The sequence below is a fragment of the Chiloscyllium punctatum genome, chromosome 45 (genome assembly GCF_047496795.1).
Source record: "Chiloscyllium punctatum isolate Juve2018m chromosome 45, sChiPun1.3, whole genome shotgun sequence".
NCBI classification, from domain to species: domain Eukaryota; kingdom Metazoa; phylum Chordata; class Chondrichthyes; order Orectolobiformes; family Hemiscylliidae; genus Chiloscyllium; species Chiloscyllium punctatum.
The window spans coordinates 50,711,060-50,855,238 of NC_092783.1; the positions used below are offsets into that span (position 1 = coordinate 50,711,060).

Here is a 144,179-nt window from a genome sequence, read left to right on the forward strand (position 1 = left end):
ACCTCTATAAGGTCACCCCTCAACGTCCTGTACTGCAATGAAAAAGGTCCCAGCCTATCCAGCCTCTCCTTATAACTCAAACCCTCCATTCCTGGCAACATCCTGATAAATCTTTTCTGAATCCGCTCCACCTTAATAATATCCTTCCTTTAACTGGGAAGAATTAAAAAGGATTGTAAACTATAAAAAAAACTTAAAAAACAAGAAACAGTTGAAAGGTGGATTGGGGGCAACATCCCTGTCCACCTGCCTAGGCATTGGCTGGTATAGTTTACACATACAAAGAATACAACGGTTGTAATGCTATTTGAGCCAATCACAAGATTGGGAGAAAGTGAGGACTGCAGATGCTGGAGGTCCAAGTCAAGAGTGTGGTGCTGGAAAAGCACAGCTGGTCAGGCAGCATCTGAGGAGCAGGAGAATCGACATTTCGGGCAAAAGCCCCTTCAGATTGTCAAGGTTCAAGTACCAACATCCCATGAATTGCAAGAAGGTGGCTCATCAGCACTATCTGAAGGGAAATTAGGGATGGACAATAAATGCTGGACTAACCAGTGATGCCCACCCTCCATGAAAGAAAAACTGAAAAATTAAAGGGAAATTCTATATTTCTTAAGATGGAAAGTTTCTGAGCAGGAGAAATGGCTGGACATTTGTGAATTAAAATGTAATGACTGAAGAAAAAATTAACCTGCAGTTATTTATAGGTTGTCCGGTAGAGGTACAATGCACCACAATATAAATGGATAGAAACATTTAGTTTTGCCATTTTCTGTGGTTTCCACTTGAAGTCACAGCAGGAAATACAAAGGACCTCAGTGCTTCTTTTAGTGACTGATGCACAGTGTTGTGTCTTATTGATTAACACCCTATTGTTTACTTTGATTGTCTACCTTTCAATAAGCAGGAGACGGCTGTGAACTGAAAACCGAGTTTGGCAAGTCATTTTATTTACTTATTATTAGTTTTAACGATTGGATTTGAGAAAATGCAATGCAAACCAGATTGCCGCAATTACAGGGTAAAAATGGCCCACAGTGGTAAAGTGAAACATATCTCTGTAATTTGCTTCATTTATTATATAAACATTTCAGTGCAGTATGGCATTTTTTAAAGAAAGCCTTTGGAACATCAAGCTGGTTAGAAATTTTATTCTGGAGAATCTGAGAAACATTCGGCTCATTCATTGTCGGCAATAGAAAGAAGCTTTCGCTTTAAACTGGAACTTCCATTATTCCAAAGGAGGAATATTACCTGGGAAACTGATGGAAATCCAGATCAAGCAGGGAGCAAAACCAGGATCCCTCCTGAACCAAAAATTGCAGATCCTTTCAATCTGTAAGGAAACCAGAAAATGCTGAAAGTGCTCAGCAGGCCAGCTTGTGTCGTGAGGAGAGAGGTACAGAGTTAATGATTCAGTTCAATGCACTTCCATGGATTCTCTGAGTGTCCTGAAGAGAGGATGAAGTTAAAATTAACTCCACAGTTTCTGCTGCAGGCTGTTTCTACTCAGTAACATCGGACATCTTTGTATCCACCTCAGCTCATCTGCTGCTGAAACCCTTGCCCTTTGTGACCTTCGAACCTGATTCTTCTGATGCACCTGTCTTCTACATTCTGCCCTCAGTAAACCTGAGATCATCTGAAACTTGGCTGCCTGTATGCTTAATCGCAACATGTCCCCTTTCTCAATCATCTCTGCACCCACTGATTGGCTCCCGCTCAAACAATCCTTTGATTTCAAAATCCTCATCCTTGTTTAAATAGCTTTCTCGCTCTCTTATCTTATCTACCCCAGCAACTCTGAGATATCTGTCCTCAAATTCTGGCCTCTTTTATAAATTCAATTTTCATCACTCCAACAGTGATGATTGTAGTCACTGAGGATTGCCCTCCTATGAGCCATTCCATGTTTTCCTTTCAGAACTAAAAGTGTGCTCTTGGAACTAATCTGATCACATGGCCTATTATCCCCTGACCCACCTTGGTGTTATGCTTCGTTTTATAATGCTCCTATGAAGTGCACTGGGACAGTTTATGAAGTTAGAGGTGCGATATAAATATACATTGTTGTTGCTGACAGTTACTGAGATCTTATATTTCATAAACGTGCGGGTATGTTAAGGACATCACATAACTTGAGCATCAGGCAGCTTTCACACCTAAGCCAATGTGCTTCTCACAGAGATAATCAAAAGTGCTTGAGTTCTGGCACCTGATTAGGTAGGTGGGAAAAAAAACTCAGAAAGATCATTGAAATGGTTATTAGACAATTTTCACACCAAGATAGAAGTGTGTGCAGAAAGAACTGATCATGAAAAGGGTCTAAATTTAACATATTTTAAAGTACCTCACGGAACTGAATATGTTGACAATTTAGTGGTTCATTTAAAGGCTGAGTTTCCCATGAACTGCCCTTGAAGCAGAAAGAAATGACAGTAATGAGGAAAGGCTGCCTGTCTGAGCCTGGCTGTGCAATAAAATAGGGTAAAAACGTCTCTCCCCACCCCCACCCTCCTCTAGCTTATCTCTCCATGCTGCAGGCTCACTGCCTTTATTAACGCCACCTCCAAAAAGACCCCACCACCAGGGATATATTTCCCTCCCCACCCCTTTCCGCCTTCCGCAAAGACCGTTCCCTCCGTGACTACCTGGTCAGGTCCACACCCCCCCCTACGACCCACCCTCCCATTCTGGCACTTGCCCCTGCCACCGCAGGAACTGTAAAACCTGTGCCCACACCTCCTCCCTCACCTCTATCCAAGGCCCTAAAGGAGCCTTCCACATCCATCAAAGTTTCACCTGCACATCCACCAATATCATTTATTGTATCCGTTGCTCCCGATGTGGTCTCCTCTACATTGGGGAGACTGGGCGCCTCCTAGCAGAGCGCTTTAGGGAACATCTCCGAGACACCCGCACCAATCAACCAAACCGCCCCGTGGCCCAACATTTCAACTCCCCCTCCCACTCTGCCGAGGACATGGAGGTCCTGGGCCTCCTTCACCGCCGCTCCCTCACCACCAGACGCCTGGAGGAAGAACGCCTCATCTTCCGCCTCGGAACACTTCAACCCCAGGGCATCAATGTGGACTTCAACAGCTTCCTCATTTCCCTTTCCCCCACCTCATCCTAGTTTCAAACTTCCAGCTCAGTTACTGTCTCCTTGACTTGTCTGACCTGCCTATCTTCTTTTCCACCTATCCACTCCACCCTCTCCTCCTTGACCTATCACCTTCATCTCCTCCCCCACTCACCCATTGTCCTCTATGCTACTCTCTCCCCACCCCCACCCTCCTCTAGCTTATCTCTCCATGCTTCAGGCTCACTGCCTTTATTCCTGATGAAGGGCTTTTGCCCGAAACGTTGATTTCGCTGCTCGTTGGATGCTGCCTGAACTGCTGTGCTCTTCCAGCACCACTAATCCAGTATGTGCAATAAAATAGCCTGCACCACAGAACAAAAAGAGAGTTTATTTTCTACTAACAGCTTCTCTCTTTCTCCTACTCCGCCTACAGCCTCCCAGTATTTCCCCGGACTTCCTGTCTTTCCCAGACAAAGAGGAGGTTGGCTCCTTGAATGCTCCATTCCAGTTACCGGCCTCCCCCTCCTCCCTATCTCCACACCCTCTGGCCAACCACCACTTCTGCAGGCCTCATCTACATCATTCCCTCACTCATGGTTAGGCCTACCTGCACTCCACTCCCCTTAGCCAGTCCCTCTATCCACCATCTGCCCACCCCCATTCCCAGCCTATGTCCTAACTAACTGGGACCTCCATCTTCTCTCCCTGTTCATGAATGTGTCACCAGGTCACGCACACTCCCCTGTGAAAGGATGTTACTGGATATGTCTGTATATGCATGCCATGCCATAGGCCTTAGCTCCTCTTCTATGCAGGCATCTCATAGCCCTCAAATCCCTGATATTTCAAAAACCTAACTGCCTCTTCTTTCAATGCTTTTAGTGACCTAATCTCCACAAACTGTCTGAGGGAGAGAATTGGAGAAAGTAAGGAATGCAGATGCTGGAGATCAGAGTCAAAAGTGTGGCCCTAAAAAAGCACAGAGTTGAGAGTGTGGCACTGGAACAGGAGCAGGAGAATCAATGTTTCAGGCATAAGCTCTTCATCAGGAATTTTGGAAAAGCAGGAATTTTGAAAGCCAGGCAGCATTGGAAGAGCAGGAAAGTTGACATTTCGAACATAATCTCTTCATCAGGAATGTGGGAAAGAATTCCAGATTTCCACTGCCCTCCAAAAGATGAAATTCCTTCGCTTTTCAGTTTTAAAGAGTGCGCTCTTGTACCTATGTCCTCCAAGTTTGAAATCTATCCTGTTAAGTCCCCTCAGAATCTTATGTTTCAGGAAGATCATCCCCTTATTCTTCTAAGCTCTAATGAATAAAGCTGTCCGAGATAAGTCAACACCTTCATCCCAGGAACCAGCTTAATGATGGCTAGGTGAGCACTGCTGCCTCACAGGACCTGGGTTCAATTCCAGCTTTGGGTGACTGTCTGTTTGGAGTTTACAATTACACTCCGTGTCAGCATGGGTTTCCTCTGGGTGCTCCGGTTTCCTCCCCACAGTCCAAAGATGTGCAAGTTAGGTAGATTGGCCGTGTTAAATTGCCCCATAATGCTCAGGGATGTGTAGCCTAGGCGGGTTAGCCATGGTAAATATGTAGATAGGGTATGGGACTAGGTTTTTGGTGGGTCAGTGTCGACTTGATGGGCTGAATGGATCCTTTCCCCAGTGTGAGGATTCTATAATTCTTTTGAACCGCCCCCAATGTTAGTACATCCTTTCTCAAATATGAAAACCAAAAATGTACTCAATGCTCTAAGTGTCTTCCTGTGCATTTGTTAAAAAAACTGTTTTTAAACTCCAACCCTGTTGCAATAAAAACCAAAATTCCATTTGCCTTCATAATTTGTGTACAGTTCTGGTCACCACGCTGCCAGTAGGATGTGGATGCTTTGGAGAGGGTATAGAAAAAGGTTTAGCAGGATGTTGCCTGTTGTGGGGGAGTTTATCTATGAAGAAAGGTTGGATCGTCTGGGTGTGTTTTCACTGGAGTTCAGGTGGTTGAGGGGCAACCTAATAGACGTATATAAGATTGTGAATGGCATGGATAGAGTGGAAAGTATGAGGATTTTTTTCCAGGGTGGAGAGGTCAATTACTAGGGGACACAGGTCTAAGTTGTGAGTGGGGACAGTTTAGAGATGTGTGAGGCCTGGTTGTGAGTGCCTAAAACACATTGTCAGAGGAGGTGGTGGAAGCAGACACAACAGCAGCATTCAAGAAGCACCTGGACGAATACATGAATAGGAAGGGAATAGAGGGATGCAGATTGTGTAAGTGAAGACAGTTTTAGTATGGAAGAGCAAAATATGTCAGCACAGGCATGGAGGGCCTTTTCTGTGCTGTATTATTTTTTGTTCTTAATTATTTGCACTTGTATGCTAAGGTTTTGTGTTTCATGCACAAAAAACAACCAGAACTCAATGAGCTGCATCTTTTTGGACTTGTGCTCCATTTAAAAAATAGTCTGTCTTTTGATTCTTCCTACTAAAGTGTATGATCTTATACACTACACTGAACTCTATCTGCCAAGTTTTTGCTCACTCACTCAATTGATCTATGTTCTCTTGCAGACTCCTCATGTTTCCCCCTCTTCCAAATCATTAGTAAAGATGTTATAAAAATCAAGGCTCCGGGGCTGATTCTTTTGGTATTCCATCAGATCCATTTTTCCAACCATAAAAAGTTATATTAATCTTAATTCTCTATTTGCTGTGTGTTAAGCAATCCATGTCAATACATTGCCCTGATGCTGTGAGCTCCTATCTTCTACAATATAATTTTACTCAGCCTTAGACTTGGATGTGCTCTTATGCCTTAAAGCAGGAAATGCTAGGAATTCCATGCAGGTTCTTCAGCTCTTGTGAAGAACAGCTAAACAGCAGTGATACTTTTTTCCATTTCATCAGTTCTACCAAAGCTTTGCTGACCAGATGGCAGCAAAGGGAGTCCACTGGAAGGAGAAAAGTTTCAGTAAACATTGGGCCAATCTTTGCTTCTGTGCCAACTGCAGAAGAGATTGCCTCTCAGAAATCAGTGTCTAAAATTGCGTCTACAGCCACAAATTCCTGGTGAAGGGCTTACGCCCGATTCTTCTGCTCCTTGGATGCTGCCTGACTTGCTGTGCTTTTCCAGCACCACACTCACAACTCTACAGCCACAAAAGACAACATTTAATAAAGAAGTGATATGCACCACAAACAATCCATCTCTCCCAAGATAATCATATTGTTGGTCTGTTTATATCATAGGTTTAACACACAAAAATTAAGTCAAGGGTAAATACCCATTATGATTTTTGTTTTGCTTACTAAAAGAATGAAACACTAACCCTAATTTCCCTCTGCTGCTCCTCCTGGTCACTGGCAAGATAACTGGACACATTTAATATATGCCAAGTGTTTATGCCTTACCTTTTCTTTATATAGAGGCTGACTGACTTCATCTGCATTTCTATAATTTTCTTTTCAGATGGTAAACACTTACTTACAGTCTTAAAAAAAGATCATGTCCTTACTTATTGTTACCATTGATTTTGTGTCTTTCAAAGACCTATCAGTTGTTGGAGGTTCTCTATCACAATGAAATTGGGCATCTTAACCAGACAACCACACACTCATGTGGATGAAGCTGTGTTTGCACAAATGCATGAAAAGTTGTATACTTGCCATTTCAGGTTAGTAAGGCAGTTCTCATGAAAAGTGCTTTCAGGGTAAGTTTCCTAGCTCTTTGCTCAATTTTATTATTTTGTTTTGTGTATTATGTTTTCCTGTATTTCTTCACTAACTGAGAGTGCCAAGTTGTGACATGCTTCCAGAATTTTCCAACACCTTTTGAGTCCTGTTGATTGTGGGTTGGGTTGGGTTGGTTTAGAGGTAGAGAGGAGTGGAGGGGTGTTGCTGTGAAATGAATTGTTTCACATATGGACCTTACTAAAAAGATAATTTTTCAGACTTGCGCAATGGCACTCCTGAGACCAGTGACTGGGAAGTGAGGAATTAAGGGGAGTGTTCCATTCTCCAGTATGAAACTCCATCACCTTGGTAAGCAAAAACAAAACAGAATGGGCAGTTACCTTTGGGTTAATTTGGGCTGAACCTATGATATAAGTAGACCAATATTATAAAATTCACCAAAAAGAAATATGTTGCTTTTTGTGTTGAACACACCAACATAACATACTGTTTTCTAAAGAGCTGGAGTTTCCAAATCAATAAGGTTACACAGAAATTGAATCAATAATTGGACTGAAGAAGTATTTAAAACACATAATCGATGTATCAATTTATTTATATTCAGGTAGCTATGCAGGAGTAACCATACAAAACACTGTTGGAATACTGCGTGCAATTCTGGTCTCCTTTCTATTGGAAGGATGTTGTGAAACTTGAAAGGGTTCAGAAACTATTTATAAGGATGTTGCCAGGATTGGAGGATTGGAGCTATAGGGAGAGGCTGAACAGGCTGGGCTGTTTTCCCTGGAGCATATGAGGCTCAGGGGTGACCTTATAGAGGTTGACAAAATTATGAGAGGCATGGATAAGATAAATAGACAAAGTCTTTTCCCTGGGGTGGGAGAATCCAAAATTGGAGGGCATAGGTTTAGAGTGAGAGGGGAAAGATATAAAAGAGACCTAAGGGGCAACCTTTTCACACAGAGGGTAGTACCTGTATGGAATGAGCTGCCAGAGGAAGTGGTGGAGGCTGGTACAATTGCAACATTTAAGAGGCATTTGGATGGGTATATGAATAGGAAGGGTTTGGAGGGATATGGGCCAGGTGCTGGCAGATGGGACTAGATTGGGTTGGGATATGTGGTCGGCATGGACGGTTTGGACTGAAGGGTCTGTTTCCGTGCTGTACATCTCTATGACTCTATGACTCTAAATGCAATCAGTGAACATGAAAATTGCACCCATGATTTTTAAGAGACATGAGTGGACAAAATTGCAGACTAATATTGGCAATTATCAGTCAAGTTTCCATTTCTGTCTGCTCATAAAATAAGAGAGGAATCAGCTGAATAATAGAGAATTTGAAGCTCACATTGTTTGGATGCAGACAGTTAAAACTCTGTACTATTATTTTTATTATTACCCGAGAGAACAAACAAGGTAGGCTGAATTTCAAATGAGTGTAACAACTGATACTATCGGAGAAAAGGGATGGTGATTGATTGGCAAAGTTGACTCTGATTGACAAAGGCATTTCCATGGAGAAAACAATGAGGATGTATAAGCTCCCGTGCTTCAGAGAACATACAAACGATACAAGGCTTGAATATGTTTCTTTTACTTCCAGACAACAGATTCCCCATAAGTACATGTTACTTCTAATTAGTGCAAATACGCCCTGTTACAAGCTCAACTGGTTATTTAAAATTGGTTATTAATGTGGCTATTATGTAGCACCTGAGGTTTATCAGCAAGTGCTACCCAATTGCGGAATTTCATCTAACAGTAGACGTTTTGCTTGGTTCAAGCAACCCATTCCTGAAGAAGGACTTATGCCCTGAATGTCGATTCTCCTGCTCCTTTGATGCTGCCTGACCTGCTGCGCTTTTCCAGCAACACATTTTTAAGCTCTGATCTCCAGCATCTGCAGTCCCCACTTTCTCCATGGTTTGGTAAGAACAAAGGAAAATGCAAACTCAGCAAGATATGAAAATATGACAAAAATCTGAAATAAAAACAGAAAATGCTGGAAATACTCAGTAGATCAGGTAGCATCAGGTCAGGTCTGAATTAAAGAGAAGTCTACAATATTGATCGTTCCATGGATCTCCAGGACAGGAAGACAATTGGAGATTATTCAGTCACATAATACTATATTATATTCACTTCTACTGTTATCCAACAGTGTCTATTATACCAGAATGAAACTGTATCACATTAATTGCTTCTGATGGGATTTTATGAACCATATGTATCACATGGTGGGCAATTTATCACATGCTTGAAGTTTACTAATAATCCAGGCATTGGGTCCTATTTATCATATATAGCTTTATCGTCACTTGGGCCTCAAAATTAGTTATATTTGGAAAAACTACATTTAAAGGAACAACTGATTTTGGATCTTCTGAGGAAGACATATTAAATGCAACATCTTTCTGTATCTCTTTGCACAGATGTTAGACCTGCTAAGAATTTTCAACACCTTAGCTTTTTACTGTGGGTTTTTAGATTCTTGATAAGTATTAGCCGCGTGATAGACTGCAGCTTTCTTAGGATTTTAAATGGATTGAAATTCACTGCATTGGGTTTCACCGATGCCTTATCACTGTTTTCCCCACACCAGTCAGTTTGAATTGACTTACTCTGAGTGCCATCTCCTGGTCATTGATGGTATATGTTTGAAAGGATTGAATCTGACTTTTTTTAAACAAGGTCAGATTTTACATTGGGTTTTCTGGAAGGATTCTTGCCATGGGGCCTCATGGTTTTTTTTTGCCATATCTCACCAAATTCGCCTCATTAACCGCTTACCCTATGGCATCTGTCACATTTGATTCTGGCCCCATCTCACCATGTGCTGTTCCCGGGACACTGCCCCACTCAGCGGTTATCCCAGAATGCATCACATTCCTGTGCCATTATTGAAAGTCTCCCAAACAAGCACTGTTACTCCGCAGCACCCCTTCATGGTTTCTAACATTTGCCCCAGACATGGGGCAATTGGCACACTTCTTTGTGGGCAGGGACCTGGAAATCTTAGTGCACTAAGTGGTGAGGTGGAGAACTTCCTCTTTCCCCCAGGACCAGTTGACTGTCCATCTTGTTTCGAAGCTGCTACCTTGGTCAGTGCAGTCTCAGCTGTCTGGAGGAATGCCCAGGAGTATGTGAAGAAGGTCAATGAACTTACACATGCCACCAGTGCCACTATCTACTCTCCGATACCACACAGTCACTCTATCTCTGCTACTGAATCCACCTCCCTCCAAGGCTCATGCTCTTTCACTCTCTCTCTCGCATGCAACATCTTCCCTCACTCACTCTCACCAACCACAATCTCTGACACCACTAATCCTGCATACATTCTGCACTGCCTGTTCATTTGCTCAGGTCACCTTCCTTTCAGTAACAGTTATGCTCACCCCTATCCACCTCCCCTAACACACCCCCTCTCATTCCAGGAGAAAAATAACTCACAATAGGGTTATTGACTCAAAGAGTCAAAACTGTGGTGAGCTGAATTATGTAAGCACAATACCAAGGTGTGGATTACTAGAAGAGAGGAAATGATAGGTAATTCCGTTACAGCTAAACAATAGCTTCCATTTTTATAATATCCTTACACGTTCCAATGCCTTTCACAGGAGTGAAGGAAATGGCGTAATGGTATTATCATTGGACAATGATAATCCAAGCAATGTCGTGGGGATGCAGTTCAAATCCTGCATGGCAGATGATGGAATCTGAATTCAATAAACAGCTGGAATTAAGAGTCAAATGATGACCATTGTTGGAGGGAAAAATCTATCACTAGCCCCCTTCAGGGAAGGGAACTGCCAACCTTACTTGGTCTGGCTGACGTGTGACTCCAGGCTCATAGCAATGTGGTTGACTCTTAACTACCCTCTTTCATTAATGAGGGGTGGGCAATAAATGCTGGCCCAGCCAGTGACACCCTCACCCTGTGAATGAATAAAAAAACTCACTAAATTTATCACCAGAATGTAAAAATAGGACAGGTTGGCAATAAGGCTTGGTTTTAAGGAGTGTTCAAAAGAGAAGGAAGAAGCAAAGAGATTGAGAGAAGGGAATTCCAGAATACAGCAATTAGACAGATGAATGTGTGGGAGTCAATGGCAGAACCATTGATAGAAGGAATACAGAAGATGAGGCAGCACAATGGGGTTGTAGTGAAGTGAATAAGGAGAGATCACCATTGTTATAGTCACATGGGTTATGATTTGCGCCTTTAGCCAGCGTTGCTTTGTTCTGGAACTGAAGTGGAATCTCAGTTGGAGAGATTTGATATATCAACATAATCCAGTATCTGAGGGAGGAAAGGGAATTTAGAGGTCAGGTGCTTTGGAAGGGCCTGTTCCTTTGGAGAGGTGGGAGATGATAGTAGATTTGAAAGGAACAAGAAGAAGGAACAATGGCTTAAGTTTGCAAAGTGCTTTTAACCTAATTAAACATGATTAGGCAATTTACGGGGCCGTTATAGAACAAAGTACGACACTAAATTATGAAAGGACATATTAGGTCAGGGAATCTTGGTCAAAGAGATGAACATTAAGATGTGTCATCTCAGAGGAACGTGAGGGAGTGATGCAGAAAGGTATAGGGAACTTCAACAGAGCTTGGTACTTCGGAAATTGAATTGAATTGAATTGAATTGATTGTCACTTGTACCGAGGCACAGTGAAAAGCTTTGTCTTGCGAGCAATACAGGCAGATCACAGAGTTAAATAGCATAAATAAATAAATAATAGGTAAACAGCGGCAAAAACAAAAACACAGGTACAGACGAATGTTAAGAATTTGAGAGTCCATTCAGTATTCTAACAACAGTAGGGTAAAAACCGTTGTGAAACCGGCTGGCATGTGTGTTCAGGCTTCTGTACCTTCTCTCCAATGGCAAAGGTTGTAGAAAAGCATTGCCAGAGTGAGATGGATCTTTGAGAATGCTGGTGGCCTTTCCTTGACAGCGGGTCTGGTAGATGGATTCTATAGATGAGAGGTTGGCCTTTGTGATTGTCCGGGTCGAGTTCACCACTCTCTGTAACCGTCTCTGATCTTGAATGGTACAGTTTCTGTCCAAGATAGTGATACATCCAGAAAGAATGCTCTTGATGGCACACCTATAAAAGTGGCGAGGGTATTCCATCATGCCAAGTTTCCTCAGCTGTCTGAGGGAGAAGAGATGTTGTTGGGCGTTTGTAACCAGCGCGTCCACATGAAGAGTCCAAGATAGCTTGTTGTGGATGACCACTCCCAGGAGTTTGACACTCTCCACTCATTCCACCTTTGTGCTGTTAATGTGTAGGGGGCATGAGTAACATCCTGCTGAAAATCAATAATGTGTTCCTTGGTCTTGCCAGTGTTGAAAGCTAGGTTGTTCTCAGTGCACCATTTTTCCAGGTCTTCCACCAGGTCTGTAGTCTGTTTTGTTGCCATCTGACATTCGACCGACTATGGTGGTGTCATCAGCATACTTGTCAATGGCATTAGTCTGGTATTTGGTGATGCAGTCATGGGTATAGAGTGAGTACATTATGGGGCTGAGTACACGCAACTGGGGGGCTCCAGTGTTGAGTGTTAGTGAAGATGAAATATTGTCCTCAATCTTCACTGATCGTGGCCTGTGAGTCAGGAAACTGAGGATCCAGTTGCAGAGAGTGGGGCTTAGTCCGAGATCATGAAGTTTAGTAATCAATCTCGATGGGATAATAGTGCTGAAGGCTGAACTGTAGTCAATGAATAGGATTCTTACATAGCTGTTCTTGGTGTCAAGACATTCTAGGGAGGGGTGAGGGGCAAGTGATATGGCGTCTGACGTGCATCTGTTGGTTGGATAGGCAATTTGGAGTGGGTCAAGAGTAGTGGGGAGGCTGGTGTTGACTAATGCCACGACCAGCTTTTCAAAGCACTTCATGACCACTGAGGTTAGGGTTACTTGGCGGTAGTCATTGAGACATGCTGCAGGAGCATCTTAGCCACAGGGATGGTGTTGCAGTGGCCTGCTGCAGGGAGAAGTTGAAGATGTCCGAGAAGACCTCTGCCAGTTGATCTGTGCATGCTCTGAGTGCACAGCCCGGTACTCCGTCTGGTCCCATCGCTTTCCTTGGATTCACATGAAGGAAAACTGATCTGACCTCTGATACAGTGACTGTTGGGATAGGTTTGTCAGGACTTGTCAGAATAGGCGTTACCTTTCTGCCGAAATTCTGCTCAAAGCGAGCATAGAAGGCGTTGAGATGATCTGGGAAGGAGTGTCATTTTCTGCGATCTTGCACTGTCTCTTTTTAGAACTGTGATGTCATTCAGTCCTTGCCATAGTCGCCGGGTGTCTGTGTGGGTCTCTAGTTTGGATTGGTATTGGTCCTTGGCTGTCTTAATGGCTCTGTGAAATCATACTTGGATTCCTTATATTTGAGTGGGTCTCCTGATCTGAAGGCCTCACACCTGGTTTTTCTTTATAATATATTTTTATTAAGAAAAAATAGATTTTTAAATATTACAACAAATACAAAACAATGCAATTCAAAACAGTACAAAAATAGTACAAAACTAAACCCAAATAATAAAAAAAATTCCCCAACCCACCCTCCTATATGAATGTATAAACGTATATAGGGAAGTATAAAATTAAAATAAAACCTAGACTAGCTATTTAGCCAACTAAATAAATAGCTAACAACAAACAAATAAATAGTAATAACTCAGCACAGCCAAACAAAACACTCATACATTCACAGTTCCTCCTCCCTGGATATTGGACTCATGAAACACTATCGTTACGGCTATATAAAGCCCTTGTTAGTGTGGCAGATAAATCTGTGTCCAGGTATTTTAAAAAGGGTTTCCATGTCTTGTAAAAATTCTCAGTTTTGTGATGTACCATATTTGTGAGAAAATCCAGGGCAATATGCTCCATAACAATCTTCCACCAACCCGAAAGGCCTGGGGGGGTTTTCTGATATCCGACCTAGCAAGATATTCTTCCTTGCACAGAATGTAAGACTATTGAAACGTTTTGCCTTATGCGAGTCTGCAGGAAATACAATGGGTAGGCCAAAAAGGAGTGAAATAGGGTCCTTCTCCACCCCTACATCTAAAATCCTCTCCATTGCACCCACCACAGCACTCCAATATGTTTGAAGCCTGTCACAAGACCAAAGACAATGGGTAAGAGTACCCATACAGACCTTGCATTTGGGTCATGCTGAAGATACCCCTGGTTTACATTTTGACAAACGGTCTGGGGCTAAGTGGACCCTATGGAGAATTTTCAACTGTAAAGCATGGTACTATTGCAAATTGATATCTTCCTTGCATTCTCCCAAATATCCTCCCATGCCTCTGAAGAAACTTCAACACCCAGCTCTCTTTCCCACATCTTGCAGACTCGATCAGACTTATCTGAGGTGGCACCCCCCAATTGGTGATATAGAGTACTGACAGAGAGTGTACTCTTAGCCCTTAGTACCCCTCTTTCTATGTCAGATTTGTAGGGATCAGTTAAAAGTGTAGTCCTTTTTTGAATAAAATTCCTAACTTGAAAAAAACGAAAGAGGTCTCTATTAGGTAACTCGTACTTCCGTACTAACTGATCGAAGGACATCATTACATCTCCCTCAAATAAATCACCCATGCAAGATATACCCCTAGCTGCCCAACGTTTAAATCCTGAATCTATCATACCTGGTTGAAAACTCGGCATACCCACTAAAGGTGTAAACAAAGATGTTTTGCCAATATTACCTTCCCTCTGTCGAATTGCCCTCCATGCTTTAACAGTATTGATGACTATTGGGTTATGGCAATATTCCCTAACTGTCCTCACCTTGTCCAAAAACAGCAAACTGGTAAGGGGGCACCTTGCCTGGGAGACTTCGATATCTCGCCATATTGAAAGAGGGTCCCCACAAACCCAATCACTTACGTAGGTCAAAAGCAAGCTTAATTGGTAATTTTTAATGTCCGGAAGGTCTACCCCCCCCAATCTGTGAGGCAACTGTAGTTTGGCTCATTTAATGAGGGGCCGTTTACGGTGCCAGATAAAGGAGCTGAACCAACTGTTCAGTCTCCTCAGTGTTTATTTATTGAAAATCAGGGGGAGCATCCATATAAGGTATAGCAAACGAGGGAGAATATTCATCTTAATAAGCGCTATTCGACCCAACCATGAGACTGGAAGTACCTCCCATCTTTGGAGATCTTGTTTAATTTTTTCAAATAATTGAGTAAAATTGGCTTTGAACAGCCAATCCAGAACTGGAGTAATGAATATGCCCAAATACACAAAACCCCCCTAAATGGAAATCTATAGTCACTCTCAAGAGCCAACTCTTTCATAAGACCACCCATAGGCATAGCCTCTGATTTAGCAAAACTAATCTTATACCCTGAAAAAGCGGCAAACGCGTGAATGCATTGTATCAGGCAAGGTACTGAATCTGCTGGATTTGTCAAGAAAATTAGAACATCATCTGCATACAGTGAGATCTTATGTAATTTTGACCCCACTTCTGAAGCTGATTTATTGAGATCCCGACGAATGGCCTCTGCCAACGGTTCAATCACCAACGTAAAAAGTAATGGTGAAAGGGGACAGCCCTGCCGGCTGCCCCTAGAAATATTAAAATTGCTTGATCGTACCCCGTTGGTAATGACCGCAGCGAGAGGTACACTGTAGAGAACCTTTACCCATCTTATGAAAACTTCGCCCAGACCAAACCGGTCTAGAGTATAGAAAAGGTACGGTTACTCAACTCGGTCAAATGCCTTCTCTGCATCTAAAGAAATCACCAGTCCCTGTATTGACTGGTGTTGGCATGCTTGGCACGTTAAGCAGCCTCCTAACGTTATTGGAGGATCTGCGACCCTTTATGAAGCCTGTCTGATCCTCTTTAATAACACAGTTTCCAGCCTTAACTCAAGAGCCTTAGAGAGGATCTTAAAGTCCACATTTAAGAGTGAGATGGGCCTGTATGAAGCACAGTCTTCTGTATCCTTCCCTTTTTTAAGGATAAGTGAAATATTGGCCTCTCTCAGAGATGGTGGGAGACAAACATGACTGTATGAATCATTAAATATATTCAGCATTGGGCCTGACAGTATACTTATAAATTCCTTATAGAATTCACTGGGAAGTCCATCAGGACCAGGCGCCTTTCCACTTTGAAGCTGCCTCACAGCTTCCTGCACTTCTTGCTCTGATAATGGGGCATTGAGAAAGGACTGTTGTTCGGGAGTCACACCCGGGAGTTTCAGATCTCTAAAAAAGGATTCCATTTTGGCCTGCCCCTCCTCACAATTCTCGGACTGATATAATTTAGAGTAGAATCTCTGGAACGCCACATTAATCTTTTTAGAATCACATGTTAGGTTCCCAGACACTTCCTTAATCGCTGTAATGGTTTGTGGGACACTCCTCTTTCTGGCAAGGCATGCTAAGTATTTGCCTGGCTTGTCACCATGCTCGTATAACCTTTGCTTTGCAAAAGCCAGCTCCTTCTTTGCCGTCTGCGTGAGCACGGAATTTAGTGCAGACCGCAGTGCCGTAAACCTCTGTAGTTTGACCAACAAGGGTCTGTCAAAATAGGCCTTCTCAGCTGCCTTCAACCGTGCTTCAAGGAGACATTGCTGCTCACCCTTCTGCCACTTCCTACTTGTGGAATATGAAATAACTAACCCTCTGGCATAAGCTTTGGCAGTTTCCCAGAGAACAGATGAGCTATCAACCGAGCCTATGTTGATGTCTAGGAATGCCCGAAATTCCCGAGAGAAATACACCACAAACTTGCTGTCCATGAGAATAAAGGGGTCCATTGCCAGTACCTTGAATCCACTGTAACATCCTTAATTTTAACCATGAGGTACACTGGAGCATGATCCGAGATGGCAATATTACCAGTTGTGCAGAATGCCACCAGATCTAGGGTTACCGCAGGGGTCAGAAAAAAATCAATCCTCATGTGACATCTGTGCAGATTGGAGAAAAATGTGAAATCTCTACCTGTAGGGTGGAGACACCTCCAGACGTCCACCAATCCTAATTCCCCACACAAACCCAATAACTGTTTAGTTTGTGCAGAGGGTATTGAGGGACTTTTAGGCAACCTGTCTACTGTGGGGTCCATGAGGCAGTTAAAATCTCCCCCTATAATGGTGTGCCGAGACTTGAGATTTATCAGTTTAGAAAAAGCATCTTCCAAGAATTTAAGAGGATGAGCTGGGGGACAATAAACATTTAAAATGCCATATTCTTCCCCATTTATCAAGGCTTTAAGAATTACAAACCTCCCGTATGTGTCTTTAACACATTCCAACAATTTAAGTGAGAGATATTTCCTAACCAATATAGCCACTCCCCTACTCCTGGTATTAAATGATGAAAAATAAACTTGGTCAAAGCCATTCTGCTGTAGTTTCAGATGCTCCTTATCATCCAAATGTGTCTCCTGTAAAAAAGCAATATCCACCTTCTCCTTTCTAAGACTCAAGAGTACCTTCTTCCTCTTAATTGGTGAGTGACTTCCCTTGATATTCCATGTACACCATTTAATTAAATCATTAGCCATAACCTTCTGCAATTACATTTAAACTCCAGAGAGGAGGAACCCAAACCACAAATTGCTGAGCCTTAGGTTCACATGGTCCACCAAATATAAAAACTACATAAACTAAAACCACTACATTTAAAAACATATAAAATTATTAAAAATAAAAAACAACAAAAACCAGAAAACAAACCAACATATAAAGCGCCAATAGCGCTGAGTAGGGGAACTCACCCTCTGCCCGGAGGGGCCAACTACCCGTCCCAAACTGCCCATAAATAGGCATCTAACCATCTCAACCACCTTCACTTCTCCTAGCTAGAGCCGCATCGCAAGCACAAGCTAAAAAGAATAAACACCCATAGAATATCAATATGAATAAAAAAACATTCTTTTATAAAAAAAGAATAAATACTCCACCCATCCTTTGGTAGGTCCTAATTTAGAAATTTAAAATGTATATCTTAAGCATCGCCAGACATAGTTTGAACCAAATTATTATCAATAGAGGAAAAAAAAGGGGAAAAACAAAGCTCCAACTGGATTTCCTCCATTTCTTTAACAGAATGATAAATGCATACTCAAGCAACAATATTTATACATACTACAATTGTTTAACTTAGATTAGTTTGTCCACAAAGTCTCTTGCCTTCTCCAATGTGTCAAAGAGATGCATGGATCCATCTAAGGTGATCCGAAGCACTGCCGGATATCTCAGGGAGTACTGAATCCCAAGCTCCTTCAATCTTCTCTTGACACCATCATACGATTTTCCTTTCTGGATCACCGCCTCTGAAAAGTCCTGACAAAACATGATCTTAGACCCCTCGTAAGTTAGGGCCTTTGGATCCCTCCCCTGGAGTCTCTCCTTATCCCGGTAATGATGGAACTGCACCAGGAAAGGACGAGGGCGTTGACCCAGACCCGACCTCTGTGCTGTGACCCGGTGAGTCCTCTCTATCTTCAATCCTCTCGTGCCAGTCTCCAAGTCAAAGAATTTCGGAAGCCAATCTTCAACATATTCTGCAGGCTGCTCACCTTCCTTACCCTCAGGCAGACCAATGATCCGAATGTTTTTTCTCCTGCCCCTGTTTTCAAGATCATCCACTTGGTCATGCAAATTACGAACCTGTGTCTTCAGGGCTTGGATTTCTTCCTTGAATGAACTGGCATCAGTTTCCACCACTGTGACCCTGTGCTCCACCTCATCCGTCCTCTTCTCCAGGTCTCCCAGCTGCTGCTCATGCTTCTGCAGCATGAGAGAGACTGGAGCCAGCTTCTCTTCAATCTGTTTCCCCAACATCTCGCAAGATTTCGAGAGCTGGCTCACCAGGCTCTGAGGCTGCTGCAGGCTGAGCTGCAGGCCCGGCCTCAGATGTTCCTCCTCCTTTTTTAGGCATTTCTGGACAGCTGAAAATACAGGTAAGCCAATTTTTAAATGTTTCTTGGGGCTCCACAATCTTTCCAACGCCCCAAGCAATCCTGATGACCTGGGTTAAAGGACCGTCCTGCTCCTGCTGCGATGCGAAGCTCTGCAGTGTGATCTTCTCAGATCGCCGCCATCTTAGACCCCCCCCCCCCCCCCCCCACACCTGGTTTTTAGCAGGTTCTGTATGTCCTGATTCATCCAGGGTTTCCTGTTGGAAAACACCAGGGTTGACTTCCTCAGTATGCAGTCTTCCACACACATACTGATAAAGTCTGATTGTGGTGGCGTACTCGTCCAAGGTACCTGTGGACTGTTTGCACATGGCTCAATCAGCTGATTTCAGGCAGCACTGGAGTTGATCCTCTGCCTCCTCCGACCAGCACTGGACCTGTATCCACGAGGGGGGTCTCCTGCTTGAACTTTTGCCTGTAAGCCAGGAGAAGAAACACGGCATTGTGGTTGGAGTTCCCGAAATGGATGGAGCAGTGGGCATCTTTCACAGTAGTGTAGCCAACTGAAGTCACAGCAAGAGCTCTCCATAAGGGCTCCTGGGCCTGAGCAAATCTCACTGTACAGAATGCCGCCCATCTCTCCTGGAGCAAATCCCACAATGCGCCAACACTCTGCTTCACCACACCTGCCCTGTGGCTCTGTGTGAAGTTCCTTCACATTAATGACACCTTGCAACTTTTGAAACAAAATGGAAATGCAATGAAAGGTCCCACAATGCCACTCCCCACTGTTCAAGGGTTACCCCCCCCATCCTGGGTTGTGGTTCATCCCAGGTGCTTATGTCCCAAGCCCCCCCCAAATTGCAGGGTCCTTGAGGGTTACCTTGATTTGCCCTATTCTAGAGATGGTTCTGGTCACAATGATCATTAGTGGAGCCATTAAACTTGGAGTTGCACAAACGTCCAGAAGTGCAGATATCTCTGAAGGCTGTGGGGCTGGAAGAGATCACAGAACTAGGGATTTGTGAAGTTGGCGAATGATTTAAAAATCCGATTGAAAATTTTAATGCAGTTGCTTGACTGGGAGCCAATGAAGATCATCAGCGAGTGGATGACAGAGGAACAAGACTTTCTGTGAAAAGAACCAGCTAGTAGAGCTTGGGATGACATCAAGGTTACAGAAAATAAGTTGTGATGATTCTGAGATTATCTTGTAGAAATCCAACTAGAGAGGTACTGGTCACACCTGCTAAAGCACTGAACATAGGGCACACTTCAAGATTGTTAGAGAATATTTAGAAAGAGAAGCTAATTAGGTGCCTTGTGTTTTGTTACCTCACCTGTCGTATGGTTGCACTGACAGCAAGAAATCCTGATGTAACGTATCATGGGGCCAGAGGGCTGGCATCATGGGTCCTCTCCTTCCCTTTCGTCCAGAAGCATTGGATGAAAAATATGGTCGCAATAATGATTTAATATGGACAACACCCTTGCATTTTTAAAATCAGTTCTTAAATAAAAATGAAGCAAAAACCCTGAAAACACCAATATTGTGATGCTGAACACTGGAAATCTGGTAAAGGATGAATATTCTCCATGAGCCAGTGTGGCAGTGTCTGAGAGGGGGTTTAGGGCAGTATATTTCTGGTTTCTCAGGGAGCTGACGGAGCCTACAAGATCAACAAGCAATAACAGCCAGCTTCCCCTTTGAGAACTGAAGGACCTCTGACTTATAAAGCAACCACACATATTTTGATAACTTTTTGAGAACCGACTGTTTTGATCTAGAATGGATGTTTGAAAGAATTCCAAATTATATTACTGGTGTCAAAATTATGATGTCAGACATTCCTGTGCTGACTCTGTCTGTTTAGTCTCTTCATTATTTAGTAAGAAGAGAATATTGATAATGTTTTTGGATTAAGTACAAACTACTAATTCATCATAAACAATTTTTCAATCTTGAGTAATCGTTATTGCTTTTGTACATTAGACATTCATGGTACGCCCGGTCCAAAAACAATAAACATATTCATGAGTCTGCTGCTCAAATCCTCTTTCATGCTTTTGTTACCTCCAGACTGGACTAGTCTAATGTTCTCTTGGCTGGCATCCCATCATCTATTGTCCATAAACTGCCATCATCCAAACCTCTATTGCAAATATTTCAACTTGAACAAAATCACTTGAACCCCATGCATTTGGGTTGGATGTGAACTTCGGAGGTATAGTAAGTAAGTTTACAGATGACACCAAAATTGGAGGTGTAGTGGACAGCAAAGAATACAATGGGATCTTGATCAAATGGGCCAACGGGCTGAGGAGTGGCAGATGGAGTTTAATTTAGATAAATGCGAGGGTGCTGCATTTTGGAAAAGCAAATCAGAAAAGGACTTATACACTTAATGGTAAGGTCCTGGGGAGTGTTGTTGAACATAGAAACCTTGGAGTGCAGGTTCATAGTTCCTTGAAAGTAGAGTCACAGTTAGATGGGATAGTGAAGAAGGCGTTTGGTATGCTTTCCTTTATTGGTCAGAGCACTGATTGTAAGGGGTGTGAGGTCATGTTGCAGCTGTACAGGACATAGGTTAGGCAACTTTTGGAATGTTGTGTGCAATTCTGTTCTCCTTCCTATTGGAAGGATGTTGTGAAACTTGAAGGGGTTCAGAAAAGATTTACAAGGACGTTGCCACAGTTGGAGTATTTGAGCTATTGGGAGAGGTTGAATAGGCTGGGGCTGTTTTCCCTGGAACATCAGAGGCTGAGGGGTGAACTTATAGAGGTTTATAAAATCATGAGGGGTAGGATAAATAGACAAAGTCTTTTCCCTGGAGTGGGGATAGAGGGCATAGATTTCGGGTGAGAGGGGAAAGATATAAGAGAGACCTAAGGAGCAACATTTTCATGCAGAGGGTAGTGTGTATGTGTGGAATGAGCTGCCAGAGGAAGTGGTGGAGGCTGGTACAACTGCAACATTTAAAAGACATCTAGATGGGTATATGAATAGGAGGGGTTTGGAGGGATATGGGCTGGGTGCTGACAATTGGGACTAGATTAGGGTGGGATATCTGGTCAGTATGGATAAGTTGGATGAAGGGTCTATTTCCATGCTGTAGATCTCTATGACTCGATGGTGGCCAGGCCTTCAGGTATCTTTGCTCTTACCTCTGAAGTTCCTTTGTCTAATTATTTAAAAGGGTGTATAAAACCTACTTCTTTGATCAAGCTTTTGTTCAAATGCCGGTTTCTCTGACTGAAATTATTATTTGTTGGATTGCACTTCTGCAAAGCATCTTGTGAGATTTCACCATAACAAATGGCAACAGTGTGTGTACTGTCCACAAAATGCACTGCAGGAGCTCACCAAGGATTCTTTGAAAGCACCATGGCTTCTACCCTGAGAAAGACAAAGACAGCAGGTGCATGGAAACATGACCACCTGCAGGTTCCCTTCCAAGCCACACATGATCCTGACTTGGATATATATCACTGTATACTGGATTAGTGGTGCTGGAAGAGCACAGCAGTTCAGGTAGCATCCAACGAGCAGCGAAATCAACGTTTCAGGCAAAAGCCCTTCATCAGGATGAAGGGCTTTTGCCCGAAACGTTGATTTCGCTGCTCATTGGATGCTGCCTGAACTGCTGTGCTCTTCCAGCATCACTAATCCAGTATTTGGTTTTCAGCATCTGCAGTCATTGTTTTTACCTTATACATCACTGTACCTTCACTCTTGCTGGGTTAGACCTCAATTCCTGACAGTATGGTGGAGGTACCTACACCTCATGGATTACGAAGGTGCAAGGAGGCAGCTCACGAACAAGGGATCATAGAGATGGGCAATAAATGCTGGCTCAGCCAGTGAGGCATCCTGTGAACTAGTAAAAAAAGGGAAAGTGTTATGCAAATTATTGATATTGCTGTGCATATTTCTAAATCTAACATATCTGATTTTCCAACACTTTAATATTTACAACATTTCAACAATTTGCAATATTACAACAACAGACCTAAAAGCTGAAGTCCTAAACTGGAGGAAGGCCAATTTTAACAGTATTGGGCAAGAACTTTCAAAAGCTGATTGGAGGCAGATGTTTGCAGGTAAAGGGACGGCTGAAAAATGTGAAGCCTTCAGAAATGATATAATAAGAATCCAGAGAAAGTATATTCCTGTCAGGGTGAAAGGAAAGGCTGGTAGGTATAGGGAATGCTGGATGACTACAGAAATTGAGGGTTTGGTTAAGAAAAGGAAGGAAGCATATGTCAGGTATAGACAGGATAGATTGAGTGAATCCTTAGAAGAGTATAAAGGCAGTAGGAGTTTACTTAAGAAGGAAATCAGGAGGGCAAAAAGGGCACATGAGATGGCTTTCGCACATAGAATTAAGGAGGATCCAAAGGGTTTTTATAAATATATTAAGGACAAAAGGGTAACTAGGGAGAGAATAGGGCCCCTCAACGATCATTACTGAAGGAACGAAGCGCTGGGCAGCGCCCGTAGTTAACTGGACACAAACATGTACCCAGATGGATTTCAAGGAAATCGAAGTAACTACTGAGCTAAATTGTCCAAAACATCGATTTTCCTGCTCCTCGGATGCTGGCTGACCTGCTATGCTTTTCCAGCACCACTCTGATCTAAACCCCTCAAAGATCAGCAAGGCAGCCTTTGTTTGGAGCTGCAGAAAATGGGGGAGATACTAAACGAGTATTTTGCATCAATATTTACTGTGGAAAAGGATATGGAAGATATAGAATGTAGGGAAATAGATGATGACATCTTGAAAATATTACAAAGGAGGAAGTGCTGGATGTCTTGAAATGCATAAAGGTGGATAAATCCCCAGGACCTGATCAGGTGTACACAAGAACTCTGTGGGAAGCTAGAGAAATGATTGCTGGGCCTCTTGCTGAGATATTTGTATCGTCAATAGTCACAGGTGAGGTGCCGGAAGACTGGAGGTTGGCTAGCGTGGTGCCACTGTTTAAGAAGGGTAGTAAGGACAAGCCAGGGAACTATAGACCAGTGAGGCCTGACCTCGGTGGTGGGCAAGTTGTTGGAAGGAATCCTGAGAGACAGGATATACATGTATATGGAAAGGCAAGGTCTGATTAGGGATAGTCAACATGGCTTTGTGCGTGGGAAATCATCTCTTACAAACTTAATTGAGTTTTTTTGAAGAAGTAACAAAGAGAATTGATGAGAGCAGAGCGGTAGATGTGAGCTGTATGGACTTCAGTAAGGCATTTGACAAAGTTCCTCATGGGAGACTGGTTAGCAAGGTTAGATCTCAAGGAATACAGGGAGAACTAGCCATTTGGAGACAAAACTGGCTCAAAGGTAGAAGACAGAGGGTAGTGGTGGAAGGTTGATTTTCAGACTGGAGGCCTGTGACCAGTGGAGTGCCACAAGGATCGATCCTCTACTTTTTATCATTTATATAAATGATTTGGATGTCAGCATAAGAGGTACAGTTAGTAAGTTTGCAGATGACACCAAAGTTGGAAGTGTAGTGGACAGCGAAGAAGGTTACCTCAGATTATAACAGGATCTTGATCGATTGGGTCAATGGGCTGAGAAGTGGCAGATGGAGTTTAATTCAGATAAATGCGAGGTGCTGCATTTTGGGAAAGCAAATCTTAGCAGGACTTATACACTTAATGGTAAGGTCTGAGGGAGTGTTTCTGAACAAAGAGACCTTGGAGTGCAGGTTCATAGCTCCTTGAAAGTGGAGTCGCAGGTAGATAGGATCATGAAGAAAGTGTTTGGTATGTTTTTCTTTATTGGTCAGAGTATTGAGTACAGGATAAAAACAATGACTGCAGATGCTGAAAATCAAATACTGGATTAGTGGTGCTGAAAGCGCACAGCAGTTCAGGCAGCATCCAACGAGCAGCGAAATCAACGTTTCGGGCAAAAGCCCTTCATCGTGAAGGGCTTTTGCCCGAAACGTTGATTTCGCTGCATTATTGAGTACAGGAGTTGGGAGGTCATGTTGCGGCTGTACAAGACATTGTTTAGGCCACTGTTGGAATCTTGCGTGCAATTCTGGTCTCCTTCCTATCAGAAAGATGTTGTGAAACTTGAAAGGGTTCAGAAAAGATTTACAAGGATGTTGCCAGGATTGGAGAATTTGAACTACAGGGAGAGGCTGAACAGGCTGTGGCTGTTTTCCCTGGAGCATCAGAGACTGAGGGATGACCTTATAGAGGTTTACAAAATTATGAGGGGCATGGATAGGATAAATAGACATAGTCTTTTCCTGGGATCGGGGAGTCGAGAACTAGAGGGCATAGGTTTAGGATGAGAGGGGAAAGATTAGATTACTTACAGTGTGGAAACACACCCTTCAGCCCAACAAGTCCACACTGACCCACTGAAGAACAACCCACCCATACCCCTACACCTAACACTACCAGCAATTTACCATGGCCAATTCACCTGGCCTGCACATCTTTGGACTGTGGGAGGAAACCAGAGGAAACCCACACAGACACAGGGAGAATGTGCAAACTCCACGTAGTCAGTCACCTGAGGCGGGAATTGAACCTGGGTCTCTGGCGCTGTGAGGCAGCAGTGCTAACCACTGTGCAACCGTGCCGCCCATAAACATATAAAGGAGACCTAAGGGGCAACTTTTTCATGCAGAGGATGGTATATGTATGGAATGAGCTGCCAGAGGAAGTGGCGGAGCCTGGTACAATTGCAACATTTAAGAAGCATTTGGATGGGTATATGAATAGGAAGAGTTTGGAGGAATATGTGCCGGGTGCTGGCAGGTGAGACTAGATTGGGTTGGGATAGCTGGTCGGCATGGACTGGTTGGACTGAAGGGTCTGTTTCCGTGCTGTACATTTCTATGACTCTATGACTCTATTTAAAAGAATGTTCCTTGAATTTTCCTCTCATTTTTAAAAGTTTCTTTTATTATTGTTTCTGAACAAAGTTCCAATGAATCCTTTTCTTCTCCTTTCCTTACAAGGGACTGCAAAACATCACAACTCCTTGTCTTCCTTTATATTCTGAGCAATTGTTCAACAATACTCATTTTAGTAGGTACTACTTGCTGTCCTTTATCTTCCCACTCTCTCTTCAACCCTGGATGTCTCTGCATGTAGGTCCTTGACCCTCACTTGTTGCTTTCAAGAAAAGAAAAAAATATAGTTAAGTTATCAGAGTCTGCTTGTGATTTCCTGATGTGAAATAACGAGGGAGAATATTACAGTGTTGGAGAGAGAGGATGTCCATAAGACCATAAAAAATATGAACAGGATTAGGCTGTTTGGTCCCTCAAACCAGCTCGGCCATTCAATGGGATCATGGCTAATTCAACATTCCTCACTTCCAGTTTCCTGCCTTTTCTCTGTAACCCTTGATTTCCCTACTGATCATGAATCTATCAATCTCAGCCTTAAATAATTGCAAGGACTTCGCCCCCCCAGCTCCCTATGGCAAGGATTTCCAAAGACTCATAATCCCCTGAGAGAAGAAATTCCTCCTCATCTCAGTCCTAAATTGGCACAACTTATTTTGAGACTATGCCATCTGGTCCTAGACTGTCCCGTGATGGGAAACATCTTCTCATTATTTACTCTGCCGAGGCCCTTAAGAATTCTATATGTTTCAATGAGATCACCACTCATTCTTCTAAACTCCAGTGAGTAGAGTTCCAGTCTATTTAATCTTTGCTCATAACACAGTCCCTCCATACAGGGGATCATCTAAGTGAACCTTCTCTGAACTGTGTCCAATGAAATAATATCTTTCCTCAAATAACGGGACCAAAACTGCTCACAGTGCTCCAGTTGTGGTCTTACCAATATGTTGTACAGTTACAGTAAGACCTCTCTACTCTTATATTCCAATCCCCTTGAAATAAAGGTTACATTCCATTTACCTTCCTGATTACCTGCTGCAGCAGAGTACTAGCTCTCTGTGTTTCATGCAAAAGTATCATACTATCATAGTATCAGAATAATCGGAGCAAGAGTAGGCCATTTGGCCCTTCGGGTCTGCTCCACCATTCATTAAGATCATGGCTGATCTATCCATCATCTCAGCTCCTCCTACCTGCGTTATCCCCATAACCCTTAATTCCCCTACCATGCAAAAACCCATCCAACTGTGTCTTGAATATATTTAATGAAGCTGTCTCTATTGCTTCCTTGGGCAGAGAATTCCACAGATTCACTACTGTCTGGGCAAAGCAGTTCCTCCTCATTTCTGTCCTCAATTTACTCCCCCCTAATCTTGAGACCATGTCCCCTAGTCCTAGTCTCACCCAGCAGCAGAAACAACTTGCCCGCCTCTGTCTGATCTATTCCTTTCATAATTTTTTAATGTTTCTATAAGATCCCCTCTCATTCTTCTAAATTCTAGTGAGTACAGTCCTAGGCGGCTCAACCTCTCCTCATAGGGTAACCCCGTTATCTCCATAATCAACCTGGTGAACCTCCTCTGCACTGCCTCCAAAGCCAGTATACCCTTCCTCCAGTAAGGAGACCAGAACTGTGCACAATATACCAGGTGTGGCCTCACCAACACCTTGTACAATTGCAGCAGATCCTCCCTGCTCTTAAATGTAATCCCTCTAGCAATGCAAGTCAATATTCCATTTGTCTTCATGATCAACTTTTAGCGATTCATGTACAAGCACTCCTAAGTCCCTCTGCACAACAGCATGCTGCAATCTTTCATCATTTAAGTAATCCTCTGGCCTACTATTTTTGCTTCCAAAGTGGATAACTTCACAGTTGCGAACATTGTAGTACATCTGCCAGACCCTTGCCCACTCACTTAACCATCTAAATCTCTTTGCAGACTCTCCACATCCTCTGAACAGTTTGCCTTTCCACTTGATTTAGTGTTATCAGCAAACTTGAATTTGTTACACTTGGTCTCATCTTCCAAATCATTTATGTATATCACAAACAGTTTTGGGCCCAACACCGACCTATGTGGCACCCCACTCACCACTGCTCGCCAACTCGAGAAACACCCATTTATCCCAACTCTTTCTATTGGTTAACCAGTCCTCTCTTCATCCTGGTACATTCCCTGCAAGTCCATGCATCATGGATGAGTCTTTTATGCAGCACCTTATCAAGCGCCTTCTGGAAATCCAAGTATACAACATCCACCTGTTCCCCTCCATCCACCACACTTGTTGCATCCTAAAAACTTCAGTAAGTCAAACACAACCTTCCCTTCCTGAATCCATGCTGAGCCTGCCTGATGGAACCCTTTCCATTCAGATATCTCATGATTTCTTCTTTAATGATAGCCACCAGTATTTTCCTGAACACAGATGTTAAACTGATTCCCATGACTCTTTTGTGGTAGCTTTCTGCAGTTTCTCTTCATTTATATAATTATCTGTTCTTTTGTTTTCCCTTCTAAAATGAAGAATTTTGCATTTTTCCACATTGTACTCCATTTGCCAAAACTTTTGTTCACTTACTTAACCTATCAATATCTCTCTGTAAACTTTTTGTACCCCTCCTACAACTTGCCTTTCCAACTATTTTTGCCTCCAAATTTGGTGAAAGTACATTCACTTTGTTCTTCTAGATCTTTAATATTTATCTTAGATAGATGTGGTCCCAGCTCTGATCCCTCAGGAACCCCACAGATCACTGTCACCAACCTGAAAAGTAACCCCTTATCCCGACTTGTTGTTTGCTGCCCATGAGCCAATTTTCTTTCCATGTCAATATATTCCCTTCAATACCATGGGCTCTTATTATATGACTTCACCATTTTTGAGGCTCCTTCTTGATTGCCTTCTGAAGGCCCATATAACACATATACTGGTTCTCTTCTAAACCTCTGGTGAGACTTCCTGAAAAACCTTGAAAAAATCAGTAAGGTATGATTTCATTTTCATGAAGCCATGACTGCTTGTTTAGATTACAATTTTCCAAACGTTCTGCTGTTACTTCCTTAATAAGTGGTTGAAACGTTTTTCCAACAATAGATGTTAGGCTAATTGGCCTATATATACCCAATTTTTGCCTTTGAACAGGTGTGTCACATTAACAGTTTTTCCTTTGGTAACTTCTCTAGAATCTAATAACTTTTGAAAAATTATAACTAATGCAGAACAACACCTCATCTTCCGCCTGGGCAGCCGACAGCCCGGAGGACTCAACATTGAGTTTTCCAATTTCAAATTAGCTCCCTTCACATCCCCCGACCCCCTTCCCAGCCCTTCCCCCTCCCCTCCATTCCACTCCACTCCTTCCTGCCACCAACCGGATTCATTCCTCCCATTGACCAACCAGGTTGAAACCTTTACCTGTCTTCACCAATCCCCACTTCACCACCCTGCCCCCGCCGGCCTCTTTTTCTGCAGTTCCCCCACACCACCCCCAGTCCTGAAGAAGGGTTACACCTGAAATGTCGACTTCTTAAGAGCCTGGCTTGCTGTGTTTATCCAGCCTCCTGCCTGTCCACTATCTCTTTCAGGATCCTAGGACGCAAGCCATCGGGGCCATGGGACTTATTTGCCTTTAGCCCCATTAGTTTGCCTAATACTACTTCTTTATTGATGATGGTGGTACTTAACATGTCCCCTGTGTTCTTTAGTATTAATGGGATCTTCAAAGTATCTTCCACCATAAAGACTAATGCAAAATATCTGTTTAACTCCTCTGCCATTTCCTTGTTCCCCAATATCGTCTCCCCAGATTCATTCTGACCTCTCTCTTCTCTTTTTATATATTTAAAGAATCTCTCATTATCAGTTATAGAGTCATAGCGTCATAGAGATGTACAGCATGGAAACAGACCCTTTAGTCCAACCCGCCTATGCTGACCAGATATCCCAACCCAATCTAGTCCCACCTGCCAGCACCCGGCCCAGATCCCTCCAACCCCTTACTATTCATATACCCATCCAAATGCCTCTTAAAATGTTGCAATTGTACCAGCCTCCACCACTTCCCCTGGCAGCTCATTCCATACAAGTACCACCCTCTGAATGAAAACGTTGCCCCTTAGGTCTCTTTTATATTTTCCCCTCTCACCCTAAACCTATGCCCTCTATTTCTGGACTCCCCGACCCCAGGGAAAATACTTTGTCTATTTATCCTATCCATGCCTCTCATAATTTTGTAAACCTCTATAAGTTCACCCCTCAGCCTCTGATGCTCCAGGGAAAACAGCCCCAGCCTGTACAGCCTCTCCCTGTAGCTCAAATCCTCCAATCCTGGCAACATCCTTGTAAATCTTTGCTGAACCCTTTCAAGTTTCACAACATCTTTCCGATAGGAAGGAGACCAGAATTGCACACAATATTCCAACAGTGGCCTAACCAATGTCCTGTACAGCCGCAACATGACCTCCCAACTCCTGTACTCAATACCCTGACCAATAAAGGAAAGCATACCAAACGCCGCCTTCACTGTCCTATCTCCCTGCGACTCCACTTTCAAGGAGCTATGAACCTGCACTCCAAGGTCTCTTTGTTCAGAAACACTCCCTAGGACCTTACCATTAAGTGTATAAGTCCTGTTAAGATTTGCTTTCCCAAAATGCAGCATCTTGCATTTATCTGAATTAAACTCCATCTGCCACTTCTCAGCCCATTGGCCCATCTGGTCCAGATCCTGCTGTAATCTGAAGTAACCCTCTTCGCTGTCCACTACACTTCCAACTTTGGTGTCATCTGCAAACTTACTAACTGTACCTCTTATGCTCGCATCCAAATCATTTATATAAATGACAAAAAGTAGAGGATCGATCCTTGTGGCACTCCACTGGTCACAGGCCTCCAGTCTGAAAAACAACCCTCCACCACCACCCTCTGTCTTCTACCTTTGAGCCAGTTCTGTATCCAAATGGCTAGTTCTCCCTGTATTCCATGAGATTGAACCTTGCTAATCAGTCTCCCATGGGGAACTTTGTCGAACGCCTTACTGAAGTCCATATAGATCACATCTACTGCTCTGTCCTCATCAATCTTCTCTGTTACTTTTTCAAAAAACTCAATCAAGTTTGTGAGACATGATTTCCCACGCACAAAGCCATGTTGACTATCCCGAATCAGTCCTTGCCTTTCCATATACATGTATATCCTGTCTCTCAGGATTCCCTCCAACAACTTGCCCACCACCGAGGTCAGGCTCACTGGTCTATAGTTCCCTGGCTTGTCTTTACCGCCCTTCTTAAACAGTGGCATCACGTTTGTCAAACCCCAGTCTTCCGGCACCTCACCTGTGACTATCGATCATACAAATATCTCAGCAAGAGGCCCAGCAATCACTTCTCTAGCTTCTCGGGTACACCTGATCAGGTCCTGGGGATTTATCCACCTTTAACCGTTTCAAGACATCCAGCACTTCCTCCTCTATAATCTGGACATTTTGCAAGATGTCACCATCTATTTCCCTACAGTATATATCTTCCATATGCTTTTCCACAGTAAATACTGATGCAAGATATTCATTTAGTATCTCACCCATTTTCTGTGGCTCCACACAAAGGCCGCCTTGCTGAACTTTGAGGGGCCCTATTCTCTCCCTAGTTACCCTTTTGTCCTTAATATATTTGTAAAAACCCTTTGGATTCTCCTTAATTCTATTTGCCAAAGCTATCTCATGTCCCTGTTTTGCCCTCCTAATTTCCCTCTTAAGTATACTCCTACTTTCTTTATACTCTTCTAAGGATTCACTCGATCTATCCTGTCTATACCTGACATATGCTTCCTTCTTTTTCTTAACCAAACCTTCTTAACTAAACCCTCAATTTCTATTGTCATCCAGCATTCCCTACACCTACTAGCCTTTCCTTTCACTGTAACAGGAATATACTTTCTCTGGATTGGTATGATTGAAGTACTTTCCTATCTGGAGGAAAGGCAGCGCAATCCTGGCTGATGGAAGAAATAGAAACAAAGATGAAGTAGAGAAAAGATACATATGACTTGTCATGTTGAGAGTACAAGTGAAAATAGCAGCTATCTTGCTGGCCGGATGGCTGGTTTGCGATGCAGAGCTATGCAAATTGCATGGGTTTAATTCCTGCACTGGCTGAGGTTACCATGAAGGATTCTGCTTCCCAAACTCTTCCCCTCATCTAGGTGAGGTAACCCTTAGGTTGAACCATCAACAGTCCTTTCTTTCTAATGAGAGGGCAGCTGTATGGTCCTTTGGGACTATGGTGACTTTACCTTCCCTTTACAAGTCCAAGCTGGTAAAAAAATTCAAATGAAAAGAAAGCATTTGAGAAAAATAAATATAAGAAATGAATTAGAAATCTTCAACAGGCTTTAAAAATAATGGAAGGATAGTAAAAGGAGTCTAGGGTTGATTAGGAATCAAAAGGGGGATTTGTGCATGGAAACAGAGGGCATACCCGAGATACTAAATGATTACTTTGCATCTATCTACATTGAGGATGTTATGCTTGTCACTTACGTGGAAACTCAGCTATTTCTTCCACGCCTGTGAATGTTCTCCCTTGCCGTAATTGTGAAGAAAACTGTGGCTATGGGGCATGTATCACATCTCTGCCACTGATTGCACTAAATAGCACACTGCTAGAAATAGTTAGCAAATTTTGCTCCCTTAGTCTCATGGTGACAGACAGATAAGTTTCTCTCGAAGCAGATCATGGGCAATTTACAGCTATAAAGAAAGGAAGTTGAACAAATCAGCATATAAAATATGATAAAAAGTGGGCCAAATTTTAACTCTGCTGCTTGCAGTGTAATCCATGGAAGGAGTTATCCAAGCTTCCTGCGGTTCCTGACCAATACTTATCTCTCAACTAACATCATAAAACCATTGTCACATGGCTCTTGTGGTGCAGAAAGTCTGGGTTTGAGTCCCACCATCTTCAGAGATATATCATTGCATCTTGGAATATGTTGACTAAAATATCTAAAATCATTGCAATGATCACAGAGTCATAGTCATACAATCATACAGCATGGAAACAGACCCTTCTGTCCAACGAGTTCCAAAACTAAACTAGTTCCAGCTGTCTGCATTTGGCCATATCCCTCCAAACATTTCCTATTCATGTACTTATCCAAATGTCTTTTAAATATTGTAACTGTACCTGCAACCACACTTCTTCTGACAGTTCATTCCACACACTAACCACTCTCTATGTAAACAAGTCCTTTTAAAATCTTTCTCCTCTCACCTTAAAAATATTTAGATAGTTTTGAACTCCATCACTTTAGGGAAAAGACCTGTGCTAGTCATCTTATCTACACCCCTGATGATTTTATAAACCTCTGAAAGGTCACCCCTCAACTTCCTACACTCCAGTGAAAAGCTTCCAGCCTGTCCAGCCTATTCTTATAACTCAAACCCTCCATTCCCAGCAACTTCCTGGTAAATCTTTTCCAAACTCTTTGACATTGCTGTTTGTGGGTCTCTGCTGTGTGCAAGCTAGCTGCCACATTTTCTATATTGAAACATCATAGACTCTAATGCAATTGGAAAAGTGCTATCAAAATGTAAGTTATTCTCTTTCTGAACAGTACTATAAAATTGTAATTTATTAGGACTGTTTTAGGTGAGGATAAGATGAAGAGCGGAGTAATATGACATGTTTTGAAATCAGTCTGACAACTTACTTGGATAAGGGGGCAAGAACATTAAAGGGAAGCCCAGGTTGTTGGCTGAAAAGTATTTGTACAGGGTTTACACTTGACGACAACGGCAGCAACATCTGGTTTTAAAATCAAAAGTAATTGAAATGTCAGTATTTCAAGTGGGAAGAAGAACTAAGCATCTGGTTTAAGAAAAACAGAAGTAGTTTAAATGTCAATATTTTGTAGATGTAAGTGATTTTTTTCCTGTACAGTTTTGCAAAGGAAATTTATTTAGAAATAAGGCAAAAAGGGGAGTTGTGTAGTTTTTTGTTGCTGTAGGGAATTTGTTTTTTTGATGTACAGAATTGCACAGGTGATTTTATTTTAAAAAAGAGCAAAAAAGGGCATTGAACAGGTTTTTTTTGCTGCATAGAATTGCACAGGGGATTTTAATTGCAAAAGACCAAAAAAGGGGCATTGAGCAGTTATTTTTGCCGCACTGTATAGCGAAGGGGATTTCGATTATAAAATATTGTCATAAAAGGGAGTGGAGTAATTTTTTGCGGTACAGCATTGCAAAAATGGGTTTTTTAATATTGGGGGGAAAAATTGCAGAGTTGAGGAGGGCTTGGAGGACCAAGTGTCCCTGGAGGCTGGCGCAGGCTGACTGAGGGACTTTTCCCTCCTCCACCACCCCATCTTGGCGCACGTCGGAGTGTCTTTGGTAGCGAGGCTGCCCTTTGGCCTCCTGCGGGAGATGTCAGTTGAGGCCTGTGAGGGAGCGGGCGGAGGCTGCAGCCTGAGGCGGCCGCCGGCTCTCACACACCGCCGCGGCGGCGGAGACGACTATGAGCGAGGAGCCGGCCGGTGTGGCAGCGGCGGGAGAGAGGAGAGCGAGGCCCTCGCGGTGTCGGTGTAAGTAGCGGCGGCGGCTGGATCGTTCCCCGGGGTCGGATGGTACCGGGCGGCGGGGGGCCCGGGGGGGATCATTCCCCCCCCGCCTTTCCCTTGCCTCTCTATCGAGGAAATGAAAGACAAAAATGACCCCTCCTCCCTCTTTTTTTATTATTTAAACTGAGAGTGAGCAGTAGGTCCTTCAGGGACAGGCCACTCTCTCTGACCGGGAGGATTCATATCCCTATCCCCCCAGCAACAGCCCCACTCCACTCAATGTGCTCTCACTCGTTGCACTTTACAACAACGACAACAAAAATACTCGAGCCACACGCTTGACAAGCTTGATTGCATTTCTGGTTACAATTTAAATCGACTGTCTGTCCGGGGTATAGGGTTTTCAGTGTAAAAACCCGTGTGTTTCACTGATCACACTCCCCACTGTGATTATACCACCATATAAAATTATACATGTCTATCTATATAGTACTTCAACATGACAAAGGAGACACGGAGTTGAAGCTTTTCTTGCACTCATCAGGACTGGTACACAATGTCTCACTTTGCTGATTTGTGCTGGGGCTGACTGGTGGTTTGCACTCCTTATGTCTGACTGCAATGTGAATGGGTAACTAGTGTTCACAGCATGAATTTGGCTATGAAGGCTCGCATTTATTTACTGTTTTTCGTGCATTCTGGGTGCTGCAAAGCATTAACAGTTCTTATTTTTGGGGTTCCATCACCGTTGCGATGTGGGAGATGCAGTAGTTTGCACACAGCAAGCTCTCACAGATGGCGGTTGACAATGACCACATAATCCTAGGATGTTGAGGGGGTTAAGTATTGGCCAGATGGTGCACACCGTTTAGTGTGACTGTATTTGTGTTACCATATTGGCCACTTGTATACTGCTCTATGTGTCTATATTTAAATATGGGCTATTTACATTGGCAGATGTTGAGAAAATATTGACCATTTAATATCTTGTAAGGTATTTATGATTATTCTGTGAATTCTACAACCACTGTATGTTGTCAGGTGGATGGGATGACTCTGTCACTATTCAAATGTAAATGATATTTTGCGACTGAATATTCATTGCATTTTGTTTTTCTTGTGTCATAAAAATAGAAAAATTGAAAGTAGAGTACTGACTCACTCTTTAATTTACTTGTAAAAAGATATGTTTAATAATAATCACAGGCATATTTGTTTTATCCTTGAACCTAAGGATGGGTCGTAGAAAACAAACAATTGTCATTTAAGAGCAGTGAAGTTTAAGGCAGTAGGTTTTTCTATCAACTAATGTACGATTAGTATCTGTAATGGAGTGTATTGTCTAGTAGTAGTCTTACCATGATTCAAGTTTCAACATTTAAACAAGAAAGCTGAAATACTGTGGAGGCCAGAAGGCCTAGGGATGAATTTTGTTATTTATGCTGAGTTAGCTGGGGTAGTTAGGATACTACAATTAGCTTCTACCCTGGAATAGAGCTGACAAAATCTACTGTAGTTTTATCCTTGAGTGCTAACCAGTGGTAAAGATCAGATCAATTTCAACAGTTATGCCTCCACAGTCTGTCAACACCTCCATGGGAGATTGCTGAAAAACCCATGCCTAAAGAAATTCTGTGGCAACAGAGAGTTTAGGAATGCATCATGTGACTTATTTGCCTCTAAGCACAGGCAAAATGTATTTTGCTCTTCACTAACAGCAAATGTTATTATTCAGTCTCAGTTCCAAGTGGAGGTCTTTGCGTTTGATTATAGTGCATTCTGCTCTGCTTCATATCCACTCTTCTGTGATTACAGTGCAGACTATAAAATCATTTGCTTTCAAATATTTTCTCAAATCTGATAGGATTTTTCTGATTTAGTTTTAGACAGGTATATGAAAAGATATTACAAACAATGGCTTGGTCACAGATTGAATATTGCTGTAACACAAGACATGTTGCCAAAGATTTTTGTCTTGCACTTAGTCAGCACCTTTTTCTTCAGTATAAATTGTTGTGATTATTTGAAATTTGGCTTTCTTCCTCTCATCCTAATGAGTGCGAGATGAGAAGTTCAGCAACATGTCTGACTTTTTAGCGGATATTATGAATAATATTTTTTGAGCTCTCAATCCAGTGAGGAACAATTTGAGAGCAAGGTTGCAGTGCATTCCTGATGTACCTCTATATTTCAGATGTTATATTTTCAACAAAGTATGGTCTTGTATGCATGTGTTCACTTAACAAATAATCAATAGAAGTAGGATGGTGAAGGTTCGGAAATACAGTGTGAACATAGAAACTGGCACTGTGGTTTATTGCAAGTCCCCAAATTTAAATAAGGTACTGATGGAATGCTGCATTGTTAAAGAAGTTTGCTTTTGGTTGAGACATAAATTTGTTCAGTTGGATATTAAAGATCCATGACACTTGAGAAGAAGAATGAGAGATTCTGGTATCTTGGTCAAAATGCATCTTTCAACCTGCACCAGATTCATAGTTAACTGGCTATTTATCTGGCTGTTCACTGTGGGTCTTCCCTGTATTATGTAGTTGCTGTGTTTGTTAAAATAAAATACAGAACTGAGATTTTGTAAGTATACATATATGTGACTTTGAAAGAATTTTTTAGAAGTGTGAGGCCTTATCCATGTGTCCAATATGAGACCTCAGCTTTTCACTTAAGCCTGGGTAAAAGCATGGAGAGAATTACTTGCAGTTTTCAGATGACACTAGGTTTGAAAGCCTAGTACTTTACATAGATTGCCAACTTCTTGTTGCAAAGGACTTGAGTGAGTGGGTAAACCTACATTGCAGATTTTGTCCAGTGTGGGGTTGTGAGAGGTTGTTCGCTTTGGATCCAAGAAAGACAAATCAGCCAATTTGTTCAATGGTAATAGTCAGGAGTTATGAGATACTATAAGGATCAATGAGAATAGATCATTGAAAGCTAATACGGGTGTATAAATAATTAAAAAGATTACTGGAATATTTGTATTTATCACAAAAAGTTTGAAATGTGTAAGTGAGGAATTTTATATTTTGTTGTGCAGAATCTTGGCCAGACTGTATCTGGGGTAGTGCATTAAGTTTTCGATACTGAACCGTAGGAAAGAAATATCAGCCTTGCTGGAAGTATATTTGCGAGAATGAGAGCAATGCTGAATGGGTTAACTATTGTGGGAAAGATGCATAAGCCTGATGATTGTCTATAAAGTTGAAAGGTGATCCATTCACTTTGTCAAAGGGATTCACTTGAGTAGAACCTGTGGCAGAATTAAGTACAAAGGGGTATCATCATAATGAAATTAGGAATGAAATCAAATAACATTGTTCACATCAAAAAGTGGATGAAATTTGGAATTGTCTGATTTCAGTAGAATTTTCAACTGATGATGTATCAGTTGAAACTTTAAGGTGGATTTAATTAGGTAAAGGGTATGATGGCATTTGAGACAAACTGGATATTTTCTATATTGACCTGTTCAGAGATATGCCTCTGGAGCACCTGGGTCTTGAACCCAGGCACCCTGGCTCAGAGGTAGGAAAATTACCACTTTGTCTCAAGAGCCCTGAAACATAAATAGACTTTTGAGTTTTTTTCCCACTTTTTAAACCAGTAATCACCCATATAGACAATTAAACATTTAGAAGAACAGCCCATTATGGGCAATGCAAACCATCAAAAGTGCAAAGAAGGTGGGGAGAGAGGCAAAGGGCTTAATCAAAATGGAATGGAAGGGGAAACAAAAGTGGATAATGTACTGAATTTGAATCAGTTGATCTCATAAAAGTTCAGAATAGACTGGAGAAACTGGTCTCATCCCATTCCAATGTTCCTAAGAATCATGAAATGTTTAGTGTTAGTAGTTTTGTTTCTGAGGTTGCCACCCTGCACATGCTAACATTAAAAGTCTAAATCATTTTTAACTTGTACTTGTATGTAGTACTAATCCGTACTCCTCTTTAAATTTCCCATTGTGACTGCTATATGCTCATGGAACAAGTATAATTATTATAAGACTACAAAAAGAATAGTGAGTTGCAGATGAATTTCTACAGTCTGTGCTGTCTTTTGGCTGATATGTACTTTTTAACAAACCCTTGGGTCAGTCTGTAACGTGTGGGGATTGACTCGACTGCACCACTAATAAGTAAACAAGCAGTAGAATCAGACGTTGTCTCAGATTAATAACTTGTGTTAATTTAACTAAAAACTTTTGTTGGTTTTGTCTCATTTTAACAAAGGTTTGGAGGTGAGATTGTACCTTTTTCAGAGGTGTACTGTGGATTTGGATAGAAATTAGTCCAATTTGGCTGAGGTTTAAGTTCAAGTTAAAGGAAATAAATTTTTTTGAACTGTAAATGGCATGATTGTGGAGAAATCAAAGGTATTATCATAGACCATGGAAACAGACCCTTCGGAAAAATTGTTTGCGCTGACCAGTCACCCCAATCTGACCCAGTCCCATTTACTAACATTTGGCCCAAATCCCTCAAAACCCTTCCTATTCGTATACCCATCCAGTTGCTTTTTTAAATGTTGTTGTAATTGTACCCACCTCCTTCATTTCCTCTGGCAGCTTGTTCCATACATACACTACCCCCTGCATGAAAAATCTACCCTGCAGATCCTTTCACAAATCTTTCCACTGTCCTCTTAAACCGAAGTCCTCTAGTTTTGGTCTTTCCCGTACTAGGAAAGAAACCATGGCTATTCATCCTATCTGTACCCCTTATGATCTTGTAGACCTCTAAGGTCAACCCTCAGGCTCTGATGGTCCAGGGAACAAAGCCTCAGCCTGTTCAGTCTCTCCTTAACACACACACACCGCCTCCCCCCCACCCCGTGCACACACACCCCCAGTCCCAGCAACATTCTTGTAAATCTTTTCTGCACCCTCTCAAGTTTAACAACATCCTTCCTATAGAAAAGCAATCTGAATTGAAGTTATGAGATCAGGGAAAGAAGATAAACAGTGAAAATATAGACTAAATACTCTGGCGGCAGGGCGTATCACAAGTGGAATCTGGGGGTTATAAAGTAGAAGTGTCAGTAAATAAAAGCTAACCTACTCTCACTCTGGTTAATGAAAGAATTCCTAGGATTCTTACAGAGCCTCTACAAGGTAGTCATGAGGCTACAGCTAGAGCATGGCATATTGAGACATTGGAAGTAGTGACAGTGTGATGCAGCTTAAAGCATCTGATTTATGTGGAATGACCACCAGTTTGATTCAGGGATAAAATCCTGAAGCTGTTTTCAAGATTGCTGCAAACTCTGGAATCAGGGTGCAGTTTCAAACTTGGAATAATGATAAATTTATGTAACAAGCTGTCCAAAAAGGCAATAATACAGAAGATTTAAAGAAGATTGAGATTATGGTTGTTCGGCTTCTTGTTTTAAATTTTTTCAGGTCACTTTGTTTTGATTATCTCCCCTTTATAACATAACTGTCTCTGTTGCTTGTACAGCGTTTGAGGTTCGCTGAGGTTGTGCAGTGGACTATATACATATAATTTTTTTTTGATTGAACCATTCTAGCTGCTGACCCCTCCCTAATTATTCTGGGCAAATGCATTTGTGACTGTTGGTGCTCTTATGTGTCCATTGATGTGCGTACTCAGCTTGCTGCTGAGTAGGAGCATTCTATGCTTGGAAGGTTCTGTTGCAAATATGACCCAATACTGGAGCTGGCTTGGAACTTCCTTCTCTGCCTGTGAAGTGTGCTTGCTTCTGAAGGAGGGTGCATTGTTTTTCATTTGAACCAGGGTTGGGGGACAATATCAAAACCCCTAAGTGAAACTTTGTGACCTTGTTGCACTACCTTTGACCACCAGGAGAGTGCACATCAGAGTCAAGCTTGCTAAGGAAGATTCATTCTGGTTGACCAGTATTATGGCAATCTGGCTACCTGGCCAAACAATATAGTTGTGACTGTATCAGTATAGTGTAGCTGTTAGGCATGTTAGCTTGGTCAAGAACCTTGCCTGCATAATATTTAGTCTTGTCGTCTGACCTTCATAAGTTTACAAAGGCTGCTTAGGAAAATGTTGCTCGTAACACACTCAAGTCTTGTATATAGAGCAGAATGGGTTAAGATGTTGTTCAGTTTGAAGTTTGCCAAAGATTGTACTCCCTTTGGAAATTTTTGCATGTGCCTCATTGTTAACATAGAGAGCTCAGAATCCCTACAGTGTATATAGATGCCATTCAACCCATCGAGTCTGCACTAACCCTGTGAAGAGCATCCCATTCTATCCTTGTAAACCCTGCAACCCTATGTTAACCATGGCCAACCCACCTAGACTGCACATCCCTGGACACGATGGGGCTCTTTACCATGGTCAATCCACCTAACCTGCACATTTTTGGAGTGTGGGTGGAAACTGGAGGATAACCCAGATAGACACTGGAAAGTCCCCACACAAATAGGTAGTCACTGAAGACCAGAATTGAACCTGGATCCCTGATGCTGTGAGCCAGCAGTGCTAACCACTGTCACAATGCCACCTATATAATAGTGTGCTACTAAGTGTTGTATCCACAACTGACAGGTTCTCTGCTGGGCTGAAACCTTGGGTTTGTGATGTGGATTTTCAGGAGGAGACTGGTGCATCACTTTTCTTTGTACTGATTGTATTAGATTGTCCATTTCCAGTACTCAGTCATCAATGTTGCTGCTATTAAAGTGGCATTCTAACATGGTACTTTTTAACAATGGGAACAGTTATAATAAAATGATGCCAAATTCAACTTGATTGAGAAGCAGTTTCAGGCTGTGCAAGATGTTGAGTTTGGCATTGTATAGAGGGTAACTTCACTGTGGTGTCAAATCCTACCTCCTCCTGAGGACCCAAACAGCAAAGGTTACAGTCTTCAACCAATTTGATTCATTCCACATCTTGTTAAGAAAATGCAGAAGGCCCTGCAAACTGCAAAGTCTGTTGGGTCCTTGCCAGTATTCCAACTGCAACATTAAAGACTAATTCTTTAAAATTAGCTGTGGCAGTTGAGGCTACAACACTGGCATCAATTCAGTAATGCTGAATATAGGAAGTAGGAGCAGGAGTAGGCAATTCAATCCTTTGAGCCCGTTCTGCCATTTAACATGATCATGGCTGATCTTATCCTGTGGTCTCAACTCCACTTTCTTGTCTGCTTCCCATTGCCCTTTCTCCTGTTTTTCATCAGAAAGGTATCTGTTTTTGTTATTTAATCTATTGATTGATTCTTCCTCTGCTGCACTGTGAGGCAGTGAGTTCCACAGATTCACAACCCTCAGAGAAGTAGTTTCTCCTTATCTCAGTTTTGAACCTATCTCCGCTTACTCTATATTTATGAGCATTTGTTCTAGACTGTCCCACATCTGTTCACCTTATCAATCCTCTTTAGCATTTTATGTATCTGTCAGATACTCCTCATTCTTTTGAACTCCAGTGAGTACAAGACCATTCCTCATTTGACAGGCATTTCATCTCTGGAACCACTGATAATCCTCCTCTGAACTGCTTTCAGTGCTCCCATATCCTTCCTCAAGGGGCCCAAAATAGACACAATATTCTAGGTGTGATTTCATCAATTATGTAATTGTAACAACACTTGTTTATTTTTGTAATCCAGTCCTTTTGCAATAAATGCTAATATTCTATTTGTCTGTCTTATTATACATTGTATCTGCGTACCCACTTTTTGTGATTAATGTGCAAGAATATCGAGATCCCTCTGCACTGATGCACTTTGAATCTACTTCCCATTGAAATAATAATTTGCCCTCTTCGTTTTCCAGGCAGAATGGATAACCTCTCATTTATCCACATTAAACTCCATCTGCCAGATTCTGGCCCATTCTCCTAGCCTATCAATATCCATCTGTAAACTCTATCTCCTCCTCATGGCGTGCTTTCTGTGAATTTTGCTATGTTGCCCTCTGTCCCTGTTTGCAAATCACTTATATAGATTGTAAATAATTGAGTCCAAGAACTGAACCGTGCAGCACCCCACTAATCACAGTTTGCTATTAAGAGAAAGACCCATTTATCCTGACCACCTGCTTTCAACCAGTCAGCCAGTACTCTATCTCTGAGATCTAATGTTCTGGATCAGTCTTTTGGGTGTCCACATCTGCCAGGGTTCCCATTATCAACCTTGCTGGTTACAGCGTTTTCAGAAGACATTTACCAGTCTGTTGCTGGGAATGGAGGGTTTGAGTTATGAGAGGCTGGATACGTTGGGACTTTTTTCACTAGAGTATAGGAGGTTGAAAGGTGGCCTTAGAGGTTTATAAAATCATGAGGGTTATAGATAAGGTAATGGCATGTATTTTTCCCCCTCTGGTATCTTATTTCAACACATGGCATATTTTTAAGGTGAGAGGAGAAAGACTTTTAAAAAGACATGAACGGCAATTTTTTTGTTTACACAGTGGGTTGTGTGTGGAATGAACTTCCAGAAGAAATGGTAGATGTGAGTACAGTCACAATATTTAAAAGACGTTTGGATAAGTACATGAATGACAGAGGTTTGGAGAGATATGGAACAATTGCAGGCGAGTGGGACTAGTTTAGTTTGGGATTATGATCGGCATGGATTGGTTGGATCGAGGAGTCTTTCTGTATGACTCGATAACTCCAGCAGGTTTGTCAAGCACGACCTGCTGTTCATGAAACTGTGCTGGCACTGGTGAATAAAGTTTGTTTTTCCAAGTGTTCATTATCTCCTACATTACGCAGGACTCCCTCAACTTCCTACTACACCGGCCAAACCAATTAGTCTGTAGTTTCCCACTTCATGCTTATCTCGTTTTTTTTTAATAAAGGTGTCACATTAGCATTTTTCTAATCCACTGGTACCATTCCAAAATTCATTGGGCTCTGTAAAATCGTAAGTAATGCGTCCACATTTGTTGCTGTCACGTCCTTAATACTTACGGGTGCAGACCTTGAGGCACTGGGGATTTATCTGCCTTTACTGATTATCATCATTCCTTATCTGATTTTGTGTTAAAGTCATAGAAATCCCTTCCTAACTTAATCGCAGATTTCAAGAAAATGGTTCATCACCCCCTCCTTGAGGGTTTTTAAGGATGGATAACAAATGTGAGCCCAATGATGGAGCCCATGATTTAGTTTTGTTTTTAAGACAGTGCTCAGGGGATCCCGTGTATCTCCTGGACACTTACAAATACCCAGAATTAATTTGAAATTTTTTTTGTGTGTGGCATCCTGGCCCTCTTCTTGAAATGGTTACATTTTAATTGCCAGAAGGAACACATAACGAACTCTGGGCGCACCTGTGAAGTGAAAGCAAAGGGTTACTGGACCCGAAATGTTAACTCTGCTTTCTGACCACAGATGTTGAGTTTTTCTAGTAATTTCCGTTTTTGTTTCTGATTTCCAACATACAAAGTTCTCTCTTTATTGTGTGAAGAGCTTTGTTGGGGGAGGTGAAATGGAACTCTAGATACACGGGCAAGCAATGCAAACGGGATTTTATTTTCTGTAATCCCGTTTCAACAATTAAACATTAGGTCAGTGACAGCAATATTTATAATACTTACCAAGTCGTGAGAAGATTTGTAGCTCAGGTTGAGGTTTTGATGTAGGTTTGCTTGCTGAGCTGTAAGGTCCATTTCCAGATGTTTCGTCACCCTACTAGGTAACATCTTCAGTGGGCCTCGGGCAAAGCTCTGCTGAAAATTCCTGCTTTCTATTTATATATTTGGGTTTCTTTGGGTTGGTGATGTCATTTCCTGTAGTGATTTTATTTCCTGTGGTGAAGTCACTTCCCGTTCCTTTTCTCAGGGGGTGGTAGTTGGGGTCTAACTCGATGTGCTTGTTGATAGAGTTCCGGTTGGAATGCCATGCTTCTAGGAATTCTCTTGCGTGTTTTTGTTTGGCTTGTCCAAGGATGGATGCGTTGTCCCAGTCGAATATTTGTAATATTATATCGTTCTTCTGTAATCTGCCATATATTTTTACCATGTCCCTTTCTGAGATACAATTTCAAAGGTTCTGCCATATTTCCAGTACCTCAACATGCCATTCTTCAAATAAAAGGTTGAATTGGGTTTATTAGTAATTCAGGGAGGATGGAGTGTTGGTCAACCGTAATAACTCTGTTGCAAGTAAAACCTCAGTAGGGTTGCAGCATAGTGGTCAAGATCATGAAAACTGAGCTATTGGTTTAAATTGTAGTGTTGCAACTGGATAAAACTGTAGGCTTGTAATCAAAATCTGCAAACTTTCCTAATTCTAGTGCGCACCTTGTGTAACATTTGAAGGAAGACTTGCATGGGTATAAAGCTCTTTTCGTGACCTTCGATCATACTGTAGAGTTTTAATGCCAATGAAGTACACTTGCAATCGAATCACAGTTCTAATGTACACTCCGTCAGCAGGTGAAACCTAAATTTATCTGGTTCTGAAATGTTATAATTAAATAAACCTGCATTTATATAGCACCTTTTTATCACATCAGTAAAATGTTTCATGCTCTAGTTACTTTTATTTTTGATGCTTTGATTCTAGCAAGACCTCTGTTATAATAAATTATGTAAACGGTCAGTAACCAGTTTTTTTCTGCTTGTGCTGGGAGAGGGGAGTGCTGACCAGCACACCTAAAGAACAGTTCTTTGCTCTTCATCAAATAACCTCCATTCCAATAAGACCATATCTTAAACAAATCTAAAATAATCCAGCACTTCTGCCTTAGAGCTCGGGACAGTACCAATGTGCTGCAATACCTCCATTTAAAAAAAACTTGCAACAGTTTCTTGTCTTGTGTAATGCGTTATTGTGTGTCTGATTATTGTATGCTGTTTTTTATTTTGAAATTTATTTCTGCTCTAGAATCCCACTTGAGCTTAAACAATAATAGTTTTGAGAGTCCAATCTCCATCCTCAAGTCTGATTTGCTGTAATTGATGGATGTTATCACTTTTGCCAGCAGTTTGCCAATTAAATGGCTGCATAGTTAGTGCATGCCTGCAGCTAATGCATTGGGTCTTTGGATTCTCATCCTGTTCCACTACACAAAATGTGAGAGCAGTGATAGATATGCTAGATTCAGTAATAAAATAGAAAATTCTGAAAGTACGCAAATCTGGCAGCATCTGTGGAGAAAGAAATGAACTTGACGTTTCAGGTCGATGGCCTTTCAGACTTGCTGAGCATTTCCAGTATCCACAGTATTCTGCATTCCAATTTGTGCTCAATTCAGTACTGTGTCTGTTAGTCCAATGTATCTTGGAAGTTAGACTGGCAAATGGCATGACCTTTTTATTTTGTTTTCAAAAACAAATTTTTTTGATCCCTTCTAATATCTGTGTAATTTTGAAGAACTCTGTGTACTATATATTTGTGATTAAATCAGAATATTTAATGAATATATTCTCATTTAAAGTGCTTGTCAAATGCTCCAAATAAATATTTCATTCACCTTATTTTTGCTGCTGGAAATAGTTGAGGGCAAAAATGTTGCGGAAAATCAACAGAGTAATGAGGTTTGATCTGGTTGTGGCCAAATTAAATTTAATGTTGTATTTTCAATTTTTCAAAATAACTCAGTTTTTCTTCAAATGCAGTGCAATACCGCACAATTCTACTGACAGAATAAGGAACCTCAGAAACATTGGATGAATAGTATGATGTGTGTCTGTTCATGATAAATTTACTGTGAAGTTCTAATTTCTACCTTCCGCAAATCTGAATAGAAAACCTGCGGTAAAAAGACTAACTTGATTCAACAGAGGAGATTGAAAACATTATACTTTGGTTAAGGTGTCATGACAGAAAATTGTCCAACTGCCTGGTCCATAGACCTTTGCACTGATATTTTCAGCATGAAAGAATAGATTTGGTCCTGTCTCTGCCTTGTACAGATCCTGTTTTCATCCAAGCTAATGTTGCTTCTGCTGCATACATTGAGAATTATGCTGCTGCATCGCAGTAGTGATCTGTGTTCGTTTCTTCACATGTATTTACAGTGTGATTTCAAGGATTGAGTTGCTGAGACTCATGCTATATTGTGTGTTTAAACATTCATGAGATTTTCTTTTTTAGAAAAAGGTAGATACTGTGAATTAATTCAGAACTTTTCAACCTTTTTTAAAAGAACAGTACATAAGAAGTGAGACCGATGATTAAAATGGTTAAATTTACTTCAGTGTACAGTTAGCAGTGATCACCCTCAGACATCTTGGTCAAATCTCTATCTTCGTAGTTGAGCCTTGACCTTGCTGCTTGCTTCATTTTGATTATTAATGCTTTCAGTGAAGGGATAAGGATTCCCTCTGAGGAATTCTTGCAATTTATTAACGTACTTTTGAGATTAGTGTTTACGTATTGAAATGTTCCCAATAAGAAATATGTGGATTGCTCCTCAAAATTATTAATAATTTTGTGTTAGGATTTGTCAATAATTTGCTGCAATGATGAAATAATGTTTAATTTTGGCTTTTTTTAAAAGAAAGGCACAGCAGAGTGAACCTCGCAATAATGAAGCTTGTTTTACCGGCCACTTGTTAGAACAGACTCTCTTCCAATGCATAGGTTAGAGTTACACTTTGACTTTGGGTTAAGTGTTCCATTGAAATTGAGCCTAGGTGAAATGACACCAATCTGCAACAAATCCCCTTCTTTACCACAGGTTTTTTTTTCCCCTTGTCAATGATTAGATTAGATTAGATTTCCTACAGTATGGAAACAGGCCCTTCGGTCCGACAAGTCCACGCCGACCTTCCGAAGAGCAACCCACCCAGACCCATTTCCCTCTGACTAATGTACCTAACACTGCAGGCAACTTAGCATGGCCAATTCACCTGACCTGATGTGGGAGAAAACCGGAGCCCCCGCAGGAAACCCGTGCATACACAGGGAGAATGTGCAAATAGTCGCCAGAGGCTGGAATAGAACCTAGGACTCTGGTGCTGTGAGGCAGCAGTGCTAACCACTGAGCCACCGTGCCGGCCCGAATCCCTGTCCCCAATTTATTAATTTGAAATCCTTGACTTCACAAATTCCTCTGCTCCCCCAATCTACATGCCGGCTCACTGCTTTCCTTCACTGTTCTTCAAACTTGTACATTCTTTATCTCCACTTCCTCTCTGATTTGCCTTTGGTGACAGATCTTCAGACTCTTTGGACCGATGTTCTGAAAACCTTTCTATTTTGCTATATCGGTTTAGATTTTAAAACCATGCTGAACCATACCTGCAATCAACTTAGTCTATTAGCTCATAAATCCCTTTTGGGGGTTATGTACAATTTGGTGCAAGTTTATAGTTAGAAGCTCTGGTTGCGATTTTTTTTATTTTGGGAATTGTCTTTTTTATTTTAGCTGTGTTCATTTGAACAATTAATAGTTTTTCTTTCTAAAATTTTAAAGACCATTTATTTTAATAGCTTCGTTGTTCTTTTGCTTGAAGGAAAAGGGATTCCTTGAAGTGTTTAACAGGCATCAATAGGATTGTACTTATTTGCTAAGAGTGTACAGTATGCTGTCTAATTACTTTTATAATGAGTAGAGAACAAAACAAGATGACAGATTTGAAATTGTTGTAAATACATACACCTATATCAGGAGGAGATTAAAAGTTTTTGATCCCTGATTAATGGATTAGTGATTAGAATTTTTGTGTTTGAACAGACGAAGGTAGTTTGATCAACTGCTTTCACTAACTTTGGAACTGTGATTGGGCAAATATCGTAGAACTGACCTGCTGCTACTCTACCCTAACCAGCCATCACTGGTGAATCAATTTAATTTGGTTGCTTGTGAGCCTCAAAGGATGGCACCATGAGAATTATAATCTTGGTTGTGCTCTAACCTTGTGTTTGAGTTCATGTGATCCTTCCCCTTTCACTCACTATATTGCTTTCCACCTTTTTTTTATGCTGGAAACTGATTTTGACCTAAGATGAATAGCTTCATACAGAATGATCAACAGATGTTTGAAGGCCAACTTCAGAGGAGCCCCTTGACATTCCAGAAGTTGGAACTTTAGTTTATTTTCCTAGCTTTTCTTTGAGAACTCTCAACAAGTGAAAGGGGTTCACATCTTACTCATTTCAACTATTCCAGTTAAACACACTAAAACACACATTATTACCTTATTCCTGTATTGAGGTCTGGTGAAGAAATTTAGCATTAACATATCACTAAAGTATGAAGGTGGGTAATGCCCACTGGTCTGTCCTTCTAAGTTACTCATCACAATGAAACAACTCTTGGGATGGCCACAGTCAGCCACATTGCACTGGTGGTTCACTGATTTTGAGTGTCTTGTATACTTGGGCAAAAAGCTTGCTTTCTTCAGTCATCTTTGAATCAATTGGAGAAGTGGTACATTGTCAAATACAAATCTCAAAAACCAATGTCAGCCATTGTTTAATGGAAAATATAAGTCATTGGCTTTAATTAATCTCCAAAGAGTGCCCATTGTGGCTAAAGCTAAGTAATTATAACTGATGGGATTATTTGCAGGAGGGTATTTGGGAACTCTTCCACAAAATAATGTTAGTGCCAGGTTACATTATTGTGGGTTTTGTTTTCCCACCAAAGGTTCTTTAGAAATAATTCACTACACAAGAGTAATTACTTTCCAAGAATGTGCAATGACTTCTTGGACAATGGTGCTAATGGTTTACCTTTTAAAGGTATATTTAAACTTTAAACCTATATTTAAAGCTACTAATCCATCAATACAATAATAAAAATTAAAAGCAGTCTGTGAACTTTTTTCATGTTGAGAGCCTATCTTGGTGTAGCTTATTATAGAACTGGTACAGATGATTTCTTGTATTCAGTCAGATTACATGTTTAGATCGTAATGTGGAAGTACCAGTGTTGGACTGGAGTGGACACAGTTTAAAAATTATGCAACATTGGGTTACAGTCCAAAAGATTTATTAAAATGTACAAGTTTTCCAAGCACTGCTCCCTCGTCAGATAGCTTGTGGGGCCAGATCATAGGTCGCAGAATTTATAGTAAAAGATCAAAGTGTCATACATAAACCTTAAGTTATTTCAGGACTATGATTTGAAAGAAGTTTGGGGATCGACATATCAATCGAAACCTGCATCCCCATTCTAAGTGATTAAAGACTTAACAGCAATCTAGGCTCGTTCAATGCATTGCATCAGGTGTTTGATACTTTGAACTTTTACATAAATTCCAGCCTATGATCCTGCCCCACTAGCCACCTGATGAAGGAGCAATGCTCCGAAAGCTTGTATTTTCAAATAAACCTGTTTGTCTATAATCTGGTGTTGTGATTTTTTAAAAAAAACTGTTTAGACCAGTCACTTTCCCGGTCACACTGGCCCATCCTCATGTCTTAGTCTGACAGATGAATTTCTAATTTGATTGAAGTTTTGGCATTATTCACACAGCCAACCTGGTTCAAGATTAAATCTAAACAGTGTTCACTCTAGGATTGAATTCAAAATAAACTAACTATGTTTCTGGATTAGTAATACAGCTACTTGAATTTATAATCCAGAGTTTATGAACTTAAATTTCACCGTAGCACTTTGGGAATTTAATTGCAGTTTAAAAGATATCTGAAGATGAAAAGCTAGTATCATAAAAAGTGACCATAAAGGTTTGGGGTTGTAATTAAAAACCACCGTTAGTTCACTGATGTCCTTTAGGGTAGGAAATTAGCCAGCTTTGTCTGGGTTGGCTTGAACTCAACTCCTTTGCCCACTGAGCTGTATCAAATCGTGCAAAGCGTGCTCTTCGAACTTTGGCAATTCACAAAGGCTTGCTCCCACCTTGTAACAGCAATACAATAGCTATAAGCGCCTGACTAGCCAGAAACGCCTGTGTTTGAAATTTTATTTTAAATGTTGGGACTACGTAACTGAACTAGGTAATTAAGGAATCAGCTCAGGTTGTAGAATTTCAGGTAATATTTGAAAGTATGGAATTGCTGTTAATGATACTTTGGATGTTCTGTTAACACTACAAATAAAACTTGAGAGATCCTGGATTAGTTTGTAAAAGTGCACTACTTACATAGTTTCATCATTGTTGAATTTTCTTGGAATATTTTTTACTTGAAATAATTGAGCTTTTCCAATGACCATGATTGTGTGTCAGGAATTAGCATAGCATTATTTTTTGCTGGTGTGTATGCTGTATTAGGAATGATGATTTTTATTAACAAATGAGAGCAGAATTATTTATTTGATAGTCTTGCTGCTGTTTTTAAAATAATTTATATGCTATCCATTGGTGAGGGAAAAATAAAGTATATTAGAATATGACTCTATGTCAAATATTTTAAAGTGTCATGACTCATGTGGATATTGTGCTCAAAATCAAGCACCACAAGTCCCAGAGTCGTTACAAATGTGAAAATATTTATTCAAACTATTCAAATACCACAGTTTACCTGACTGATGATCTTAGGCAAAAATGAAATACTCTCAGCTAACAAGAAAATAATTGTTCACTACAAGCAAATTATCCCTTATCACTAGCAATTAAGAAATATAAATTGCTAACTTAAAATTTTAAATCTAACTCTCCTTTAGTCTGTCTTTCATAAACAGACACTCGAAGACAGTCAGGTATGGGTATTAAAGGTGGAAAAATAAATCAGGGAAACACCGTTTTATAGACCAACCTGAACCACTGGATTCAATTAGTTGTTTTCTTTCTCCTCCTTTTAACTACTTTCCTGGACCATTGGAGGTTGAGGGTTGACCTTCTACAAGTTTATAAAATCATGAGGGGCATTGATAGGGTGAATAGTCGAGGTCTTTTTTTTCCCCTCAGGATAGGGGAGTCAAAAACGAGAGGGGAAAGATTTAAAAGTGACCTGAGAGGCAACTTTTTCACGCAGAGGTTAGTGCATATATGGAACGAGTTGCCAGAAGAGGTGGTGGAGATGGGTATGGCGAGAATGTTTAAAAGGCATCTGGATGGGCATGTGTATAGGAAAGATTTAGCAGGATATGGGCCAAATACTGGCAAATAAGACTAGATTAATTTAGGGTATCTGGTTGTTATGGATGAGTTGGTCTGTTTCCATGACTCTGCGAAACAAGGTTTATTTACTGGTTGAAAGTTTACCTTTTATTGTCTTTTAAAGGTGTTTTTTTCTTCTATCAACACATTTGCAGGGAAAGAGGAGTGGAAAGCAGCTACCTATTACTAGAGACTTGTTAGTATTTCCAAACAAGCGACCAAAACCTTATTACATTGCTTCCCTTTTACAGGCTAGGTGATTTTCTGCTGTAGACCCACATTGAAGCCATAATCTGGCTGGAAGCCATTCAGAAAGTAGTCGAGCGTTTTTCCTATGTGTAGAACTCATTAGATCTGTGGTATTTGCTTCTGTTCTTGGTGTTCCAGGAGCATGCACAATTATATACAGTCGTGTCCCCCAGTAAACATGACTTTTAGAACTGCAGCTATCTCTTGGCATAATCTCTTCAATTAAAACTGTATCTTCAGTTTTTTTTAGTCCACAATAAATAAATAAGATGTCATTACAAAAGTTAGTGATTCCATCATGAAGTATTAGGGTGACATATGATCACTGTCAGTTGAGTTAAGTTATTCCTTTTCTTAGCTTATGATAGAAATTCAGAATGCTTATATGATAATTTTCAGGGCTGTTGTGATGGTGTCCCTAGCTCTGAACCAGGTGGTCCAGGGTTCAAGTCTCACCTGCTCAGAGGGTGGATGCATCATATCTCTGCACAAGTTTATTCAAAAAATTAAAGTGTAATTTTAATCTCGCCACTGAATTACTATCATATACTATTAACTATTCTTTGTTTTTCTGTGAGAAGATAATTCAGTTTTGCAACAGTTCTGCTGTTGGTAAAGATACCCTACGTCACTGAGCACTTTTAATCTGAAGATTATAATGTAGGAGCTATCACTGACCTCTATTTATATTGCAGTGTGTAATCCTAGGCAATGGTTCGGTGGATTGTTAATTTTTCAGTATTCTTGCTGCAACACATTGTGAGTATACTTGAATCCAAAGCTGCCAGCACTGGGAAAATCATAGCCCAGAGTATTTTGCTTGCAGTTTGGCACATATCCAACAGTCTGTATCCATATGCCAAAGCACATTAATGGTTTTAAAAACAGCAAGCTAATCATCATATGGTCTATCTCTGGTTTAGTCCTTTCTTGCTGATGTGTTTATGAATGTCATTTTTCCATTATCATTACCGCAAAAGTGTTTCCTGCAAACTTTCAACTAGCTGCCTATCAGAAATCATCTGACAAAGATGGTTGCACACTAGAAAGACTGGGCGTTGGCTACAGTCTCAAAGCAACTAGTGCAAAGCTTGCCAAAAACACTTGCTTAGATCGGGTTCTGGTGGCCTGCTGTTCCAGCATTTTCATACCCTCGTTAGTTTAAAAAAAAACTTTTTTATTATGTGTTCTGTATTAGTTTAATATTGCAGATGTTAGGAGGGTGAAGTGCAGCGCCTTAGTGTGTTTTAAGTCTTCTTCCAGTTTTCTAATGATTTGAATAGATGATGAAATCATGATTCACACTTGTATTGCTGTGAACTAGAACCAAGACTAAATTGTTCAGTGCAGTATCAACATGATGAAATATTGCATCTTTCCTTTCTTGTTCTATTTTGTCTTCCCCCTCTCATTTCCTTCTTTTGCACTTTCTTTATCCTTTTCTGTATTTTCTGCTTTTGTATTCATTTTTAAACCTGTTTCCCAACCATTCTCGTGATTTGGTACATTTTGCTGTGATTAGAAATGGTATATTCGTTGAGGGCTAAAGGAAATGAGCATTGTGGTGACCCAGGATCCATTTAATAATAATTGTGAACTATTAAGTGAACCAGTATGTTGGCTTTTGGAAAAGCTATATCATCTTGGATATCACACTCTTCAGAAAGAGGAAATAACATTTGACACAAAGGTTGGAGGTGCCATTGAGGGTTATTGCAGGCTGCAGCATGACATAGACAAGATGCAGAGCTGGCTGAGAGATGGCAGATGGAGTTCAACCTGGATAAATGCGAAGTGATGCATTTTGGAAGGTCTAACTCGAATGCCGAATATAAGATTAAAGATAGGATTCTTGGCAGTGTGGAGGAACAGAGGGTTCTTGGTGTTCAAGTGCATAGATCCCTCAAAGTTGCCACACAAGTGGATCGGGTTGTTAAAGAGCATGTGGTGCTTTGGCTTTCATAAACTCTATCCCCTGTTAAAGAGCCATGAGGTTTTGCTGCAGGTCTACAAGACCCTGGTGAGACCACACTTGGCATGTTGTGTCCAGTTCTGGTCGCCCTAATATAAGAAAGATACGGAGGCTTTGGGGAAGAGGCAAAGAAGGTTTACCAGGATGCTGCCTGGACTGGAGGGCTTGTCTTCCGAAGAGAGCTTGACTAAGCTCAGACGTTTCTCTCTGAAGAGGGAGAGGTGACCTGATCGAAGTCTACAAGGTAATGAGAGACATGGATAGAGTCAATAGCCAGAGACTTCCCCAGGACAGGATTGACTGGCACTGGGGTCATAATTTTAAGATTTTAGGAGGAAGGTACAGAGGAGAACATCAGAGGTAGGTTCTTTACATAGGGAGTTGTGAATGCGTGGAATGCATTGCCAGTGGTGTTGGTGGAAGCAGAGTCCATAGGGACATTTAAGCAACTGCTGGACATGCAAATGGACAGCAGTGAATTGAGGGGTGCGTAGGTTAGGTTAGGATAGGTTAGGTTATTTTATTTTAGATTAGGAATAATCCTCAGCGCAGCATCGTGGGCCAGAGGGCCTGTTCTGTTCTGTACTTTTCTATGTTCTATGTAAGTAAATAATGCAAGTTGGCTTACACATAGGAGGTACTGATTTTACCCATTAGAATCTTCCAAAATGGGGGAAAGCTGAAAACATGTTTGAACCAGGGACTGGAGTCATTTTAACAGCCAAATTGCTGGATTTCTGCTCAAGAACTTTTAATCTTGGAATTGGGAAATTCGATTCAAATTTTGGCCCAAGTTGTATGCTGGTTTGAATGTTTGGCCTGAAGCTGTAAAATGAAGGAGGTTGTTGAGAGTTCTGAGCAAAGGATGTCATGGTAAAACAAGATCTGGTTGCGGTGTTGGCTGCCTAATTCATAGAAATCTGATTGGGATAGTGCCTCTTAGTTTTTGTGTTGGGCCACTTTTGAAACCATTTCGGAATTTATGCATTCTACTTCAGACACTGAATCACTCCATATTCCATTCTGTACAAAATTCTGTACAACATTGTGTTGAGCTTTAGCCTTAAAACAATTCAAGGACTTTAAGGTGTATAATTTACAATTCTTTGTTTTCTATTTAACGCAACCCTTGAATTCCCATGTTGTTGTTATTGTCGTCGTCGTCGTTGTCGTCGTCGGTGAACTCTCCTGGCATTTAAAAGAATCCCAAGACTGTTTTGAATTCTGTATTGATATTTAGTAAGGCTGTGTACAATTGTTTGGGAATACATGTAAAAACAGTACTTCAACTGTTTCCTTATGATTAGCATTCATTGACTGAACTAAAGGGTCTGGGCCTTGTCACAGTTTATCAAAGGGGTCTGTTACATTAGTTAGGTTATTGGGCAGTAGTAAATGAGAGCTAATGGATTTACAACCTGTGTTTTGGAAAGCTTAGTTACATGTCATGTGATGTAATTATACTGCAGTGCAGAGTATGAGTACGGAGGTATGAGTTTAATGGGTTCCTTTTTGTAGTTGAATGCTGAGATCAACTTAATCTGGCGACCAAGTTTGTAGTGATCTGTAAAGAGCAGCAATGGATGAGTTGTATCTCTGATGTACAGTTGAATCTAACTGAAGGAGAATATATTTCCTTTTTTTATTAAAAATAGGATATGATTTTGTGCAGATTTTAAAATTGCCACTGTTCTTATAATTTACTAATGTTTCGAATAGTTCCTTTGTTTTATGTTGAATGAACTGAAAATAAAAGTGAAAGTGTCATTTGTCTTACATGATCATAGGCTGCATTGTTGTTGTAGAGTGATAACTGGTGGGGACTTCAACCTGCGGGTCAGGCAAGGGGTGAGGTTGGGACAGATGTGATATCATGGTGACTTCAACCAGTACAGGTTTGCAGTTGGTGCTTCTGCTGAGTTAACTCAGGTAAAGCACTTGTTTGTATATCAGGTTTGTGAATTCCCTACTCCAGTTTAAGGATATGCATTTCAAATGTTATGCATTATTTGTACAGTAATTGTAAATTTAATGTATTCACTGATCTTTAGACTGTACATACTTTGAAATTAATATTTTCAGCTTGAGGAAATATGCATTTTAGCTTATGTTTTATAGGAGGCTTTGGCATCAAGTTGGTACAAATAGCATTTATGTGGCATCTTTTTCTTATCAAAAAGCTTTAAGGGGCTTAACAAGATCAGGATCATTATAAAGATTTCTGATGCTGAGCTACAGAAGGGTATATTTGGATAACGACGAAGTCAAAAGTAAAGAGTGTTTTAAGGAGAGAGGGAATTCCAGTGCTTAGGGCTTTGCACACAATGGTGGAACGATGAAAATTAAACATTCAGTAGAGATCAGAACTTGGACACTGTTGAGATTTGTGAAGTAGAGGTTATTGAGATGGGTAAGTTGAAATTTGAAAACCAGGATAAGGATTTTAAAAGCATTGACATGCTTTTCCAATGCCCTTACACTTGATGTATTATAGTTGCTGGTGTTTGTACATAGCTTTGACCAACAAATTTTGTTAATATCCTTGTCAAAAGACAAGTGACAGACTAATCCACATCCATGGACAATTGTGCACATTTTATTGTTGTCATCATCTTGAAGCACTTATGCGTGGACATACTATTTTATTCTTGAGTCAAGATTTTTACTATTTCTGCAAGGTAACTTTTTTTCCCTTTTTTTTTGCATTGCCTTCCTTGTAGGTAAAAGCTCATGCTTGTCTGTTTGTTATGCAAATTGCATATGCTGTGAATTCACTGTGAAATAAGGTGAAAAGGCAGATTTAAAGCTCACCTCAGCCCCAATTGGATTTGAAGGCTGTTTCAGAATGTCTCACCAGCTGTCTAATGAACCCAGCTACGCAGTCTCCTGCTACATGGTTACTTGGAGTTGGTAGTGGGGATCTCACCCTGAACAATCCCTCATTCCAGTAGAAATTTACAAAAAACAGCTCACATGCATACAGAACATTTTATGAAAAGAAACGTACCAATTATGTGCTGAAAAGTAATTAAAATGCTTCACTCAGCTACTGTCATGGTTGGAGATTGTTCAGATGGTCTTGTGAACGTTTCACCACTGTATACCTGAATCCTGATGCATCTTGTACCCTCTTAGTGCAGGAGCCAGTCTGCCTTTGAATACAGTCTGAATCCTGCAATGACTGAGTATTATGGCAGTGTGTATCTAAAACAAGATTTCAACTGATTTGGGATGGTGAAAATAAACTTGTTAATGGAATTATAGTAGAAACAGTCTTGCTGAACAGACTGATCAGCAAGCTGTTCTTCATAGGCGTGAAGAACACTGAGCCATGTGATGTAGAATTTTAACAAGCAATGTTAACTTGGTTTTAGAATTAGTGTTCGAATGCGCAGTGTTTGTGTCCTCATACCATGGAGAGCAATGACGTAAACTTGATTAAGTTGTGCAATTATTTGGTAGTACAGTCTGTTTTCCAAGATATGTATATATATCACAAAACCTGACTAAATTGATAATAAATTATGACTAAGTGGGGCAAGTTACCTAGCTGATAACAAATATGTGAATGCTTGATCGGGAAAACATTGGACTTAGCTGTGATTCACATTCACACTTCCCACGTGCACAATCAGATCGCCTCATGACCACCCTTCTGCTTGAGGTACTTGAAGTTGATCACTCCCTGCAGAATTGTACCCCAATGAGATGAAGGATAGAAGAAAATTGGAGAAAGTATAAAGAATTCTTGAAGCCTTGTCTCTTGCTTTAATCCACATTGTGTTAAATTTACATGACATTGAAAATATGTGGAGTTAAAGGTAGGCCATACTAGACGAATGTGATTAATTTTTTGAAGTAGTGGGCAGAGAATGCCTATGGACAAAGTGAGGACTACAGATGCTGGAGTATTAGAGTCGACAGTGTGGTGCTGGAAAACTATAACAGGTTAGGCAGCATCTGAGAAGCAGGAGAATCGTCGTTTCGGGCATATACGACCATAAGACATAGGAGTGGAAGTAAGGCCATTCGGCCCATCGAGTCCAGTCCACCATTCAATCATGGCTGCTGGGCACTTCAACTCCACTTACCCGCATTTTCCCCGTAGCCCTTAATTCCCCGAGACAACAAGAATCTATCAATCTCTGCCTTGAAGACATTTAGCGTCCCGGCCTCCACCGCACTCTGCGGCAATGAATTCCACAGGCTGAAGAAATGTCTCCGCATTTCTGTTCTGAATTTACCCCCTCTAATTATAAGTCTGTGTCCACGGGTCCTAGTCTCCTCACCTAACGGAAACAATTTCCTAGCATCCACCCTTTCCAAGCCATGTATTATCTTGTACGTCTCTATTAAGTCTCCCCTTAATCTTCTAAACTCCAATGAATACAATCCCAGGATCCTCAGCCGTTCCTCATATGTTAGACCTACCATTCCAGGGATCATCTGTGTGAATCTCCGCTGGACACGTTCCAGTGCCAGTATGTCCTTCCTGAGGTGTGGGGACCAAAACTGGGCACAGTACTCCAAATGGTAGCACAATGGTGTTTTTATATTCCAGCCCTCTTGAGATAAGTGACAACATTGCATTCGCTTTCTTAATCACAGACTCAACCTGCATGTTGACCTTTAGAGAATCCTTGACTAGCACTTCCAGATCCCTTTGTACTTTGGCTTTACGAATTTTCTCACCGTTTAGAAAGTATTCTGTGCTTTTATTCTTTTTGCCAAAGTGCAAGACCTCGCATTTGTTCACGTTGAATTCCATCAGCCATTTCCAAACTGTCTAGATTCTTCTGCAGTCTCCCCACTTCCTCAGTACTACCTGCCTGTCCACCTAACTTCGTATCATCTGCAAACTTCGCTAGAATGCCCCCATCCCTTCATCCAGATCATTAATATATAATGCGAACAGCTGTGGCCCCAACACTGAACCCTGCGGGACACCGCTCGTCACTGGCTGCCATTCTGAAAAAGAACCTTTTATCCCAACTCTCTGCCTTCTGTCAGACAGCCAATCCTCAATCCATCCCAGTAGCTCACCTCGAACACCATGGGCCCTCACCTTGCTCAGCAGCCTCCCGTGTGGCACCTTATCAAAGGCCTTTTGGAAGTCTAGATAGACCACATCTACTGGGTTTCCCTGGTCTAACCTACTTGTCACCTCTTCAAAGAATACCAACAGGTTTGTCAGGCATGACCTCCCCTTAGTAAATCCATGTTGACTTGTTCTAATCAGACTCTGCTCTTCTAAGAATTTAGAAACTTCATCCTTAATGATGGATTCTAGAATTTTACCAACAACCGAGGTTAGGCTAATTGGCCGATTTAATTTTCCATCTTTTGTCTTCATCCTTTCTTGAACAATGGGATTACAACCGCGATCTTCCAATCATCCGGGACTTTCCGTGACTCCAGTGACTTTTGAAAAATCTCAACCAATGCCTCCGCTATTTCCTCAGCCACCTCCCTCAGAACTCTAGGATGTATCCCATCGGGGCCAGGAGATTTATCAATTTTAAGACTTTTTAGCTTTTCTAGCACTATCTCTTTTGTAATGACAACCATACTCAACTCAGCCTCCTGACTCCCTTTTAATTGTTGGGATATTACTCCTGTCTTCCACTGTGAAAACTGACGCAAAGTACTTGTTAAGTTCTCCTGCTATTTCCTTATCTCCCATCACTAGGCTTCCTGCATCAGTTTGAAGTGGCCCAATGTCTACTTTTGTCTGTCGTTTGTTTCTTATGTATTGAAAGAAACTTTTACTATCATTTCTAATATTACTGGCTAGCCTACCTTCATATTTGATCCTCTCCTTTCTTATTACTCTCTTTGTTATCCTCTGTTTGTTTTTGTAGCCTTCCCAATCTTCTGATTTCCCAGTGCTCTTGGCCACTTTATAGGATCTCTCTTTTCCTTTAATACATTTCCTGACTTCCTTTGTCAGCCATGGCTGTCTAATCCCTCCCTGGATAATCTTTCTTTTCTTGGGGGTGAACCTCTGTACAGTGTCCTTAATTATACCCACAAACTCCTGCCATTTTTGCTCTACTGTCTTCCCCGCAAGCCTCTGCTTCCAGTCTATTTTCGTCAGTCCCTCTCTCATGCCCTCATAATTACCTTTATTTAACTGTAACGCCATTACATTCGATTTTGCCTTCTCTCTTTGAAACTGCAGACTGAACTCTACCCTATTATGATCGCTGCTTCCTAAGGGTTCCCTTACTTTAAGATCTTTTATAAAGTCTTGTTCATTGCAAAGCACTAGATCCAGAATAGCCTGCGCCCTTGTAGGCTCCATGACAAGCTGTTCCAAAAAGCCATCCTGTAAGCATTCCATGAATTCCCTTTCTTTGGATCCACTGGCAACATTATTTACCCGGTCCACCTGCATATTGAAGTCTCCCATGATCACCATGACCTTGCCTTTCTGACATGCCTTCTCTATTTCTCAGTACATGTTGCGTCCCTGGTGCTGACCACTGTTAGGAGGTCTGTACACAACTCCAATTATGGTTTTTTTGCCTTTGTGGTTCCTCAATTCCACTCACACAGACTCCACATCATCTGACGCTATGTCATTCAGTGCCATAGATTTAATATTGTTCTTAACTAACAAGGCAACCCCACCCCCTCTGCCGACCTCCCTGTTTTTTCGATAAATTGAAAATCCTTGGATGTTTAACTGCCAGTCCTGACCCCCCTGTAACCAAGTCTCTGTGATGCCTACCACATCATAATCATTCACTATAATCTGTGCCATTAGTTCATCTGCTTTGTTATGAATGCTACGAGCATTCTGGTAAAGTGCCTTAATGCTAACTTTCTTATCATTAGAGATATTGGAAGTCATATGATGTCCTAAGTTATCCTTGCTTTTTTCTGCATTCCCAGTCTGCCTCAATTTTAAATCTGCCTGGACACATGCTATCCTGCTGCTTGTCTTTCCATTTAACGCCATACTCCCTGTTGCTTTCACTTTCCCTTCCCCCCCCAACTCAGAAGTTTAAAGTCCTACTGACCACCCTATTTATCCTCTTTGCTAGAACATTGGTACCTGATCGGTTCAGGTGGAGACCGTCCCAACGGTACAGATCCCCTCTGTTCCAAAACTGATGCCAATGCCCCATGAAGTGGAATCCCTCTTTCCCACACCAATCCCTTAGCCACGTGTTTACTTGCCTAATTTTCTTGTCCCTATGCCAATTGGCACGTGGCTCGGGCAGTAATCCGGAGATTATGACCCTTGAGGACCTGTGCTTCAATTTCCTGCCTAGTGCTTCGTAATGCCCAAACAGGTCCTCCACCCTAGTCTTGCCTATGTTGTTAGTCCCAACGTGGACCACAACAACTGGATCCTCCCCCTCCCGCTCCAATATCCTTTCAAGCTGGTCGGAGATGTCCCGAACCCTGGCACCGGGCAGGCAACACACCATGCGAGACTCCCGATCCGGCTTGCAAAGGATACTATCTGTCCCCCTAATTATAGAATCCCCTATAACCACTACTTGGCTATTAACTCCCCCCTCTTGAATGGCCTTCTGCGCCGTGGTCAGCTGTCTCATCCTGTCCAGAGCCCTTTTCCTCATCCGAACAGGGAGCAAGAATCTCGTACCTGTTGGACAAGGTCAAGGGCTGAGGCTTCTCCACTCCTGAACTCAGGCTCCCCCTACTTGCCTTACTTATAGTCACACTCTGAGTCTGATCACTAGCTGAATGTGAATTACTTAATCTCCCAGGTGTGACTGCCTCCTGAAACAAAGTGTCCAGGTAACTCTCCCCCTCCCGGATGTGCCGCAGTGTTTGAAGCTCAGATTCCAGATCATCAACTCTGATCCGGAGTTCTTCCAGCAACCAACACTTGCTGCAGATGTGGTCACTGCCATTCACAGTGGGATCAGCCAGCTCCCACATCATACCGCTACAGCACATCACCTGCCCAGCCATCTCTGCTTAGTTAATTAATTACTTAGTTACTTTATACAAGTTTGAGTTAGAATACTTTCTGATACCTCTCTGCTATAGTCTTTCCCTAAAGAATTAATATATATACACACACAAAAACAAAGTAAATTTTTAACCAGTCACTGGTAAAGAAATAGAAAATCCTTACCTTAAAAAAACCCAGTGTAGTTAAGGAGGTTAGAGGTTAGAGGAGGAGGAGGAGGGTGGGTGGGAGATACTACAGGTGTAGAATCTCGGGTTTAGCCGCCTTCCTGATTTATATACTCAGCCGCTGCTCCCACTCAAATGACCCTTGGTGTCGAAGGGTGAGTATTTATATACCCTTCATCAGAGAATGCTTATGGGATCTTAGCTATTCATTTGATTTGTTAACTAATTAAATTGTATAAAAAGCTACATAAACAAATTTGCCAAAGTGAAAGATAGACAACGTTATCAGCAATGTGAGTAGATGTTGGTTAAGTGGGCAAAACAGTAGCGAATTGACTTAAATGGAATCAAATATGAGATCATCTGCTTTGGACATAAAACAGAACATTTTTGTTCCTAAATAATGAAAAATTGCCAACAGTGGATGTCCAAAGGGTCATTTGGTCCTCCCAAGTAATAAATTAAATGTCATGTGCAAGTATAGAAAATAATTATGTAAGTTATGAGAGTTGGAAGATTTGTTTTCCGACATTTTGTCATCATACTAGATAACATCAGTGAGAGTCTCCGGTGAAGCGCTAGTGGGATGTCCTGCCTCTTTATTTTTAGGTCTTGGTTTCTTAAGGTGGGTGATGTCATTTTTTGTTTTTTTTTTCAAGGGAAGAGGGGTAGGATCTAAATGGATGTGTTTATTGATGGAGTTCTGGTTTGAATGCCATGCCTTTAAGAATTCTCGTACGTGTCTTCGTTTTGTCTGTCCTAGGATGTGTGTGTTGTCCCAGTCAAAGTGGTGTCCTTCTTTGTCTGTATATATGGAAACTAGTGATGTGGATCATGTCTTTTGGTGGCCAGTTGGTGTTTGTGTATCCTGGTGGCAAGTTTCCTGCTTGTTTGTCTGATTTTTAAAAAATATATATAGTTCTTGTAAGTGATGTTAGATTTGCTGGTAGTATCTAATGTGCTGGCATCTGTATCTATAGACCAGAATACAAAGGAGGTTGAAGTGATGCTTCAACGATAAAACAACACTAGTCAGCATGCAGCTAGAATACTTTAAGCTGTTCTGGGCATCAACCTTAGGAAGAGTATTTTGGCTTTGGAAAGCACAAGTTTATAAGACTAAAAACTTGATTCTGGGGATTGAGCTACATGGGATAAGTACACAAATTAAAGTTATACTGTATTCTTAAAAGTTAGAAGGTGGTTTGTTTGAAGTTTGAGAAATGAAATTAAGCATCACTTCATGTAAAGAATGCTAAAAGTTAAAAAAAAACAGTTAATGCAAAGTCAATTAATATTAAAACTGACTTTTTAAATCAAATGCAGTAAAGGACACTGCAGATAGTCTGGAGATTACTGGAGGACACGGTAGTTATAGATAGGCTGGAGACTTGGGTGGAGAATTGCCAAATGGAATTTAATGTTGGCTCAGTGCTTAGCACTGCTGCCTGACAGCGCCAGGGATCCCAGTTCGAGTCCAGCCTTGGGTGACCGTCTGTGTAGAGTTTGCACATTCTCCCCCTAACTGTGTGGGTTTCCTCCCAGGTGCTCTGGTTTCCTCCCACAATCCAAAGATGTGCAGGTTAGGTGAATTGACCATTCTAAGTTGCCCAGACTGTCCAGGAATGTGTAGGTTAGATGCATTAGTCAGGGGTAAATATAAGTTAGGGGAATGGGTCTGGGTGGGTTACTCTCTGGAGGGACAGTGTTGACTTGTTGGGCCAAAGGGCCTGTTACCAGACTGTAGGGATTCTAATTCTAATTTTAAAAATTCAAATACAAGGTGATGCGTTTTGGAAGGTCTAGTGAAGGAGGGAAGTATACAGTAAATGGCAGAACTCTTTAGAAACATTAACACAGAGAGATTGAGGCGTACAAGTCCACACTTTCTTGAAAGTGGCAACACAAGTGGATGAGGTGGTGAGGAAGGCACAATGCGTGCTTTCCTTCATCGTTCGGGGTATAGAGTATAAAAAAACTTGCAAGTAATGTTGCAGCTATATAGAACTATACGGTCATAGAGATGTACAGCTTGGAAACAGACCCTTCGGTCCAATTTGTCCATGCCGACCAGATATCCCAACCTAATCTAGTCTCATTTGTCAGCACATGGTTCATATCCCCTCAACCCTTCCTTTTTATATACCCATCCAGATGCCTTTTAAATGTTGTTGTAATTGTACCAGCCTCCACCACGTCCTCTGGCAGCTCATTCCATATTCATACCACCTTCTGCATGAAAACGTTTCCCCTTAGGTCCCTTTTAACTCTTCTCCCTCTCACCCTAAACCTACACCCTCTAGTTCTACACCCTTGTTCACCCCAGGGAAAAGACCTAGTCTATTTATCCTATCCATGCCCCTCATGATTTTATAAACCTCTAAAGTCACCCATCAGCTTCCAACGATCCAGGGAAAACAGCCTCCATCTATTCTGTGTGGCTGTGTGGAGTTTGCACATTCTCCCCGTGTCTGCGTGGGTTTCCTCCGGGTGATCTGGTTTCCTCCCACAGTCCAAAAATGTGCAGGTTAGGTGAATTGGCCATGCTAAATTGCCCGTAGTATTAGGTGACGGGATAAATGTAGGGGAATGGGTCTGGGTGGGTTGCGCTTCAGCGGGTCGGTGTGGACTTGTTGGGCCGAAGGGCCTGTTTCCACACTATAGGGAATCTAATCTAATCTATTCAGCCACTCCCTATATCTCAAATCCTCCAACCCTGGCAACATCCTTGTAAGTCTTTTCTGAATCCTTTCAAGTTCCACAACATCTTTCTGATAGGCAGGAGACCAGAATTGCATGCAGTAGTCCAAAAGTGGCCTAACCAATGTCCTGTACAGTCGCAACATGACCTCCCAACTCCTGTAGCCAGTGCTCTGACCAATAAAGGAAAGCATACCAACACCTTAATTGCTATCGTATCTATCTGTGATTCCACTTTCAAGGAGCTATGAACCTGCACTCCCAAGGTCTCTTTATTCAGCAACACTCCCCAGGACCTTACCATCAAGTATATAAGTCCTGCTCTGATTTGCCTTTCTAAAATGTAGCACCTCATATTTATCTAAATTAAACTCCATCTGCCAGTACTCAGCCCTTGGCTCATCAGTTCAAGATCCCATTGTACTCTGAGATAACCTCCTTTGCTGTCCACCACACCTCCAATATTGGTGTCATATGCAAACTTACTAACTATACCTCCTATGTTTACATCCAAATCATTTATATAAATGATGAAATGCAGTGGACCCAGCACCAATCCTTGTGGCACACCACTGGTCACAGACCTCTGCTCTAAAAGGCAACCCTCCACCACCCCCTGTCTTCCACCTTCAAGCCAGTTCTGTATCCAAATGCCTAGTTCTCACTGTATTCCATGATATCTAACCTTGCTAACCAGTCTACCATGAGGAACCTTGACAAACGCCTTACTGAAGTCCATATAGATCATGCCAACTACTCTCCCCTCAACAATCCTCTTCATTACTTCTTCAAAAATCTCAATCAAGTTTGTGAGACATGATTTTCCATCCACACAGCTATGTATATCCTGTCCCTCAGGACTCCCTCCAGCAACTTGCCCACCACTGATGTCAGGCTCACCGGTCTATAGTTCCCTGGCTTTTCCTTACCACCTTTCTTAAATAGTGGCGCCTCATTTGGAATATTGCATACAGTTCTGGTTGCCGCACTGGCTGGAGGATCTGGAGGCTTTGGAGAGGGTCGAGAAAAGGTTTGCCAGGAAGTTGCCTGGTTTGGAGAGTATTTACTTTGAGAAGAGATTGGGCAAACATGGTTTGTTTTCACTTGAGCATTGGAGACTGAGGGGCAATCTGATAGAAGTTCTCAAAATCGAGAGGCATGGATAAATGGTGATTTTTTTTTTTCTAGCATAGAAATGTCAATTACTGGTGGACGTGGGTTTAATGTGAAAGGGAAAAAGTTTTTAAAGATGTGAGAGGGTAGTTTTTTAACACAGAGGGTGGTAAGTGCCTGGAATGTGCTGCCAGGGGAGTAGTAGAAGCAGATCAGTAGTAACGTTTAAGAGGCTACTTGACAGCTACATGAATAGACAGGAACTAGAGCGATCTGGACTGCATAGAGGCAAATGATTTTTGGTTTCAAAAGGTGTCATATGTCTGCTTCGGTTTGATGGGCTATTCCTGTGCAGTACTGTTCTTTGTTCTTTGACATGGGGATATGATGGAAATACCGAATTCTGTTGTAGCTTAATCATCTCGTTGAATGATGGGATAGATTTGAGGAACTAAATAGACTATTAATGTATTGATTCTCAGATAGTTTTGTCCATGCATGACTTGTGAAGTGTAGAAGATATGGTGGACTATGTATCAGTCCTACTCCATTTGCTATTGCTTGCCACAAAACAGTCAGAATTAATGAGAGGAATGGTGTTGGTTTTGATGAGACATTGATGAGGTGATGTCTAGTTCCAAACTGGGGAACTTCAACTCATGTTGAGCTCCACATTAATTTGATTCATTTTTGCTTTCAGCTCTGCATGTACTGAAAATCTAGTCTTGTTACTGTACAACAGACAACTATGCAAATCTTTCTTTTAAAGCTACATTGTTGTTGCACCTCTTGTGAGGACTCATGCCACACTTGCAGTAACTGACTTGTCATAATTTCCTTTTGAAACACAGTACTGTTTTTATTACCTTCGCTGTGCCATGGCTTGTCGGTGACTTTTATTTTCAATCAATGGGAGGACCATTGTAGAACACCAATGGCCTGTGGGTGACACTTTGAGAATGTTCTTGGATTTAAAGCACTTTAATTTCATTAAGTTTTAAAGTTCTTGCATGCATTTTAATTAGTGTTGGATGCTCGTCTCTGCTAGCATGCTTGCCTGTGGTGCTTGTGCTTAAGAATAATTTAATAACAATGTTTTGCTGGAATAACGGACGTTATCTAGCTGGCAGTATGTTGGATCCAAGTTTTCACTCATCAGCTCAGTATTGGCAATTCCCTGCTGTATAATTAAAACAGGAGAATCGTCTTTATAGCTGTATTCTTCTAAAGTTAAAACATCTTCAAGTTAGTGTGCTATGGGCTTGATTCTCAAGCTGAATGCTCTTTAGGGAATGCAGAACCAACAAGGAGTGCATGGAAGATTTTTAGTTTCCAGACATTTTGAATTTGATCAGTTTGGCCAAAAGGCTGAGGAGTGGCAGATGGAGTTTAATTTAGATAAATGTGAGGTGCTGTATTTTGGGAAAGCAAATCTTAGCAGGACTTATACACTTAATGGTAAGGTCCTGGGGAATGTTGCTGAACAAAGACACCTTGGAGTACAGGTTCATAATTCCTTGAAAGTGGAGTCGCAGGTCGATAGGATAGTGAAGGTTTGCCTTCCTTTATTGGTCAGAGTATTGAGTACAGGAGTTTGGGAGGTCATGCTGTGGCTGTACAGGATATTGGTTTGGCCACTGTTGGAATATTGCGTGCAATTCTGGTCTCCTTCCTATCAGAAAGATGTTGTGAAACTTGAAAGGGTTCAGAAAAGATTTACAAGGATGTTGCCAGTGTTGGACAAAGTTTAAAAAATCTCACAACACCAGATTATTGTCCAACAGGTTTAATTGGAAGCTGCAGTCCAACACTGGCATCTCCAAATCAAGGCCAGGGTTGGAGGATTTGAACTATAGGGAGAGGTTGAATAGGCTAGGGCTGTTTCCCCTGGAGCGTCGGAGGCTGAGGGGTGACCTTACACCTTACAGAAGTTTATAAAATCATGAGAGGCATGGATAGGATAAATAGACAAAGTCTCCCCCCCCCCCCCCCCCCCCCCCCCCCTCCCCCAAGAAAGAGTCCAGAAGTAGAGGGTGTAGGTTTAGGATGAGAGGGGAAAGATAGAAAAGAGATCTAAGGGGCAACTTTTTCACACAGAGGATGTTAAGTGTATGGAATGAGCTGCCAGAGGAAATGGTGGGTGCTGGCACAATTGCAAATTTTAAAAGGCATTTGGATGGATATATGAATAGGAAGGGTTTCAAGGGATATGTGGCAGGTGGGACTAGACTGGGTTGGGCTATCCGGTCAGCATGGACGAGTTGGACCGGAGGGTCTGTTTCCGTGCTGTACATCACTATGACTCTATGACTGAGAGGAGAAAATCCTATGAGTGCCACTTTCTACTGATGCATTCAATTGGAAAATCGACCATCAGATATTTTGTTTCACTTCGCTGCTGCCTCTATTAAACTTCTTCATAGAGGATGTTGTTTTGAAGTGAACAGATTCTGACCTCGCCCAATGTAGTCGATCATAAGGTCATGAAGGCAGTATGGAAGGGACCAGTGTCTCCATGTTGTAGTAGATTTTCTATCTTAACTGTGGACAAAAGTTAACATCAATTTTTGAAGCGAGGACTGAATGTTGGAAGGTAGGAATGCAGTGAAATTATAACTGGTACTCATGCTTTTGGAACCCAAGAGTAGAATTTCAAACTACCGTTAGCTTCAGTTCAAACCTAATTGTCGAAATGGAAAATGAAGATGGTCATTTCCTTTAAAATGTGATAATGAGATGACAGGGTAAAGCTTGGTGCATAATCTATTCTCTTTCTTTGATTGGAGCTGCTATTGATGTCAATTTGAAAGTAATTTTATGGGGCACCTGACTAAGTCTACACTCGGAAATGGAAACTTAATCGAGGTATTGTGCAGTTAATCTATTTACTACACATTTGGTAAAATAATAGGCACTGGGGAAATAGCCTGCATTTTAAAATGTATATCCTTGTGAACAGAAACATAGAAGCGTGGAAGATAGCAGCAGGCATAGGTCATTTGAACCTGCTCCCTCATTGATTATGATTGTGGCTGATAATCAAACTTCTTTTCCTCCCAAATCATTTGATCCCTTTAGCCCCAGGTGCTATGTCCAACTCTTCCTTGAAATCATAAATGCTTTGGTCTCTGTGTTTTCTATCATAGGAAATTCTAAGGGCTTGCCACTTTCCTCGATGAAAAAATTTCCCTTGTCTCAGTCCTGTATCCTTCATCTGTGACCCATTGTTCTGAACTCCCCTGCCATTGGGAACATCCTTCCTGCATCCATCCTGCCATGTTCTGTGAGAATTTTATAGGTTTCTGTGAGATCCTCCCTCTGTTTTCCGAACTCTAGCGAATACAAACCTAACCGATTTCAATCTCTCCTTAGATGTCTGTCCCGTCGTCCCAGGAATCAGTTTGGTAAACCTTTGCTGCACTCCCTCAAGACCAAGCACATTCATCCTAAGATAAGGAGATCAAAGCTACACGTGAGATTCCAGATGTGATCTCACCAAGATCATATGTAATTGCAGCAAGATTGCTCCTGTACTCACATCCTCTTGCTCGGAAGGCCAATGTACCATTTGTCATCTTGGTGCCAGACACAGCAGCATGCTTGCCTTCAGCAACTGGTGTATGAGGACACCTCGATCTTGCACATTCTCTTCTGTCAATTTATAGCCATTCAGATAATCTGCCTTCCTACTTTTGCTTCAAGAGTAATCTAAAATCATCTACGTCTTTTTAAATGAGCAAAAAAAAAGTGAAGGTGAAAGTGTAAAAATACAAGTGCTAATTCAAACGAAGAGAGCTGAAGTCAAGATTGCTGTTGCAGAGAACAGTTTGTTTCTGACTTGAGAGAAAATGATTCAGCCTACTGTGAAATTGTTCTGTGAATCACTTTGTTTAGGGTTATTTAATATGTACATATGACATGTAGTGTAATGTTATGAATTGGGATATGTTCCTTTTAGCTTTATTGGTGTGATTGCTAATTTCACTGTCCAAGGAATTATAATTATTTCACACATTTTGGAAATCAGTGATGATGAGCACATTTTGCAAAGTTACACCTAATATCTGGCAGCAGCTCATGCTGTTCCAGAATTCAATTTGAAGACTTCAAGAGGAGTGATGTATACTTGCAGTAAGTAGAATATCTCTGCAGTACCGGTGAGCTTCAGGTATATGGGGGTAAAAAATCTCCAAGATTAATTCTTGCCTTATTATTTTTGTGCCAGTAGGATGGGTTTGAAAATCCTTTGTTGGCAACTGCTGTAGCGCTGGAACTGGGGAGTCAGGTCATGGTGTGGAACCTTGTTGCTGAGTTTGAAATAAGAGGAAATGCTTCTCAATATAGTTTCTTGTTTACACTGTATTAGAGCTGGCAAAGGGAACTCAAATATTGCATGTGGGTGTTTCAAGAAAAATTCTAGGAAACTGATCAAGATCCAAAGGGAGAGGGGATTAACAAAGTAATTTTTGAAAACTAATGAGCAACAATTTAGGGAAAGAAACAGGGATTAAATTTTTGAAATGTTATGACAAATTTTCAGAAAGATGTTCTATGTTTAGTGTATTCTTTTGGACAGTACAGCTAAAGACTGATATTATCATTCTACATTAGTTCATTTCTTACCATTTGAAAATGGTTGGGGTATTTGTGTGGCATGTGTGCTCTATACACTTGAGACCTGGAATTATTGACCGTACTTTTTGTGTACATGTTTCATTATCGATCACAAGATAAGCAAAATAGGTTAGCATCGGAGAGAATTTAGAAATGTACTACAAATCATCATCAGCCTATGATGTAAATGGATATTGTGCTGAGAGACTTTTACTGCACAGGATTTAATTTTAGTAGACAGTTTTGATCTCACTTATTTTTTGTCTGACGCTGTTATGATATTTTTAGTTTTCTAATTCTTGTTCGGTACTTGTTTCAAGGATTTGTGATTATAGTGTAAACCTCGATAATTTTCACGTGTGTGTCTATCCATAGTGTATTGGCAATAAGTGTAAGAATTCGAACTTGCAGATCAACATTTTGTCTATTACAGTGGAAAATTTATTAATTGTCTATGTTGTGTAATTATGACCATTTCATGTACCGTCAACAACACAAAATGTTCATTGCAGAGTTAAACTGTGCATTATTGAAAATAATCTGGAAAAATGTGGCGATGTGCCAGGATTCTAAGTGATGGATCCTTAGACTAAACTATTAATTGGAAATATGACATCTGAAAAACAGTCAAATGATCCTTTAATTCACTGTTTCAACAGAACTCAAAAAGGGAAAAGACACACACATGCATTGACTCGAATAAATAGAGCAGCCTTGAAAATCCAGTAACTTAATTGATATGACACTTCAAAATCTAGGATTAATGAGGTGTGACTATATTGGGCAAACTGTTTTGAATGTGTCAATATACCACCTGCCTTTCATGACAATGTGCAATGACAGTACTAGCTATTGCCTGGAACAGATTGCGGTACCACACAGAAGACCCTTATGTAGATTAATGAGCCTGTTTTGCCTGAACCTGTGTGACTTAAAGAGTTAAAGATTACAACTGTTCTTGCAAATAAAGTAGCATTTCTCTGAGAGTATAATTAGTGTATTTCAAGCTATAAACTTGCTGTAGTAGGAGGGCAGACGGTTTGTAAGCTAATAAATCTGTGTGGGAATCACATTTAACTCTTGACCCCAGTAAGAGTATCACACAGAGTTCATGGTCGCCAGTGCAGGCTGCATCAAAGAGAATCCATGCATAATGCGAGTGCTGGGTTACCAAGGTAATCCTGGCGCTGTCAATGAAGCTTTAAGTGAGACTGCAGTTTGTGTGATAGGCGGTGTGTGGAACTTGATGTAGCTGTACGTCATTCCAAAATTTGTGCTGAGAATGGCAAAGAGTGGGTGTATTTGTCATTTATCTGGATTGAGTTACTGTGTTTACTGGAATAGAACTGTATTTCTCCATATAACCCATTAACCCAGATTGCAAAATGTCAGTTTAGCAGCAACATTGGCACATTCTTGTTAAGGAGTCACTAGATTAGATTAGATTCCCGACAGTGTGGAAACAGGCCCTTCAGCCCAACAAGACTACACCCACCCTCCGAAGAGTAACCCACCCAGACCCATTTCCCTCTGACTAATGCACATAACACTGGGCAATTTAGCATGGCCAATCTACCTGACCATGCAGGACTGTGGGAGGAAACTGGAGCACCCGGAGGCAACCCACTGGGAGAATGTGCAAACTCCACACAGACAGTCGCCAAGGCTGGAATCGAACCAGTGTCCCTGGTGCTGTGAGGCAGCAATGCTGACCACTGAGCCACCATACCGCTCCACTGTAGTGATTGTGTCCTTTTCTTCATGAACAGTATGCACATCATAATGAAGGCTGTCGATAAATTGTCTTTGAAACGTGTAGCTCTTTGTATTGGAATCTTAAACCCATAACCTTCAAAGCGCCAGGCTTATTACACTGCTGGGAGTTATATAGGTGGATCTCTTGGCCTGGCTACTGTTGTAGCTATCAAACTTGCAATAGTTGCAGAAACAATGATGGTATTACTGAGCAAATGGTAGCTACAAGAGGCTGTTCTCTGGTTTAGAAACAGCTTGCATTTCTATATTCTTTTAATGCAAATGTTCCAATATGTTTGAGATGGAGTTATGTGAGAGAAATATGGCAAGGCATGAAGGAAAAGTTTGGGAAGTGTGACCAAATGCTTGATTTGAAAAGGTGAGTTTTGAAGTAGTGGCAGATAAAGGTGAAGTGAGAAAATTGAAGAGGCTTTAAGGAGAGTGTACTAGACAATGGAACTAATCTAGGAGAAAGTGAGGACTGCAGATGCTGGAGATCAGAGCTGAAAAATGTGTTGCTGGAAAAGTGCAGCAAGTCAGGTAGCATCAAAGGAGCAGGAGAATCGATATTTTGGGCATAAGAAGAAGGGCTTATGCCCGAAACATTGATTCTCCTGCTCCTTTGATGCTGCCTGACCTGCTGCGCTTTTCCAGCAACACATTTTTCAGCAATGGAACTAATCTAGCTGAAGACTGCAACCAATAAAACGGGAATGGAATTTTGGGTGTGTGGAGGCAGGCAGGAGAAGATAAATTTAACAGAAGAAATATATGGGAGATGGAAGGGCTGAACAGACTGCTTAGTCCATCAAAACATGAGATGGCATGAGACAGTATAGACAAGGTTCCAATGTTAAAACGTAACGCATTGAGAGAGAGAAGCTAATGTAGGTCAGTTAGGATGGGGCTGAAGGTTGCGTTTGGTGTTATGCAGGCTGTAGAAATTTGAACAGTTTGGAGTTTGTGGAATGAAGAGGTTAGTCAAGTGAACATTTGTATAGTTAAGTAGAGGTTTGAACAGCAGATGCGATGGATGGAGATAATCATGTGAAAATGGAAATATATGGTTTTGGCAATGAATAGGATTTTAGAGGCAGTGCTGAGCTTGGGATCAAGCAATGTGCCAATATGTACATAAATCTGAAATATAGAATTACATGAAAGGGACCAAAATAATTCCTGTTCAGATGCGAGCACTGAAGTTGCTCTGGCTTGCACAAATCTGCTTTAATTGTATATTTTTATCTAACCCTAATGAGCATGTATGCTCTGTTCTTTCATTTATTGTGTGTTTCTTTAGAGATGGCAGCAAGGAATTGCCAATCAGCAATTTTAAAACATAGATTTAGCAGTATAACTTGCACTTAATATCATTTACATCTTCCAAGTTGAAAAAAAATTGTGGTAGAGATGAGTATGATTGGTTGGTTGCTTAAAATGATAATTGGAAGAGTTTTTAATGTTAAAAGTAACTTTTCTGCAGTAAACTGCAGTCTATGCTTTTCTTCTTCGGAGGCCTTCAACATTCATGGTGGTGTGAAGCTGGGCTAACCCCCACCCTGTTCGGCAACTTCTTTGCAGTCATGCTGAAGCACGCCTTTGGAACATTTAACTGATGGTGTCCACCTCCACACCAGATCGGGCTGGAGGCTGTTCAGTCTGTCCCGGCTGAGGGCAAAAACCAAGGTTTGTGAAGTACTAGTCAGGAACATGTTGTTCGCAGACGATGCGGCACCGGCAACTGCAACACCTCATGGACAGCTTCACAGTAGGTTCAGCTTGACCATCAGCCTGAAAAAGACCAATGTGAGAAGACTCTCCCCACCTTCCCCCCGCGCACCCCCCAAAAAAAAGAACAACTATGGGCTGGAGGTAGTTCATGAGTTTACATACCTTGGCTCCGGCATCACGGACAGTGCCTCCCTAGACTCTGAGATCAACAGATGGATCGGATGAGCAACACCTCCATATTAGTCAGGCTGACAGTGAGAGAGCCTGGGAGAACAGAACGCTGGAGGAGAAAGTGAGGACTGCAGATGCTAGAGATCAGAGCTGAAAATGTGTTGCTGGAAAAGCGCAGCAGGTCAGGCAGCATCCAAGGAGCAGGAGAATCGACGTTTCGGGCATAAGCCATTCCTGAAGAAGGGCTTATGCCCAAAACGTCAATTCTCCTGCTCCTTGGATGCTGCCTGACCTGCTGCGCTTTTCCAGCAACACATTTTCAGAACAGAACGCTGACAAGGCACACTAAGGTTGCAGTCTACAGGCCCTGTGTCCTCTGCACAATGCTTTACGACAGCAATACCTGGAGCCTCCACTCCAGACAAGCGGCATCTCAGCGTCTTCCACCTTCACAACCTGTGACACATCCTGGACATCAAGTGGACTGACTGAGTTACCAACAATGAGGTCTCATGGTCCCCCGAGACTAACAGATGCCACCATGCTATTCAAGTAGGTCTTTAAACATTGAAATCTCTTGTAATACTATTTGAGAAATTATCTTTTGGCTCTATGCTGCATTTCTCTCCCATGCATTTTGTGCTTTTTTGAAAGGTTTCTCATGAGTTTGTAGAGTTCAGTGTACAGAACCTGAGAGCGTTTTGTCTTTGAGAAAATATTGGAGATTCTGGAAATTGTAAGCGGATTTTGAAGGATGTTTACTTTATAAATATTGCATTTTATAAGCTGGTCAATTGTACAGCTGTCATGTTTTAACCCTTAGAGTTACTGTGTGGGTGGGGGTGAAGCATCTAGTCTGAACTCCACCCATATGTAGAAAAACCACAATGGCACAATAAATGCTGACTGTTCAGGCACTAATGTGCTTATTTATGCTGTGTAAGAGAGCTTTGAACAATACCACTTATTGTTGCCACAACAACAAAAATCTTTCATTTACCTGCGTTTCTGATGCCGATATTATTCAACAGGGCTCTACTCACCACAAATTCAGGAAATTAACCAGCTACATTGATTTTCAGGCAGACATGTTGTATACTTACAGTCCAAAACCTTGTTATGGGACTTGGTATCTTAGTGACATCTAGTGGTGTGCCAAGGATGATAACTGTAGCTACAGTACTTAATAATGAATAGGTTATGTAATAATTTCCCAAAGATATTGCGCCAAGCATTGTGGATTGCTATGATGTTTTTGTTTCCACTGTTAAAATTATTGTTGCTACTGAAATGTGATAGTTTTAAAAAAAAGAATAATGTTGATAATTAAAACAAACCTGTAGAGCAAATGCTAATTATTAAGTGAAGTTTTATTTCAGTTCAATAAAAATATTAAATTCCATTGGGAATTAAAATGAAAGCACTTTTAAATTCTGCATGATGTGCATTCCTTTTGCTTTAGGTAAAAGGTAAAGTTACCACAGTCCTATATGGTAGCACTTAAGGACTATAAGGCAGCACTTTCATTAGATAGAGAGAGAGAGAGAGAGAGAGAGAGAGATGACTAGTGGTGGTTTAACCTGAGGCTTGTCATGCCCTGGGTGGAGGGAGAATCTTCCATGGTGACCTCAGTTGGTGCAAGAATCGAAATTCTGCTTTTGGTGTTACTCTGCATTGTGAGCCACCTGAGCAAACCAACCAATTTTTTAATGCCATTTATTCTGTGAAGGTTGGAATAAATTAAAATGTAAATTTAAAACCTTGTGTTTAAAAACCATCATTGTTTACTATGAATTGAAATGGTATTGCCATAGATGCGGAAACAATAGATCGATAATTTAGTTATTGGTGAAGGAGAATACTACCGGACAAATTAAATTCTTCTTGGCACATAGAATCATAAAATCCCTAAAATGTGAAAACAGGCCTTTCAGCCCAGCAAGTCCACACCGTCCCTCTGAAGAGTAACCCACCCAGACCCATTCCCCTACCCTATCACCCTATATTTAGCCCTGACTACTGCACCTAACCCACATATCCCTGAACACTATGGAAAATTTTAGCGTGCCCCATTCACCTAACCTGCATGTCTTTGGATTGTGGGAAGAAACTGGAGCACCCAGCAGAAATCTATATAGATACAGGGAGAGTGTGCAAACCTAACACAGACAGTTGCCCAAGGTTGGAATCAAACATGGATCCCTGCATGCTAAGACTTAAATGAATTTAGGACACTGTACCCAAGACAGTTATTTGCAGCCAGATCTCCAGTTGTCTAGCCCTAAAGCTTGAACTTTCTCCTTTTAACCTCTCCACCTTTCTTCTATTTTAATTCTAAATGCTCCTTGACCATGTTTTCAGTGCTTCCTTCTTAGACTCAGAATCTAAGATGCATGTTGGGAAGCTTAATGGAATGGTGGCTCAGTGGTTAGCGCTACAGCCTCAGCGCCAGGGACCTGGGTTCAATTCTAGTCTTGGGTGACTACCTGTCTGTCTGTGGGGTTTGCATTTTCTCCTCATGTATGCGTTGGTTTCCTCCTGGATGCTCTGGTTTCCTCCCACAGTCCAAAGATGTGCAGGTTAAGTGGATTGACCATGCTAATTGCTCATAGCATTCAGGGGTGTGTAGGTTAGGTGCATTAGTCAGAGGAAATGTAATCTGGTATGGTAGGGGAATGGGTCTGGGTGGGATACTCTTCGGAGGGTCAGTGTGGACTTTTTGGGCCAAGTGGCCTGTTTTCACACTTCTGGGATTCTATTCTATGGTTGAATTGTATGTAACTTCATTCTCATAGTCATTTTGTGTAAATTCTTCCATGAATTCTGAAAATAGACTCTCTATTACATTTCCATAGTAAAATCACAGTTTTGCTGTTATCATGTAATGTGAGGCAAATTCTGTCACAGACATTGAAACATGCATACCATTCAAGTTTTGAGTTTTGTGTTTTGAAGTTTAGTTGAAACGTTTGAGCGCAGCTTTACATGATGCGTAGGTAAGATTTTAAAAAATCTACTATTTGTAATATACTTTATTATGGTGCCATATTTTGTTGTACGTTGGGCACACAGGACACTTTTATAATTTGTAGTTGACACAACTTGAAATGTCACAGGGAGGAAGACTATGTGCTTTAACAAACTGTAGGCTGTTGGGATCAGTGAATTCTCAGATTTTTCTTTTTAATGTCACGCTGGCTAGACCAACAAGCATTGCCCATTACTAATTACACTTGAAAAGATGATGGTGAGTTACCACCTTGAACTGTTGCATTGGGGGGAGATGGGTGGTAATGGATGGACCACTACCCTGAGGAACTCCTGCAGTGATGTTGTGAAATGTTTGATCTCCAATAACCAGAATCATCACCTTTCTGTGGCTAAATAGGACTTCTCCAATCAGTGGAGAGTTTCCCCTTCTCCATCCTTTGATTCCAGTCTTGCTCAGGTTCTTGATGCCGCGTTCAGTCAAATGTTGCCTTAGATTAGTTTAGATTCCCTACAGTATGAATACAGGCCATTCAGCCCAACAAGTCCACACCGACCCTTCAAAGAATAACCCACCTAAACCCATTCCCATTACTCTATATTTACCCTTGACTAATGCACCTAAAACTCCCTTAAACATTTTTCATCTCTCGTCTTAGACCTATGCTCCCTGATATTTGACATTTCCACCCAGGGAAAAAGGCTCCGACTATCCACTCTATCTGTGCCCTATCTGCTTTCTTGTTTTCTGGGTATGTTTAATACAGTTGTATTTACAGTAACCATTTATATTAAATGATCTGCAACTCGAAGACTGACAATTCTTTTACAATGTTCAGTCTTCTGCATTTTATCTGCCTTCTTTTATGTTCCCAATTAAGTTGCCTCTGAGCTGAATTGAAACTTTAAACTTTTATTAGTACAGGTACATAATCCTTTATCCAAAACCCTCAGGACTAGCTGGATTTCGGAATATGTGACAGTTTGGTGAAATTTTAAAATATCTTAGCGAACAGCAAGAGTATTACGGGCCCTGAGACAGAGTTGATGCCTGTCAGTGCTGGACCACACCCCCCACGCTGCATCTGAGTGATGTGTCTCAAGTGGGTGTGGAGTTGGGTTAACTATTTGCATGCCAAACAATCTTGTTAATTAGAAAAAAACTTCACAAAAAAGTCTTTGGATTTCAGATTTTTGATAAAGGATTGTCTACCTCTACTAGTTTTAGACTGCAGAGGCATTGTTACTCAGGCATGCCATGTCCACCCACAAACTTTCAGTAGGAGTCTCCATTCACCCCTAACAGCTTTGAGTAATCAAAGCATGCAGGTTATAAGGTGTCAGGTGCAATTCCTCCTTCCATGGTTTCAGCTGGAATAATGGCCGTAATTATTTCAAAACACACTGTTGAAGCTAACTATACCATTTCCACTGCTGTCCCACGTGAAATCATGGAAGAATTATACTTGACATCTTATGATTTGCATGCTTCAACTATTCTCATTGTATTTTTTTTTTGGGGTGGATGGGAGTGGGGATACAGGTTTTCCTTTCGTAATGGCAAATTGATTCGGCAAGGCAACAGGCAATCGCAATGGATAAAGGAACATTTTTCTGTTCTAGTTGTTCACTTATTAATACCACACAAGCACAACAGAGTTGATGTGCTTGAAGAATGTGCCTTCAGCTCTCAGTTCTGTGCTATATTGCACCAATGTGAATTTTTCTGCCATCTGTACTGGCCTCTGAATAAAATTGACATTTTAATGCAGAATAGTATCAAAATTTATCCTGTCGAGCTGGAATAAAACTATTTGGAATAAAGCTGAGATCTCTATTACAGTTAGTACAAGAGAACCCTAAAGTGGCTTCTGTCTGGATTGGATAAGACTCTGATCCCAGAAGTGAGTGGTTAGTGTGTTAGTCCATGCCACCTTTTCTTTTCTTTTAGAAGCAATCAGTGATTGAACTGATTTTAGCAACAACCTGTCATCTATGAAAGATGATCGATCTGCAGCAAACACGTGTTTCAGATGGTGTGTCTTCAGATGAGATGTCAAAGTCACTTCTGGTGGCTGAAAGTTTCAGCAGAAGTGACTTTGACATCTCATCTGAAGACACACCAGATGTCCTGCTGCAAGTGCCATACGTGAACTTGCCAAATGTGGGTTGTTGTTTTTGGTAATGGCATCTGTTGTTGAGCCACCATACGTGCAGGTTACTGTGGTTATGAATACCAGTCAGCAAAAATAAATTGCTATCATGTTTCCAAGCATCCTTGTGTTACGATCTGGGCTGATGTTATTACTGGACCAATTGGATACCAAACTGAAATCTGACTTGATAATGTTTTGTTTTCTTTTTCTGAAACACATGCATGAAATGCTGCAGATGGTTTTAATAATAAAGTAGATGCTTATTGTGCCAAACGAAATGAAGATAAGCTAGAACAAACCAAGCTAGTTATATATAACATAATTTGGAGGATTTTGAAGCATCATGAAAGTACAATCCCATCCATCCCAACATCACATTACAGTACCTTTTACTAAGGCATCTATAGGTCTTATTTAACTGTTTCTCACTTCCAAGTCTTCAGAGTTTGACCTTATATCTCTAGCAAATTTGATTCTTCTAATCAAAAACAAGCTCATGCTCTTCAATATCGACTCTGCCTACTCATAAAATTCTTCCAATGCAAATAAATTCCCCTCACCACCTAGGGATGTTCTCTTCCTCTCCCATCTCCCCACACTACCTTTATCCATGTAAGTACTGCTATTTTCAGTTCTGGCACAGGGTCACTGGATTCTAAATGTTAAGTGTGCTTTTCTGTCTACGGATGCTGCCACACCCCCAGTGTTTCTTCAGCACTTTGCTTCAGATTTTCAGCATCCACAGTTCTTTTGTTTTCATTATAAACCAATAGTTTTGTAAGCATCAACTTGATGTTATTCTTGTATTTCAGGTCGCATTTACTACTCCATTGCAGCTCAGTGTCTCTACAGAGTCTACCTTGGATCTCTGCACCCTTTTATGTTTATTTAATTGACTACATTTAGAAGATAGGCTTTGATATTCAGCAGTTTCATCCACTTTGTTTTAAAAATTTTGGGCTTTCGGTAGTAATAATTGCTTATCACAAAAGATTCCCACATGCTGCTTTCTTTGGTTAGAAGTAAGTTCTGAAACACAAGCCAACAATGAAACCTGATTTCCACAATGTTACTACTTCTGTAGAGTTGATCCTGAAATAATAATGCATATTGCACTATAATATTAAAGCACAGTACTTTTAAGGTAGCTGGTCCCAGTTTTCAACTGAGAGTCTGGATGTGGTGTCAGAAAGCAGTTGCATTTTGTGGAGACGGGCAAGATCAAAGCTGAACCTGACCCTGTGTTGATGCAGTGCTTGCAAACTCCTATTTAGAGAACTTAACTGGCTTGAGATTGCAAATGCAAGCACTGGATGGTTTACCCTATTCCTTCTCTAAAGTGGGAATGGAAACTAATTGTACTGCCCTAAATAATACTTTTTAAGATTAATTGATATGGTGCGGCCGATCTGGCCAGAATGGCTCAGTACTTCCCATTGCAGTGTAGATGCACATTGTTAAAAATCACACAACACCAGGTTATAGTCCAGCAGGTTTAATTGGAAGCACTAGCATTTGGAGTGCCGCTCCTTCATCAGGTGGTTAAAGATAGGTGCTCTGAAAGCTAGTGCTTCCAATTAAACCTGTTGGACTATAACCTGGTGTTGTGTGATTTTTAACTTTGTACACCCCAGTCCAACACTGGCATCTCCGAATCATAGATGCACATTGAACTTTTGTTTTGGAAGCGAAAAGTGATTGTTAAGTATTGAATGAAATTTACTACTGTGCCAGGCAAGTATTAGCCCATAAACTAAACTGTAGGAACAGTTAGCCCATTGAGTCTAGTTCCACTGTTCGATCATAGCTGATCCTGTTGTCTTCCTGCAATTTTTGATCCCTTTACTAATCAAGAACCTAGCTATCTCTGTCTTATACATACACTCAATGACTTGGCCTCCACAGCCTTCTGTGACAATGAGATCCACAGATTTACCAATCTCTGGCTGAAGAAATTCCTCCATGTCTCAGGTCTGAAGGGTTGGCCCTCACTTGGAGACTGTGCCCTTGTGTCCTCATCTCTCCTATTAGTGGAAATACTTGCTTCACTCTATCCAGACCTCACGGTTATTCTGTAAGTTTCAATGTGATCCCCTGTCATTCTTCTAAACTCCATTGAGTACCAACCCATTGTCCTCAATTGCTCCTCACATGACAAGCCATTCATCCCTGGGATTGTTCTTGTAAGCCTCCTCTGAATGCCCTCCAAGGCCAGTATGGTCCTTACTTAGATATAGGGCCCAAAACTGCTCTCAATATTCTAAATGTTGTCTGACCAGAGTCTTATTCAGCTTTAGTGATTTTGTATTCTAGCCCCTGAAATGAATGCTAAAATTGCAGTTACCGCCTTAAATGCCAACTGAATTTACATATTAACCCTTAAGAAAATTCTGAACTGGCATCCCCAAGTCCCTTTTGCTTCAGATTGCTGGAGCCTTTCCTGTTCAGAAAATGTTTATGTTCCGATTCTTCCTATCGAAGTCCATAACCTCACACTTTCCCAGATTTGTATTCCATCTGCCACTTCTTACCCACTGTCCAACCCTGTCCAAGTCTTTCTTTAGCTTCCCCACTTACTCAACACTATCTGTCTCTCCACCTTTTTATATAATTTTCAAATGTAGCAACAATGCTCATTCCTTCATCCAGATCGTTAATGTATAACATGAATAGTCGCGGTCCCAACGCTGACCCCTGCAGAACTCCACTGAGCTGCAATCCTGAAAAAGACGCCTTTGTGTCTCTTCTCTGCCTCCTAGCAGTCAGTCAATTCATGCCAGTACCTCGTGCCTAACACTAAGGGCTCTTGTCTATTTAGCAGCCTCCTGTGTGGCACCTTATCAAAGACCTTCTGTTAATCCAAATAGATTACGTCCACTGGCTGTCCTTTGACTAATTTACTTGTTACCAGCTCAAAGAATGCTAATGGATTTGTCAGGCCTAACCTCCCTATGAGAAAGCAGTGCTGGCTCACCCCTATTTTGGCATGCACTTCCAAGTATTCTGAAATCTCATCCTTAATAATGGATTCTGAACAACCACGGTCAGGCTGATCAGCCTATAATTTCCCGTCTGCCTCTCTTGCTTCTTAAACAAGAATGTTTCATTATCCATTTTCCCGGTTTCTGGGACTGTCCAGAATATTTGTTTGGAATATAGTTGTGATCATCGAGTTAGAATGGTAATATTGGAGAGTTTCAAAATAACTTTGTTAAAGAGGAGGATTAAGTTGCAATAGGGTTGTAATGGGTTACAAAGTTCATTTCCATAGCAATCACTGACCAGTGGGAGTAGTTTTTTCCCCAAACTGTTCCATCAGAGAGCTGAAAGAGAGCTTTTGGTGTCATTTACAGAGTCTGCTCTGTACCCTTTTCTAATACAGCTCTGGTATACCTCCAGTTCTGGAATATATTTATTGTCATCCGCTTTCCTAAAATGTAATTTAAACAAATTAAGACCAAAATAAATTTAATTTTAATGCCCTTTGAGCATAGTGATTTTTTTAATATAAAAAAAAGGGGTTGGGAGAGGCCATTTCATATTTTCTTGTTCAACAAGACAATGTCTGATCTTATACCTCAATTTTACCCCTTCCACCGTCTCCAGGCTCCTAATACTCTTAATACGCAAGCATCTGTTAAGCTTTGTTTTGAGTGTACTCAACAACCAAATATACAATAAAGCTGTACAGGGTGGAGAATTCCAAAGACTCACAGCTGTTTTGAGTGAAGAAATTTCTCCTTATCATTCCAAATGGCCCTATCCTAAGGCTATAAGCCATGTAATAGATTCCCCAAATGAGGAAAACTCATTTTCTCAATATTTAGCTATCAAGTCCCTTAAAAATTTTATATCTTTGAATTAGATTAATTTTCCTTGTTCCAGACTCCAGGAAATCTCATTAACCAGTCCTTTCCTAGCATGAACCTGTCTTGTGGACTTGCTTTGAGGGAGTGCAAAACAAGTGTGCCCTTCCTTGGATAAAGGAACCAAAGGAGAAAGTGAGGACTACAGATGCTGGAGATCAGAGTTGAAAAGTGTAGCGCTGGAAAAGCACAGCAGGTCAGGCAATATCTGAGGAGTAGGAGAGCCGACATTTCAGGCATAAACCCTTCATCAGGGATGTTGGAGGTGGGGAGGGAGAAGGGGCCTGAGAGATAAATAGGAGGGTGGGGGTGGGGGAAAGGTAGCTGGAAGGTGATAGCTAGATGCAAGTGGGGGCTTGTGGTAGTGATAGGAGGGAGGGGAAGGTGGAGCGGAAAGGTGGGAAGGAAGATGGACAGTTCAAGAAAGCAGTGCCGAGTTGGAGGGTTGGATCTGGGATAAGGTTGGCAGAGGGGAGATTAGGAAATTGGAGAATTTGATGTTGATGCTGTGTGGTTGAAGTGTCCCAAAGCAGATGATGAGGTGTTCTTCCTCCAATCGTTGGGTGGCTTGAATTTGGCAGGAGAGGAAGCAGAGGACTTGCATGTCCTTAGTGGAGTTGGAGGGGGAGTTGAAGCAGTCGGCCACAGGGTGATGGGGTTGTTTGGTGCATGTGTCCCAGAAAACTTCCATGAGTTGACATCTTGTCTCCTTAATGTAGAGGAGATCACATCGAGAGCAATGGACACAGTAGATGAGGGGATCAAAACTCTACGCTATACCAGGTGTAACTCACCAATACTTCAAGTCAAGACTTCTGTACTTCAATATTTCGAATCCTTTGTAGCAAGTGCTAACATTTCATTTGTTGTCTTATTGCTTGATGGATCTGCATGTTAAATTTCTATGATTCATGTACAAAGTCTCCTAAGTTCCTCTGAATTTGAGCTTTCCCTATTAAAATGGACAATATTTTGTCATGTGGTATTCATCTGCTATGTTTCCCATCAACTAACCCAAACTGTTTATATCTTGTCTACATCTCATCTTTTTTTATTCTCTTCATTACTTTCTTATCCATCTTATTGTTAGCAAACTTAAATGTGTTACACTCAACTCCTGTATCAAGTTTGTCAATATTGATTGCCTAAGTATTGATCCATAATTAAAGCCTGTCAATCTGAAAATGTTCCAACCTCTCCATTCTGTCCATTAACCAATTCTCAGACCTTGCTAATATGTTAAGTTCCATGGCTCCCAATGTTGAGTAATAATCTCCTGGTATCCTATTGAATACTTACTGAAAATCCAAATGCAATCCATCCAATAGTTTTTTCCCTTTTTCATTTTGCCAGCTGCATATTTAAATAGACTGAAATTCAACAGATCTGTCAAACACAGATTCTTTCTGGTAAGTCAGTATAGACCGTGCTTAACCTTATTATAACCTGTTCTAGGTGTTCTGTTATTATCACTTCAATAATAGATTCTAGTATTTCTCTGCCTACTATTGAAGGTTTAACTAGCTGAAGGCCTGCATTTTCTTTCCTCATTTTATTAAAATAATGGGGATATGTTTGCTATCTTATTTTTGGGTGCTAAAGAATTTATTGTTAAAGAAGATCAAAACCAAGTTATTCACTATCTCAATAACTAGATCTTTTAAAACCTCATTTTAAGGGTATGTTATCAGGTCCATACCTGTTGCCACATTGTCCTAACCATTTGTATAGCACTGGACCTTTCCCTCCTTGCTGCACTTCATTTCTGAATGCAGCATGCACCCTTCCCCTTTGTACCTCTGCAATTTGTTTTAGTTAGATTTAAGATCCTAGTTTTGAACTTGAAAGCAATTTAGCTATGAAATTCTGTCATAATATAGTCTTTCCTAAAGATCCTTTTCTGATATTATTAATTAACTCTGATGTATTGGATAATTATAAATCCAAAATGGTCTGCTCAGTTGGTGATTCCCTATTTTTATTATATGAACTTGTCCTCTACACTATTGCTACAAATTTGATTTGCCGAGGCAGGCAAAGATGGAAGTTCCTCCATGCCTGCTGTATTACTGTTAATGTAGGTACCTCTGATTTCTCAATTTATACTCTTTCCCTGACACCACAGTTACTGTTGGGGGCCTATAAACAACACTAACCAATGTTTCCTGTCCTTTGTTTTATTCTTAGCTTTACCCAAATTGATTTGACTACTTGATTTTCTGAGCCAAGCTTCTTTCTGCTGACTGTATCCCATTCTTTGTTTCAACGCTACTGTTGCTTTTCCATTTTGCCCATTTCATCTAAAAGTTAAATATTTTAGAGTATTTTGTTCCCAACTCTGGTCACTTTGCAAGTATGTCTCTATAATGTTGGAGCAAATCTCTTGATCTTCTGTTTGTGCTATTCATTCCTCGATTGTTGTGAACACGTCATGCAAGTAGAAAGTGTCTTTAGCTTCGGGTTTTTTTTCTAACATGCCTTGATGTCACTTTAGTGACTAATGTCCTATAGTTTTTTTTTCTACTTAGTCTCCTCCTGACCTACTCAGCTTCTTATTACTTAAAATAGTGCTCTGCTCCAGAGTCTTGATTTTTTTTTATTTGCTGTATTTGGTTTCACCAATGGATCGATGAAATGAATTCCTGACATGTTGAAACAAATTTTCCCTTCAAAGCAATACCACAATGTGTGAATAACCTGCAATTTATAATAGATGTTTAAGTACAATGTGCATCATTATGCAATATGTGTAAATCCAGGGATTCAATTTTTAATGTAATATTCTGAAAGAATGGTGAGGAATGTTTCTTTATTATGCTTGTGAGCTGTTTTATTAGTTTCTCTTTATTTTTGGTGTCTATTTATTTACCTTAGCTGAACTATTAAAGTGCACCAGTATTATCTTGTGCCCATCATCAGATTAAATGTAACCCATTGAATAAAAAGCTAACCTGTGCCCTCTTCACATTCAGTATACACACAAGTTATTGAAATCTTTCTGTCAGAAAAATTAATCCGTAAAATGGATTGATTAACCTTGTCATACTAGAAATGTAAGGCAATCTTCTGATATACTGATGTTCACTGCAGATTAAAAAAATTATATCTTTTGTAGTGAACATCTAATAACAAGTATAACATCTATGGATTCAAAAACATTCCCCATAGGAAAGTAGGAAAAATAAGACTGTTAAGAAATTTGTACTGAATACACCGAGAGCTTTAGGATAATAACATGTAATGACCACCCACTCGGTACAGGAGCAGACCTCTCTAATGGGATTGTGTGATGCCAGTAATTGAATGCAACAACAACAAAGATACATTTGTATCTATTAAACTTGCTATTAAAACTATTAGAACTATTAAAATTACTGTTAAGGCTCATAAAAATAGTTTCTGTGATTTGTGCAAATATCAGTAATTCCAAGTTGTTATTTGATTTAATTGCCTAATTTGTGTCTGACTGGTTTTCTTTAGTGATGTCCAAGCTAAAAGTTTTTTTTTAAAAATAAGTATTGCATTCCTGCAAGTGTACCTGCTGTATTTGGGCTCATTTTGTGCAGAGCTTCTTCCAATAGCTGATGCTAATAATAAAACCTGGAAAGCCTGCCCGCAAGTCTAGCTCTTAGAACAGCAATTTAAAAACAACTTGAAATGTCCTTAACATTTATGTTAGCCCGTGTATTCAAAAGAATGGGTACACAATGAACACAGTCTGCCGATTTTCTCAGCAACAAACCCAAACAAGCAGACAAAACCCGTCCAGAAACCCTAGCCACTCTCCCTTACATCAAAGACATCTCGGAAATGACTGCCAGACTAGTCAGACCCCTTGGCATCATGGTAGCCCACAAACCCACTAACACACTAAAACAGCAGCTAATGAACTTGAAAGACGCTATACAGACAACAAGCAAAACTAATGTCATTTACAAAATACCGTGCAAGAACTGTTACAAACACTATATTGGACAAACAGGCAGAAAACTAGCCACCAGGATACATGAACATCAACTAGCCACAAAACAACATGACCCTCCCTCACTATCCTTACTTATAGATGAGGAAGAACACTTCTTTGACTGGGATAACACATCCATTCTAGGACAAGCCAAACAGAGACATGCACAAGAATTCCTAGAAGCAGGACATTCTAACCGGAACTCTCTCAACAAACACATTGACTTGGATCCCATTTACCCACCCCCTGAGAAAAAGAAAAGGAAATGACATTAGCAACCCAAAGAAACTCAAACATATAAATAGAAAGCAGGAATCATCAGTAGTGCTTCATCCGGAGGCCCACTGAAGATGTTACCTAGTATGGTGAGGAAACATCTGAAAATGAACTTTCCAGCTCAGCGAGCAATCCTACATTCAGAACCTCAACATGAGCTACAAATCTTCTCAAAACGCGCTAATGTCCTTAACAATAAGAGTGCCACCCTAATTTGTCCATTTAAATAAACTTTAAATGCAAATAATTTAGTTGTCATTTCTAACTTGGAATCCCAATCCATTTGCAGTATATCCAATTTTGTAAGAAGGAACCTCTTTAAATATTTTCAGAAATCTTGCTTCCACAACTCTCTAGGATAGGGAATTCTAGATGTTCACACCCTTCTGGGAGAGGGAATTCTTATGCATCTTCATTTTTAAAAGAGCGCTGCTTATTGTGTAGCTATGTCTCCTAGTTCACGATTCACCCCGCTCGTGGGAATATCTCCTCAACGTTTACCCTATCAAGCCCCCTCAGAATCTTGCTTGTTTCAATAAGTTCATCCCTCATTCTTGTAAATCCTAATGAATAAAGGCATGGTCTGTTTAGCTATCCTTGAAATGTCAACGCCTTCGGGTAAGAGAATCTTCTTTTTGAATGATCTCCAATGCGAGTTTCCTTTTAAAAACATAAGACCAAAACTATACGTGGTATTCCAGGTTCAGCGTCATGAAACCCTGTACGGTTGTGACAAGACTTTCCGGTGTCCCTGCATTAAACTCCACCTGCCAAGTGTTTGCCACTCACTCAAACGATCTGTATCCCCTTGTAGATTCCTTCTGTTGTTACCATGTTCACCCTCCCACCTATTTTTGTATTGTCAGAAAATTTGGATACATTATACTCTTCCCTGTTCTCCAAGACTTTTCTATTACCTTGGAATGTTTGTAGTGTTCTCAGTGAAGACCGATTGTAGAATATTGGTTTAAGTCAAATGCTAAGTTCTCTGTCATTAGTTCCCCAGTTAAGATTGTCCAAGGATCCTACCCATACTTCAACTGTTCTTTCTGTTTTATATACTAGTCAATTCTCATTTGTTTTTATATTACTTGCTAATTTAGTTCCATTATCAATTTTCTCTCTTCTGGCTTTTTTAGTAGTCTGCTGCTGGTTCTGACAAAACAAATTTCCATTCCTCTTGCCTACTACTAGTTTTTGCCACTCTGCATGCCTTAGTTTTTGTTTAAGTATTCTCCATGACTATCTTTTTGTTAACCAGGGGTAGTTCATCGTTTTCTTCAATCCTCCTTTTTGACTGGAATTAATTTTTGAAATATCTGATTAAATATCTGCCTCTGCTTTTATCCACTGACTGCCCCTTAGTCCCCTTTTGCAAGCCTGCTTTGGACTGCTCTTCAGACTTTTGTCATCACCTTCATTTTAAAAACACTCGTTTGAGACTCCAGGTACTCTCCCTCAAGCTGAATTTGCAATTCTATGTTGTGATCACTTTCTCTTCCAGGATTCTTAATGATGAGATTTCTAATTCAGATGGGAAAAAACTCATTTTGTCCAATTGAGAAAAGAGGGGACTACAGATTTGTTGGCCTGGCATCCTCATAGGCAAAATACTCATTATGAATGCCATGATTACTGGATGTTTAGAAAATAATTATCTGATTGAGCAAACTAAAAGGGGAAATCAAGTTTAACAACCCAAAATTTTTGATTATATTGCTGAGAGTTTACAAGGTCATGTGATTTAAATTTGCGAATTTGAATGATCAAGTCCCACATGGGTTTGTAAGCAAAACAAAATTGTGTAATATTGGAGATATGTCATCGAGTCATAGAAATGTACAGCATGGAAACAGACCCTTCGGTCTGACCAGATATCCCAACCCAATCTAGTCCCACCTGCCAGCACCCTGCCCCTATCCCTCCAAACCCTTCCTATTCATATACCCATCCAAATGCCTCTTAAATGTTGCAATTGTACCAGCCTCCACCACATCCTCTGGCAGCTTATTCCATACATGTACCACCCTCTGCGTGAAACATTTGCCCCTTAGGTCTCTCTTTTATATTTTTCCCCATTCACCCTAAACCTATGCCCTCTAGTTCTGGACTCCCCGATCCCAGGGAAAAGACTTTTGTCTGTTTATCCTATCCATGCCCCTCATAATTTTGTCAACCTCTATAAGGTCACCCCTCAGCCTCCGATGCTCCAGGGAAAACAGCCCCAGCTTGTTCAGCCTCTTCCTATAGCTCAAATCCTCCAACCCTGGCAACATCCTTGTAAATCTTTTCTGAACCCTTTCAAGTTTCACAACATCTTTCCGAAAGGTAGGAAACCAGAATTGCATGCAATATTCCAACATTGGCCTAACCAATGTCCTGTACAGCCGCAACATGACCTTCCAATTCCTGTACTCAATACTCTGACCAATATAGAAAAGCACACCAACTGCCCACGTGCTAACGTGGGTTAAGGTACATCTGTATATGCTCACACGGATTGAGGTTCGGTTAAAAGGCAGAAAGTAGAGAGGAATAAATGGGTCATTCCCAGTTTGGCAGACTGTGATCAGTGAGGTACTGCAAGAGTCAGTAGGACGGATCTCAGTTTTGTTTTATGATCTACACCAATAATTTGGATGTGAATGCCAACTTTAATATTTCCAAGTTTGCGGGTGATACAAAACTGTGAATGCAAGGGATTTAGACAGGCTGAGTGAATGGTAAGAGTATGGCAGATGTATAAAGTGCATAAGTGAGACAATTGAAGGAAGGTGCTGTGTATTTCTTAAATAGAAATTAGAGTATTGTTGTCCACTGGCTCTTGTTTGTCTAACTTGCTTATCTCCTCAAAGAATTCTAATAGATTTTTCAGGCATGATCTCCCCTTGATGAAGCTGCGATGACTCAGCCCTATTTTACCAGGCATTTTGAATCAATATGCAATATTATTCTTTAATAATGGACTCTAAAATTTTACTAATGACCGACATCGAGCTGACCGACATCAAGCTAACCGGCCTCGAGTTTCCTGCCTTGTGCCTCCCTCCCTTCTTAATCAGGGGTGTTATATTAACCATTTTTCAGTCCTCTAGGACCCTCTGTGACTCTAGTGATTCCTGAAAGATCACCACCAATGCCTCTACAACACTCCTGAAGTGATCTCTCTCAGAACTCTGGGGGTGGTCCATCTGGTCTGAGTGATCCACCTTCAGACCTTTCAGATTCCCCAGCATCTTCTCCTTAGTGATGACCACTACACTCACCTCTTGAAGTTATGGTATGCAGCTGGTGTCTTCTACTGTGAAAACATGCAAAATACCAATTCAGTTACTCTGACATTCTTTGTTCCCCATTGCTCCTGCTCTAGCATCATTTTCCAGTGGTCCAATGTTCAGTCTTGCTCCTCTCAACTTTATAGATATCCCAAAAAGCTCTTGCCATCATCTTTTGTATTACTAGCAAGCTCACCCTCCTATCCCCCACTAAAAGCTTTTTTGGTTATCCTCTGCTGCATTTTAAAGGCTTCCCAATCCTCTGGTTTCACACTTATTTTCACTCCATTGTATGCTTTTGCTTTTATGCTGATCCTGACTTCCCTCGTCTTCCTGTCAATGTGTTTCTTTTTGCTTGGGATGAACATCTGCTGAGCCACCTGAATTAACCTCAGAACCTCCTACCATTGTTAATGTACTGTTTTCCCTGCTAGGCCCACCTTCCAATCAACTCTGGCCAGCTCTTGCCTCATGTTTTTGCCATCACCCTTTACTCCATTACAATCTGTCAGCTAGCTGCAAGTTGAATTCTATCGTATATGGTTGCTTACCCAAGGGTTTCCTTCACTTTAAGCTCCTTCATCAAGTCTGCCTCATTACATATCACTAAATCCAGAATTGCCTGTTCCCTAATGTGCTCTGCCCTGATCTGCTCCCAAAACAAAACATCTTGTAGATATTCTTGAATTCCTTTTCTTGAAATCCACTGCAACCTGATTTTGACAATTCACTGCCTATTGAAGTCCCCCATGATTATTGTAATAGTGCTGTTCTTAATTGTCTTTTCCATCTCCTGATTTATTTTCTTCCCCACATCCTGACTACTGCTAGGAGGCCTCTACATAACTCTAACCACACCCTTTTTTATCCTTTTGCGGTTCCTACAACTCTACCCACGCAGATTCTATGCCTTCTGACTCAATATCACGTCTTGATAACGATTTTAATTCATTTCTTTCTATCAAGGCAATCTTGCTTCCTCTGCACAACTGCCTGCCCTTTTGATAGGCAGAAGTCTTGCTTCACTTGTATAGAACACTAATGAGATTGCACTTTAAGTATTCTGTGCAGTTATCATCCCCTTTCTAAAAGAAGGATGGATTTGTCATTGAGGGAATATAGCAGGGATGCACCAGACTGATTTCTGTAATAGTGGAAGTGTCTGTAATAGGAGAGATGATGGAGACTGAACTTGCATTCTCTTGAATTTAGAAAGATGAGAGGCAGTATCCTAGAATCTCTCAAGTTGTGGAAAGGATGTTTCCCTTGATTGTGAGTCTAGAACCAGGGAACACACTTCTCATTAAAAGTCAAGCCAGTAAGATTGAGATGAAGAACTTCTTCATTCAAAGGATGGTGAAACATTGGAATTTTCTGCCTCAGATGTTGAGTTAATTCAAGACAATGTTTGAGAAATTTCTCTACTAATGATATTAAAGAATATGGGCAAAGTGTGACAATTTGGCATTGCCATAGATGATCAGCCATGATCTACAGTAATGGAATACACTCTGGGCTCAATGACATCTCCTGCTCCTGTGCTGGAACTTAGTAACTACTTTGTAATTTTGTCCCTTTTCTGCACAACCTTCAAGGATTGAATGCCTCTGTATCTCAGTGACTAGTGTTGAGAGCATTGTATATTTTCAGCATGATTTTGTTATTTTGCAATTACATGTTATCACAAAATGTCACTTTAAGCATATTTTGCAGCCTTTTGGTTATCAATGAAGACAAAAGCACTGCTGAGCAAGTGTGAACTCTATGCTTGGAACATTGACTCATCTTGCAGAGGTAGCAGAACCACTGTCTGGGATTGGTTTAAATTTCTGTACTCATTTCCACTCATCTAATGAGTGTAGTTCTTAATGTATATCTTATGAACAGCTGTGATCTAATCAGTTGCTAGTACTTGCAGTACAGTGTTGTCACCAGATCTGTTAATGTATATGACACCAATGCCTGTCAGAAAACCGTGCACATTGGTTTATTTAAAGTCTGTACTTAATGATTGTGATTTGATGTTATTTTTGCGTCACTCAGATGTGACGGCTTTGTTGTGAAGCAAAGTGATTGTTTTCTAGTTGTTTCAGGAGAAAGTGAGGACTGCAGATGTTGGAGTACCAGCACCACATTTTAAAATTCTAATTATTTCAGTAAAGTTCTGTCCCAACACTTACGTCAGGCAGCAAGAAGTAAAACTTGTGGCAAGAGAGATTTTTTAAAAATGTGATGCATTGGATAATGTGGGTCCCCCTGCACACATTTAAAACATTTAAGATTTACCATTTGAGAGCAAAACTTGACACACATGTACTTGCATGTCTATTTTTCGTAGCCAAGGTTTTAAAGTTAGGTGTTGCCAGCTTCAAACCACTGAATACAGTAACTGGCCTCAAGCCAATCGTGCAGTGTAAGCACAGCTTTAATTCATCACCTCAAATTACTGGCATCAGTGACAGTCCTGTAACCACCAGTACTTCACCCTGGTTTTATACAACTGAAAATCATCTATCGAGGCGCAGCCCATCTGGAAGAGTAACGATCTGTAATTGCTCTGTGGGGTGCTTTCACAATTCATGGGTCCACAAACAGAATTATACACACCCTTCATCATTGCATTTAACTGAAATCTTAGTCACAGCATGCCTTAAAAATATCTTTCTTATCCCAGAAAAATAAGTTGGAGAGCTTCCATGATGTTTTTTCACAGAAAAGCGTTGACACATTTTAAGGAACCTCAGACATGGTGTTGATATGAGTGCTTCTGGCTTAAGTAGGTGAATTTACTAAAGCGTGGGAGAAAATTAAGATTTTTATGCAAAATCTCTCAATCATTGAGGGAAATTTAAAAACAAAGCAAGTGCTGTTAATCTGAAATTTAAAAAAAAATGTTAGAAGTAGTCAGATCAAGCGATATCTATACACAGTATCTAGATTGTTTTATCGTTTAGGTGTGCGCCCATGCTAGAATTGTTTTGATCAATAGCCATGGTGGCCTCAATTCTTTTTTTGTGTACTGTGCAGCTGAGCCCTTTAAGTGTGTGGACTTAAATAGATACCCTCTGTGTATGACCAGAGTAACTTAAAGGGTTTGACTTTTATGTAAGAAATGTTTTGAGATGCTGCATGTCCACACATCTTAAAGAGTACGTGTCAGCAACCTTTTGTTTTCCCAAGTTCAAATTTCATTGTTGAAATAAACTTCTTGGAAATCAACATTGTGTCTTTTCTATCATCTGAACCTACATGTTGTCTTTTTATTCACTTATGGGATGTGGGCATCACTGGTTAAAGTCAGCATTTATTGCATATTCTAATTGCTCTTGAGGATGTGGTGGTGAATCGCGTTCTTGAACTGTTGCATTCCAAAGAGTTAGGGAATTCACATGAATACAGAATTAGGCGCAGTAGTGGACCCATTTGAGTTCTCAAGTCTGCTTCGTCATTCAGTAAGATCATGGTTAATATTTTGTGGCCTCAATTTCCTTTTCTGTATGCACTCCAGAACCCTTGACTCTCTTTTCAGTCAAGAATCTAACTCTGCCTTGAATATATTCAATGATAGTCTTACCAATGCTATCTTAGAAAGAATGTTTAAAGGACTAACAACCCCTAAGATCATGAAAAAAACTCCTTCCCAGTCTGAAATGGGAGATCCCTCAACTTTAAATGGTGTCCCCTAGTTCTAAACTATCGAGACAGCTCCCTTCAGACCCTGCATTTTTTTTTGGAGAAGTTTAGGACTTCAGTTCAGAGATACTTTAACGTGATTTCTCATTGCATTTTCGCTCAGTGTTTCCTCACGTTTAGAACCAATATATTTCTTGGATTCCTTCATTTTTTTTTATTCGTGAACATGTACATGGCCACGTTATCTCTGGCTGTGATCATTTGATTATATTTTACAAGCCTTCCTCTTATTTCACGCTTGCAATAAGAATAATGGAGAATAGAAAATGTTCTGTTTGTGTGGCAATACAAAATAAATGACTAGTACTTCAGTAATGTAGCTTTTCGGTTGAAATTACTGTAGAAATTGGAAAATCAACATCTGTTATTGTCAGCAGTCGGATACAATCCTCCTTGATTGTTAGTGGCTCCATTTCATCAAACAAGAAATATATTGTGTCCTGTTGAACTCTGCTCTGTAGGTCATGTACATGCCTGCAACATGCTGACAAATACTAGCGTGCAGGCGGTTCAAATACTGCCCCCCTCCCCCACCTTTCTCTGCAGATTAGTTTTAAAGTTTTTATCCTTGACCAAGTGATCAGATCTTTTATGTATTTGACATTTCATTTTGCTGCTTTTCAAGGGGTGTTAGTGAGGCTTATGCGACACAGTTGGTTGCATGGCAACATTTACGGTCTTGCATTGATTTGCTGAACTTGAGTTAAATACTTTAGACATTCATCATCTAATTCTGATACTTCTGTTTAACCCCAGAAATTTTTCTCCCCATTTGTTTTGTTTCCTGGACCACATACTAACTGTGGTTGCGAGGGTGGGTGTCTGATCACTGGGGCCCTGCCATTGCCACTGTGCATCCGTCTCAAGGACATTCTAGAGAGCGGTTTAATGAAATCATAGTCTCTCCTTTTTCCTTCTGATCTCCTCTTCCAAATTGATGCAAGTACCACATCCCACGACTCACTGCACCACAAAGCTGATTGCTCTTATTATTTTAGAGTTTTTTTTAGTATTTTGTGTATTAACCCTGTGCCACTCCCATGTTTGACCAAGAAGCCAAGTAGCAAGTTGTTTCTTGCGTTCCCAGTGTAATTCTTTAGCTAATCTGTGGTGATGAGTTTGAGCAGTGCTCTTGGACTCTGACGAGTTTCCACTGGAAAAGTGCAGTTTTTGCTTGGTAACTCTGCACATCATTCTGACCAAGACTGATGCCAAACCTTCTAAGACGACTGTGATTTGGACAAAGTCTTAACTATGGTATAATTTGCTTCTACAAATTATCGTATGTGACTGATTTACAAGTTTGCTATTTACTTCTCTGGAATTATGACAAATCTTCTCAAAGGAATACTATATATATAAAAAGCAAAAGCAGGTTGAAACTGGAATGATTTCAATCTGTTGTGTAAAATCTTGATTGAGGATAATAGGAAAATGTTGATAACAACTTTAGAATGTTTTATTTTTTGCTGTCAACTGATTTTGTTCTTTTATGACTTGGCTTTTGTTCAAAATAATTCTAAATTCAGACCTCTGTCTCCACTAAAAGCTGTTAGAATCACCTCCCTGTAGCAAATGATTGTTTAATGAAATTTGCAAGTGCATTGTTACCAAAGTATATTAGCTCTACATGTAAAGGTGTTAACATCATCGATGCTTCTAACGCTACATACTGTTAGCTGATCGATATGTTAGAGTGGATTTTTGATCAGCATTCGATATGCACTGAGAAAGAAATGCATGGTCTGTTTCTAAACCTCAGTGCAAAAAGATTATGTTACAGCTCTTAACTCTCTCTCTAGGATTCTGAATATATTGCATTGTTGAATTCATTTTTAAAAGTGCTGTCACAGCAATAGTGTTCTGCATTTCTGTAATCTGCAGAGGGCCATGGCAACTCTTTTGTGAGTATTCACAATACTGTATTGCAAAACTCTACACAGGATTTGACATCTACCTTATAAGTAGACTAGTGATCTTTATTTGTTTTGAGTCTGGTAATTTTCATTTATTCCTATTCCATTTGTTAGTTTTCTCAGTTTAAAAAAAAAAATTGTGTGCATAATTTTCTTAAAATATGTTCCTGAAGAGGTTGCTTTTTGTCATTTTATAAAATCTATAAACTGAATGTATTGCATGGATGAAAGCTGAAGAATTTTAAAATAAAATATACTAAATTGATGTAATATAACCTTTTGAGTCCCCTGCCCTGATTGAGTTATAGCTTAAATAAATCCTCAATATGATAAGTTATACAGATTAGGAAGTGACAGAAGGGACACTCCTAGGGTACTGAGACTAAATGCTGCTTTTTATAGGCTGTTTGGTGACTTTGGAAGGTATGTGGACAGTGGATGAAGCTGTCCTATTCCTGTAGTTCAATGTCCGATCACTGGTATCTATTTTAAATGTTCACAGCAGAATGGGCAGTTAAACTATTTATAATACAGGTAAAAATGTGTGAAGATCTGTTACTGTAAGCATTTTGGAAGTGGAGAGAATTTTTATGTTCTGAGATTAATGTCTCCACATTTACTATTCTTGGTTAGAATAGAATTCTATTGCCTGATACCATCTCTTTGATACTTTTATATTAGGTTGAAGACACAAATACTAAATGATGGCTTGAATTTGTTTACCATGACTCCAAGCAGAGGCAGCTGGAACTGAGAATTGGCAGCTTTCCCACTAATGGCCAAGGCTAGGTAAGAACAGACAGTACAATCTATATATCTACAATATTTATCTTTACTAGCTCCTGCTGAGGTATACAGAAGTAAGTGGGTGAATGATAATATGGCCTTTTGTTTTGCTGTGCCACGTTTTTCTGAAAAGCAATCTGAGGTCTCCTTTTAGCTTTTTAAAAATAGCTTATATTACTTTAGACAATTTGTATTTTGAAATGTTCCCGTTATTATGTAAAGACTGGCAACATTTGATACATCTGCAGAAATATCCTAAAGTGCGAATCTGTTTTCCTTTTTGCTGGCACAGCTTGGATTCTCAGGATAATGGAGAATTTGAATGATTTCCTTCACATTGAACTTTGGCATCTTTAATATCCACCCGCGTAGAAAGGCAGGGTCTTAACATATAATGTCATCTCCAAGTGATGGCCCCAGTGACAATGGAGTTCTCCCCCATTATGTACTGAATTGTGAGCTTTTGAGACTGTGTGCTCAAGTTTTGGACTGGGACCGTAAGCCTTTTGATTTATAAGCTCCTGAGAAGGGTACTTTGTTTAATAAATGTGCTGTGCATTCTGAGGATACGATATAACTTGTTAATGATGAGTTCTAGCGTTATCATGTGAGTAGACTTCAAATCTGGGCTCTGGTATATTAGTGTATAAGTAGATTCCAAATAACCAAAAAGTTCCATGCTGCACAATTTCTCAAAGTATCTAGTGTAACTCCACTTAGTGCAAGTTTGTTATGTGCAACAGGTAAGCAACGTTTCTTACATTAGTGGGTGTAATCGCTTAACTATGCAAACTGCATTTGAAAAAACAAAATATTTCTTTGAAGCATTTCAACCACAAGAATCCTTTTTGAAACGTGAGGTATATTTGTTCTGCAGATTAGCTTTTATTTTAAGACCGAAACATTTATACACTATTAAATCAAAAGCATAGATCTTGCATTTAAGTTACAACTTTTAGGCTGTCCAAATATAGTTGAACTTCACGTTTTATGAAGTGCTGCTGGAGTTTCTTTAGCAAAACTCTTCAAAATGGTTACTGAGAGATGAGTTAATAAAGATTTGGTGGTTAGTTGATGTCCAGGTAGCGTTTTGCAAGCTTCTAGGATGGAGGAAAAATGAATACTTGTGAAGTTTTGAGGCCCTGTGAATGGAAGAGTTAGTGTGGACTGGAAATGTGACATCAAAGGTTAATTATCAAGTGAATGTTTAAGGCTGAAATGAATTCTGTATAAACAATGAAAATTCGAATGATAGACAAGATTGTGTGCAAATTATTTTACGAAAGTGAATTGAAGCAGTCATGCAAAATAATGTAGAGTTTTGAAGCATCTGGTCTCTGTCCCTTTAACCAATCTCAGTTGTGGGAAGTGTTTAGTAGAGGAGAAGGAGTGAATGGATGAGTCGGTTCAGCAGTGACTGAGATGAAGCATAAGACCATAATACATAGGAGCGGAAGTAAGGCCATTTGTCCCATCAAGTCCACTCTGCCATTCAATCATGGCTGATGGGCATTTCAATTCCACTTACCCGCACTCTCCCTGTAGCCCTTAATTCCTTTCGAGATCAAGAATTTATCAATCTCTGCCTTGAAGACGTTTAACATCCCCGGCCTCCACTGTGCTTTGTGGCAATGAATTTCATAGGCCCACCACTCTCTCTGGCTGAAGAAATGTCTCCTTTTATTTCTGTTCTAAATTGACCCCCTCTAATTCTAAGGCTATGTCCACTGGACCTAGTCTCCCCGCCTAACAGAAATAACTTATCAGTTTCCTCCCTTTCTAAGCCGCGCAAGCATGTGGGAGACTTTTGAGGCTACTGAAAGGAAACTGATCTGGGGCGTTTGAGGGCCACTGCATCTCTTAGTGGATCTTTCCAGAACGACATTGGAAGAAGACTGTGTGGATCGTTTGTATCTCAGTTATAGAAATGCGAACAATTTTTGTATAAAAGCTTATTCAGTAAATGAACTTAAACTCTGCTGGGAAAAACATATTTTTCGTAACTGGAAAAATAAATTACATTATAATTTACAGGAAAAACTAACAGCATCATACGCTGAACAAAGTGGAGCTCAAGCAGAAAATCTGCTGCTTAGTACTTTGACAGTTAACTCTATGTATTGATACAATTTCTACATTGGATTGTAGCTCCACAGTTTAATTGTCTATATTAATTTGCTCAATTCAGAGATCAGCTGGTCTGCTGAAGCCATGGGGAGCTGCTGGAGCTGTCTGGATAAAGACACGATCGCAGACAACCACCCAACCAAATTCAAGGTAAATGTTTCACTTCCCACGATCCAAAACAATTAGAACATTTTGCTGTACTTATTTGTCAGTCGAACAAGGCCTCAACTTCATTTTGTAAAACCTGGATCAGTTCTTAATTTTCCTATTTGCAGTAAGTAATAGCAACTTAAACTTACAGAATGTTAGAAAGCCCAAATCCTTTGTTTAATGGGTCACTTGAGGGCCAGTCCTGAAGTTTGTTTGGTTTTTTTAGCATAGATTTCAAATAGTGGGTACTGGCCTAACTTGCTGCACCATTTAGGTGTTTATACATTAGTTGAGGCTATTGAATTTCATGTGTCTGTAGATTTGCAATCCAACAAATTAGTAACTAAAATAATAGAACAGAACTGCTTGGTTGTGTAAATGGACAAGATGCTGTGGTTTAGACACCTGAACATAATGACCTCAAGAAAATGACTGTAACTTTGGGCATTTACATGTGCATAATTAAATGTGAAAATGTAGAAGCTGCTGCACTGATTTGCCTGTTTATCCTCAGAGGTCATTCTGTTAGGAATATAAGGACAAGAGCTGCTCAAGGCTGCTGTACCATTCAGAAAGATCATGGCTGATCAGTGGTCTAACTCCTGCCTTTGCCCCATATCCCTTAAGGCATTTGCTTAACAAAAATGATCTCCAATTTAAAATTAACAACTGATCTAGCATTCACTGCCATTTGTGGAAGAGATTTCCATACACCTAGAACCCTTTGTGTATAGAAGTGCTTCCTAAATCTCTGGTGAATGGTCTGACCCTAATTCTCAGACTCTACCCTATAGTTCTAGAATTGCCAACAAGTGGAAATAGGTCATTTTTATCTAGTCTTTTCCTGTTATTATCCTGAAGACTTCAATCAGATCATCCTTTAACCATCTAAATTCTAGAGAATACTGGCCTGTTGAACTCCCCACAGTTGGAAATATGGAATCTACTGTCAGTGACATGGATATCCACTTTTAATGCATGTTAGTCCTGCTGTTGAAATCCTTGACAGCTTATTGATAATTAAGGTTTCGCTGGTCATTAAACAGCATTGAGTCATAACTACCACTGAATCACCTCTTTGAATCTGAAAAATTTTATTTTACTTCAAGGTATGTCAAAAAGATGAAGTTTATCTTTTTTTTTGTTAAAGGTTTTTCAGTTTGTGTCCTAACTTTTTTAATCCTCTTATAAACTGCAGGAGCAGCAGTGTTTTTATACTCTGAAACAAAAACAGAGCTTGCTGGAAAAGCTGAGCAAGTCTGGCAGTATCTGTGAAGAGAAATCAGAGTTAACATTTTGGGTCTGGTGACCCTTCCTCTGTGTGTTGGCTTGCTTGATGTGGCTGGATATAAAAGACTTTGTCTAGATGCCAAAAGTCACCCCTAGAGTCAGAATAAAATGAACACTGAGGAAGATAATGTCCATATGGAACAAATCGTTATATTTTTATGGTCTTTTCCTTTTGGGATTGAGATCTCTTTTCCCTGTTGACAGTGAACTCAAGGGCAAAGTTTGTCACGTGGAATAATATCCTAAATTGCCTTGTTTTTAGGAAACCACCAAAGGATGAGTATGAAAATTAAGAGCTGCCTCAAGTGTAGTGAGCATTTGTTTTAAGAGTTTTAGGTACATAAGTGCAGAGTGTGCCAATAAGATGGCTAAAGACTCTGCTGCCAATGGTCGTGCTTTCTGATTAGAGGGTGATGGAAGGGATATGGGACTGTGGTAGTTTTGTGGAGAGGTGCAAGGCCATAGAATAATATGTAAACACAAATCATATTTTCAAAATTGTTGTACCATGGATTAGGAAACCAGTGGAGCTCAATACAGGCAGCAAACGTGTATGCAGGAGCAGAAATGACAGTGCAGCAATGAAAGAGTTGGATTGGAGCTTAGGAGCCTTGCAAAGGAGATGTTTGAAAAATTTAATATGGATGCAACAAAAGATTTGCATTTGTGTACTGCTCTTTGTACCCTGAAGGCATTCCAAAATCTATCATTTCATTTGAAACTGAAGAACGTCTCTGCCCTTAATAAACCTGGTTAAATTTCTCTGACAAGCAGATAGTGTGGAGATTTAGCATTTCGTAAAGATGCAATTTGTTATCATTAATCTCTTGATGGGTGCGCATAACTGTCAATTGTAAATTGTGTTCATGTTTGTAGTGAAAGTTTTAATTCTGAGGCATGAGTACAGAGCTAAATTATTGCTCAAGGGAATTAATAAAATTTCCATTACTGATTGAGCTGTGTTTGTGATGTCAGTATGATGAAAATTCACGTTATTTAGTCTGGAAACTTGCCTTGTAATTGAGCATCAAGGTTGCATGTTGTTGCATTTTACTTGATCAGAGGGATTGGATTTCTGGGTAAAACTGCAAAATTTCTGATTTGAGAGGTTGTGGGAAGGCTTTGGTTTTGTACTTGTTTCGCTAGTTTTGAACTCTGCACAGCTTGATGCTGGGCAAGCATTTGAATGCCTTTGCCTGCACAGAGAATGGGAACAATGGAGGTGGTGCAAAGATAAATGTAATTATTGTAAGTATACATATGAATGCTAACTACAGTTGTAGAAAAGGTAGATAATAAAGTACACCATAATTTATTGTGTATCTTCAAAATGTCACTTTTCCACAGGTGACAAACGTAGATGATGATGGTAATGAGCTGGGCTCTGGGATCATGGAACTGACCAACTCTGAGCTAATTTTGCACACCAGAAAACGAGATGCTGTGAGATGGCCATATCTCTGCCTGCGGCGTTATGGGTATGACTCCAACCTCTTCTCATTTGAAAGTGGAAGGAGGTGTCAGACTGGGCAAGGTTAGTTTGAATTGTCAATGGAACTGTTCGTTTGTGTGACAGAATTTTTTTGTTCTTCTTGAATGAACTAAACAAGTCTCACGTGCCATACGCTTTTGGAAGAGCAGAACACTATTTGTAAGCCTTCAGTTAAAATTAGAGTCCAATGTAATAAAATTTGAATTACTTCTTCAGTCCTTTGGGTTACAGGGATCAGTAGTGCACTTGTACATTATAGACAGGGCTATGGAGTGTAATCCCCAAATTGCAGGTAGAAATCCTCATTAGGCGATCTCAGTTCAGAAGATTACGAGCTCATCACTACCACTTAACACCTTGCTATCTTACCTGACTTGTTGAAAGATGAGGCAGATGTGTACCTTGTCATTCTTCTGTATAACCAAATATGGGAATTAGAGGTTCCACTTTCCTTAAAGGAAATTCCAGAGAACTGAATGTTTTGGGTCATCGAAGAGCAGTTTGCATATTGTTCAATCTAAACTCTATTCAATCCAGTGCAGGATCCAAATTTCTGTCTGAGTAGGCTTTGACTTCCAAAGGGAATTTAGTGTGTCTCAGTGACTTGGGAAGATAGATTAATAGTAAAAAGCAGCAAGAGAGGGTAGGGTCTACCTAACCAACTCCAACCAGTGAATGCCCTCTTGCACCCCACTGTTAGCCAAGTTGTTTCATCAAAGACAAAACAAAGTGAGTGGGTGGGAGGTATGGTGTGGCCTGGGGTTAGGTGGGTGAAAAGCTCTTGGCTAATCCAGGAAAAGTTAAGGCTTTGCTGATTGCTGAAGAAAAGTCCAGGAGATGATTGTTCACATTGAAGTGCAACCTTGACTTACTAATTAAATGGATACATTCAGGAAACCTGTGTGGAAATAGATGGGAGAAAAGAACAGAAGGTGAAGTTGGGTAAGAGGAGGTGAGAATAGAACATTATTATCGAGTGACTGAGATGAATTGACCTTCTATTGAGAGCCATCATGGATGCGATAGACTGAACAGCTCCTCACATTGCAGCTTTTGTGTTCACGTTTTAAGTTTAAGATAGTGTTTATAAGAATACATGGTTAGATTGTGAAAGGTCCCTATGTAATTGAGCTGTTTTTGTTTATTTAGTCAATGGTATTAAAATAAATTTCTCACCAACAGGATTTGATTCTTGGGAGCCCAATAGTATTTTAAATGAATGGCTTCTGTGCACCACCTACTGCTTGCTATAAGTAACTGCTAGAAAACTTGAAATACTGATTTAGATTGTAGCAGGAAAATGCAGGGCAATTATACCGAATGTACAAAGAATTGCTGGCCTATTTCATTAGAGGAGAACTTAACGGTAGTGTTTGTATACAGCTGGATTCAATCCTTTTTTTTGCTGGGTATGAGCAGCTGAGTTTTGCCGTGTATGAAATTTACAAAACTTCACAGAAGATACTAGCAGAAATCACGCGGTGAACCCATCAAAGTGGTCCTAGATGTCATTGAGAAAAATCTTAAAACAATACAACCCTTTTTCTGTTTTTATTTTGAATGCCTCTTTATGCAGTAACTGTTTGTTACTTCATTTGCAGGCATTTTCGCCTTCAAGTGTGCACGTGCTGAGGAGATCTTTAACCTTCTCCAGGAGATCATGCAGTGTAACAGTATTAATGTAGTTGAGGAGCCCATGATGATATCAAGAAATACTCATCCAACAGAACTTGATCTACCAAGGACACCTCAGACGCCAACCAGTGAGTGGTTGAGGAAAATACGTATTTGTTTGTTGGATTTGAAAGAAAAGATGTTATTGGATTAGTTGTAGTGGATAAATATTATTATATTTCCTATGATAACACTAATGCCATGTTGGCTAACTACTTAATTAAAACAAATTACAATAACAAATTGCATTGATGTAGTGCTCTTGATGAATAACCAATGTCCCCAGGTGCTTCAGAGGTTGTCTTCATACTGCGACTACAAACCCAAAGAAGAGAGATTGGGACGGGTGATAAGGTGAAGTTTTACTTAAGAGGTTGATTTTTCAGGGGGGGGAGGTTATGGGAGAAGAGAGACATTGAGCAATGGAGGATTAACTGAACAAAGTTTGGAAGGTGAGGCCTAACAGGCTGAAGGTATGCTCACTGATGGTGAGGTAAAGGAATGCAGAAAAAGACCAAGTCAGAAGGGTGTTGGGAAAGTTGAGTTTTATGGAGGATGGATGCCGAGGATGTTGAATGAACAATATGATGAGACTGAGGCAACAACAGCACCACCTTTTATTTATATAGTGTCTTCCTTGTAATAAAATGAGTAATTATAATGAAAACTTTGACTTGAGCCACATAAGAAACTGTCATAGATAGCCAAGCTTCGTCAAAGAAGGAGGATCTGAGGAGGAATGCGGCAGAGTCTCATGAAACAGTTCCAGAACTTAGAGCCGAGGTAGCCAGCAATTGTGGAGAAATTAAAATTGGATTCTAAAAAGGCCAGAATTAATGGCGCACCAATATGATGGTAGAGCATAAAATTGAGTGTAATCTGTGTATGAATGAAAGCTGATCCTGTGTCTGGATGACTTTGCAAAGGGCCATATTGTAATGAAGAAGAAGAGAAGTCCAGGAATATAGTTGTTACAGTGGTCAGGATATAGAAATGAAAAAAAAAGTTCCTGTTGCTTCTGTAGCTACAGTTATGATATTGAGCATGTAACCAAGCGTAAGTCTCATAGAGCTGGACATTAGAAGACCACTGAATGAGAACAATAAGGTTAACTGTCTTGAAGGATCCAGATGATAAAAGGAAGGGATTAATGGCACTACATTTGTGTGGCTCTCATTTGTTATACTTTGTTGGACATATTTTTGTGCTTGTCGCAGGTTGCAAACTTGGTGAGAGTGATAACATGGGAATCTGTGCAAAGGATGGATAGTGAGTTAGGAGGTGTACCATATTTAAGAATTTGGGAAATTGGAAGTGAGGCTGTTAGTTTATAACAACAAAGAAGTAGAGGAGTGTAGCAACTTCAGTTTTTAAGTATCAGGGAGGGGTTGCTCCAATATTTAAAGAGAGGGAAATGTTTGCAGTCTCAGCTGGCATGAGGGCTAGGAAGGGATGTTGGTAATCAGCAATTTAGCAAGAATACATCAAAGGATTAGGAAGTACACCCTGTGAAATATGAATTTAAAGAGGGCTGAAGGGAACATGAGAAGGAAATTGAAGAAAATTACAAGTTCAGCCTGTGGGAAGGGGTGGGGTTTTGTTCCAGAAGGAGAGGTGGCTTGGTTCATAATGGGAACATGAGGGTGGGTAGCATAAGCAACTGATGACAAAGTCCACACACTTGTTGCAATGATTGGACTTGAAGCTGGAAGGATATAGAAGAGATGTGTTTATACTGAAATTTAGTATTGGTGAAAATAAGCTGATGATTGTCTTTGCTATCCAGCTGTGGTGAATAGTTTAGCAGAGGAAATAAAAGCTTTCTTGTCTCAATTTGATCTGGTAAGTGGCTAACTATTTTATGGATAGATTGAAGTGCCAATTCCTTATGGAAGCAGTGTTGGGAACCATAACAAGTGGGGCTGACTGGGGTGAGTGAGACTAAATCTTTTGCACACAAAGTCATCATGGGTGGAGTGAGGGATTACTCAAGCAAATGAACGAGTTCAGAAACATTGTGGTCAGTGGAATAGCAAAAACTTGACTAAGTTTGTAAGTAACTTCAGTTGTTTACAAGGATGGATACAAAAAGAAGTGGCAGAAAAAAAGTACAGAGGAGATTCCTTTTTTGACAGTCTATACCACACCATTTCATTCTATAGCTTTTGTTTCTTTGTAGAAAACTGATCTGTATTTGTCATATTTCAAATATTTGTTGCATTGATACTTGTGTGACTCTTGGTGTAATCTGATAATGACCTTCCTGTTGAGTTTCTTGGAAGGGGTCCGGTGTTCTTCCCATGAATGTGAAAAGTTTAGTGGTGAAGGGATCAATATAGAGCTAAAAATGGTAATTTGTGATAGTTTGTTAATGTGAATGTGGAATTTAACTTGCAAAAGTAAAGCTGAGTCAAAATAATTCTTTCAGCCCCTGGATTTGCTGTGCCAGGATTTTCAAATGGATTCCCTTGTTATCCACAAATGGGTGATGGCTCTTCTCACCCATCAACTAGGCATCCCTCTATAGGAAGCACACGTCTCTCCTCAGTGGGCGAAGATTCTACACATCCTTTAATTGTAGGTGGTGATGATCAGGTACGTGCACATCTAATTATGACCATCTGAATTCACATGTTGAAAGTTCCACCATGTCCAAGGTATTAATACACATCAGCTGGAGTATTGTGTACAGTTTTGGATGCCACACTTTAGGAAAGATGTGAATGCAATGGATGAAGTGCAGAATGAGAAACTTTGCTGTGAAGAGGATTTACGCTTGATTTCCTTGGAAAAGTGATCAGAATTTAGTAGTTCTACTGCAGCAGTCACCTCTGGAGCTGTGTAGTTTTATACCTATTAAAGTTCTCATGCAGACATTTTCTTAATTTGAATTGAAGTTTAAATTTTGTAGTGCTACGTTCTGACAATTATTTTAAACCCAGGATGTTCTGGAGCTGTCACACTGCATAAGGATCTTACATTGCACATAATTCATAGAAATAACAAAGTGGTTGGTTAGTGTTACAAAGAAGTATTTATCTGGGCTATTGCCTTGTCATCAGAGTAGATTCATATAAAATTAACAAAATTGCTCAGCATTAAAATTCTGAAGTATTATTTGATTCAGGAACGTAATTTCATTGTTAAATGGTGTGCTTTATCAGTGACAATTTATTTTTAGAAGTGTTAAGAAATATGATAGGTTTTTTTTTGGAAAGATGAAATATTAAGCTATCCTTTATGCTACTAACTTAACCAAATTGCACAAGATAGAAAGTAATAGAATTCCACTAACTTTTTTTATTATGCTGCTCAAACTGACTTCACAACATAGTAATTGATTTTTAGGACACAAGATAAATGATTGATTCTGAGAAATTATTGACTTTTTTAAATTCGTTAAAATTAAGGAATATCATACTATTCTCTTGTTAATAGACAATAGAGGAGATATGTGGACGGAGAATCTGTTCAGTTGAGCTGAAAGAGATTGTATTAGACTAATATTTGGTAATTTCAAATTATTTTATTCACTCCATTAATTGTAGAACTGTTTGATCCATGTGCACGTCTGATTAAATTTAGTAATGCCTACAATTACTTACCACCTATATTGTTCAGCAATATCTTGTGATCTCTTTTGTTTTTTGTAACAGATTCACACATATGTGAATACATCCAACGTTGATGAAGAGCGGAAGAAAAGACTTTGTGTTCATGGTGTGACAGAGGCACGGTCATCTGTCTCTGAAATGATGCGAAGCCATGTAAATCACTGTCCTGCAATGGAGGACAGAACTCCTCAAGTCCTCCTGCAGCCAGGGGAGGTCAAGTTTGTCTTAGGACCAACACCAGTTCAAAAACGAATAATGGAGCGTGAAAAAATAGAGAGACAGAAAGATCACATAGAACATGGTGGCGGTGGCTTGAATTTTATGGACCGAGATAATGTCCACGATGGTGATGAACACAGCATGGCATGTGGGTCCAACAATAAAATGACATATGAGAATATCAATGGTTTCCTTGTGTCTGCTGGCACAGGGTTACGACGAGGACGGCTCAAGTTGGGTGGGGATGGCCAGAACCTGAACAACTGTGCACCTAGGAAGACAGCCATGCTGAACTATGAAAATCTGCCCTCTTTACCTCCTGTTTGGGAAAGTCAGACACAAAGGCGGGAGGAAGAGGACTTGAGTGACCCTGGAACCCCTCCACAAAATGGATACCACAATAGTCTTGACCCACTGCGGAATTATGTCAATACTGAGAATGTAACTATTCAACCTGGTTTACATAAAGTAGACTTTACCCGGAGGCGGGATTGCACCCCAAATGTCTTCAGCTTTGACTTTAAGCGTCCATGCCCTGAACAAAGGCAATTAAATTACATCCAAGTGGATCTGGAGGGTGGGAGTGACTCGGATAACCCCCAGACTCCCAAAATGCCCAGCACTCCTGTTCCGCCAACACCAACACGTAGGACTGAATTTTACGCTGTGATAGACATTAAAAAGACAGCTGCTATGTCCAGTTTGCAAAAAGCACTACCAAGGGACGATGGGACATCAAGGAAGACGAGGCACAACAGTACAGATCTGCCATTGTAAGCATTAGTGATTTTTGTCCTTTTGGATATTGGTATTTATAGCTTCCTGTTCAGGTTGAGATACTAGTCCATTATTAGAATTGTTGCTGTATTGCAAGTTGCCATGCTTCCTGCATGATTCTGAGCTGGTACTTTACAATGAGATGCATCATCTGAACCTTTTTGCTCACCTGTTCCCAATTTCTGATAGAAACAATCAATGATGGAAACCCATGGTGATTTTTAACTTTAATGAACCCACAGCCTCCCCTGCCTCGCTCAGCTGATTCAGAAAGATTAAGGATTAAATCAGGAATTGGCTCCTTTCCGTCCTTTTTTAAAAAAAGGAAAGTGAAATTATGAAATGCCCAATGGGATACTAAGCTACAGTAAAGAGAAAAGTAGGGTTACAGTGTTTCAGCAGAAACATTTACTCCTCCCAAACAGACACCACTGACACGTCCAATTGGTCTGTTGAAACCGCGCATAATAAAATATAGATACAAGTCTGTAGAAATGTTATTATAACGCCAAAAGTGATTTATATTTCAATATGCTGCATTTAAAAGAAACACTACAATTTTACCAAGCACTCAGTATCCATATGGTTTCCCTGGTCAAAGTTTCAACTTTATGTAGTGACCCCAGTGTACAATCATGGAACCCTACCCTTGTAGTTTTGGGTGTGGAAGGTCCTTTTTTGAGTTGGTTGCCCTGTGTTGATTTGCATTTGGGTGTTTTTTTTTGGCTTAGGAATAAGCAATGGGATGAATTTACCCATTGAGCTATGAGAGGAGCCCCATTTAATTGATGTAACTGTTATAATCAGCCAGCTGTACAGAAGAGGTTTTATTTTGAAAACTGTATGATCATTCCTTGTTGGGTCTATTAGGAATTTTAAAACATGAGCGTTATTGAATTCGTTAAATAATTGCATTATAATTGGGTAAGAACGTCATAATCATTAAGTTAGGAAGCATTTAATACAAACATGGCCGTATTATTTACCCTCTTTATTTTCTACCCCTCTCTTGGGGGCAGTGATTTATCCTCTGATACAGGTCCCCCATAAATAACTTACTTAGCTGGCCATTCTCATGTAGTCTGTGAAAGGAAGTGTTAACAGCTAATATCTGTAAAATTCTTTCTGGGTCTATTTAAATAAGCGAGGTTTATTTAACCAGAATGGGAAGTCCCAATCCTAGCTGTCTTTCACAAAACTATGCCAGTCATTATTTTCAAAGTCATGCTCTGTATTTTGTTTCTTTTTGGTGTTTAAAGCATCAGGGAAAACACCTTTTGTGTTTTTCTGTTTTTCTTTTGGGCATTGACGTGTTCTTGCAGGATCTGTAGTGTGTTCTGCAAGGTGGGATGTTGCAGGGAAAGCCAAAGTTAAATATAGTTTTACTGAGTCAGGTGTTACTTTACTGGAATAGATCAGAGTGGTGTTGATGACTTTAACCTTTGTTCTATGTTTTATTTCAGCTCTTCATTTGTTGGGACCCACTGCTAGCCATAATTTGCCATTAAAATGAATTCATAGAAAATATTCTACTTCTGAAGTGTCAAAAATGGTACATTATTGTCTACATTTTCTACTTTGAGCAAAACTTTGCCTTTTTTTTAAAAGGGATGGTCTCTGTTTAAAAGGTCCTAAATACACAGGCATTTCAGAATGACTTTAACTTGTTATTACATTCCTGCAGTGATCCTTTGTTCATGATATTAAGCTTGATGGGCTGCTAATTTCAAAAGGAAAATGGGATCATTTGCTTTACGAAATGGTTTTTTTGATATGGCCTTTTTAATGCTTTTTTGAAGTAGACCGTGTGTAGACCCGTGAAAACAGATACTGTCTCTTTGATCCAGATGTCGGGAGGCTGTTTAAGGTGTTTGCTGACAGTCATTGCTATGCATCAGTCAACATTGTTTTACTGTGCATTGTGTAGTGAAAGATGTAAAAACTACACAGTTTAGCTCAGAGGAACAACTGTCAAAGGAGTAAGGATGTTTGCTACAAATTTCAAAGGGGGGCTACTCATTGGAAATGCTTTTGCTTTATTATCAACAAAAGAATCAAAATCAAGGTCAGCTGGTTGAGATTCTGAAATGGTCCATTCATGCTGATTAAAATTGCCATAGCACAAATGTAATAATTGCATTAATGCCTTTAGGTTTATCTAGTGGGTGGCTAATCTGTGAGGAGAAAGTGAGGACTGCAGATGCTGGAGATCAGAGCTGAAAATGTGTTGCTGGAAAAGCGCAGCAAGTCAGGCAGCATCCAAGGAACAGGAGAATCGACGTTTCGGGCATCCTGAAGAAGGGCTGATGTCCGAAACGTCGATTCTTCTGTTCCTTGGATGCTGCCTGACCTGCTGCGCTTTTCAAGCAACACATTTTCAGGTGGCTAATCTGTACCTAGTAGGAAAGTTAACAGTTCAACCTGGTTGAATTGTCTGATTCTATAGTGACAGTGGTTGGTTTGGGAAGGGGAGAAAAGCCAGCAACACCATTTCTGACTTCAGTCTCATGGCACCCTGAGAAAGGGTGTATGCATGGATTTCAGGTGAAATATGATTTCTGGCTCAGATGTCCTCCTTCAAGGCAGAACACTTTGCTGAGTTCTTACACTTAAATAGTGATCACTTTCACATACTGGGGCAGGTTTGGGGAGACTGAGTTCTTGTCTATTGACTTGCTCATCGGTGACTTGTGGGAATAGAAGACAAAGTGAGAAATGGAAAAGCAACAAAAAAGAATTGGCGAGATAACTTTGACTTGAAAGGCAGTTGAAGTTGTATAAAAATGTTGAAATCTAATGTTTTGAAGTATTTAAACCTGTTTCTTCTGATAAGAATTAGTGATCCAAGCTATAACTTGAAATTTGAAGTGAGCAAATGATTATATAGCAGTAATTTCTACAGTAGAATTAGTACTGATGTGTAATGAGATTTCAGTTTTCTCCAGTTTCCAGTATACCTACTCTAAATCAAAAAGGAAAATACCCCAGATATTTAGTCCTTTTCCCACTATTACATAAGGGGTTGTGTGAGGGAGCACTCTATATTTGAAAGTGTGTTCTGTTCCCTTATACAGGTTGTATGAATAAATCTTCCATCAAAAGGTGTTAATTCATCGAACTTAATTTCTGCAATTTATATTGAACATCCTTAACTCTTATTTCTCATTCTATAATTGAATCTTGACATTTTCAGGGTTATTAAACATTATGAAATGTGCCAAAAAAGTGCCAACCCTCCAAGCATGAGATAAGGTGATGTAGTGTTTAACAAAATCCAGTCTGTCTGGTGCCTTTGTTTACACTGACACTTGCTTGTTCCTTTTGATTGTTAGAACTTTCAAATTAATTATTTGTATGTTGTACTTTGGCTGTAGTTAAACAAAAATCATCATAATTCTTTCTTCAGCTTGTATTTCACATTTTGATCCAACAATGTGAGTACAAGAGTGTTTGACCATAAGTATTTCTGCTGAGATGTGTGGGAATGCATATACTGTACTAACTTCCTGCACATGATCGTATAGCCCGACATTTATGTTTTGCTTGGCTTTCCCATTACAACTTTCAAAGCTGCAGTATATTTCTCATGTTTTGAATTTGCTGGGAGCAAGTTGATGTGTGTAATAGCTATGAAAAAGAATACAGGGCATCCTTGCGTCCTCAAGATGTCCTTTATAAACTGGAAATGACACTTGTCACTAAGTGTTCTGATTTGATGCTTGAATATCTTCAACTGTCAGTTTTAAAACACAAATCTTTTAAATATATTTGATGTTTAAACCTCTTTGTTTCAAAACTCATTGCAAAGTTGACCGTTGTTGAATTTTATTGATTCATATGACATTCCTGGAGTTAATTGCATTTGTTTTTCAGAGAGAAAAGACTTTGCTTAATTCCTTTTAACAACGATACTACCTACCCCCATTTTGAAATTAGATATTTTCACATCTGGAGCAGGTGGTACTTGAAGTTGGCTACCACTGCACCACAAGAGTCCCTCCTATGAATTTACAGCTGCCATGATCATCAGACATGGATGGTGTAGCACTCTAACTTATTCTTGTTCTATGGATATTTTATAACAAATTACTCCAATTATCAAGAATTTAGAAGAAAATATTACTGAACTTGTGTCCGTTATGCAATGTTCATATTTTCACCTGAAAATTATGCTTGCCTGTGGCATGTGTAGAAACAGTAGAATATGAATGAGATTTGGGCTGAAAATTGACTTTGCACAAAGCAGTCATTCATCCTAGACTTGGTTAGCTGTGCAAATAAATGAAATTTTTCTAGGCAGAGCAAAGAAAGTCAAAGTACTACTGAGCTGTGCCCACATGATACCCGTGTAGTTTGCTGGTTTAACAGTTAAAAGATATTCTACATGATACTCATTTATGAAAGGAAATGCTTGGGAATCATAAAATAATTCCAACGTAATGGTGTAGAACACAAAATGGAGTACGTGCTGTGCTCCTCAAGTGACCTAGTGAAGTAATACAATGACTATCTGGTTATCGGGTCTGTCACCTAATTCAGTTGGGATAATTGTCCTCGGTGCTTCTGGGTTTAAGGAAAAATGTAAGATAAAAGTGGCCACAGTTACTAAACTTTGCTGTCCAGTGACCCTTGCTGCTGATGTGCATGTAAGAATGCCAGAAGACAAGTTTGGACTTAGTTGCGTTTGTTCTCTGTCTCCCAAAGTGAACTAACATGTTCACTGTCAAATCTCATCTGATTAATTAGAATAGAATCAGTATCATTAAAATAGGAGAACTGACAGGAGCAAACCAAGTCACAAAGAGCTAGTGAATGGGATTTCAAATTACTCACTACCCCAGCATACCACTAGATGGAACTGAAGTATTGTTATAGATTAGTTTACAGTTAACTCTGCTCTACAAATAGAGATTAGTGTTGACAATATTGTATAATAATGGGGGCTTAAGTTGTCCAGTTATACATTGTGTGTGTTTGACTATTTTTGTATTGTTTTAACAAGTGTTAGAATATATTGCAGCTTTGAAATGTTTGTGAACACATCTTTTGAAAACTAGGAGTTGCCAAATTGTATTTGTTTTTTATGATGTTGGTGCAGTTGGCAATTTTTAGTTTCTAAATAGATTAAGCTGACTTCCACTCAACAAATATACGTGGCCTTTGTTATTTGTATGTTCATTTCAGGATTATCTGTATTGTTCTCCATGGCTGTGAGGGATTTTGTCCTTTGCACTGAATTTGAACTACACCAGTTCTGTGCACAACTTTTGAACTTCAGTCGCCAAATAAATGGCTTCACAGTATTATCTTCTGTATGTATGTGTACTCATCAGGGTGAGGTATAACAGGGCTAAAGAATGAAATTCACTTTTTCCACTTTGTATCCTCTTTTGCACTCTTGGGTCGGGCATAGCTCAAAACAAATTTGAAAATAAGCATGGTTCTTAAGTTCTGAATTGCAACAATTTGAGTTCTGTAACAGTCTTTCTTGGTTTGTCTTAGATGAAAATTTCTAATCTGTACCAGATTAATGTTGATTATTGAGCACCAGATTCCAACTGGAAATTGAATGAAGACTAGTCAGAATTTCTTTTTCTTTTAATTTATGGCCTTAAACTTGAGGTTTAAATCTAGATGCCTAGGGTGAGAGAGCACTGCTCTGATCTGCACTGCAGCCACAAATTGATCTAACCGGTTGGTAGGTATGGAGATCAAATACTAGTTGACACTGGGACTTGCATTCTGTCCATTGTTGTTCTGCTCAAACTACAGATCCCTTCCAGCACTCTAAGCCAAGAGCAGTTATTACTTAAGAGATTATTGTGCTGTCTGAATTTTTATTCGGGGTTTTCCACCAGCTCTCTTGTAATCCAAAACCATGCAGTTAACATCAACATGGATGTTAAAAATGAAGGATAAAAGCCAAGTATCATTGCATCTCCTCATTCTTCCTGGCTTGGCCAGATCTACAGCAATTGTAGCTTCAAGTTGTACAATATTAGCCTTAAAGTACTGGCTGTGATATTTCCTCTGCAACTTGAGTTAGCAAGATGTAATGTGTTTTTAATTTAAATTTCAAGTTATCTCTTACTAAATCATTTAGAAGGCCACTTCATCTCCTGTGCCCATTTTTTTAAAAGGAAGAATTTTGACCTCTGATCAGTCACTGAGACTGCTGATTACAGTTGTGTTTACAGATTAGCACTGAAGATTCTTTTACAGCTCAAGTGCCTAAGTTGCCATATGGATTGGCTGGTAGCAGGTGTCTGTTTTCTAAGTAGTGCAATTAGTGTTTTCATTTTGTGTTTGGGAAGGTGGGTATATTAGAAGTCAGATGCTACTAATGCCAAGATTCAAATATTACAAATATGTTTGGAATGTAAGGTTTTTGCCTGACTAAATCTGTAAAATTACAGAGGTGAGAAGGAAGTGCCTTATCACTAAGCTAGTAAGATATTTTGGTGGAATCAAGATTCTTAAATGCTGCCGTATTTGGCTACATATCTGCTGTAGGGGTCAAACATTCATGAAACTCTGCTATTTGGCCTGAATCATTGGTATTGCCACAAATGTAAAAGTGGAAAGTGGTTTCATTCTTCAGCACTGGTGACCATGACACACTGAAAGTGTTTTTCAAAAAATGCTGGGACTTTAATGGAAGTATTTAAGTCTGGTAATTTCAATGTACTTTGTAGAGATTGCATACGATTTGATTTGAAGTGCCACTATCAACCTGATGGTGGCATCTAGATGCCTGTAGTCACAAATGCAATCGCGCGAATTTCATTGCACAGTTACTTTTAAATTTCAGCGGGATACCTTCCCGCCAACTATTGTGTAAAGTTTCATGAATAAATACTCCTAGCAGGTTTCAGGCCATACTTGTCAATGTCTTAAACTCCTTCATTTCTCTGCATGTGCTGATTTGCTGGCAGTTTTGTAGAAGTATTTTGTGTACTGCACTTAGGTACGTAGATGTCCTTGGATGCTGCTGTATATTGTCTGCTTCTGTGAGCTTTACCAAGGTACAGAGGAAGGTAATCACAGGATTTTCTGAATGTACATAAAACTCATTACACCCAAAGAACTGCTATCTGAGCTGAACTGTTGCTACTTGGAAAAAATATTATACTCAGAACAAAATATGAACTTTTTTTTTTGCTTTATGCAGGGAGCACATTTGCTGCATTCCTTAAGTATTTTTTGATGCAGAAGGAGTTCATTTCCCAAACTTGTACCTTAGCTATCAGTTGGCATTAACATTCTCAAACAGGGAGTCCCAGTAGAACTTCCTATACACTCCCTTTTGAAGAAAAATTACATTTAATAGTGCTACTAGATTTGTCCAGTCTCCAAGTAAGAATGTGATCAAATTGTATTGGCATCCTGAGATAGGTACCTGACTTTTTAGACCTTTTGTGTGCACCCAGGTTTTGTAGACTTGCTTTGTTAATTGTTGTCTTAATTTTAACAAACTGGATGTTTGTGACATTTATTTTCCTAAGTTTCTGTACACAAGTTATGATTCAGAATTACATGAACATATAAATTTAAATCCCATTTCCAATCTTAATCCTGTGGTTCCATTTGCTTGTATCTGTGACCAATTCTGCTACCAGATCTACCAGACTGCAATAAATCAGTTAATTTCACATTTGCCAATAATTTGTTTTTTACTTGCAAGGAACTGTGGTGGCATTTGTAAATTCTGTGATTATCTTATTTCCTGAGCTGTGATATTCATGAGTTTATGGACTGTTTTTAACCCTTTCCAATCCATGAAGTGTTTGAACCTACTTCATGAATTCATAAAGGATTGTGGTACAAATTATTCAGAGCTGCTTAATTTGATAAATTGATCATTAACCAGTGAATAATCTGGTTGGATTGTAAACATTTATAATTTAGTCAAGTAGGATTTGATTGCTGTCACGATTTTGCACATCTTTTTTCCAAAATACTGATGACTTCTGCACTATGGCAACATTGTGAAAGCTACACATGCTTTTTATTAAAAAGGTATTATCACTCTGTTTAATAAAGGTTAAGCCCAATAACCAGTTACCTGTTTCAACTGAGCATCGGTATCCTAACAAACATCAACATTTTCATCACTGTATCAAAAGCACTGTTTGTGACTTTATGGATAAGGAAGGGTTAAATGCAATTAATGGCCTAGTGTTCCTTAGGAAAACTGTAGGTACGCTTAAGCAGAATAATTGTATTGTAATTTCAGTCAAAGTAATTGTAGTCTGATTCTAAATATTTATGACTTTATTAAAGTGACTACACTAATAAAGATCCCCATTAGGGATGAACAATTAAGTTGGATGTTTCTGTTTTATGGAAATCAGGTTATGTTTATAAATGCATTGTATTATACGGTACTGCAAATGTTATGTTCAAACTAGCACCATTTCATACTTTGTTTATATGCTGTATGGAAATGTATGAAATATAACGATTAAATGTTGTAAGAGCAATGCTGTATCATACTTTATTGGCCTCTGAAAATGGCGAATAGAATAAAGAAATGGACTAAAAGCTTGTTTTTTTAAAAACATTTTTCTTTTAGTGAAAGAAGTTTAAGGGATCTGTTTAAAGAAGGTCTGGTTAATTCAGTGGTACTTGCAGGGAATTTTCCTTGCTGTCTCCCTCTTTCTTGGCAGACCCCCTGCATTTGGGGCCCACTCGCTCTTTTTGAAGCCAAGATTTAACTGTCTGTCTTAATCCAGTTGGTAACCGAGGAATGAACATACTTCTGTGGAAACGAATTTTACAATCTCTGGAAAGCCTGTAATACTTCACAACCAATGAAGGACTCGTGTAATTTTATAATGTGGAAGGTAAGGGGATATCGATAGGATGCGAGGCTAAATTTTCTCTCATGCTTGACTCCTTGAAGTCCACTCCATTGAGTGAACATTTATCCTAACAATGCTAAAGGTATAATTGCACCACAGGAATTGAAGTGCTTCAAGTAGGTGTCTAGAAAGGTGAGGTAAAAGAATAAAGAAAGAAGAGACACATTAAGCAAGCTTGACTAATTAGGCACAGTTCAGGTCTAAACCTTGATTGTGAATTTTGAAAGCACAATTGACACTGTTCTTAAAGGAAGCTTTATCCACACGAGTATTTTTCCAACAGCTATTCATAGAGTCCTAGAGATGTACAGCATGTAAACAAACCCTTTGGTCCAACTTGTCCATGCTGACCAGATATCCCAACCTAATCTTGTCCCATTTGCTAACACTTAGCCCATATCCCTCTAATCCCTTCCTGTTCATATACCCATCCTGATGTCTTTTAAATGTTGCAATTGTATCAGCCTCCACCACTTCCTCTGACAGCTCATTCCATACAAGCACCATCCTCTGCATGATAAAATTGCCACTTAGGTCCCTTTCATATTTTTCCCCCCTCATCCTAAACCTATGCCCTATAGTTCTGGACTCCCCCACTCTATGGAAAAGACTTTGCCTATTTACCCTATCTATGCCCCCATGATTTTATAAATCTCTATCAGGTCACCTCTCAGCTTCTGATGCTCCAGGGAAAACAGCCCCAGTCTATTGAGCCTCTACCTGTCACTCAAAGTTTCCAACCCTGGCAACATCCTTGTAAATATTTTCTGAACCCTTTCAAGTTTCGCAACATCCTTCCGATAGGAAGGAGACCAGAATTGCATGCAATATTCCAAAAGTGGCTTAACCAACATTCTGTACAGCTGCAACATGACCTTCCAACTCCTATATTCAAGACTCTGATCAATAAAGGAAAGCAAACCAAACGCTGCCTTCATTATCTTATCTACCTATGACTCTACTTTCAAGGAGCTATGAACTTGCACTCCGAGGTCTTTGTTCAGCAACACTCCCTAGTGTATAACTTCTACTAAGACTTGCTTTCCCAAAATGTAGCACCTCACATTTACTGAAATTTAACTCCGTCTGCCACTTCTCAGCCCATTGGCCCATCTGATCAAGATCCCGTTGTAATCTGAGGTATGATTTGAGAATCTGAGGTAACCTTCGCTGTCCACTACACTGCCAATTTTGGTGTCATCTGCAAACTTATCTATATCTCCTATGTTCACATCCAAACCATTTGTATAAATAATGAAAAGTAGTGGACCCAGCACCGATCCTTGTGGCACTTCACTGGTCGCAGGCCTCCAGTCTGAAAAACAACCCTCCACCACTAAATTCTGTCTTCTGCCTTCAAGCCAGTTCTGTATCCAAATGGCTAGTTCTCCCTGTATTCCATGAGATCTAACCATGCCAAATGCCTTACTGAAGTCCATATAGATCACGTCCACCGCTCTGCCCTCCTCAATCCTCTGTGTTCCTTCAAAAACTCAATCAGGTTCATGAGACATGATTTCCCCCGCATAAAGCCATGTTGATTATCCCTAATCAGCCCTTGCCTTTCCAAATACATGTACATCCTGTCCCTCAGGATTCCATCCAACAACTTGCTCACAGTTGACATCCAGCTCACTGGTCTATAGTTCCCTGGCTTGTCCTCACCACCTTTTTAAAGTGGTGGCACCATGGTTGCCAACCTCCAGTCTTCAGGCACCTCATCTGTGACTATCGATGATACAAATATTTCAGAAAGGGGCCCAGCAATCTTTTCCCTAACTTCCCAAAGAGTTCTAGGGTACACCTGATCAGGTCCTGGGGATTTATCCACTTTTATGTGTTTCAAGACATACAACACTTTCTCCATGTAATGCAGACATTTTTCAAGATGTCACCATCTAGATCCCCACATTCTGCATCTTGTATGTCCTTCTCCACAGTAAACTGATGCAAAATACTCGTTTAGTATCTCCCCCATCGGCGGCTCCACAGATCTTCGAGAGGCGCTATTCTCTCTCTAGTTACCCTTTGTTCATAATGTATTTATAAAATCCTTTTGGATTCTCCTTAGCTCTATTTGCCAAAGCTATCTCATGTCCTCTTTTTGCCTTCCTGATGTCCCTCTTAAGTATACTCCTACAACCTTTTATACATTTCTAAGGATTCACTCAATCTCTCCTGTCTATACCGGATATATGCTTCCTTCCTTCCTTCTTCTTAACCAACACTCAATTTCAAAGATTGCAAGAAGATTTGTAGCTTGGGTGCTCGTTGTTGTGGTTCTGTTCGCCGAGCTGGGAATTTGTGTTGCAGACGTTTCGTCCCCTGTCTCGGTGACATCCTCAGTGCTTGGGAGCCTCCTGTGAAGCGCTTCTGTGATGTTTCCTCCGGCATTTGGAGTGGTTTGGAGGAAAATGGCAGAGGAAACATCACAGAAACGCTTCACAGGAGGCTCCTAAGCACTGAGGATGTCACCTAGACGGGATGAAACGTCTGCAACACAAATTCCCAGCTCGGCGAACAGAACCACAACAACCCTCAATTTCTTTAGTATTCCAGCATTCCCTACACCTACCAGCCTTTCATTTCATCCTAACAGGAATATACTGTCTCTAGCCTCTTGTTATCCCACTTCTGAAGTCTTCCTATTTTCCAGCTGTCCCTTTTACCTGTGAAAATCTGCCCCCAATTAGCTTTTGAAAGTTCTTGCCTAACTCTGCAGGGGTATTTAAACTAACTCTGCAGGGGCATGGGAACCTAGACTGTAGCTTTAGGATGCAGGACCTGGAGTGTAGGGAGGTTAGGAACATGGCATCAATCTCAAAGGAGAGTGCCTGTAAACAGGAAAGTGGCTTGAAGTGTGTATACTTCAATGCAAGAAGTATACGAAATAAGGTAGGTGAACTTGCAGCGTGGGTTGGTACCTGGGATTTCGATGTTGTGGCTATTACGGAGACATGGGTAGAACAGGGACAGGGTTGGCTGTTGCAGGTTCCAGGGTTCAAGTGTTTTAGTAGGGTCAGAGGTGGGGGTAAAAGAGGGGGAGGTGTGGCATTGCTTGTCAAAGATAGTATTACAGCGGTGGAAAGGACGATGGATGAAGACTCGCCATCTGAGGTAATTTGGGCTGAGGTTAGGAATAGGAAAGGTGATGTCACCCTGTTAGGAGTTTTCTACAGGCCTCCTAATAGTCCGAGAGACGTAGAAGAAAGGATTGTGAGGATGATTCAGGAGAAGAGTGAAAGTAATAGGGTGGTTGTTATGGGGGACTTTAACTTTCCTGATATTGACTGGGAAAGCTGTAGCTCGAGTTCGTTAGATGGGTCGGTGTTTGTCCAATGTGTGCAGGAGGGTTTCCTGACATAATATGTAGACAGGCCAACAAGAGGTGAGGCCATACTGGATTTGGTTCTGGGTAAGGAACCAGGTCAGGGGTTAGAATTGGAGGTAGGTGAGCACTTTGGGGACAGTGACCACAATTTGGTGACTTTTACTCTAGTGCTGGAGAGGGATAAGTGTGCACTGCAGGGCAAGAGTTATAGCTGGGGGCAGGGAAATTATGATGCGGTGAGGCATGACTTAGGATGCGTGGCTTGGAAAAGTAGGCTTCAAGGCAAGGGTGCAATTGATATGTGGAGCTTGTTCAAGGAGCAATTATTGAGTGTCCTTGATAAGTATGTACCTGTCAGGCAGGGAGGAAAGGGTTGTGTGAGGGAGCCGTGGTTTAATAAGGAATTGGAATCCCTTGTTAAAGGGAAGAGGGCGGCCTATGTAAAGATGAGGCGTGAAGGTTCAATTGGGGTGATTGAGAGTTATAAGGTAGCCAGGAAGGATCTGAAGAGAGAGCTAAGAGCAGCAAGGAGGGGACATAAAAAGTCCTTAATTGGTAGGATTAGGGAAAACCCAAAGGCTATCTATAGATATGTCAGGAATAAAAGAATGACTAGGGTAGGAATAGGTCCAGTCAAGGATAGTAGTGGGAAGTTGCGTGTGGAGGCTGAAGAGATTGGGGAGACACTGAATGAATACTTTTCGTCAGTATTCACTCAGGAACAAGACATTGTTGCCGATGTGAATACTGAGTCACAATTAATTAGAATGGACGGCTTTGAGGTATGTAGGGAAGAGGTGTTGGAAATTCTGGAAAGGGTGAAAATAGATAAGTCCCCTGGGCCTGATGGCATTTATCCTAGGATTCTCTGGGAAGCAAGGGAAGAGATTGCAGAGCCATTGGCCTTGATTTTTATGTCCTCGTCTACAGGAATAGTGCCAGAAGCCTGGAGGATAGCAAATGTGGTTCCCTTGTTCAAGAAAGGGGAGTAGGGATAACCCTAGTAACTATAGGCCGGTGAGCCTCACTTCTGTTGTGGGCAAAGTCTTAGAGAGAATTGTAAGGGATAGGATTTATGAACATCTGGATAGGAATAACGTGATCAAGGATAGTCAGCATGGTTTTGTGAAGGACAGATCGTGCCTCAAAAACCTTTTTGAATTCTTTGAGAAGGTGACTAAGGAGGTGGACGAAGGTAAAGCAGTAGATGTGGTGTATATGGATTTTAGTAAGGCGTTTGATAAGGTTCCCCATGGTAGGCTACTGCAAAAAATACAGAGGTATGGCATTGAGGGTGAGTTGGAGGTTTGGATTAGGAATTGGCTGGCTGGAAGAAGGCAGAGGGTAGTAGTTGATGATAAATGTTCATCTTGGAGTGCAGTTACTAGCGGTGTTCCGCAAGGATCTGTTTTGGGACCATTGCTGTTTGTCATTTTTATAAATGACCTGGAGGAGGGGCTAGAAGTTTGGGTGAGCAAGTTTGCGGATGATACGTAAGTCGGTGGAGTTGTTGACAGTGAGGAAGGATGTGTCAGGTTACAGCGGGATATAGATAAGCTGCAGAGCTGGGCAGAAAGGTGGCAAATGCAGTTCAATGTGGGTAAGTGTGAGGTGATTCACTTTGGTATGAGTAACAAAAAGATGGGGTACTGGGCTAATGGTTGGATACTTGGTAGTGTGGATGAGCAGAGGGATCTTGGTGTCCATGTACACAGATCTCTGAAAGTTGCCACCCAGGTAAATAGTGCAGTGAAGAAGGCATATGGCGTACTGGCTTTTATTGGTAGAGGAATTGAGTTCCGGAGTCCTGAGGTCATGTTGCAGTTATGTATAAGACTCTGGTGCGGCCGCATCTGGAGTATTGTGTGCAGTTTTGGTTGCCATACTATAGGAAGGATGTGGAGGCACTGGAACATGCAGAAGAGGTTTACCAGGATGTTGCCTGGTATGGTAGGAAGATCGTATGAGGAAAGGCTGAGGCACTTGGTACTGTTTTCATTGGAGAAAAGAAGATTTAGGGGTGACTTGATAGAGGTGTACAAGATGATTAGGGGTTTAGATAGGGTTGTCCATGAGAACCTTTTTCCACATATGGAGTCAGCTATTACGAGGGAGCATAGCTTTAAATTAAGGGGTGGTAGATATAGGACAGATGTTAGGGGTAGATTCTTTACTCAGTGAATCGTGAGTTCATGGAATGCCCTGCCAATAGCAGTGGTGGACTCTCCCTCTTTATGGGCATTTAAACAGGCATTGGATAGGCATATGGAGGATAGTGGGCTAGTGTAGGTTAGGTGGGTTTGGATCAGCGCAACATCGAGGGCCAAAGGGCTGTACTGCGCTGTATTTTTCTATGTTCTAATACTGTCAAATTAGCCTTCCTCCAATTTAGAAGTTGAACTTTTTTAGATCTGGTCTATTCTTTTCCATTACTATTTTAAAACTAGTAGAATTATGGTTACTGGCCCCAAAGTGCTCCCCCACTGACACCTCAGTCACCTGCCCTACCTTATTTCCCAAGAGTAGGTCAAGTTTTGCACCTTCTCTCGTAGCTACATCCACATACTGAATCAAATGATTTTCTCGTACACAATGCACTCTTGTCCATCTGAACCCTGAACACTATGGCAGTCCCAGTCTATGTCTGGAAAGTTAAAATCCCCTACCATAATCACCCTATTTTCTTATGGATAACTGAGATCTCCTTACAAATTAGTTTCTCAATTTCCCTCTGACTATTAGGGGGTCTATAATACAATCCCAATAAGGTGATCATCCCTTGCTTATTTCTCAGTTCCACCCAAATAACTTCCCTGGGTGTATTTCCAGGAATATCCTCCCTCAGTATAGTAGTAATGCTATCCCTTATCAGAAATGCCACTCCTCCTCTTATGCTTCCTTTTCTATCCTGCCTATAGTATTTGTATCCTGGAACATTAAGCTGCTAATCCCTGAGCCACGTTTCTGTAATTGCTATGATATCTCAGTACCATGTTCCAAACCATACCCTGAGTTCATCTGCCTTCCCTGTTAGGTGTCTTGTATTGAAATAAACGCAGTTTAATTTATCAGTCCTACCTTGTTCTCTGCTTTGTCCCTGCCTGCCATGACTGTTTGACTTGTTTGTCTTCTTAACTGTATCGGTCTCAGATTGATCTCTATCCTCACTATCTCCCTGGGTCCCACCCCACCCCCTCCTTACTAGTTTAACTCCTGAGCAGCTCCAGCAAATCTCCCTGCCAGTATAGTTAGTCCCCTTCCAATTCAGGTGCAGTCCACCCTTCTTGCACTGGTCACTTCTACCCCAGAAGAGATTCCAATGATTGAAAAATGTGAATTCTTCTCCCGTACACCAGCTCCTCAGCCACTCATTCATCTGCACTGTCTCTGAAATATCCTTGATCCTGGCACCAGGGAGGCAACATACCATTCGCTCCTGGCTGCAGAACCGTCAGTCTGTTTCTCTGACTAGTAAGTCCCGTATCACAGTTGACCGCTTGGAACTCAACGTACCCCCCGCCCCCCATTATATTAGAGCCTGTCTTAACACCAGAAACTTGGCTGTTTGTGCTGCATTCCCCTGAAAGTCCATCACTGTCTACATTTTCCAAAACAGCATACTTGTTTGAAATGGGGATAGCTAATCAAGACTCCTGCACTACCTGCCTACCTTTCCTGGAGTTATCTATGTGACTGCATCTGTGGCTTTTTGCCCTTCCTATAACTGTCATCCGTCACACCCCCTTGCTCTTGTAAATTCCTCGTTGCCTCTAACTGATACTCCAACTGATCCATTTGATCTGATAGGATTCACACCCAACACTTATTGCAGATATAATCCTCAGTAACATGTAAACTCTGTTGAAACCCCCACATCTGACAAGAAGAGCATATCTCTACTAAAGGCCATTTTTTGCTCCTTCTAATCTACAGACCCTGAAACCAGCACTGTCTTATTCCTCTATAAAACACTGTTCCAGGCTAACTTAATACTTAGGGCTTATATTTTTAAAATTTAATCAAGAGACCGATCTCAATAAAACATACAACAAGAAAGAACCCACTCTACTCACTATTGTAGATTTACAGCAAGGCTACACTTAAAATTATGCACCTATCGGTTTCTGTGCTGTGACTTTTCCCAGACATGTTCCTCCAAGATCAGTTGTTAGTTTTGCTGTTTAGAGTGCATCTAGGAAAACAGAACAATCTCCTGACAATTCAAACAACAAAGACAATAACTGCGCAGATTCACTGCTGTCAGTTAGCAATGTAGGTTTCTTTCTTTCTCTCTCCTTCGCTGACCACGTGCTGCCTATTGTCTGTCCTTCTCCCTTTTAGTAGTGTCGTTATTTCAACATATTTTCTCCAAAGTTTCAAAACGCTGCAACAGCATATAAAGCAGTCATTGCTGCTCCTGGAATTTGAGGAAAATCACCTCCAACACTTAAAGTATTTTGTAAAAGAAACCGCTGTTACTGCCACAAATCTTTCCAGAATTCCAGATTAGCCAGAATCTAGGTGGTAATGAATATTAGGAAATAATCATAAAATAGGAGCAGAATTAGACCATTCGGTGCATCGAGTCTGCTCCATCCTTCAATAATGGTTGATCTGTTTCTCAAAGCCATTCTATTCTAGCTGGCTTCCCCCATGACCAACCCATGATCCCCTTACCAATCAAGAACTTGCCTATCACTGTCTTAAATGCAATCACAATCCTCTATGGCAATGGGTACCACAGATTATCCACCTTCCAGTTGAAGAAATTCCTCCTTGTCTCAGTTTTGAAGCATTGTCCCTTCACTCAGGCTGTGCCCTAGTCTCACATACTAATGGTAGCATCTTCTCCATATGCACATTTAAAAAAAAATATTATTCATTCAAGGGATGTAGACATTGCTGGCCAGGCCAGCATTTATTACCTATTCCCAGAGGTCAGTTAAGAGACAACCATATTGCTGTAGGTCTGGAGTTGCATATAAACCAGACCAGGTAAGGATGATAGTTTCCTTCCCTAAAAGGCATTAGTGGTCCAGATGGGTTTTTCCAACAATCGACTACATTTCATGACAATTGTAGGTCTCTTAATTCCAGATTTTATTTAATTCAAATTTACCCATTTGCCAAGACAGGATCTGAACCCAGGTCCTTAGAATGTCTTAGAATGTCCTTAGACGTCTCTGGATTAATAGTCTAGCAATAGTGCCAGTAGAACATTGCCTCCCCCAAGGCAGTCTGCTAATGGAACTCTAATCACTCATTTATCTCCAGAAGGCCTTCCCTCAAGGTATTCAATCGAGACCTCATTGTTCTGTAAATTTCAATCCCATTCCCTATCATCCTTCTAAAATCCATCGAATACAGACTCTGCGTCCTCAACTGCTCCTCATGCGACAAGCCTTTAACTCTGGTATCATTCTTAGAAACCTCATTTGGATCCCCCTCTAATGCCAGCACACCCTACTTCGATATCGGGGCCAAAACTGCTCACAACATTCCAAATGCGGTTTGACTAGAGCCTGATACAACTTCAGCAGTACACCCCTGCTCTTGTACTCTAGCCCTCTTGAAATGAATGCTAACATTGCATTTACATTCCCGACTGCCAACTGAACCTACGTGCTAACCTTAAGAGAATCCTGAAGTAGGACTCCCAAGTCCCTTTCTGCTTCAGATTTCCAAAGCATTTTCCTATTTTGAAAATAGTGTATACTTCGATTCTTCCTACTAAAGTGCGTAACTTGGTACTTTTCCACGTGTTCCAACTGCTACTTCTTTGCTCACTCTGCTAGCCTACCCACGTCCTTTTGCAACCTCCCTGTTTCCCTAACAGTACCTGTCCCTCCACCTATCTTTGTTGCTAAGTTTGCAGATGACACAATGCCCTTGGTTCCTTCATCCAGATTGTTGATGTGTAATGTGATAGCTGTGGTCCCAGCACTGATCCCTGTGAAACAGAACGGTCACTGGCTGCCATCCTGCATAAGACCCCTTTATCCCTACCCTCTGTTTTCTGTCAGTCAACCAATCCTCTACCCTTGCCTGTACCTTGCCCCTAACAACATGAGCAGCAACAACAACAAACTGTACAGCAGTTTGCCAAAGGCCTTCTGGAGATGAATGAGGGATTAGAGTGCCATTATCAGATCCTGGAGGCAAAACCGCTAACTGCCAGTTTGGCAGAGGTTGAAGTTGGGGATTGATTTTGGGAGTGATGGGGGAGGGGGTAAGAGAACCATAGTTTGTTGCGTTCTCAAAAAACTGAAAAGAAACTTAAAGGACCAGTCACATCCTACAGAGAGAAGACTCCTCAAGGCGGAGGTAGAAAATTGAGAGGTAGAGAAATGAATTCCATATAATATTTTGCTTAAATAGATGTTCATTCTAAGGGATGTACACTACAGGTTTATGGTTGACAATTGAAATCATTGATACTTGAAGAATCAGACCAAGACTTTAATAACACCTCAAATATCTATAGTTTAACAATGTCAAGCTCTTTTTGATTCTTGCCTAGAGCTATAAAAACAATACTGATCTCTTTCACTTCCAGTTTCCACCCCGCTGTCGCCTTCACCTGGTCCTTTTGTGAATCCTGCCTTCCCTTCCTCGACATCTCTGCTTCAATTTCTAGGGTTAGGCTAGACATTAATATCCACAACAAACCAACCAATTCCCAATTTGACTCTACATCTTCATATGCTTCTTCCTGGAAAGACTTTCTTCCATTCTCCCAGTTCCTCCACCTCCAGCGCATCTATTCTGACAATGCCAACTTTTACAAGGGGGCCTCTGAAATGTCCACCTTCTTCCTCAACTGGTTGACAGCGCCCTTGGCCAGGTCTGACCCACCTCCTGATCTTCAGTCTTCACCGCTGTCTTCCCTGCCACAACAGTGATACGGTCCCCCTTGTTCTTACCTGCCATCCCACCAGTACCCACATCTAGAGGATGATTGGCTTCCATTTCCACAACCTCTAACAGGATGCCATATTCCCTACCCCTCCCTTGTCAGCTTGCCCCCCACCCCTTGCAGGAAACCATTCCTTCCAGGATACCTTGGTGTACCCATCCTTCAGCTTTACCTGCACTTCACTTAATCTAGTCTACTGCATTCATTCCTCATATTGTGTTCTCCTCCATATTGGGGAAACAAAACATAGACAGGTGTTCTGCAAAGTAGTCACCCAATGTCCTGTCTGCAAAAAAAGACTATGCAATTCCAGTTGCCTTCCACTTTAACACACCATCTTGTTCCCTGGCTCACGTCTCTGTTTTACTGCAGTGCTCCAGTGGAGCTCAGCACAGACTGGAAGAACAGCAGCTCATTTTCCACTCGGGAACCCTGCACCTTTGGGACTCGATATTGAGTTCAACAGTTTTAGGGGCTTGAGGGACCTGCTCCCATGTCGTTAACCTAACCCCCACACATCAGGCCTTGCTTTCACATACAGGCATAAACCTGGAAACAGACCCCTTGGTCTAACTTGTCTCCGCTGACTACGTTCCCAAACTAAACTGGTCCCACTTACCTGCTTTTAGCCCATACCCTATTCATGTCCTTATCCAACGTCTTAAATGTTGTAATTTTACCTGCATCCACCACTTCCTCTGGCAGTTCATTCCATCCACAGATGTGGTCTGCTATTACACACCACCCATTGTTAGCTACTAATAGTCCCCATTAGCAGCCATTCATTCTCCTAGTTTGATCGTTATCCACTTGTTTGTCTGTCTAACTGTTCTCTCTCTTTGGGCTATATCTCCACCTATCATTTACTCCTTAACCACACCACCCACCTACCCACCCTGTCTGCTGCATAAAAGCCAACTTTTTCCTAGGAGCCATAAGTTCCGAGGAAGGGTCACTGGACCTGAAATGTTAACTCTAATTTCTCTCCACAGATGTTGTCAGAATTGCTGAGCTTTTCCAGCAATTTCTGTTTTTGTTTCTGATTTTCAGCATCTGCAGTTCTTTCTGTTTTTTACTGAACTTAATAATATTCTGACCACACCCCACCCCCTACCCGAATAACAATAAAACTGTAGCCACTTCAAATTAAATACTTTGGAACCCAATTACTGCTTTTGTCATGTTTAGTCCAAAAATGTGCAGGTTAGGTGAATTGGCTATGCTAAAATTGCCCATAGTGTAAGGTGAAGGAGTAAATGTAGGGGAATGGGTCTGGGTGGGTTGCACTTCGGTGGGTCGGTGTGGACTCATTGGGCTGAAGAGCCTGTTGCCACACTGTAAGTAATCTAATCTAATCTAAAAAAAAGTAGGGTAAGGACCGTAGAACAGTACAATACAGGCCCTTCGGCCCTCAATGTTGTGCCAGCCTTATATCTTACTCTAAGATCAGCCTAACCTACATGCCCTTCATTGTACTATCTCTATGTGCCTATCCAAGAGTCGCATCAATGTCCTAATGTTCCCTCAACCTTTATTCATAAGATATGTACTTTTTAATCTACTTCCTTACTGAAACTCGCAATGAGTTGATGTATGCAATGTTGTGTGATGGTGTAAGGTAGCATAATGGTTATGATACAGAGCTAGTAATTCAGAAGGTGGATAATGGATCTGGAGGCACCAGTTGAGATTCTGCTACAGCAGATTTAGTACTTAAATTCAGTTAATGAAACTGGAATTAAAAAGCCAGCATCTCTAATAGTGACCAGAAAACCTCTTAATTGTCATAAAAATTACCACCAGTTTTCTCATTTCCCTTCCCCCCCCCCCACCTTACCGCAGTTCCAACCTTCCAGTTCAGCACTGTCCTCATGACCTGTCCTACCTGCCAATCTCCCTTCCCACCTATCCACTCCACTCTCCCCTCTGACCTATCACCTCCATCTCCATCACCTATTGTACTTTTTGTTACTTTCTCCCCAGTCCCACCCCTCTCCCATTTATCTCTCCAAGCTGGAGGCTCCCTGCCTCCATTCCTGATGAAGGGCTTTTGCCCGAAACATTGATTTTTTTTGCTCCTCGGATGCTGCCTGAATGGCTGTGCTTTTCAAGCACCTCTGATTAATTACCTGATTAATTAAGTCCTCTTAGCAAATGATATCAGTTATGCATACCTGGCCTTTCCGATTTGTTACTCCAGACTCTTAAATGCCCTCTTAAGGAACCATTTACAGGGGAACCTTGATTATCTGAATACCAATTATCTGAAAATCTGATTATTCAAAAGAGATCTCAAGGTCCTGACAGAAACATTACATCAAAGACATGTGTCCAATACTGATTGTGTCTTTTGTTTACAGAGATTAAAAGTGCTGCTGAGAACAGTCCTGGACTGGTGGGAGTACAGGCACCGTCTCTTAAATGACTGACTTCCCACCCCTCTCTCGCTCCCTCTTAATCTTCCTTTTCCCACATTTTCCCTGGAGTTCTACACAGGGGTGTACCCTAAACCACCCTTCCCCAGATAATCTCTCCAACATCGTCCTGTAGAGGGCAAAGATGGAACCTGTAAAAAAGTTGCAGTAAAAAGTTGTGTACATAGCACAGAGTCATAGAGATGTACAGCATGGAAACAGACCCTTCTGTCCAGCCTGTCCATGCCGACCAGATATCCCAACCCAATCTAGTCCCACCTGCCAGCACCTGGCCCATATCCCTCCAAACCCTTCTTATTCATATACCCATCCAAATGCCTCTTAAAATGTTGCAATTGTACCAGCCTCCACCACATCCTCTGGCAGCTCATTCAATACACGTACCACCCTCTGCGTGAAACATTTGCCCCTTAGGTCTCTCTTTTATATCCTTCCCCTCTCAGCCTAAACCTATGCCCTCTAGTTCTGGACTCCCCGACCCCAGGGAAAAGACTTTGTCTATTTATCCTATCCATGCCCCTCATAATTTTGTAAACCTCTATAAAGTCACCCCTCAGCCTCCGACGCTCCAGGGAAAACAGCCCCAGCCTGTTCAGCCTCTCCCTGTAGCTCAAATCCTCCAACCCTGGCAACATCCTTGTAAATCTTTTCTGAACCCTTTCAAGGTTCACAACATCTTTCCCATAGGAAGGAGACCAGAATTGCATGCAATATTCCAAAAGTGGCCTAACCAATGTCCTGTACAGCTGCAACATAACCTCTCCACTCCTGTACTCAATACTCTGACCAATAAAGGAAAGCATACCAATCGCCTTCTTCACTATCCTATCTACCTGCGACTCCACTTTCAAGGAGCTATGAACCTGCACTCCAAGGTCTCTTTGTTCAGCAACACTCCCTAGGACCTTACCATTAAGTGTATAAGTCCTGCTAAGATTTGCTTTCCCAAAATGCAGCACCTCGCATTTATCTGAATTAAACTCCATCTGTCGCTTCTCAGCCCATTGGCCCATCTGGACACGATCCTGTGGTAATCTGAAGTAACCCTCTTTACTGTTCACTACACCTCCAATTTTAGTGTCCTCTGCAAACTTACTAACTGTACCTCTTTTGCTCGCATCCAAATCATTTATGTAAATAATAAAAAGTAGAGGACCCAGCACCGATCCTTGTGGCACTCCACTGGTCACAGGCCTCCAATCTGAAAATCAACCCTCCACCACCACCCTCTGTCTTCTACCTTTGAGCCAGTTCTGAATCCAAATGGCTAGTTCTCCCTATATTCATGAGATCTAACCTTGCTAATCAGTTTCTCATGGGGAACCTTGTCGAATGCCTTACTGAAGTCCATATAGATCACATCTACTGCTCTGCCCTCATCAATCTTCTTTGTTACTCCTTCCAAAAACTCAATCAAGTTTGTGAGACATAATTTCCAACGCACAAAGCCATGTTGACTATCCCTAATCAGTCCTTGCCTTTCCAAATACATGTACATCCTGTCCCTCAGGATTCCGTCCAACAACTTGCCCACCACTGAGGTCAGGCTCACCGGTCTATAGTTCCTTGGCTTGTCTTTACTGTCCTTTTTAAACAGTGGCATCATGTTTGCCAACCTCCAGTCTTCCGGCACCTCACCTGTGACTATCGATGATACAAATATCTTAGCATGTGTTTGTGTATGTGTGCTACTTAGAGATTCACACCCCCCCCCACCTCCAAAGACAGCAGTTGGTGTCCAGTCCAGCTGTCCCGGAGAGGGAGTGGGGGTAGAAGGGGTTGGGGGGGGTAGGTGGGGGGGCAGGGTTGGACTGGGTTTGAGGGGGCAGGTTTAGATGAGGTTGGGAGGCAGGGTTGGACGGGATTTGGGGCAGGTGGGACCTCCCGCATGCTGTGCTGCTGCTAGTCTCGTGAATGGGGGGCAGACTTGATAGAAAACTCCAAGCCCCAGAGGAAAGGCATTGAATCGATCAACCGAATAATCAGTTATCCAAACGAAATAGTGCCAGCCCATCTCGTTCAGATAATCGAGGTTCCTCTGTAGTTGTATTTTCGTTTGTCCTTTTCACATGGGCAATTAGGGATGTACAACAAATGCAGACCTTGCCAGACCCAGCTTCGTCCTGTTGGTGAAGACAATAAATATTTTTAAAAATCAAAGGATATGGGTATCTCTGGATGGGCCAACATTTATTGTCCACCTCTCGTTACCCATGAGAAGACCTTAGTGCGCCGCCTTCTTAAACCTCTGTAGTCCATTTTGTGTAGCAGCACTGGCCCATCGCATTTCTGCTGGTCAAAAACAGCTCATCCTACTTTCCAGCACTTGGCCCACAGTCTTGTATGCCTCGGTATCGCAAGTAGGAGATAGTAAGGATGGCAGATGCTGGAAAAGTCAGAGCCGATAATGTGTGGTGCTGGAAAAAGCACAGCAGGTCAGGCAGCATCTGACGAGCAAGAGAGTCAATGATTTGGGCTTAACTTGATGAAATCCTGATGCAGGGTTACGCCCAAAACGTCGACTCTCTTGCTCCTCAGATGCTGCCTGACCTGCTGTGCTTTTTCTAGTGCCACTCTTTATCAACTTTGGTCTCGCAAGTGCACACCTAAATACTTCTTAAATATGATGAGACTTTCTGCCTTGACCACCCTTACAACCAGTGAGTTCCAGGTTCCTACCTCCCTCTGGGTGGGAAAGGTTTCCCCTCTCACATCTCTTAAGGATGGGACCTTCAAACCCTGTGAACACTCTGCATAGGGATATGCAGCGTTGGATTAACAGAAAAAGGGAGGCTTATGCCAGATACCATGGGCTCAACACAGCTGAATAATGTGCAAGCAGGAATTTGAAAAGATTAGGAGAGCTAAAAGGGGACATGAAAGGATACTGGCAAGTAAAATAAAGGAAGTTGTTTTACAAGTACAGTATATTAAGGGTAAAAGGATATCCTTTTCTGCTATTACCTTAAATCTATGGTGAGAAGTTTCTTCCTGTCTACGTATCCATGCCCCTCAATTTTATGCACTCAATTATGCCCCTCTCTCAATCTCCTCTGTTTTCAGGAAAGCCGTACCAGTCTGTTTGATATCTCTCTGCAACTGAAACTCTGTAGCCCAGGCACCATTCTAGTAAATCTTCTCTGCACCTTCTCCAATGTTATCACACCTCTCCTATGATATGGATTCCAGAACTGCACTAGCTGTGGTCCAACCAACATCTCTTGAAGTCCCAGCATAATCTCCTTGCTCTTAAACTCAATTCCCCAGCTAATAGAGGCAACCAAGCTGTTTCAACTACCTTGTCCACCTGTCCTGATAGCTTAAGGAACCGGTGTATATTTATACCAAGCTTCCTCTGATCCTCAGTACTTCTCAAGGCTCTTGGTTGTCCTGCCCAAGAATTTATCTGGTTTGAATTCCATTTGTCACTGATCAGCCTATCCAACTAGCCCATCCCTATCTGTAATCAGAGGCTATCCTCACTATTTATCATTACTTATCACCTCTGCACTTACTGATCAACCCTCCCACATTCAAGTCCAAATCATCAATATAAACTGCAAACAGCATGGGTCCCAAAATTGATCCCTTTGGAACCCCACTGGACACAAATGTCCTATTACTGAAACACCCCTCAACCACCAGCTTCTGCTTCCTGCCATTCAGCCAATTGTGGATCTAATTTGCCAATTTTCTTGATTCCATGGGCTCTTACTTTTTCTAGCTGTCTTTCTTGTGGGACTTTATAAAAGCCTTATTGAAGTCTAAGGAGACTACATCAATAGCATTAGACTGAGCCACCTCTTTGAAATATTCAGTTAAGTTGGTCAGACATAACTTCCCCTTAATAAAACCAAATTGATTGTTCTTGGTTAATTCCTCCCTTTGCAAATGCAGATTAATTCTATCCCTCAGAATTGTTTCTAATAGTTTCCCCACCACTGACGTTAGATTGATTGGCCTGTAGTTTCCTGTTTAATCTCTCATTCCCCTTTTTGAATGATGACATGACATTGGTTTTCGTCCAGTCCCTGGGAACCTCTCCTGTAGTCAGAGAGGAAATAAAAATTTTTGGAAGTGATCCTGTTATTTTCTTTTATGCCTCAGTCAACATCCTGGGATTTATTTTACCTGGCCCTGGAAATTTATCTATTTTTAAGCTTGCCAGACCACTAGAAATCTCCTTTCTGTTTATACTAATTTTAAAACTTGCATCACTGACCTCCGCCCTGAGTTTTAGACCCGAAATAATCCTGTCACGAGTGAACATCGGCACAAACTATTCATGTAGAATCCTACCTACATCCTCTGTTTCATGAACAAATTACTGCTGTCATCCTACTCTTTCCCTTATTATCCTTTTACTTTTTTGCACTTGTAAAGCAATTTAGGATTTTCCTTTATTTTACCTGACAGTATCCTTTAATGTCCCTTTTCAGTTCTTGTAATTTCTTTAAGTTCCTGTTTGCACATTCTTTACTCCTCGTGCTTCTCCAGTGTTGAGCCCTTGGTATCAGCCATAAGCATTCCTTTTCCTCCTAATCCAGTGCTGTAAATCCTTCTATCCAGTGTTCACAGGATTTGATGGTCCCACCCTTTTTGTTTATTGGAACATGTTGTCCTGTACTCTTCATATTTCCTGTTCGGAGACAGATTTACCTGAAATATCTGGTATGAGTGTCAGCCTTCCTCAATTGACTTCAGGTTCATGCTTGTCCTTTTCCATAATGTGTATGAGGGCAATGAAGCCAATTCCCCTGATGCATTGACTTTCCGAACACAGCATACAACATTTCAAATGAATTCTTTTTGCCCTAATGTTTTTCGGTTATTTGCTTCATCAGTGGTTCCAGATAATTCATTGTAATTGTAACAATGGAGAAGACTATTTGGTCCATTAATTCTTCATTAACAGTTGCCCTATATGCCAGCTTGACAAGAATATTACTAAGCAAGGCATGACAAAGGGTACAGTAAATCTGATCACCTAAAGCTTAGTCAAAGAGAAATGTTTTAAGGAGTAGGTTAAAGGAAAGCAGTGAGGCTGGGAGGTACTTCTAGATCTTGGAGTCTAGGCAACTGAAGGTATGGCTACCATTAGTGGAATTGAGAATGTACAAGAGACTAGAAATAAGCAAGTGCAGAAATCTCAGAGTATTTCTCCGGGTGCTCCGGTTTCCTCCCACAGTCCAAAGATGTGCAGGTTAGGTGAATTGGCCATGCTAAATTGCCCATAGTGTTAGGTGCATTAGTCAGAGGGAAATGGGACTGGGTGGGTTACTCTTCAGAGGGTCGGTGTGGATTGGTTGGGCCGAAGTTGCCTGTTTCCACACTGTAGGGAATCTAATCATTGTGTGGTTTGTAGAGGTCACAGAGATAGAGAAGAGCAAGGCTCTGGGAAGATTTGACAAAAAGGGATGAGAATTTTAAAATTGCTCTACTGAGGAACAATGCAGGCCAGTGAGGATGGGGGTGGGGAGGAGTGATAAGGGAATGGAATTTGTTGCAAGTTAAGACAGATAGTTGAATTTCAGATGATATCTAGCTTCTTGATGCTATCTAGTTAGTTGAAGCAACTCATCCAAGTTTTCATGAAATAAAAAAATTGCAGGAAGAGTGTGAAATAAATTCTAGTGCCCTTTTTTCTTCCAATGTCAATCCTACATATTTGCAGTCGAATTGCCAATAAATGGGAATAAGATTTCATTGCCCTCTTAAACCTTTCATAAAGGCTCTATTAAAACCTCTATTTTAATTAACATTTTCAAAGCCATTCTGGACTGTAAGCTTTCATTACTGATAATGTTGCACAATCTTATACTAGTTTTGTGGACCAAAGTCTCTTCCTGTAATGAAGTGCACAGACATGCACGTGGTATTCAAACTTAACATAGTAATGTCTTGTTCGCCTTCTTTTCCTTGTTTTTGCATCTAAATCCCTGCCAACCACATAACTGAATGAATGGATTGTCATCACCATTAAAACTCTCAGCCCCTACAGCAATCTTTGATCTATACAGATCGCAAAGGATCCCCTGCAGTAGCTAATGAAAACATTTGGGTATAATTTCAGCTCTAAAGCCAAAAGTATTCAGCGCAACATATTGTAAATGGAAACTTCTTGCAACATTATTCCATATTTAATTATTTATAAATTAAACCACTTTAATGAATTTGTTTTGGCAACTAAATCTCAGTTTGCTCCTTCAACTGTTGGAATGCTGTTTGATTGAATTAGGATCCTGGGGGCTTTTAACTATTCAGTTTGTAAACCTACTTTATAGTTCTCTAAGGAACTGTGACGCAAGAAAGATGTCAATATGCTTCTGACACTTGAGTAGAGTACATTGAAAGTTTATTGAAAGTTATCAACTTCATTTATTTATTTTCTACTGATTATCAACATCTTCTTTTGATTTGTTTTTTTTCACAGTGGCTGTAAAGTTTTGGTCTAATTCCAAAACATCGATAACAAAGCATCAGCTCAGTAATCATTGTGTGTTTTTCTGTTGCTGTAAGTTGACATTGTAGCCACGATATGTCGATTTACATTAGCTATTTCAGTGCCTTTTCGTGCAGTCTCTTAAAGTCCTGGATTGGATTAGCAGATCAGTAGAAAGTGCAACAATGGAATCTGCAAATTTTCAAGTGTAAAGAATCCCATTTTGAATATAAGTATTATTTTTTGGAAAGGGATATTAATGGAAATATTTGAACTAAAATGTGATTATAAGTTTTCATTATTTTGCTGACAAGCTATCTCCTGCTAATGGAAAGCCATGGCAGCAAATTTCCTGAATATCACCTCAAATAGCTGATGCTTCCTGGTGTGTGTTGGCCGTGTGCTAGTTGCTCCCCACTCGCCAATGTGGCCATTTGTCATGGGGAGATGTAGGCAGTAGTGCCCAAATGTTACTTAGCCATAGAAGCATAATTTTCAAAAGATCTGTGGTATTTTCTGGTCTGATAGACCTATAGGTTTGTGCTAAAAATCAGCAACAGGGCCATCTATTAGAATATGACAGCCTTGCCATTATCTGCTCCAAACCAAAAATGTAAACTGCTTGTAACAGATGACTAAGCATATTAGTTTCCCAAAATCATCTGTTTTGGTCCAGAGTTTATTTAGGTTAAGTTCTGTCTATCCTTGATCACTGAAGGCAAAGACTCTCAAACTTGTATCCCAAAATTGAATTATTCCTATCATTAGTGACCCTGCCTTTGGCTGCCGAAGCTTTGGAATTTTATTTATTTATTCAAGGGATGTAGGTTTTGCTGGCTGGCTAATGTTTATTGCTCATCCCCAGTTGCCCTTGAGAAGGTGGTGGTGAGCTGCCTTCATGAACTGCTGCAGTCCACTTGCTATGACCCACAATGGTGTAAGGGAGGAAATTCCAGGATTTTGACTGTGATATATTTCCAAGACAGGATGGTGGGCATCCTGGAGGGGAACTTGCAGGTAATGATGTTCTCATGTATTTGCTGCTCTTCTTCTAGATGGAAATGGTCATTGATTTGCAAAGTGCTGTTTGAGTATCTTTGGGTGAATTTGTGCAGTGCATCTTGTAGATAGTACACGGAATTGCTATTGAGCATCAGTGATGGAGAGAGTGGATGTTTGTGAATGTGGTGCTAATCAAGTGGACTGCTTTATCCCAGATGGTGTCAACTCATTCACTTTTAGGGTGTTGTTGAATCTGCCTCATCCAGGCAAGCGGGGAGTATTCAGTCCTGACTTGTGCCTTGTAAGTGTTGGACAGGCTTTAGGGAGTCCAGAGGTGAGTTATATGCCACAGTATTCCTAATCTCTGACCTGCTCTTGTAGCCACTGTTTTTGTGTGGCAAGTTCAGTTGATCAAGTTGGTCAATGGCAGTCCCAAGAATGTTGGTCGTGGGAGTTTTTCAGTGATGGTATACCATTTAATGTCAAGGGGTGTGGTTAGATAGTTTCTTATTGGAGATGGTCATTGCCTGGCATTTGTGTGGCATGAATGTTTCTTGACACTTGCCAGCCCAAACCTGGGTATTTTGTTGTTGCATTTGAATCTGGACTTGTTTCAATATCTGAGGAGTTGCAAATGGTGCTGCACATTGTGCAATCATTGGTGAACATTCTGATTTCTAACCTTATGATGGAGGTAAGTTCATTGATAAAGCAGCTGAAGGTGGGTGGGCCTTGGACACTGTCTTGAGAAACTTCTGCAGAGATGTCCTGGAGCTGAAATGATTGACCTCCAACAACCATAACAATCTTCCAGGTATGACTCCAACCAACAGAGAGTGTGTCCCCTAATACCAATTGATACCAGTTTTGCTCGAGCTCCTTGATGCCACACTTGGGTGAATGCAGCCTTGATGTCAGAGGCTGTCACTCTCACCTCAACTCTGGAATTCAGCTCTTTTGTTGATGTTTGAACCAAGGCTGTAATGGGGTAGGAGCTGAGTGGTCCTGGCAGAACCCAAACTGGGTGTCACCCAACATGTGCTGCTTGATAGCACTGTTCTTGACACCTTCCACCACTTTACTGATGATTGATAGTAGACTGATGGCTTGGTAATTGATTGGGTTAGATTTATCCTGCTTGGGCAATTTTATATGTTAAGAGGTAAACGTCAGTGTTGTAAGTGTGCTGGAAGACCTTGGCCAGGGGAGTGGAAAGCTCTGGAGTACAAGTCTTTACTACTATTGCCAGATTGTTGTCAGGGCTCACAGCCTTTGCAGTATCCAGTGCCTCTAACAACTGAATCAAGCATTCATTGAGACCACACTGACCCTTCGAAGAGCATCTCATGCAGACCCAATCCTATCCCTGTAACCCTCCATTTCCACGTTTTTAAAGTTGTTTCATTGTGATGTAAGTTATTAGCACAAACTTCTGATCCACCAACTGCAAATCAGCAACTATCAAATGCTGACTCCTGATGAGCTTGTGACAGGGAGGATGTGAATGGCAGAGATAATGTGGTTTAACCTCAACATGAGTAACCAATACATAAAGTGCTAAAACTTTCACTTGCCGAGTATTGCCATAAACTAAGCCTCAGACACCATTGAAGTTTTGGATGTAGGTTTGCTCGCTGAGCTGAAAGGTTCATTTCTAGACGTTTCGTTATCTTACTAGGTAACATTTTCAGTGGATCTCATGCGAAGCAATGCTGAAAATTTCTGCTTTCTATTTATATGTTTGGGTTTCTTTGGGTTGGTGATGTTATTTCCTGTGGTGAAGTCACTTCGTGTCCCTTTTCTCAGGGGTGATAGATGGGGTCTAACTCGATGTGTTTGTTGATAGAGTTCCGGTTGGAATGCCATGCTTTTAGGAATTCTCGTGCGTGTCTTTGTTTGGCTTGTCCTAGGATGGATGTATTGTCCCAGTCGAAGTGGTGTCCTTCCTCATCCGTATGTGAGGATACGAGTGAGAGGGGGTCATGTCTTTTTGTGGCTAGTTGGTGTTCCTGTATCCTGGTGGCTAGTTTTCTGCCTGTTTGTCCAACATAATGTTTGGTACAGTCCTTGCACGGTATTTTATAAATGACGTTAATTTTGCTCATTGTCTGTACAGAGTCTTTCAAATTCATTAGCTGCTGTTTTAGTATGTTGGTGGGTTGATGGGCTACCATGATGCCAAGGGGGTCTGATTAGCCTGGCAGTCATTTCCGAGATGTCTTTGCTGTAGGGGAGAGTGGCTAGGGTTTCTGGACATGTTTTGTCTGCTTGTTTGGGTTTGTTGCTGAGAAATCGGTGTTCAGTGGGTACCCATTCTTTATGAATACATGGTATAGGTGATTTTCCTCTGCCCTGCGTAGACCTCGCATGAGGTCCACTGAAGATGTTACCTAGTAAGGTAACGAAACGTTTAGAAATGAACCTTGCAGCTCAGTGAGCAAACCTACATCCAAAACCTCAACCTGAGCTACAAATCTTCGCTAAGACCATTGAAGTGCAGACACCAACAGATATTCCAGGCTGTTATCTCGATCTGCTTTTGGCAATCTTGGCTTAAAGCACAGTCAGCATATAAGAAATCAGAGCAGGAGTAGGCCGTCTGGCCCATTGAGCCTGCTCTGCCATTCAATAAGATCATGGCTGCGTTCCATTTATTCACTTGCTCACCATAACCCTTAATTCCTTTACTATTTAAAAATCTATCTGTCTTTGCTTTAAAACCTTTCAATGAGTTTGTCTCAACTGCTTCGCTGGGCAGGGAATTCCACAGGTTCACAACCCTTTGGGAGAACACGTTCCCCCTTTATTTTGAGGCTATGCCCCCTAGTTCTAGTTTCCACGCCAGTGGAAACAACCTCCCTGCTTACATCTTATCTATTCCCTTCATAACTTTATATGTTTCTGTAAGATCCCACCTCATTCTTCTGAATTCCAATAAATATAGTCCCAGTCTATTCAATCTCTTCTCATAAGCCAGCCATCTCAACTCTGAAATCAACCTAGGGAACCTCCTCTATACTCTCTCCCATGTCTGTATCCTTTCTCAAGTAAGGATATAAAACTATTTACAAGTCTGCTTGAATTTTTTTTTGGAGAAGTTTTATCTCAGCATGAATAAGTGATGCTCTAAGGATTAGTTTTAGATTAGATTAGATTACTTACAGTGTGGAAACAGGCCCTTTGGCCCAACAAGTCCACACCGACCCTTCAAAGAGCAACCCACCCTTCAAAGACCCATTCCCCTACACCTAACACCATGGGCAATTTAGCTCGGCCAATTCACCTAACCTGCACATCTTTGGACTGTGGGAGGAAACTGGAGCACCTGGAGGAAACCCACGCAGACACAGGGAGCATGTGCAAACACCACACGGACAGTTGCCCAAGGCAGGAATTGTACTCTGGTCTCTGGCGCTGTGAGGCAGCAGTGCTAACCACTGTGCCACCTTCCCAATGAAATAAATGCTTTGGCACCTTAATTGCTAAATGTTACTGTTTGATTTCACTCTTAAGAGAAGGCAGTTTTATTTGATACAAGGAACCCAGTGAAACTATATACTGTAGTTCCTGTGTGACTGAGTGCATTGTCCAATTGAGATTATCATGTGGTTCAGTATATCCAACTACTTTCATAGAATTCAAGGTTTTGGAGCTTGAAAAGCTGAATGCAGTGCTCATGTATTTTAGAAACAAAGATGTTAGAGCTACAGAGATCTGCAACCCAGGGAAAGGCTCTTTGGCCCATCACACATGTGCCAGTCAAAAACAACTATGTAACTGTTCTAATCCCATTTTCCAGCACTTGGCCCATTCCCTTGTGTTCCTTGGCATTGCAAATTCTTTCAATACACCTTGCTGGCTATAGTTATGTAGGCAAAAGAAAGGAAGGGGTTTAGAAAACAGCACAGAACTCCATGAAAAACCTCAGGAAGTGATGTTCTTGAGTCCAATTCCTCAACCCTTCATCCTGCTCCCCATGAATGTCTGAACACTTGACCTTTCATAGCTGTTACGTTAGCTGATGACAATTGTTCTCTCTCCTTCGGGTCTGCCGTTATCAAAACAAAACTCATATCTCCTCTGCCCATGCAAACCTCTGCCTCATCCCCATCCTGTATCATTACAGAGATACAAGACTGTTTTTTTGTGAATAATATAAATGTATGTGCCCTTACCTAGAATGGACTAGCTTACTCTCCTCAGTGAGGCAGTTTTTCCCTCACAATTTAATTCTCATCAGAATGGTTAATTGCTTGTTTGTCTTCAGATGCATAACTCCTGACCACAAAATTGTTTCAAGGTGAAAGGAGGTTCAATTATTTTAAGATTATTTTGTTTGTATTTAAACAAAGAGCAATCTAGTTCAGATTCAGTGATAACATGACCTTCATTAATGAACTTGAAAAGCAGATTGCACGATTACTCTTGAGTATAAAGGTACTGAGCCTACTGCAGTCTCTAGCACAATTCTAGGAATTGTGTGAATCTCGCTAGACTCTGACTTTTGGTGGCACTACAACAAGGAGCAAAATGAAATTGTTAATCTTTGCCTTGGTCTGTATCCAACTCTCTCAGTGTTTCCACAAGTAAGTCACTGAGCAATTTATGACCTTAGCATGAAATGTTTACTAGATTATATGATGGTTTGTTTCTGTGCATTCAGTTTCTGTTCATTCTGCTAATGGAGATGCTTGACTCATTAATTCTGTCTGATGGAAAGCTTTATTTTGCAGTCACATATATGAGAAGCAGATGGGCAAAAAGGCAAGGTTGCTGCCATTACTGGTCAAATGAACAAAACTCTTTGAAATCCTATACATCAGAGAGCCATGAAGGCTCCCTGTTAAATAAAATGAAGACTGGGATTGGGCACTGAATTGAGGGATATTGTGATACTGTGGGAAAGTGAAGTTGCTGTAGAAGATCAGTTATGATAATGAACGCTGCAGCAAGCTCTAGAGGCTAAACAGGTAACTCCTGCTCCTCTATCCTCTGTTCTTGTGATGTAAAACTAGAGGATATGAGCAACATATTAATTTTAAGGCAAGGTGGAAATGATCTCCCAATGTTTGGATCAAGGAGTGTCTCTGTCCAGAATAAATACCAACTCTTGAGGTCAATTACCGTTTGTTTGAACATTCACCTAAGTATGTGAGCAGCATCTTTTACCACCCTGCCCTACAAAAGCACCACTGAGAAGTGTTGCACTGTATTAATGAATTATTTCAAATTCCCACAATTTCCTGACTGCTACCAACTCATTCAAGCTGTCACTTAAATAGTTCAAGCAGAAGAGTTTGAGAAGGGGCTGATTACAGGGAGACTTGGAGGCTGCAGAGATACCTTTGGGGAAAGATGAGCAATAGTTCATGGAACATCTTTGATCTTACGTTACTCAGACAATGCCTTTGTGTGTACAAGGAGTTTACGATGCTAAGCAGTAGAATGCATTTGGGGGCTTAGAGAATGAAAGCATATTTTTAATCTGCTTGTTCAGGGATGCTGTGACACATCTCTGGAGAAGTGGAACTTGAACCTAATTCTGGGATAAAGTCTATAAACTTCATTTAAAGAGTAGAGTGGGTAGAATGGGTAGGATTTTTTAAACAAGCTGGTAAAATCTGGTGATTTAATTAGAATGAATTTAAAATAATCTTTGAAACTCAAGTACAAGCATTTATTAGGTCTGCAGAGGTGAGATTCAATTCTTGATGTAAAATCCAGATATAAAGCAAGCTAAAGAGTGTTGGCAGGAGCTGGTGTGGTTACCTTGGTTAATTAGACAGCCACCCTGTGGTTGTGAACAACAACAGTAGTAGACGTTTGCTTCCTGTTCCTTGGGGCCTATCTCCTCAACCTACCCAAAAGTAAAACCACAGCATTATGAAGTGGTTCAGTGACCATTTAATAATCAAGGTATTCATTTGAAGGACATATTTCTTTTCTCACTCTCAATTCTTGTGGAGCCTTGAAGCGTGTTGCATCATTGAATAGCAGCTCAGTGCTTGATTTCCATTATTTACAAAAGAGCTTGCTCCAACCCTCAATTATTTGATTCTTGTTGATGGTATTTTTGAAATCGTTTCAGAATGCCTTTGTACAGAGGCAAGTCTGTCCGAGATATCCTGAAGGAGCGTGGGGAGCTGAAAAGGTTCTTAGAAACACACAAATATGATCCTGCCTTGAAATACCAGCATCTTTTCCCTGGATATCAGTCAGAGGATGCCAATGAGCCACTTGTGAATTTCATGGATGTAAGTCAAGAAGGAAGCTATTTGAAGTGGAGAGCAGTTGACAAAGTTAGAATGCTATTTCTTTGGGGTTAAGTTCCAATAGAGGCTGACTATCCAGCTCAAGTACAGGCAGGTGCTATGAGTCTGAAGGTTATAAATGCTTCCAACATTTCCCTTGTTCAGTTCATTGCTGGCTTTATAATTTCTGTCGTAGCTGCTGCTCCAAGGAACAGAGCACATGAAAGCCCCAGTAGGGGCCATCAATCTAGATACAAGAAGTTGCTCTCTTTAAATGTGATTTAAAACTGTAAGAGCCAGCATGCTGTTACCACTAATGTCAGTGATAATTAAAATCAGGACAGACACATTTCAATTTTAAGGGGTTACACAGGGAAAGGAGTTAAGAGACAGTACTATTCAGCTAATGTGTACAATTTTAACAAAGCTTTTAAAGAAGAACTAAGCCATTTCATTACCACCAATAAGGTGTGATCCATCAATGTTAGAAGGTCTTTTCCCCAGAGTAGGGAGTCCAAAACCAAAGGGCACAGGTTTAAGGTGAGAGGGGCAAGACTTAAAAGGGACCTAAGGGGCAACTTTTTCATACAGAGGGTGGTGCGTGTATCAAATAAGGAGGTGGTGGAGGCTCATACAATTCCAACATTTAAAAGACATCTGGATGGGTATATGAATAGGAAGGGTTCAGAGGGATATGCTGGCAAATGTGACTAGGTTAATTTGGGGTATCTAGTCGGCATGGATGAGTGGACCGAAGGGTCTGTTTCCATGCTGTACTATCTCTATGACTCGATGTTTATTTTTGGTGCCATGGCTTGCTGGCCAAATTTAAGCTCTCATTTCCAGAGGTATATTTCTTGTAAATGTTTTTATTTTTGAAAGACATTAGTTGAGAAAAAAAAAAGAGATTGTGTTTTCTACCAATTAATGAAGCATAATTCTTATCCAGATTAACCAATGGTTAATTCTAATATCCTTTCTCAAACTCACACTAGAACTTCTACTATGGTTCTATTACAATTGGTAACCCACCCCAGAGTTTCACCGTTCTGTTCGACACTGGCTCCTCTAACCTTTGGGTCCCCTCTATCTTCTGTAGCAGTCCAGCGTGTGGTGAGTATAACACCAGCAAATG

General features: G+C 40.7%; 2 protein-coding genes across 4 annotated transcripts in view; both read left to right on the forward strand.

The window, feature by feature from the left end:
- Positions 1–33,981: 33,981 nt before the first annotated feature.
- LOC140467401 (fibroblast growth factor receptor substrate 2-like) lies at positions 33,982–110,042 on the forward strand. Of its 3 annotated transcripts, XM_072563745.1 has the most exons (9): positions 33,983–34,163; positions 68,642–68,776; positions 96,356–96,463; positions 98,649–98,737; positions 101,375–101,561; positions 103,121–103,282; positions 105,622–105,788; positions 106,850–107,799; positions 109,267–110,042. In XM_072563745.1, exons 4-9 carry the CDS (start codon positions 98,672–98,674, stop codon positions 109,292–109,294), a joined length of 1,560 nt encoding a protein of 519 aa, XP_072419846.1. In that variant the 5' UTR covers positions 33,983–34,163; positions 68,642–68,776; positions 96,356–96,463; positions 98,649–98,671; the 3' UTR covers positions 109,295–110,042. The 3 variants fall into 3 exon arrangements, with proteins under 3 accessions (XP_072419847.1, XP_072419846.1, XP_072419845.1); XM_072563744.1 differs by lacking the exon at positions 68,642–68,776; XM_072563746.1 differs by lacking the exons at positions 68,642–68,776; positions 109,267–110,042 and having other exon boundaries at positions 33,982–34,163; positions 106,850–107,803.
- A 31,237-nt stretch (positions 110,043–141,279) lies between these two features.
- Positions 141,280–144,179, forward strand: part of LOC140467404 (gastricsin-like) — a 12,367-nt gene continuing 9,467 nt past the window's right edge. Inside the window, exons 1-3 of the mRNA XM_072563748.1 lie at positions 141,280–141,379; positions 142,882–143,047; positions 144,040–144,157. Of these exons, the coding sequence (XP_072419849.1) occupies positions 141,324–141,379; positions 142,882–143,047; positions 144,040–144,157 (340 nt within the window). The 5' untranslated portion in view covers positions 141,280–141,323. The remainder of the gene's footprint in view (positions 141,380–142,881; positions 143,048–144,039; positions 144,158–144,179) is intronic.

What these genes read in the sequence shown, in the direction of transcription:
- LOC140467401 (XM_072563745.1), top strand. Translation starts at nt 98,672, where the DNA reads ATGGGGAGCTGCTGGAGCTGTCTGGATAAAGACACGATCGCAGACAAC. An exon ending in ACCACCCAACCAAATTCAAG is followed by an intron (nt 98,738 to 101,374) that starts GTAAATGTTTCA and finishes ACTTTTCCACAG; the next exon opens with GTGACAAACGTAGATGATGA. An exon ending in GACACCTCAGACGCCAACCA is followed by an intron (nt 103,283 to 105,621) that starts GTGAGTGGTTGA and finishes TAATTCTTTCAG; the next exon opens with CCCCTGGATTTGCTGTGCCA.